Genomic DNA, 121,896 nt, shown 5'->3' on the forward strand with positions numbered 1-121,896 from the left:
CTGTTCCTTGATGGCCATGCAGTCTACTTCTTCTGTCTGAGGAAATGCTATAGCTAGTTTCTTGGTTTGATACCTCTGGCTCCTCTGGTTCTTCTCTACGCATAGTAAGCTTAACTGCCATAAAAAAAATGGCCTGGCACAATCTAAATATATTGTATCAGCTTCTCCTTTCTGCTCTCCCTTGATATTAGAAGCTCGCCTACTCTCTGCCGTGGGAGGCTCTGTGGAGTTATTAGCAACAGTGTTGTAATGCACCTTGAGAGATTTGCAATGACTCTGCTATGTTAAGGTTTAAGAAGTAGAACTGAAAAAACTTATCTTTATTAGGGCTACTGACCTCAGTATGCCCTTGCGAACTGGAGACACTGCTGAGCCAGGAGGTCCCTTTGTGTGAGGGGCCTGCACACAAGTATTATTCTGCCAGAGATTCATCCACTACCTGATGAATAGAAGGCACTTACCGGAAAATGCAAACTGTGCATTTTTTATAGTATATTTTAATATGATTTTTAAAAATGCTGAAAAAAACAGGATGGTGCAGCTTGGTTATATTCATAGGTAGTCGATCACTGTTGGTTATTTTGCTACTTATGATTTTGTCTTCCGGAAAAGTCCTCCCTAAAATGAGGACAGCATGATTGACCCTCATTCCTGTGGTCAGGAACACAGGTAACAGATTTGTATTAAAGTCCACCTACAAAAAAAAAAAAATTGCACACCTAATGATTAATAAAAAATGTGCATTTAATGTGTAAAAAGTTCTGGCTCAGGCAGACTATTCCTCCAGCTGCAGGTCTGTATTCAGTTACAAATCATTAGTTACGAGGCTGAAGGAAGTATAAATGAACAACAAGTGAGGCCTTGTCACCGCACTTGTGTTCAATTGAGGACTATGAGTCACTCTGTGGTGGTGACAGATGGGACTTGTAGTTTTTTTTTTAATTCACAGATCATGGTGAATAAATGACGTGGCTGTGCAGGCATACCCATGTACAACTGGGCCAAAATCACATTTTGACAGGAGCCAGTAGGGATAAGGGGGGTGGGGGGCTGTAGACTATGGCTATGTTGCACCCTAATTATGGGTGTAACATGAAGCATGGTCTAAAAGGTGGAGTTTTTCCTGGATGAACTTTATTTGCACATGGATTATGTTGCACCTGAGCTTGTTTAACTATATTGGACACTTTACACATTCAAATGCACTTAACACTTTATTGAATATATGAATCTGATTGCACAGGACACATTAATACGAGAAATGACAGCACTGGACACATTATAAATTTTTTTCATGCAATGTTTTAATTTTTTGTATGGCATTTGTAATATTTGTACATTGTTTTTCAGTTTTTGGGACACTTTACAATTTTGACTATTTATGTATTTTTGTACAAATTTCACAAAGTTACACTGTGTATTGTATTGTTGGGTATTGCTAAAAGGGGACAACACTGACACCATTTATAGGTTATATTGTTCTGAGTCAGTGACTCAAAAAATAGTTAGGATAGAAGCTGCCAGGAAACTAGCATTTTAATACAAAGGGCAGCAATCGTAATAGCAAATGCAGAAAGACTGCAGATACTACTTAGTGCATAGTATATTTTGACCAGCTACAGAGAATGAGAAATGCTGTTTTTTAAGTGTGTTGCGCCACCTAGTGTATATCATGGAAAAAGCATGCCAACTAGTTGGCAGAATTCATTTTCAATATATTTATTATTATACAGGATTTATATAGCGCCAACAGTTTATGCAGTTTCTTTACAACAATTACAATACAATTTAATACAGTAGGCATCAGAGGGCCCTGGTCGTTAGAGCTTACAATCTGAGAGAACATAAATATTTTAAAAATGATGATGCCTGATAATTTTAACTGTAATTGTAGCTGTAAGATTACATTTTTTTCCCAAAAATATGTGTTTGTTTATTTATGATCATCTATATTATAAGCGTTTGTGTAGATTTAAATGGTTACCAGTAAATTAAAATAACGCAGACATTTGGGATAAATGAGTTGGAGCACTGAACTCCAACATATTCATATAGATGTTGTTTTCAGAGATTCTACATGTCCTAAATTCATGTATAGGGAATATCACCTATCAATCCTTCAAAACCAAAAATTATTGCTTTGTTTTGAATTGAATGTCAGGTTTGGTCACCAGGTATATACTACTGTCCAGAGTATGAGGTGTATTATCAGGTCTTTATGGTTACTAAAATTAAAAATTGATTGGCTAAACTTGATGGAAAAGTATTTACTGGCAATTCTCCAGATGCGTCCAAATGTCAATATTAGTAAATAGCATTATTTTTCTACTGCTATTAACCACCTCCAGTCCAGGCCATTTCTAACATTTCTCTCGTACCTATAAAATCTGCATTTTTTGCTAGAAAATTACTTGGAACCCCAAATATTATATATTATTTTAAGCAGAGGCCCTGGAGAATAAAATGGTTGTTGTTGCAACTTTTTTATGTCACATAATATTTGCGCAGTGGTTTATCAAACACAAATTTTTGTGCAAAAAAAACCCACTTTTAGTGCATACAGACAGAATTTAATACCCACTTTTTTGGTAAACTATAAAAGATGATGTTACGCCAAGTAATTAGATACTCAGCATGCCAAGCTTTAAATTGCAACAAACTGTCATACATTCAATTATCCATAGGCGACCCTTTAAAAGCCTTTACAGGTTACCAGTTTAAAGTTAAAGCGGAGTTCCACCCACTTTTGAGTGGGTGGAGAGGTGGCCTTTCGTTTAAGACCACCTCTCCACCCCTCGTTTTTGGATAGTAAAAAAATATATTTTTTTATTCTAACATACCTTTTTATGAAGTACAGCCTGTACTTCCAATCCATCCGGTCCACGACACAGGACGTCATATCCTCTTCTTCGGCGAGCCCCCCGCCGCTGTCTTCTGGGACCTGTGTGTGTCCCAGAAGACAGCAAGGCCCGCAAGGCTCCACTGCCAGTTTCCCTTAATTAGAATGGCGGCGCCTGCACCCGATCCGATGGACGGGGGCTGACATCGCTGGCTCCTTGGACAGGTAAGTGTCCTTATTAACAGTGTTTGTAGCTGCTGACTTTTAAAAAAAGAAAACATTTGCGAGTGGAACACCGCTTTAAACAGGAGGTCTGGTGCCAGAATTATTGCTCTCCCTCTAATGTTTATGGCAATACCTCACATGTGCGGTGCATTTACTGTTTATATATGCGTGTGGGACCAACGTGCTTGTGAGTATGGATGAATAGGGTTGCTTATTTTTTTTTATCATTTATTTTATTTAATTGCGTTATTATTTCTTTGCTTTCTTTTTTTAGCACTGTTTCTTTATTTATTTTTATTGAACTCTATTGCTATCACATGGGATCAACAACATCTCGTGTGATGGCATGGGCCATGACAGGTCCTTATTATGGAGAGATCTAGGGGTCTATTAGACCCCATATCTCTCATCTGCCCTCCAAAGCAGCCAATCAAACTGAGATTGGTTTGAGAGGCTGCTTTACATGCCTTTGGCTTGTAAAAACAAACCAAACCTGGAATTGACAAAATCCTTGTCCCTTCTAGTTTCTGATGTCACAGAGGGGGCGGAACAATGGAAGCTCCTCTAACGTGTCTCTAAAGCCTTGTACACACAATTGGATTGTTGGCCAACAAAACCGTGGACTTTTGTCCGAAGGGCTTTGGCCCAAACTTGTCTTGCATACAAACGGCAAGGAATTGTCGGCCAACAAATACGAACGTAGTGACCCTTTGGGCTCCTTCTGCTAATTTCATGTTAGTAGAAGTTTGGTGAGTGTTGATTGGCACTTTTCATTTTGCGCTTTCCATTTTGCGCTTTTCAGTTCGTTTCTGAATGGCCGTTCGTCAACCAGCCAAGTTGTGGAATCGGAGGAGATAACGTGTTATTATTGGCCTTGGAGTTATTGCTTTGACATTATTTTTTTGGTTGAATAATGATTTGATTTGGTATATTTTCTATATTTTTGGATGCATAGAATGCACTTTTTGGTTAAGTTCTATTGGCAGATAGCATGTCTAATTTTGTTTGTTTTCTTTTTTTAATGCACAATAAAAAAAATTGTGTAGAATAATACTTGGCTCTGTGTTTTACTTCAAATGACAGTTTGGGAGTAGGCAGTTACATTTAAAAAAATACAATGTAAAATTAACAAGGGACACCAACATAGTTGTATCTTTGATCTTAAAAACTACAGGATAATTGTGTTGTGGTAACTTGCCCAAATAAAAAAATTAAAAGCATAATAATATTATTCTTGATATCACTAGAGAAAAAAAATTTGAAAATTTGTTTGCAATAACTCCATCAGTATCACCAGCAAAGCAGCTTCATTATTATCCCATTAAAGAAGAAGAGAATATGTGCTGCATTTCGAGATTTCATAATTTGCGGCAACACGAATGTTAATCCTCCATTACAAAAGCTAGGTTACAAGACCGACCGTTTCTGGCTCGTCCTTGCTTCCGAGCATGCGTGTTTGTACTTTGGACTTTTGTCCGACGGACTTGTGTATACACGCTCAGAAAATCCAACAACACACATTTGTCCATGGAAAATTTTAAAACCTGCTAGCCAACATTTGTTTGCGGAAAATCCGACAACAATTGTCTGATGGAGCGTACACACGGTCGGATTTACTGCCAACAGCCTGTCATCACATATTTCCCGTCGGAAAATCCCATCGTGTGTATGCGACTTTAGTCTTGTGCATCTGATGTGACAGGACCCATTATAAGCAACCCTGTCAGTATTAAATGGTTAACCTCATCCCTCTAACTTGCACCTTTGATGGACAGCTTGGTCTGTTAAAGAAAATTTAAAAATTAAAGACTTAGGCAGGCCATACATGGTCGAATTCCGAACAAATTTTCTTTCCAAAATGAGAAATTTCTTGCATTTTTTGATCCGATGGTGCCACCATTTATTTTCAAAATTTGACCAACCAATCCTTCAATTTCACCTCATGATGCTACAGAAAATCATTTTCGTGGCCGGGAATCTTCTTTTCTTTCCGGGAATTTTATTTTCTTGCACTCATGTGCATTCCTTTTTCCATTACATTTCTCGCACAATTCTCCCATCATTGATTAGAAAATCGTTTGTTTTTCAAAACATTTTTAACATGCCCGATTACTCAAATTTGATTGTCGCTTGAAAATCGCTGTTGCTGCAGCCCACCATTCTTTTGATATTTGACCCGTGTATGGCCAGCGTTACTGGCAGGATCCCTTTAAGATGCGGCATTGTGGGCGCGCGCACCTGCCGCATGCTCCATGACTGTGGCCGCGGGTCCCGCGGACTCGATGTCCACCAGGTGCCCGCGATCGTGTCACGGAGCGGAAGAACGGGGAGATGCCTTTGTAAACAAGGCTTTTCCCCGTTCTGCCTAGTAATATGACAGAGATCACTGCTCCCTGTCATTGGGAGCAGTGATCGATGTCATGTCACTAGTAGCCCATCCTCCCCACAGTTAGAATCACTCCCTAGGACACACTTAACTCCTCAATCTCCCCCTAGTGTTTAACCCCATTCACTGCCAGTGTCATTTACACAGTAATCAGTGCATTTTTATAGCAATGATTGCTGTATAAATGACAGTGGTCCCAAAATAGTGTCAAAAGTGTCCAATATGTCCGCCATAATGTCGCAGTAATCCATTCCTCCCAACTTTAGAACTTGACGTTAATAGTAAATAAAAGAGAGAAATCTATGATTTGTCATACAGTTGGTTGGATTTAACCCCTTAAAAGCCAGCACATTTTTAAAAGTACTGCAATTCCCAGAGTTTCTCTTTAGGAATACACTATTTAACCGGTTCCCTCCCACCGCATAGTCAAATGACAGCCAGGCAGGACCACTCTAGTTTTGGGAAAACATCATATGATGTCCTCCCACTCTTGTCGCATATGCTTGCCCTCAGGGGTGCGCGACGATCAGTGGTGTGCTGTGTCCCTAGGACACAGCGCATCACTGATTGGGGTAAAGAGCCAACGACAATGGCTCTTTACCACGTGATCAGCTGTATCCAATCGCAGCTGATCACAATGTAAACACATTACTTGGTTATTGGCATTCCTTTCTTCATGCTGTCACAGCATAAGGAGAGGAGAGAGGCGGTAACTGGCTAGTGTGAAAGGGGACATCTACACTAATAATCAGGGCACCTGATTATCAGTGCAGCCGGAACAATGCTCATCAGTGCTGCCAATCTGTGCCAACCAGTGCCATCTGTGCTGTCAATCAGTGCCCAATCAGTGCTGTCAATCCATGCTCATTAGTGCTGTCAATCAGTGCACAATTGGTGCTCTCAATCAGTGCCCATCAGTGCTGCCAATCAGTGTCTCCTTATCAGTGCCTATCAGTGCCCATCAGTGCCACCTATCAGTGTAGCTTATCAGTGCCCATTAGTGGCGTATATCAGTGCAGCCTCGTCAGTGCCCACCAGTGCAAGCCTATCAGTGCTGCCTATTAGTACCCTATCAGTGCAGCATCATCAACGCACATCAATAAAGCAGTAAAATACCTGTTTGCAAATTTTTATAACAGAAACTAAGAAAAACATTTTTTTTTTGTTTTATTTTTTATTTTTAATTTGTTTAGCAAAAAATAAAAGACCCAGTGGTTATTAAATACCACCGATAAAAAGCTCTATTTGTGTGAAAAAAAATGATAATAATTTCATATAGGTACAGTGTTGCATGACCACAACAGCGCTGAAAGCTGAAAATTGGCCTGGGCAGGAAGCAGGTGAAAGTGCAGAGTAGGCAAGTTTAAAGCAGAGGTCCAGCCGTTTTTTGTTTTTTTTTTTAAATCAGCAACTACAAACAGTGTAGCTGCTGACTTTTAATAAGGACACTTACCTGTCCAGCAAGCCCACAATATCGGCCCCCCAAGGCCCATCCGTCCATCGGATCGGGTGCCAGCACCGCCATCCTAACTAAGGGAAACAGGCAGTGGAGCCTTGTGGCTTCACTGCCCGTTTCCAAATGCGCATGCGCGAGTCGTGCGGCGCTTTGTGAATGGCCCTGTGGTTTTCTGGGACACACACATGTGCCAGAAGACAATGGGGCAACTCGCCGAAGAGGAGGAAATGAAGGAACAGCGCTGCAGAATAGGAAGAGGCAGATTAGGAAGACTGCCTAGCAACAGGCATTTCTGGTAAGTAAAAAAAGTTTTTTTTAGATTTTTTTTGTAGAGTGTTAATTAAATTTTTAATTCTAGGGTGGACCTTCGCTTTAAATACTGTATTTTATGTCTATAGCCTGACCACAGTTCTTATTTAAGTCAGCCTAGCTTCTCTCAGGATTTATAAGCCTGCATTGTGTCTAACTTGTGTGCTGAGCCCCAGAAGTTACCTGCTGGGGAATGAAGTAGTTCTCAAACTAGCCTAGTGCTGGGTTTGACCTCAGGAACATGAAATTATCAACTATTTCAAGCCACTGTGATAAACCATGTGCAAACAACTGATGCATTGATACATAGTTGCCAACATTGTAAAAATATTTTTAAGGACACTTTTTTGGCTGTAGGCGGAGTCGCATTATAATTAGGGGGTGGGGGGATGCATTTGTAGGCGTGGCATAGCCGAAATAAAAAACGTGGCGAGCTTTGCTGAAAAGTGGGCGTGGTTTACGTGAAATTGTGGGCGTGGCTTAAATGGGCGTGGGTCTAAGGGGTGTGTGGTTAGAGTCTGAGATGAATGAGGAATGGAGAGGGAAAAGGGGAAAGGGGGATAGAGGGATGAAGGGACAGCAGCCCCAGATCCTACACCACAATAGCAATATGTGTATTCCAGAGTTTAACAATCAGCAGACAAGGATACTCCAAACACCTGGTGTTAGCGCTTCAATCATCCCAGTGCCATGATTGTTATGGTGTCAGGATGATTGAAGCGCATTATTTCTATTATTACATTGTAATATAAAATGAAATCATTCAACTCACCATAATTCAGAATCAGTGGGAGCCCTGAGCGTGTCACCTGACACATTGCTTGCCACCAGATGCCATCAGGTGCCCCCAGCAGAGTCCGTCCTTACATCAGGTGCCCCATCAACGGAGACTTCCTCACATCTGTGTCCCCAGCAGCGGAGCCCCTCCTTACATCTGTGTCTCCATCAGCGGAGCCCCTCCTTACATCTGTGTCTCCATCAGCGGAGCCCCTCCTTACATCTGTGTCCTCAGCAGCTGAGTCCCTCCTTACATCTGGTGACCCCATCAGCGGAGCCCTCCTTACATCTGTGTTCCCATAAGCAGAACCCTCCTTACATCTGTGTCCCCATAAGCAGAGTCCTCCTTACATCTGTGTCCCCATCAGTCCTCCTTACATGTGGTGTCCTCATCAGTCCTCCTTACATGTCGTGGTGTCCCCATCAGTCCTCCTTACGTCTGGTGCCGCCCTGTGACATCCAGACTGGCCGTTCCTGTGGCATCCAGACTGGCTCCCCCCTGTGACATCCAGACTGGCTCCCCCCTGTGACATCCAGACTGGCTCCCCCCTGTGACATCCAGACTGGCTCCCCCCTGTGACATCCAGACTGGCTCCCCTCCGTGACATCTAGACTGGCTCCCCTCCGTGACATCTAGACTGGCTCCCCTCCGTGACATCTAGACTGGCCCCCCAGTGACATCCAGACTGGCCCCCCCTGTGACATCCAGACTGGCTCCCCCTGTGACATCCAGACTGGCTCCCCCTGTGACATCCAGACTGGCCCCCCTGTGACATCCAGGCTGGCCCCCCCGTGACATCCAGGCTGGCCCCCCCGTGACATCCAGGCTGGCCCCCCGTGACATTCAGACTGGCCCCCCCTGTGACATCCAGACTGCCCCCATGACATCCAGACTGCCCCCCTGTGACATCCATGCTGGTCCCCCGGGACATCCAAACTGGGCCCCCCCGTAACATCCAGACTGCCCCCCCGTGACATCCAGACTGCCCCCCCGTGACATACAGACTGCCCCCCCGTGACATACAGACTATACGGCCCCCCTATGACATCCAGACTGCCCCCTGTGACATTCAGACTGGCCCTCCCCTGTGACATCCAGACTGCCCCCTCGTGACATCCAGACTGCCCCCTCGTGACATCCAGACTGCCCCCCGTGACATCTAGACTGGCCCCCCCATGACATCTAGACTGACCCCCCCATGACATCCAGACTGGCCCCCCCGTGACATCCAGACTGGCCCCCCCGTGACATCCAGACTGGCCCCCCCGTGACATCCAGACTGGCCCCCCTGTGACATCCAGACTGGCCCCCCCTGTGACATCCAGACTGGCCCCCCCTGTGACATCCAGACTGGCTCCCCCTGTGACATCCAGACTGGCTCCCCCTGTGACATCCAGACTGGCCCCCCTGTGACATCCAGGCTGGCCCCCCCATGACATCCAGGCTGGCCCCCCCGTGACATCCAGGCTGGCCCCCCGTGACATTCAGACTGGCCCCCCCTGTGACATCCAGACTGCCCCCATGACATCCAGACTGCCCCCCGTGACATCCAGACTGTCCCCCCGTGACATCCAGGCCGGCCCCCCATGACATCCAGACTAGCCCTCCCCTGTGACATCCAAACTGCCCCCGTGACATCTAGACTGGCCCCCCGTGACATCCAGACTGGCCCCCCCTTGACATCCAGACTGGCCCCCCCGAGACATCCAGACTGGCCCCCCCGTGACATCCAGACTGGCCCCCCTGTGACATCCAGACTGGCCCCCCGTGACATCCAGACTGGCCCCCCTGTGACATCCAGACTGGCCCCCGTGGCATCCAGACTGTCCCCCCTGTGACATCCAGACTGTCCCCCCTGTGACATCCAGACTGCCCCCCCGGGACATCCATGCTGGTCCCCCGGGACATCCAAACTGGGCCCCCCCGTGACATCCAGACTGCCCCCCCCGTGACATACAGACTGCCCCCCCGTGACATACAGACTATACGGCCCCCCTGTGACATCCAGACTGCCCCCTGTGACATCCAGACTGGCCCTCCCCTGTGACATCCAGACTGCCCCCTCGTGACATCCAGACTGCCCCCTCGTGACATCCAGACTGCCCCCCGTGACATCTAGACTGGCCCCCCCATGACATCTAGACTGACCCCCCCAGTGACATCCAGACTGGCCCCTCTGTGACATCCAGACTGGCCCCCCCCTGTGACATCCAGACTGACCCCCCCGTGGCATCCAGACTGACCCCCCCGTGGCATCCAGACTGCCCCCCGTGACATCTAGACTGGCCCCCCATGACATCTAGACTGGCCCCCCAGTGACATCCAGACTGGCCCCCCAGTGACATCCAGACTGCCCCCCCATGACATCCAGACTGACCCCCCCTGTGACATCCAGACTGGCCCCCCCGTGGCATCCAGAATGCCTCCCCTGTGACATCCCGACTGCCCCCCTGTGACATCCATGCTGGTCGCCCGTGACATACAGACTGGGCCCCTCCTGTGACATCCAGACTATACGGCCCCCCTGTGACATCCAGACTATACGGCCCCAAAGTTGGTCAACCAGAGCTGTGTGGTTACAATAGAGATTGAGCTGCGGTGCTGCCCATCCCCTGCCCCTTTCCATAACAGGTCACAGAGACTGGCAGCGGGATGGGGCGAGGGTGGGCAGCGCCGCAGCTTAATTTCTATTGTAGCCATCCGGCCAGCCTACTTCTACTACTACGGTCTTCTTGAAAATGGCGGCCGCCGGCCATGGACCTCTAGCGGGAAAATCGGGAAAAAACGAATTTCCCGGGACATTTCCCGGGAAACAATTAAATCGGGATAGGGGTCTAAATCCCGGGAATGTCCTGGGAAATTCGGGACAGTTGGCAAGTATGATTGATATAAAAAGGAAACAAACCGTGCTAATGTGCAATGTTGTTTTTTCATAAAGATATGCTCAAGCAGAAACTCTTCTGTGAAATATACACAGAAATGAAATCTCTTTCTGCAGAACCTTCAAGCTATGAGAATCCATTAAATCCATCTGTAGAGGATCTGCTGCCTTCCACTTTGTAAATAACTGTGCTGCTTAAATATCACAGAATTAATTATGTACATCACTTCCTGTCTTTGGGAGATTGGGTTGGAAACCCCAAAGGGAGGAAGTAGAAAAGGAGTCTAATACAACATGCCCTGCGATGGAAGAGCTGCTGTTGAATCCAGACCAGAGGCAGGGATTATTAGGGGGTTGATTTACTGAGCCCCCCGTTCACACCGGTGTGACTTCAGGTGCGACATGCGATTTACAAATCACACCTGAAGTCGCATCCAACGTCCTTTTATGGCACCGTCTTAATAGGTGCGATTTGGTAGCCCGATTTGAAAAATAGTTCCTGCACTATTTTTGGCGATTTCATGTTGACATCGTATTGACATCTGTGCATGAATTTGCACTGTCCTGCAGCTTTGAAGAAGCGCAATTTCAAAGCCACATTCAGTGTGAACAGGGGCTAAAACTGAACAGTGCAAAATCTGGTGCAGCTGTGCATGGTAGCCAATCAGCTTCTAACTTCAGCTTGTTCAATTAAGCTTTGACAATAAAGCCTTGAAGCTGATTGGTTTCTCTACAGAGCTGCACCAGATTTTGCACTCTCCAGTTTTAGTGAATCAACCTCTTTGACAGATGTCAGATTGTGATCATCCTCAGGGCCCCTGCAATTAAATTCTGTTACAACATTCATCTGGATGTATCTTTAATAATAACTACTGTGTATATATACCCAGGTATGTGTACACATTTCCACCAGCACTCTTGTTGGGCCCGTTGCTGATAATTAGACATGGGCCTAACACCCCTCTGTTTGATTCGCATCAGAACTCCTGAACAGGGGAAATATTCTAACCCGAATGGCGAACCCCATTGAAGTCTATGGGAGACAAACAGGAAAAATCAATAGGCTTATATGCAAGTAATTGGCAATAAAAGGGGTATGAAGGTCTGGGTACTGCCCTGGGGGGATATGTATCAATGCAAAAAATGTTTTGGGGGGGGGGTCCCTGTAAAGTGCCAGGCCAGGTCCCTTAGCCTGCCTGTAAAGTGTCGCATCTGTAGTATATATAACATAATGAAAAAAAAAGGGTCAAATCACATTTAAAATGACTCGTGGCTACAAGTTCCGGCACCCAGCTATTGAAAAAATAAAGAAAAAAATTGTGTGCCAACCCCCCAAAATCCATATCAGACCCTTATCCGGGCATGCAATCTGGCAGGTCAGGAAAGGAAGGGTGAGCGAGCGCCCCGCCCCCTCCTGAACCATACCAGGCTACATACCCTCAACATGGGTGGGTGGGTGCTTTGGAGTGGGGGGGTTGTGGCTCTGCCCTCTCACCCTAAGGCACCTTGTCCCTATGTTGATGGGGACAAGGGCATCATCCCGGTGGTTGTGGGGGTCTGCGGGTGGGGGGCTTATCGGAATCTGGAAGCCCCCTTTAACAAGCGCGCCCCCAGATTCTGGCCCCCCCTATGTGAATGAGTATTGGATACATTGTACCCCTACCCATTCACCAAAAAAAGTGTACAAAAAAATAAAAATAAAATAAATAAAAACAGACAAGTTTTTGACAAATCCTTTAATAAAGGTAAACAAAAATAGTGTCCCTTGATGTAAATCCATCATCAATCACACCGCCGCACTCGAACCCCCCCCCCCAAAAAAAACAACGCTCTGCCTTCTGGGACGACTGGCCACCGAATGCCTCCTCTTTGACAGTTCTTATATAGGTAAGGGCGGGGCTAGCTGGCAACGTCACCTGGTGGCCCCACTCCCTTGTAACGTCAACGGCCCAGCATGCACAAGTCCGTGACCTTTTTTTTAAACTGAACTTTTTTTTTTATTCAGCTGTAAGCTTTTTTGCGCTGTAAACAAAAGAAGAGCGACAATTTTGAAAAAAAACACAATATCTTTTACTTTTTGCTATAATAAATATCCCACATTTAAAAAAAAAACAAAAAGTCCTCAGTTCAGGCCGATATGTATTCTTCTACATATTTTTGGTAAAAAAAAATTGCAATAAGCGTATATTGATTGATTTGGTTTGTACAAAAGTCATAGTGTCTACAAAATAGAGGATAGATTTTTGGCATTTTTTAAAATTTTTTTATTTTTTACTAGTAATGGCAGCGGTCTGCGATTTTTATCAGGACTGCAATATTGCGGCAGACAAATTGGACACTTTTGACACATTTTTGGGACCATTGACATTTATACAGCGATCAGTGCTATAAAAATGCACTGATTACTGTATAAATGTCACTGGCAGGGAAGGGGTTAACACTAGGGGGGGCGATCAAGGGGTTAACTGTATTCCGTAGGTGTGTTCTAACTGTGGGGGGAATGGGACTATCTAGGAGGAGAGAGAGATCGGTGTTCATAATTAGTATGAACACACGATCTGTCTCTACTACCCTGAAAGAAACGGATTTGTGTGTTTACCCACACAGATCCCGGGTTCTCGCTCTGTCATGAGCGATCGTGGGTGCCCAGCGGTCATGGCGCCTGCCAGCCACTCGCATCGGCTCCGGGTACACGCTCCTCCGGCGGCATATGCTCGCCCCTAGTGGCCAAAAGGCGAAGCAACTTAAGTTAACGTCATTTCGCCCAGCCGTGCCATTCTACAGTAAAACTGCTGCGGCTGCTCGGCAAGCAGTTAATAACCAGTTTACACTGCACGCTGATTGGGCAAAGTTTTGCCCAATCAGGGTGCAGAATGCACTGTGTAGCACTCCATGCATTGAAGGGTGTTCTGCAGGGTGAACACCTGGCAAACACCCTGGAAATTTGGGTGTTTGGCGAAAAGGCCGAACAGGCAAATGTTCGGCCCGAACTCACTACTGATAAATCCCGTTTGTACATTAGCTGTACAGTATGTACTATTAAGACTTTTGCTATAAAAAAACTTGTATTGTTTCCATACTATCATGCATCTACAGTATATGCTTATGGTAATGTTATATGCTGGTTGCAGTAGTTCCTCCGCTCCCAATTACTTTGATTAGATTACTGATTATTTTCCCAAGAAGGGAATCCCTCTGTTCACAGAGGCCCTGTCCTGGGTGGAGGCACTGCCAATTTTATTATCAAACCCTCTCTTCCACTTAGTGAATGTTCTGGTTCTCTTATTTACCAACAGGTTGCGCAATATCATACCTCCCAACTTTTAGAGATGGAAATGAGGGACACCTATCAGCAAAAGTATGCAGGCATAGGACACCCCCCTTGCCACACTCCCTTAAAGGAGAATTGTACAAAAAATAAAAGATTGGTTCGACCCAAAAGTGCTTTTTTTTACCACTATTATTCCTTTATATTGGCTTTTAGAATTTACAAATGCAGCAATTTAGAAATCTGATGAAAGGTTTAGAACTGTAAAACACTTTTTCATAGATAAAAAGTGCATTTTTTATACATCTATATAGATCAGACCAAAATGAGGAACAAATGAGGATGAATGAGCGACAGAGGGACATTGCTCCAAATCAGGGACAGTCCCTCAAAATCAGGGACAGTTGGGAGCTATGGAATATCCTGTTTGGGGAATAGCATTTCTCATAACCTCCCCCAAAAGAAGGCTACTCATCCATCATTATCATTCACTGCAACTGCTGTTGCTATGCTTTAAGTGTGAAATAAATCACCAACAGAGTCATTTTTTAAAAATATTTCCTCATCTACTGTATTGTTTACCTCTAACATTCTTCATATGCCTACATTGCACACATAGCTCAAATGGACATGCACTGCCTATTAGGTTCCACAAGATGGAGCCACAGAAGTTAAACTGTGCATCAAGATTTGCTCCAGTTTTACAATGTACTGAATTCTCCATATAAGGCTTCCTTTCAGACAGGTGCTGGCACCCACACTGTATGCAGGCTGCTTTTATTTTGGCATCTGCATCTGCCCCAAGCTGTGTGAATATAGAGGTAGATGCAGACACAGGCTGTATGGACACAGACGCATGTCAAAATTTGACAGCAGTGCAGGAGTGGCTGTGTGACACTAAATGTACACTGTCTGCATGCAGGACGGGTTAAGCCCAAGTTGCATAGGATGAAAATTGAATCCTTAAACTCCCTAGTAGTATGAATGAACAGTATAATGTACAGAGTCTGTCAATCTAGGAAATATATTGGGGTTGATTTAATAAAACTGGAGAGTGCCAAATCTGGTGCAGCTCTACATAGAAACCAGGATCTTCCATTCTATTACTAGAGTAGGACCCACTAATTTGGGGTACTTTGTCGCAGTAAGTGGGCTTAGCACTATATGACCATATAGTATGACCAAACCCTCGTATTGTTTTTTGAATATGTTCAGGTGTTTTTAACTAGCCTTGCAGGAAATGTCATTCTTGAATGTGTGCACTGTAAAATATTTTTTGTTTTGTTTTTTTCTACATAGAAACCAATCAGCTTCCAGTTTTTATTATCAAAGCTTGTTATTAAATCTTATATCTTATAACGCTTATTATCAAAGCAGCCTGAAGGGTGTGGGAGAGGAGGATCGGGTAAGTAAATGTGCTTTTTGTGGCTCCCTAGACCTAAACAAGCATTTAATCCTTGCAGTTTATTTTTGTTTTAATTTCTCTGAAGTTCAGAATTAATGTAAGAACAAGCTGAAGTTAGAAGCTGATTGGCTACCTTGACCACCTAAACCAGATTTTCCATTCTCCAGTTTTAGTAAATCAGCCCCATTGCATTGTATACATAGTAATGTATACATAATGCACAAGAAATGTGTGAGTGCATCAGTGGGTGGTCAGTAGAGAAGCGCACTGGAGTGGGGTTAGCACAGAAGTGTGTGGGTAGAGTGGTAGCCAGGTGCAGTGGCAGTAAGTGGAGAAGTACATGTAGATGCAGTAGTGGTCAGTGGAGAAGTGTGTATGGGTGCAGTCTGCACATGTGCTACTGTGATAGACTGTCCATTCTGCATCCTCACGTCCAATGCAGGGTTATAGACCTGCGACCACCAGAGCATAGAAAAGAAGAGGCTAGGGGGACTGACTATACAGCCTGGAGGGTGTGGGAGAGGAGGATCGGGTAAGTAAATGTGCTTTTTGTGGCTCCCTAGACCTAAACAAGCATTTAATCCTTGCAGTTTATTTTTGTTTTAATTTGTCTGAAGTTCAGAATTAATGTAAGAATTCACATTTGCCTGGGTTTCTCCAAAAAACACATCATAGTTTGATATTATTGTATATGTTGTACATGATACAGGCAATTTGGTGGCATGTCTTCTAAGTTCATATTGGGTCTGTGGGGACAGGAAGTGCGGGGGAAGCTAGTACAACACATAAAACCAGTTTGACAGGGTGTCAAAGAGTTTCCTACTCCAAGACAGAATAAATATGTTTTTGATGTGGTAAAACTTGAAACTTGCAGCTTTAGGTACATGCACTATGGTTTCCTTTTTTTTTTTTTTTTTTTTTTTACAGAAAATATAAATCTCTGTCTTCACACATTTTTTGTGTTGCTCTCTCACTGCTGCAAGGCCATTAGCCTTGAACAACCATGCATAATTTAATAAGCTATAATACCAAGTCTTTGGGTAACCAATTCATATTACTTAAAAACACCAATTGCATTGTGGGGCCAGATAGTAGTATGCAATAGTGCAGATTTACATATGGAGAGGTCACCATTTACTTTATCCAAATATGTAAAAAGCTATTTTTTGCAATGTTAACTGAATACTCAGTCATGTACAGATGATGGTCACAATTGTCTCTTTAAAGCCAGTGGATATTCACATTTCCTCTAATGCCTGTCCTTGAAATGCATAGGTAAGCATAGGCTTCATACATCTGTGGTATGTTGAATATTGTTAGGCCAAACTACTTTAATAACAGACATCTTCTTTAGAAATAGTACTGAAGCCAGCTGGAAGAGCAGCTAAAAACAGGAAGATAACACAGACCACGCAGACAGTTTATTAGATCTTCTGGCTGAAGGGACAGAGCAAGAGGAGTTGCTGGACCAGCTCAGCTAACCCCACAGAGAGTACTAATGCACAAATCACCCCTCTCCTTGACACGCTGGCCCTGGGTTTTCTTCTGCCTCTAAACACCTATGTGTGCATGGACACATAGACTAATTATAGAGTAATTCTGAGACACTGGGATATGCTACTGCCTTCAAGAGATTGGACACTGGAAAACAAAGTTGTAAGATAGCATTGTATATCCCTTCCCACTCCCATCCTCTAGTTTCATGTTGGTGTCCCTGGAGAATGGACCTCTTGTCTCCTCAGAGAGAAACATTTATTTGACTTTCAAATCTTTTGATAAGATCCTTTTTTTTTTGTCTATCAAACTTTTTATAGTTGCTGCAGAGCCAGAAGGGATCCTTGGCTGATTCTTGGCATAGTCACGGAAGCAGTACCTGGACCACACTGTGAGAAAGAAGTGCAGACAGCATGTAATGTGACCTGTTGGCATTGGGCTCTGCTGAGACACTCTCATAGAAACTTTGTGTGATGTTTGAAGTTAACTGCAGAGCGCTTAACCGGTCCAGGGCCATGGTGCATCCCGTCTGGTGAAACCTTGCCCTTGAAGACCCCTTAATGAGTATGCCCACTGGGAGAGTCAAGGCTCTCTGAATGGGGCTTGTTCCCCTGAATCCTACCTGCCACTCTCCAGCTTATCTAACATATTGGGGGGGGCGGACAACATTCAGACCTCTACCACTGTAAATCACGGCTTTACCCTTTTGTTGAGGGGGCCTTGTGTTGTACTTTGTACTACGCTCTTAGTACTACGCCCTGCAGGGGCACTGTGCCATTTTTTAAATTTGGAACTCAGTATAGGCTCTTCTAATTCTATGCAGGTGTCTTGTCACTGAGCATGTATGCACCACTTCTAGGATGCATGTGCACCCACTCAGCCTTTTACCCTCTCCTCAGCTGCACCATTGCCACAATCCTAAAGGACATTCACCCAGGGCTTCCTGCTGTTATACGGTGACAAAGTCACAGGTGACATTTAACCCTTTAAGCTCACTTGCATACTTTAGTATGGTGGGCCATAAGCGCAAAAGGAAATAATTGTGCAGGCCTTGCCAGCCTACCATCCACTAACAGCTCCAGAGTGGTTTGCAATGTACCTTCTAATATTTCAGCCATGGTAGCTGTTTAAGAACGCCAGGACCCCAAGCACCTTACATCTTCACCTTGAGAGTCCATTTCTGATTTCCCTGCAGCTGCTTCTAAACAGTCAGCTGAGTATGATGAAGAATGTGCCATTTTGCTATCAGATGGCTTGGTACATGAGGAAGCTTAGTCTGGTGACATAACTCCTAAATCTAAGTTTAAGAGATATTGCCCAGCAATAGTCTATTGAGGAGGGATTCCTTAAAAAGAGGGCTGTCCCTGTAGTAGATCTGGCCATCTCCTGTCTCAGCAAGACTGACAGTTCCTGTGGAGAGCATCCCGGTGTTTAAAGATCTTGTGGATAAAAGGCTAGAAGGCCTTTCCAATTCCCTATTCCCCATGGTGGGTCCTTCCCTACACCCTGCCATTGGAAAAATGTCCATCTGCCAGACCTAGGGCTGTCTGCTCCAAGGATATGCCAAGGGATCACAGTTCTATCCTTCCAGATCCTTAAGTCATTCAACAACTGGAGCTCATGCTTGTGACCTTACATTAGAGGGTTGACAGGCTGGTGGATATTATCTGCCCAGTTTTCCGAATGAGTCTCTGAGTCTGAAAGAGAATCCTTTTGCCCCAGCAACAGAAGGCTAAACTTCATTAATTCATTGTAATAGCATTTCCCCTCGCAATAAGGGAATGACCCCACTCATCAGAGTGGGGAGGCAGCTGTTGATAATTGCAGCTACCTGGTCCCAGGACATTTTAGACACCTGAGTTCAGAAACTGGTTTCCAGGAACTACAAACTAGAATTTAAACTTAACCTCCACCCTTCTTCATGTTGTTCAATCTACCAAAGACTGCACACCAAAGATCTACCAAAGACTTGAGGACCTCACACTGCTCTGGTGCAGCTCCTCTCTTAAGGGGTCAAAGCCATTGTTCTGTAAAAGGAAAAATTCTAGGGTTATTATGCAAATCTGTTCACTGTTCCCAAAGAGAAAGGAGCCATTCATCCCAACACCTTCCGTCAGGTAGAAAAATTTTGAATGGAATCTAAAATGTCGGTCATCACTTTTCCCCCATCCAGGAGACCTTCTGGTATCTGTGGACATCAGGGTTGCGTACTTGCATGGCCCCCACCTTTTCAGTGCATTAATGCTATCTGCATTGGCAGTAGGCTTACAACATTTCCAGTTCATTGCCCTTCCTTTTGGTCTGTCCACTACACCTTATATTTGCACCGAAGTGCTAGCCCTGTACTTGCCTTTCTGGCTGCATGGACATGAAGGCACATTCTGTGAACTATCACATTCGCCTTAACCCCAAAACCAAGCCATCCCTGGCCTGGTGGATCACAAGTCCAGCCCTGGAATCAGTATAATCCTTCATGGTTCCACCCTCCCCTACCAAAGTGCACTCCACTAGATCAGTTAGTGCTTTATAGGCTTTTGAGCATCAGACACGTATTTTGAAGGGCTACCCTCTGGCCTTCTTTTCTAGGGATGAGCCAAACACCCCCTGGTTTGCAGCAGAACATGCGAACAGGCAAAAAATCTGTTTGAATACGCAAACACTGTTAAAGTCTATGGGACACGAACGTGAAAAATCAAAAGTGCTAATTTTAAAGGCTTATATACAAGTTATTGCCATTAAAAAATGTTTGGGGACACGGGTCCTGCCCCAGGGAACATGTATCAATGCACAAAAAGTTTTAAAAATAGACGTTTCTTCGAGAGCCATGATTTTAATAATGCTTAATTTGAAACAACAAAAATGAAATATTCCTTTTAATATCATGCCTGGGCAGTGACCTTAGTATGCCTGTAAAGTAGCGTAGTTTTACCGTGTTTAGAACAATACCACAGCAAAATGACATTCCTAAAGGAAAAAATGTCATTTAAAACTACTCGCAGCTGTAATGTATTGTCGGGTCCCGGCAATATAGATGAAAATCATTGAAAAAAACATCAGGGTCCTTTGGGTCTGGTATGGATATTGATGGCCCTCTGCTATGTGTGCAGCTGCTGCAGCATTGCCAACGTTGAGTTCCACCTGGTGGGCATGTCACAAATGAGGCGGTTGGTGGGTAGGTTGCATTCCCTTTGAATGTCAGCCAGCCGAGCACTGACATTGTATGACCGGAGGAAATGACCAGACTTTTCTGGCCTGCCTCAGGAGATCCTGTAAGCCTGGGTACCTGCTCAATAACCACTGCACCACCGAATCCAGGACGTGTTCCAAACATGAAACATGGGTCAAGTGTCCCTGTTGGATGGCGGAGAGAAGGTTGGTGCCATTGTCGCATACAACCATTCCTGGCTGAAGCTGGCATGGCGCCAACCACCTCTGAGCCTGCCCCTGCAGAGCTGACAGAATCTCTGCCCCAGTGTGGCTCCTGTCCCCTAAGCAGACCAACTCAAGCAACGCATAGCATCTTTTAGCCTGACTGCTTGCGTAGCCCCTTGAATGCTTACGGAGCACCGCTGGTTCAGAGGACAAATCTGCAGAAGAGGCCATAGAGGAAGAAGAAGAGGAGGGGGGGAGAGAGCTGTGGCAGAATTACCACTAGCATTTTGGAGGCATGGTGGGCGAAACAAGCTCCAACAACACTAAACCCTGTCCTCCAACAGACTACATGGCCGGTCCTCATATGTATGTTCAAGCATGTGGTGCCCAAGAGGCTGCTGTTCTGGCCATGCTTGATCCACATCAGACATAGGTTGCAAACAGCAACAGTGCGATTTGCTGTACACGTGTCAAAAAAGTCCCACACCAAGGAACTTTTAAAAGTTAGCAGGGAGTCAGCAGCACCCTGCACCTGCGGAGCTTTGCGGTGTGATGCAATAGGGTGGCTGCCCTTAAGCTGCCCCCTAGAGGACATCCTGCCTTGTTGGAGTTGTGCCACCTCCTCCTCTTCTTTTCTCTCAGGCACCCAAGTCACCCACGTCACTGGAGCAAACTTGGCAGTATGCTGCAGCTGGGGGAACATGACTGCCAGTTTCTTGTCCTTCTTGGGCACCCCCCCCCCTTACTCCCTTCCTCAACCTGGGAACCAACATTGGAGCCAAATCGATGCGTATCCTCCAGCATGTACCCGACACTGTGGTCGAATAATTCTGGGGACTCCTCCGTGCATGATGGTGGGGCTACGGAAGGAGTGACTGTGGACAAGGAGCCGGTGGAATAAGACGCTTTGGCAGCTGCGTTGGAAGACAAATTACTCTGAGCCTGGGTGACAGAGGATGAGGAAGGCTTTGTTATACACTCCTCCAACTCTTCTGCATGTTGTGGCTCAATAACATGGGCAGCAACAGAAAAAAAGGAAAAGCATGCCCCACAGCCACCTGCAGAGGATGCACCATGTCCACGACCAACACTGTTGACTGTAGACACAGAGGCTGCTTGCCCTCTTTTAGTGGCCTGTGAGCGTCTGCCTCTCATTGGTGGCCTTCTGGACATGACTGTCAGAGAACTCACACAGCAAGCACCCATCTCCGTGCAGCAGCTGCCAACCCTCGTTCCGCTAATGTGCATGCACGGAACAGTAGCCAGAGACAAATAAGATCCAGAGTGGGCATGCACAATGGCACCTCTATGCAAACGTAACACGCGTGCACGCACGACGTACGCTGACGCGAATCCTGGCACACAGCATGCTATATAAACAGAGAGTCTGCCTAGCATCAGTGCTGGATCGTCTTCAGCTTGTGCCTGTGTTCCTGTTGTTACTCTGCCTGATTGACCTTGTTACTGAAAACCCGGCTATCTTCTGACCATTCTCTTGGATCTCCCCTGCCTGCTTAACCTGCCTCTATATGCAATACTGACCTTGGCTTGGACTTATCATTATGGCTCTGCCTTCTGATTCTGTACCCCGCTGCCAGTCTGTTGCCAACCTCTGCCTGTTTCCGACTACGGTTTTGCCTTCTTATTCGGTACCTCGCTGCCAGCCTGTTGCCGACTCCTGCCTGTTCTTGACTCTGCAGTTGATCCTGATCTGGCTCCCGCTGAACAAGTCTGGTGATCAGTTTCCATATTTCCTCAGCAGAGGTTCCTGTATCTCCATGTTCCAGCCTCCTGCCTGCAGGCACCTGCACCCTTTCATTCCCCTTGCACTCCCTGTACCCACAGGGAGTGCTTGGACCGGAACCAGGCAAGAGGCCTGGTTCCGGTCATATATTTTGTTTTGCGACACAACACTACGTGTACACTAAGTGTAGTAGAAACGGTACACACTACGTGAACACTAAGTGTAGTAGAAACTGTACACACTGTATTAGATACTGTGTACGCTGCCTGCATTGTATTAGCAACTGTACTACGCCTGCACTGTATTGTGTACTGTTTACACCACCAGGAGTGTAGTAGAAACTGTACACACTATTAGATACTGTGTACACCACCTGCACTGTATTAGTAACTGTACTACGCCTGCACTGTATTGTGTACACCACCAGAAGTGTAGTAGAAACTGTACACACTGTATTAGATACTGTGTACACCGCCTGCACTGTATTAGCAACTGTACTATGGCTGCACTGTATTGTGTACTGTGTACAACACCAGAAGTGCAGTAGACGCTGTACACACTGTATTAGATACTGTGTACTGCCTGAAGTGTATTAGAAACAGTACACCACGGGGCAAAAAAAGTATTTAGTCAGCCACCAATTGTGCAAGTTCTCCCACTTAAAAAGATGAGAGAGGCCTGTAATTGTCATCATAGGTATACCTCAACTATGAGAGACAAAATGTGAAAACAAATCCAGACAATCACATTGTCTGATTTTTGAAAGAATTTATTTGCAAATTATGGTGGAAAATAAGTATTTGGTCACCTACAAACAAGCAAGATTTCTGGCTCTTACAGACCTGTATCTTCTTCTTTAAGAGGCTCCTCTGTCGTCCACTCATTACCTGTATTAATGGCACCTGTTTGAACTTGTTATCAGTATAAAAGACACCTGTCTACAACCTCAAACAGTCACACTCCAAACTCCACAATGGTGAAGACCAAAGAGCTGTCGAAGAACACCAGAAACAAAATTGTAGGCCTGCACCAGACTGGGAAGACTGAATCTGCAATAGGCAAGCAGCTTGGTATGAAGAAATCAACTGTGGGAGCAATAATTAGAAAATGGAAGACATACAAGACCACTGATAATCTCCCTCAATCTGGGGCTCCACGCAAGATATCATCCCGTGGGGTCAAAATGATCACAAGAACGGTGAGCAAAAATCCCAGAACCACACGGGGGAACCTAGTGAATGACCTGCAGAGAGTTGGGACCAACGTAACAAAGGCTACCATCAGTAACACACTACGCCGCCAGGGACTCAGATCCTGCAGTGCCAGACGTGTTCCCCTGCTTAAGCCAGTACATGTCCGGGCCCATCTGAGGTTTGCTAGAGAGCATTTGGATGATCCAGAAGAGGATTGAGAGAATGTCATATGGTCAGATGAAACCAAAGTAGAACTGTTTGGTAGAAACACAACTCGTCGTGTTTGGAGGAGAGAGAATGCTGAGTTGCAACCAAAGAACACCATACCTACTGTGAAGCATGGGGGTGGCAACATCATGCTTTGGGGCTGTTTCTTTCCACGGGGAACAGGACGACTGATTCGTGTACATGAAAGAATGAATGGGGCCATGTATCGTGAGATTTTGAGTGCAAACCTGCTCCCATCAGCAAGGGCATTGAAGATGAAACGTGGCTGGGTCTTTCAGCATGACAATGATCCTAAACACGCCGCCTGGGCAATGAAGGAGTGGCTTCATAAGAAGCATTTCAAGGTCCAGGAGTGGCATAGCCAGTCTCCAGATCTCATCCCCATAGAAAACCTTTGGAGGGAGTTGAAAGTCCGTGTTGCCCAGCGACAGCCCCAAAACATCACTGCTCTAGAGGAGATCTGCATGGAGGAATGGGCCAACATACCAGCCGCAGTGTGTGACAACCTTGTGAAGACTTACAGAAAACACTTGACCTCTGTTATTGCCAACAAAGGATATATAGTAAAGTATTGAGATGAACTTTTGATATTGACCAAATACTTATTTTCCACCATAATTTGCATATAAATTCTTTCAAAAATCAGACAATGTGATTGTCTGGATTTGTTTCCACATTTTGTCTCTCATAGTTGAGGTATACCTATGATGACAATTACAGGCCTCTCTCATCTTTTTAAGTGGGAGAACTTGCACAATTGGTGGCTGACTAAATACTTTTTTTCCCCACTATATATATATATATATATATATATATATATATATATATATATATATATATATATATATATATATATATATATATATATATATATATAATATATAATATATACATACACAGTATATCAAATACACTGCCGCTAACTGAATAACTTGCCTGCTTAATCTAAATCAAGCTATCTCTCTGTCCAAACCAACAACACTACACAAGGCTGCCGTGTAAGCAGCCTTATATAGTGTGGGGCATGGACTTAGTCCCCCTGAGCCATGATTGGCCAAAGGCACCCTGCTTTCTTAGCAGGGGGCGCTGTGATTGGCCAAAGCATGCAGGTCAGGTGCATGCTTTGGCCAATCATCATACAGCAATGCACTACAATCTCGCAGTGCATTATGGGGCGTTCTGCGGCGCTCGAATTTGCCACAACGCCCCATAGTGTTCGCTCTTCGGCGAGCGGGCGAACACCCGATGTTCAAGTCAAACTTATGTTCGACCCGAACATCAAGCTCATCCCTATTCTGTTCACACATTCATTATGTTTTACCAGGTGGATCTTCAGGCCTTACCTAATGCCAGCTTTGGTCATATGGTTCTTCTTGCAGCTCTGTTGAGCTACATCTATTAAAGAGGACGTAAAGTCTTCCTCTTTAATTGTACCTACAGATAAGCCTATAGTAAGGCTTACCTGTAGGTACTGTAAATATCTCCTGAACGTACATCGTTTAGGAGATGTTTACTATATACGCTGCCACCGACGTCATCAACGCATGCGCAGTGAAGGAATGTCCCTTTTGTGCCGTTTCTTCAGGACCCGTGCTGTGACCGGCATGTGTGGAAGTGATGTCATCGCAGTTCTGGCCAAGCACGGCGCCGGAGCCAGCAAACTCGGAAGTAACTCTGGGAAAGATGTTGGCCGTGAGAGCAGAGTGCGCGCAGCATTGCAGGGCATTGTTCTAAGGTAAGTATTTCATAATGAGCTAGTATGCAATGCAATGCATACTAGCTCATTATGCATTTTTTTTTGGGGGGGGGGGGGGGATTTTTTTTCAGAGGTTTATAACCTGTTGTTACTTGTGGGCCTGGGTTGCTAAGTCTGATTTGGACATCACAGTGTATCAGAACAACTTCACCCTGTAACTCATAATAAACTATGAAGAAAAAAAAATGAGTTTTGACTTACTGTAAAATGATTTTCTTGGAGTTCATTAAGGAACACAGATCCTACTCTCGAAGCATGCTGAGAGTGGGAGGTGTTATACTGGGATGTCTTACAGCTTTGTTTGTCAAAGTCCACAGTGTACAAAGTACATACATTATTGGTCAACAGACATTAAAAAAAAAAGTCAAAAAAGGCAAAAAAAGTTTGTAAGAAAGTCAAACATAATAATTAGGTGAAGAGAAAGAGATAACATTTTGATGTGCAGAATAACTTAATGACATGTTATCGGATGGAAATAACCATAAAACAGGTACATGTGCCTCTGTAGATTACTACAAGAAGCATTGAAGAGTTCATAACACAAAAGTGAGCCTTTGCTTAACTCAAACCTATTTTATATACCTTTATTTGATATTCAGGTATAATTCATTATCATTATGTGGGACCTATAAACAAACTTTATGCTTCTTAGATCAAGTTCCCCTGCGTTTAAATAAACCAAGAATACCCTTTACACTTAATGTGTGGGACATTTTGGGCTACATAACAACAAATAATTTGTATAAAAATATAACATTTTTAAAAAATACAAATATTTAAATCTGAAGGACCCTATAGGTCAAATGTTGCGGCCATACATGAAATTGCGCATATATGGGTTACAACATCATACATATCCAACTGCATAGATAGTGAAAACTACAGCACCCTACACGTTTAAAACATGTCCCAAGTACACGTTTAAAAGTCACCTTCTTCCTCAGGGGTGCTTTCCTATGCATACAAGATGTGCTACAATTCAAAATACATAACATTACTGATAAGCCACATTGCTGTATAGTGCATATACATTGTTTTTACATAAGAATCATTACTGACCTTAATGTACATTACAGAGAATTTATAGCCACTGATAAAAATAACATTAAAAACAGTGTCAGTGTTCACCCATCAATACACAGGGCGGGGGACCTAAGGAACCCCCCAATTCATTCGCCACTGGGGCCTCCGTGAAGTAGCTGACTAACAGGAAAACTAAATTTAGTATCTTGTCTCCAAAAAATATTTTTAATTGCAAAGAAATCATATGAAAAACACTTACAAGCCCTGTTGGTGGTCAAAAGTTACAGTAGTGGCTGCATAAAAGAGAAGCCAAGCAGGTGGAGGGAGAGAGATCTCTAACAAAATATAGATAGATACATGCATAACGTTTAAGAGGTTCAAAAATATATCATCCCAATGGTAAAACTCTCCTCCAATGAAAAACGCAAATTCCTGGTCCTGACAGAAAATAGTGCTCACCTCCAGTTTGGGGGATAGTGCATCAACAAATGCCGCTGACTCCTTATACTGTATATGCTCAAACTGGATTGAATTGCACCAGACCTTGCTGAGAGGCCCCCTGGGCTGGAAGTGACGGCAATCTCTCTCCCTCCCTCCACATCTCTCCACCTGCTTGGCTCCTATTTTACGCACCCACTTCTGTAACTTTTGTCCACCAACAGGCCTTGTAAGTGTTTTTCATATGATTTCTTTGCATTTAAAAATATCTTTTGAGACAAGATACTGAATGTAGTTTTTCTGTTGGTCAGCTATCACACAGAGGCCCCAGTGATGAATGAATTGGGGGGTTCCTCGGCTCCCCTGTTCTGTGGATTGATGGGTAAACACTGACACTGTTGTTAAGGTTCAGTGGCTATATATATATAATATAGTGCATATTAAAGGATAGGTTCATCTTTTTTTTTTTGTCTAAACTCCAGCTCCCCTATATACCTTACCAATATATCATCTGTGTACGTGCAGAAATAAAACATCTTTCCATTTATCTTCACACCCCTTACCTCCATGTCCAGCTGACTCTATGAAAAACTTCTCCATTACTTCCTTGGATGGATCTTAGGACATGACACAGGAAGGAGTTTACCAGCTGACCTCCTTAGCACACACACACACACATACACACATGTGTGTTTGAGCTTTTGGAGTGCAAAATTAATGCAATAGGCTGTACACACCTATGCAAGTGAACAATTTATGGCTGTGTATTTAGTGAGAACGACATTCACTGATTGCATAGAAAAAAACATGCAGCTGATAATGGGTTGGTCATCTGCTCTCCTACTCCAGCACATCATCTCTTATCAGCTGCACATTTTTTTCTATGCAATCAATGAATATCTATCTCATTAAATACACAGAAATAGATTGTTCACTTACATAGGTGTGCACTATTATGCAGAGTATTGAAGCTTCTTGTATACAGCAGAATACCTTTTACTTTCATGGAGAATATCTTTATCATGGGTTAATATCATGTAGACAGAAACAGCAACAAGGAACATACAAGTACATACACTGAACATAGACAAAACATCACATCATCTGTGATCACATTACCATAGAATAACACACTACAACACAACAGTGCCACCTGCTGGATAGATAGGTATAATGCATACAGTATTGTTATTTTCTTAGCAACTATGCTGTTGTACTTCCAACACCCCTTCTCAACAGCATTTGCTTTGTCAAATTATATTCAGCTTCATCTGGATTAAACTATGATGTTCCTTCAACAAAGGCTTGGTGATTGCATCAGCAGTCATCTCCTCTGAGGGGCAGTATTGAATGCCAAGAACACCTTGCTCTGGATTGTCCCTCAGTAGGTGACACTTGACATCAATGTGTTTGTGCACCCCAAAACTCAAACACACGTGTGTGTGTGTGTCTATACAGTATATATGGCCCCGGTACATTGATCCCCCTGCCAGCACTGTGAAAGAAGTGCGTAAGCACTTCTCTTATGGTAGAGACGGTAAGAGGGAGATCTTTCTCATCTCCCCGCTACTACACAGAGTGATATTCCTAATGCGCAATAGGTGATTGAGGTGTGCCTAGGCACATCCTGTGCACATGCCTATGTTCACTTGTCAGAGTGTGTGGAAGCTAGTGATCAGAAAATGTGGATAGAGCTGTAAAATTGGGAACAGGAAAAGTATGTTCTGGGTTCTGTAAAGCTCACCATACACTATACAATCTGATTGGACAATCTCCTTTAGATCTACCATCAACTATGTAGTGCAAGGGCTTGCCTGACTGGATACAGAGTGATTGGATAGATGGTGCCTTCTTCTATCATATATAGGGATGAGCCGAACACCCCCCGGTTCGGTTCGCAGCAGAACATGCGAACAGGCAAAAAATTTGTTCGAACACGCTAACACCGTTAAAGTCTATGGGACTCGAATGCGAAAAATCAAAAGTGCTAATTTTAAGGGTTAATATGCAAGTTATTGTCATAAAAAGTGTTTGGGGACCTGGGTCCTGCCCCAGGGGACATGTATCAATGCAAAAAAAAGTTTTAAAAACGGTCGTTTTTTCGGGAGCAGTGATTTTAATAATGCTTATAGTGAAACAATAAAAGTAAAATATTCCTTTAAATTTCGTACCTGGGGGTGTCTATAGTATGCCTGTAAAGTGACGCACGTTTCCCGTGTTTAGAACATTCCCTGCACAAAATGACATTTCTAAAGGAAAAAAAGTCATTTAAAACTACTCGCGGCTGTAATGAATTGTCGGATCCCGGCAATACAGATTAAAGTCATTGAAAAAAACGGTATGGGATCCCCCGAGTCCATTACCAGGCCCTTTGGGTCTGGTATGAATATTAAGGGGAACCCCGAACCAAAATTAAAAAAAAATTGTGTGGAGGTCACCCCAAATTCCATACCAGGCCCCTCAGGTCTGGTATGGATATTAAGGGGAACCCTGCGCCAATTTAAAAAAAAATGGCGTAGGGGTCCCCCTCAAAATCCATACCAGACCCTTTAGGTCTGGTATGGATTTTAAGGGGACCCCGCGCCAAAATAAAAAAAATGGCGTGGGGTCCCCCCAAAAATCCATACCAGACCCTTATCTGAGCATGCAACCTGGCAGGCCGCAGGAATAGAGGGGGGGTGAGAGAGCCCCCCCTCCTGAACCATACCAGGCCACATGCCCTCAACATGGGAGGGGGGTTTGGGGTAGCCCCCCAAAGCACCTTGTCCCCATGTTGATGGGGACAAGGGCATCATCCCCACAACCCTTGCCCGGTGGTTGTGGGTGTCTGCGTGTGGGGGGCTTATCGGAATCTGGAAGCCCCCTTTAACAAGGGGACCCCCAGTTTCAAGCCCCCCCTGTTTGAAATGGTAGTGGGTACATCACCACGTGGCCCGCCCTCAGATATAAAAGAATTGTCATCGCGCTGAAATGTCATAAGGCAGGTGCCTCTCATGGAGGTGGGTCTTTTTTATTTATTTTTCGGTCCGTCGGCGGAGCCATAGAAGAAGATGAATGGACTTTGTGGGACATTTTTATTTTTTTATTTTTTAATAAAGGACTTGTCCCAAGATGTTTCTTGTGTTTTTTTAACATTTTGCCACTTTGTTTGTGAAATGGTATGGGTACAACGTACCCATTACCATTTTAAACAGGGGGGGCAGGATCTGGGGGTCCCCTTGTTAAAGGGGGCTTCCAGATTTCGATAAGCCCCCAGCCTGTAGACCCCCACAACCACTGGGCAAGGGTTGTGGGAATGAGGCCCTTGTCCCCATCAACATGGGGACACGGTGCTTTGGGGGGCTACCCCAAAGCACCCTCCCCATGTTGAGGGCATGTGGCCTGGTACGGTTCAGGAGGGGGGGGCGCTCTCTCGTGCATGCATGCTCGGATAAGGGTCTGGTATGGATTTTTGGGGGGATACCCACGCCATTTTTTTTTTAATTTTGGCACAGGCCTCCCTTAAAATGGTCTGGTATGGATTTTCAGGGGGACCCCTACGCCATTTTTTTAAATAAAATTGGCGCAGGGTTCCCCTTAATATCCATACCAGACTTGAAGGGCCTGGTATGGAATTTGGGGGGACCCCCACGCAATTTTTTTTTATTTTGGTTCGGGGTTCCCCTTAATATTCATACCAGACCCAAAGGGCCTGGTAATGGACTGGGGGGATCCCATGCCATTTTTTTCAACTTTTATCTGTATTGCTGGGACCCGACAATTCATTATAGCCACGAGTAGTTTTAAATGACTTTTTTTCCTTTAGAAATGTAATTTTGTGCAGGGACTGTTCTAAACACGGGAAAAATGCGCCACTTTACAGGCATACTATAGACACCACCCAGGTACGAAATTTAAAGGAATATTTAACTTTTATTGTTTCACTTTAAGCATTATTAAAATCACTGCTCCCGAAAAAACTGCCGTTTTTAAAACTTTCTTTTGCATTGATACATGCCCCCTGGGGCAGGACCCAGGTCCCCAAACACTTTTTATGACAATACCATGCATATTAAAATTAGCACTTGTGATTTCTCCCATAAACTTTTAAAGGGTGTTCCGTGGCTTTAGAATTTGCAGTGAACACCCCAAATTGTTCGCTATTCAGCGAACAGGCGAACACCCAATGTTCGAGTCGAAATTGCAAATATAGGCGCACGACATACATGACAGGGTGTAAGTAACGTACGGAGAGAAAAGGGTTAAATAAAGGAGGGATGGTTTGAGAAAGTATTAGTCTTATCGGATTGGAGGATAGGACGAGTGGAGGGAGGAGTGTTCAAGTGAAGTCCAGGAGGGGTGAGATCAGAGGTCAGCAGTTGGAGGAAGAAGCAGGTTGGAAAGTTCAGGGCTGAGGAAGAAGACAAAACATGAGTGAGTTAGAGCAGCTTTTAGGACAGCTTAGGGCTTCTCTGCAGAGATTAATGGCACAGAGTCAGATTGCGGCATCTCTGCAGGGGGTGACGCAGGGCCCCCCTACACCGGGGCCTGCTTCCACACGGGCTAGGAGGTCCAGGCCTCCTGAGCGCCTTAGCCCTGACAACACCCCCAGGATTCAACGCCTGGCTTGGGAGTCCCAGTTGGGCCCTTTCAGGCCCCCCTGCTAAGCAGACCCTCTTGTCGGCTGGTAGGGGGCCTGGGAGTAATCCCCATCCACGGCAAAGTCCAAAAAGGGGGGACACTCACCTGGCGCCTATTCCGGTCCCCTCCGTCGTCATCCGGGCTCAGGTTCATGCGGCTGCCGCCTCTGGCGAAGCTTCGGTCATGGTGACAGCTCGGGGTGGGAGAAAAGTACCCTCGGGCGCTGGCCATTCCTCGTTTGCAGCCTGCGGCTCGCCTCGTGGGGGTGCCATCTTGCTTCGTGGTAGAGGCCCTGCAGCATTCAGTAAGCGTCAGTTGGGAGGCCCCGCCTCTAGGCCCAAGTCAGGCCCGCCGCCTCCTGGGGCTCTTCAGTCAGCTCACCCTCTTCACTGCTGCTGTAGGAGGCTGTCACCTGTCCCTGCGACCGACGCTGCTCTTCCTCTGGTCTCTCCCTCCCTTCAGGTGCTGCTTGTGTGACCGATGGTGTGAGGCTAACTTCCCCTTGAGGGCTCCGTCCATCAGTGCTGTGTCCCTCCTCGATGACCTCATCATGCTGCGCCGCTGACACGGCCAGCGCACAGGCATCTTTCTGGCCTGATGAGGTCATCGAGGAGGGACACAGCACTGATGGACGGAGCCCTCAAGGGGAAGTTAGCCTCACAGCACCGGTCACACAAGTAGCACCTGAAGGGAGGGAGAGACCAGAGGAAGAGCGGCGTTGGTCGCAGGGACAGGTGACAGCAGCAGTGAAGAGGGTGAGCTGACTGAAGAGCCCCAGGAGGCGGCGTTGGTGTCAGGACCGACGGCTAGAGGGTCTTCTTGCCCAACGCAGCCTGGTAAGAAATCTGTATGTTTGTCTTCTCCTGTCTTGTCTGTCATGTCTGCTGTTGATAGTGTTGGGGGGGTTAGTAATGTACAGGGTCCCTCAGGGGGAGGCAGGGACGAGGGTCTCTGGGATTCCTTGTGGGAGTTGCTTCGCCGTTTTGATGGTGGTGTGTCGGGGGACTTGGCACCGGTTAGGCCCTGGGTGGCACCCCCCTCAGGGGTTAGTGATTTACAGGTCGCAGTTGCCCCTCCATCGCAGAAGGTAGGGGTGGTGGCCGGGACGCAGACGGAGAAAGAAGTCGTAGGCTCGGCGACGGTAGTGGCACAGAAGGACAAGGACGCAGAAAAGGTGTGATTGGCAGATGCGGTGCGGTGCGATGTATACGTGTGCTTCAACCTTTGGGGGCTCATTTGAAGCAGGAGGTGAGGGAAAAAATTTGGAAAGACGAGTTTGTGGAAATATTTTCCCTGCTCCCATTAGAAAAGTTCTAAATCGGGTAAAGCCGGATGAAAGCAAAAAGGAGGAAGAAGAAAAGAGGAGGTATAGGCTTATTTCGCGGACCTTTGCAAACTGGTTGCAAGCGTTTGCGATATTTGCGAGCGTGATTGGGGAAAAAACCCCTGAGAATTGCTTGGCTTTGCTCTGCTATCTAGAAGCCATTAGTGAGGCGCACAGGGTATACGGAGGTTTAGTGTGGCTTCTGTATGACGAACAATTTCATCAGCGGAAGGCCATTCGTCCCTCTATTAGGTGGGACCATAAAGATATTAGCCTCTGGATGAAGTTGATGACTTCATCCAGGGCTGCGAGTCCGTTTTTTCCAGGAGGGGCCGGCGGAGCTTCCTCCGCAGAATCGCCAGCCCCTAGAAAAAAAGGGGTTTGCTGGCAGTTTAATGAGGGAACGTGCCAGTTGGGCAGCTCGTGTCGCTACAAACACGAATGCTCCGGGTGCAGTGGTACACACCCCCTCATGCGCTGTTTCAAACAAGGAAAAGGTAGGTCTGGGGAAGTCACTGGAAAAAGGGATGACACGGGTGAGACTGGAAAGGATGTTGCCTTTTCTAAGTAGGTATCCCGATAGGGCAGCAGCAAGTTTGTTAGAAGCGGGGTTTAGGTTGCTCTCAGGCCCCAGGCCCGTTAATCCACCCATTCCAGATTTTGTTTTGTGGACCTCGCAGTTCACTCCAAACTGGAGACAGGAAAAGCATGCTATTTCATCACTGTTATGCCCCGTACACACGGTCGGATTTTCCGATGGAAAATGTCCGATCGGAGCGTGTTGTCGGAAATTCCGACCGTGTGTGGGCTCCATCGGACATTTTCCATCGGATTTTCTGACACACAAAGTTGGAGAGCAGGAGATAAAATTTTCCGACAACAAAATCCGTTCTCGGAAATTCCTATCGTGTGTACACAAATCCGACGGACAAAGTGCCACGCATGCTCAGAATAAATAAAGAGATGAAAGCTATTGGCCACTGCCCCGTTTATAGTCCCGACGTACGTGTTTTACGTCACCGCGTATAGAACGATCGGATTTTCCGACAACTTTGTGTGACCGTGTGTGTATGCAAGACAAGTTTGAGCCAACATCCGTCGGAAAAAATCCTAGGATTTTGTTTTCGGAATGTCCGAACAAAGTCCGACCGTGTGTACGGGGCATAAGATCTGGCAGCTGGCCATGCAAATCGGGGAGGAACCATCTTCCCACTCTCACACACCCCTATGGGACAATTCATATATGCCCGAACTCGCCTCAATCCCCGACCATGGAATATGGATAAATAAAGGCGTTATATATCTATCTCAAGTCGTAGCTAACGGAATGGTTCAATCCTTTCAAACCCTCAAGGACAACTTTTCCCTGCCCAACCACATGTTTTTCCGGTACCTCCAGCTCCGACACGCAATCAACACGCAACTCTGGGACTCCATTCCAGTCCTCGAGGTGCCCCTGTTGGTGGACATAGTGCTGGGGGGGGACCCCAAAAAGTTAATCTCCTACATCTATCTGTACCTCATAATACCTTCAGCCACCGCCACCGCCCATCAACTTAAAACTAAATGGGAGACAGACCTGGGTGCGGTGTCGGAGGAGGACTGGGATGAGGCCCTCGCTAACTGCAAATCTGTATCTCCAAAACTCTCCGACTGCCTCACTCATTTATATATTCTCCATAGATCATATGTCACACCACACCGCATATCTAAATACAGACCAGGACAGGACCCCAAATGCCAAAGATGCAGCCACCCTGAGGCCTCCTTTTTCCACCTGTTATGGACTTGCTCCTCCATACAGGGATTCTGGACCCAAGTGGTCCAATTCCTCCACAACCGAATGGGCTCCCCACTTTCCCTATGCCCTCGCCAATGCATGCTGGGACTCTTCTCGCTTCCAGAAGGCGAGAAGTACCTCAACACATTCCTACAAGAGACATTGTTCCTTGCTAGGCTGCAGATAGCCAGAAAATGGACGAGGGAACATCCCCCCACACTACAGCAGTGGATCAGGGAGGTCAACAATACCCTCCCGTACAAAAAATTACTCTACATCCACAGGAACTGTCCTAATAAATATCATAAGGTCTGGGACCGATGGTTGGAGGATTTTACCACATGTACAGCGGAGGATTAGGTGCATATCTCCTTGACAACACCGCTGACCCCACTCAGATCCCCCAGGACCCACCCCCTTAACCCGCATAGTGCACTGCTACCCACTAGAAAATGTTGCAAATGCTCCCCTAATAATGTACAGTATGCTTATATGTATATCAATTGGATTGATTTGTATTTGTAGTGCCTGTTGCACTGTCTACACGTATGTTCAAATAATTTATATACTCAATAAACGTCGTTTTGATTTAAAAAAAAAAAGAAGCAGGGTTTAGAGAGGGCTTTAGAATTCCGAACATAGTGCGGGAAGTTCCTCCTGTATCGGAAAATTTGAGGTCGGCACTTCTCCTCCATCCTGGGGTGGTGTCGGCCAAACTGTGGCGTTAGGTCGGATGTCTGGCCAATTTCCTGCCCCACCGGTGCCGGACTTGATCGTTTCACCATTGAGTGTGGTTCCGAAGAAGGAGCCGGGGCAGTTTCGGATGATTCATCATCTGTCTTATCCCAAAGGAAGTTCGGTGAATGATGGTATTGACCCGCAAGTTTGTGCGGTTACCTATACATCATTCGACGTGGCTATCTCGTGGGTTAGTAAATATGGAAAAGGGGCCCTCATGGCAAAAACCGATGTGGAATCTGCGTTTAGGCTGCTACTGGTACATCCCCAACGTTGTCACTTAGGTTGTTAGGTTAGGTTGTTGTTGGCAAGGGTCTTACTTTATAGATCGTTGCCTTCCAATGGGCTGTTCTATCTCCTGTGCCCTGTTTGAGGCCTTTAGTTTGTTTCTTGAGTGGGCAGTTAGGGAAGTTGCTGGGGTTAACTCGGTCATCCACTATTTGGATGACTTCCTCTGCATCGGCCCTCCAGAGTCCCGCTGTTGTGGGGTGTTGCTAGGGACAGTTCAACACCTGGCTGAATGGTTTGGAATTCCATTGGCGGCCGACAAAACAGAAGGACCAACTTCAGAGTTGGTTTTTCTGGGAATCACAATAGATTCTGTGGCTATGGAATGTAGGTTCCAGAGGACAAATTGGTGGCCCTCCGGCGGGAGGTGAGTATGGCGATTGGCAGGAATAAGATCCGGTTGAAGGAACTGCAATCTTTATTAGGTAAATTGAATTTTGCTTGCAGGATTATTCCTATGGGTCGCATTTTTTGCCGACGGCTGTCGGCGGCAACATCTGGGGTACCCAATCACTTTTGCGCCTAAACAAGGAACTTCGGGATGACTTGAAGATTTGGGATGTATTTCTGGAATCCTTCAATGGTCGTTAAGTGGGGCAAGTGGGGCCGGTCAGCAATGCTGATTTGGTCTTGTTCACGGATGCGGCTGGATCTGTGGGATATGGTGCTTACTGTCAGGGGCGATGGAGCGCGGGACCATGGCCTGAGGTTTGGAGGGAGGCTGGGTTCCTGAAGAATTTAGTTTTGTTGGAACATTTTCCCATTGTCTTGTCAGTGGAAATTTTGGGGGAGGTATTGCGGAACACAAAAGTGTGGTTTAATTGCGACAACATGGGGGTGGTGTCGGCGATTAATAACATTACAGCTTCCTCCCCACCTGTGATAAGGTTGTTGCGCCACCTGGTGCTTTGTTGTTTGAGGCTGAATGTTTTTATATACGCAGTGCACATTCCCGGGGTGGATAACAAGTTATGCTTAATCTCGTTTCCAGTGGGAAGAATTTCGTACGCTGGCACCGGAGGCGGACCTTACAGGGGAACCATGTCCGCAAGGTTTATGGAAAATTGCTCTGGAGTCGCCGCTGGATTGATCAGGCAGTCTCTCAGCGCTGGAACGTGGAAGGTGTATTCTAAAGTATGGCAGGAATGGTTTGCGCTGCTGGAGGAGGTAGGCAGGTCGGAGGACTCCAAAGATATACAGGCTTGGTTGTTGTGGTTTATATGTAGTAACGAAGGGTGTTTTGGGGGGCTGCGATCAGGGAAAAGATGGCGGCCTTGGCCTTTTTGTTTCAGTTAGCAGGTTATAGCGATTTCACAAAATCTTTTGTGGTCAGGAGGGCATTGAGGGGCTACAGGAAGGGCAGTTCCAAACAGGATTCCAGACGCCCAGTGTCCTTTGAAGTGCTGGGAACAATTTTGGAGAATCTAAGGACAGTGTGTTCTTCGGACTACGAGCAGGTCCTTTTTCGGACGGCTTTTGTGCTGGCCATTTTTGGGCATTTAGAATCAGTGAGCTGGTTTCACCCTCCAAGCGGGTAGCAGGGGGTTTACAGCTTGGGGATATACAGTGCTCGGGAGGGTCGGTGCAGATTTGGATAAGGTGGTCAAAAACGGATCAGCTTGGTAAAGGGGTCCGGGTGGAACTATTCAGGGCTATTGCTCAAAATTCTGCCCAGTGGCAGCCTTAGAGCAGTTCATGGTTCTTCGTCCACAGAGGGAAGGGGCGTTGTTAGTGCACCTTGATGGATCGTGTTTGTCCAGGTTTCAATTTATGGCAGTTTTTCGTAAGTGCCTGCAGGCAGGAGGATTTAGCCTGGAGGATTTTGCAGCTCATTCATTTCGGATCAGGGCAGCCTCTGAGGCGTCTCGGTGGGGTCTTCCTTCTGAGGCCATAAAAAAGATTGGTAGGTGGGAATCCACTAGATATCAGTTATATATTCGTCCTCACTTGTTATGATTTGTTTTTGTTTTTCATATTGACTGTACATCATTTCTGTTGTTTGTTGGCCCCTGGTTGGGTAAGTCTTTGTTATGTCTTTTCAGATCCTTCACGATGTCTCATCTGGATAATGGGACTTTCATAGGTTTTTTGGGGGGCAAAAAGGATGGATGTCAGGCCAGAATGTAGACAGTTGAGGCTGGCTAGAGAGGAGGGCAGGATCAGGTGGATTTGGGATGCCAGGTATGATGTGGCATAAGGTGGTACCTGAGGTGCATTGCTTCGCACGGCTGGACCAGCCTCCGGATATTTTGGTCCTTCACGTGGGGGGCAATGATTTATCCATTAGACCCATGAGACAGGTTATAAAAGACATTAAGTGGGACTTTCTTAGTTTGAGGACCTCCTTCCCTGACATGATAGTAGTCTGGTCGGTCATTGTTGCCCGTTGGCTTGGAGGGGGGCAAGGTCCATTGAAAAAATTAATAAGACTCGTATAAAGGTCAACAAGGAGGTGGGTAGGTTTATTGCCCGTAATGGTGGAGTGGTGGTAAGACACGTGGAGTTGGAGGTGGACACCTGGAGGTACTTGAGGGGGGATGGAGGTACATCTCAACGGGATTGACCTCTGGGCGTTGGGTTTGGAAGATGGCATTCGCAGAGCATTGCTAGTGTGGCGGCAGGCACAAGTTTAAGGTGTCACACTGGTGCCGCAGTGGCGGTTGGGTCCTTGGCGATAAGTATAAAATACATGAGGTATTGAGAGAATGGGGACACATTCTCAGGTATGGAGTCTTCCCGGTTAGTCTGGTTTTAAGTTTAGACTACCGGGTAATAAGTTGTTGGGGGTCTGTGGTCAGTTAGTGGTCCTCGAGGCAATTCTGGCGGCTGGGGACAGATGCTAACTAAAAAGTATTACAGACCAAAAAGTTGAAGATGGGGTCGTCAGGGACCTGCAACCAAGGAGTGGGATTAGAGCTTGAATATTTTTGAATAGTTTTTTGAATAAGTTATTTTATTTGGTTTTGTTAATAAAAGGCAGAGCAGGCCATTTACATCCAGCAGGTGTCAGTGTCATCATTTATTAATAATGATAAGTTTGTATACATGTGTGGTTTGGGATAGTGAGTTATCTAACTGCCCTAGGCATGTGCTGGTGGAAGAAAAGGAGCTGTATATTGAGACTGTATAGGAGTATTTGTCCCTGAAGTTTGTTTTGAAGTCAAGTGGGCATCCCATAATCTCCCATCCCGATCCAAGGTATATCCCTCAATAAAACAAAAAAAAACAGACTGTTCTCTTATTTTGAAGTGGCTGTAGAAATTTGGTGTGCCTTGCTGTGCAGGGTGGGGGATCCCAGTTACTTGTCTTTCCTTATGGGGTGTGCTACATATGTCATTGCTAATGTGAATGAGGCCTTCCCAGAGAATTTATCCTACCTTTAATCAAACTAAATGCAGGAGGCTAGTGTGAATCTAACCATATTATGGAATATTATGGAAACTAAATTATGTGCTGTGTCTGTTTTAAAGAATATTACACATTTTTATGTGGATAGATTGTTCAGTTGCTCTTTGTAGTATTTTACTGAATAAACCTTCTTGTTTTTTTTTTTTTTCTTTGCAGCTGCGCTCTGTGAACTTTATGATGACCTTTACTAGACAAAATCAACTTTCATCTGACTCCCATTAGTTGCCAAGCAGCTGCAATGTACTCTGTACAGACTGAGACAGTAATGTGAATAACCACTCCCTGAGCAAGAACTAGGGTTGGAACCTGAGTCAGCTGAGACATTAAACCATTTTGCAGCTCCACCTACACTATTCTCTACATGCTCGGCTCTTTGTGTTTTTTTTTTTTTTTTTAATTTGCACGCTTTATCCATGAGGAAGATTGCTTTAACAATACCATGCTCCAACATCCAGGTACCAGGACCTGTCCGTGAGTCTGCATTTTACCATCTGAACAGTTTATCATAGCTTGAGGCTTTTTTTCTACAGTATGCTGTAAACGACATGCACTTTGAAGTCTATGAGCTAGCCAGTTGTTTTTCTTGTTTATACAGATTTGTCAAGTGCAGTTTACTGACTTTATCTATTGGAAGTCCACACAGCACTGGTATAGATGATGAAATCAACATAACCTTGTCTGTAAAAACTGCTAGGTCTGTATTTGAAAGTGTTTTATGAGTTGGATAAGGTTGGGGTGTTCTAATATTTAGCATTAGTCACACTGTTAGAGAAAGCATGTTGTAAACTGCTTAGAGCAGCTGTTCTCAACCTTTTTACCCTGGAGGAACCCTTGAAATAGTTCAGGTTTCAGAGGACCCCGTGTTAAAATGTATGAAATCTACAGCTTGGGGTTAGTGTGAACAATTATTTTGTAGAAAGTTTTAGCCTAGGTTCACACATATGCGATGCGGGAAACAGTGCGATTACAGCGTCGGTTCCACACAATTATTATTATTTATTATTATTATTCAGCATTTATATAGTGCCAACAGTTTACACAGCTTTTACAATATAAAGGAGACAATAAACTTAAATACAAGAGGATTAAGAGGGCCCTGCTCAGAAGAGCTTCAGACATCCCAAGTCTCCCCCGACGTCCGGGAGCCTCCCGCATTTCGGATGCGGCTCCCGGACACCCACATGCGGCGTGCGATATCCCAGCTGCCTGGCCTAGCAACCAATGATGTCACGCCCGCGTTTAAAGCTCCTCCTCCGTGCCTAGTGCTCTCCACAGGAGCACCGCCTAACAACAGGGGAAGCATGCATTTTTCTGTAAGGAGGTGTGCTGCTGGGCGGGTGCTGTGCCATGCCCACACAAGTCAAGGAACATTGTCGGGACAGATCCCTCCCCCAGCCTCCTCCCCCAGCAGCTGAAGAGGTGCTCTCATTGGAGACTCACTCCGTATTGAACATCCCAGAGGTGGGCCTGCGAGGCTTTGTCGTGCAGTTTGATGGAGTGAGACTGACCATGGAGATGATCACTCCCAGGCCCAGCCCACCTTCTTCTGCTGGTGCATGTGTGAGCTGCAGTGTGAGAGCAACATGGAGGTAAGTTCTGTGGCAGCAGGATGTAAATCATTTTCAGGATGTGACTCACTGCAGATCATTGTCATAACTCACTGCAGATCATTGCCATAACTCACTGCAGATCATTGTCATAACTCACTGCAGATAATTGCCATAACTCACTGCAGATCATTGCCATAACTCACTGCAGATCATTGCCATAACTCACTGTAGATCATTGCCATAACTCACTGCTAGAAGTAAACAAGTCTACAAATGCCAGTATCTCCTTTTTTATGCAGCACAGCAGTGAACTGTGAGAAATTGGGGTTTAAACTGCACTTTGCAATTACTCACAATCAGGACAGTGCTACAAAATCGAAAATCTGTTGTTAGATGAAAAATATGGTATCTCCTTTTTTCATGCAGCAATGTCCTGACTGTGAGAAATTGGGCATATCAAGGATTCACTGTCCCATCTTCCTCCATGTTTGTAAAGAGCAGCAATGTACAACCCATGAAACAGGTCTGCTCTAACATACCGCTCAGTGACACAATGCATTTGGAGGCAGGCAGCGGGTGGAAAGTGTCAGCCCCCCTCCCTCTCTGTCTCAACCATCCTCCCTCTCTGTCCACCACTCTCTCTCTCAGCCTCCCACTCTCTCTCTCAGCCCCCCTTACCTGTTTCAAGCAGAAACACTGCACATACTGACTCCTACCACCATGACCACTTCAAATCACTGAAGTGGTCATGGTGGTTAGAGTTTTCCTTTAATATCTCTCAGAAGTAAACCTCTGTATACTGATTCCATCTCATTTGATCATCCTCTAGTTGTGTTAAATTGGGGGGGGGGGGAGCGCGGGGCGCAGTGTGCCACCTCCCTGAAATTAGTTTGCGCCTTCATGGGCACTGGTAAAGCTGCATTTAATTGCCACTGACCAGGCTGCATTTAATTGGCACTGATAAGGCTGCATTTTATTGGGGGGGTTGGCGCTGGCGCTGGCACAATGCGTCACCTCCCTGAAATGAGTTTGAAACCTCCCTGAAATTCGTTTTTTGCAGGTTGAGATGTCTGGAGCTTACAATTAAGGATGAGCTCCGGTGTGTTTGCACAGCCCACGTGCAGAGCCCGCCAAGAAGTCGGCACTGCGCTGTGCTAATCACAGGCAGTGAGACGATCTCTGCAGCCATGCATCGGGACAATGTCTCACTGCCTGTGATTAGCGCAGCGCCGACTTCCTGGCAGGCTCTGCACGTGGGCTGTGCGAACACGCCGGAGCTCATCCTTACTTACAATCTAATAGGGTGAGGCAGGTGGTACAAAAGGTTGTAACTGTGGGGAATGAGCTGATGCAGTGGTGGGACAAGGCCATTTGGTGCCCAGGGCAAAGATGGCAAACTGCGCCCCCCCCCCACCTCTGTATCTCCCCCTTCCACAGCCACCTCTGTACCCCCCCTTCTATAGCCACCTCTGTATAACCCCCTTCTATAGCCACCTCTGTATACCCCCCTTCTATAGCCAACTCTGTATACCCCCCCTTCTATAGCCAACTCTGTATACCCCCCCTTCTATAGCCAACTCTGTATACCCCCCCTTCTATAGCCACCTCTGTATACCCCCCCTTCTATAGCAACCTCTGTATACCCCCCTTCTATAGCCACCTCTGCATACCCCCCTTCTATAGCCACCTCTGTATACCCCCCTTCTTTAGCCACCAGTACTGGGACAAGGTCATTTGGTGCAATGGCAAACTGCGCCCCCCTCCCCCCATTTTTAGGAAAGAATCAGTGTCATTTCAAAACAAGAATATACTTAAAACAATACAAATTTAATTATCACCCCACACACAGTATTTCGCCCTTTACATGACCCCCCCCCCCCCACACACACACACACACACGCATATACACACACAGTATTGTTACTCTTATGCCTGCTAACAACCCGCCCAGGGCAGTCTTTAACGACTTGCCGACCAGCGCACAACGATATATGTCACAATGGCACAGCTGGGCAGATTTTTAAAAAAAAAGTTTTTATTGAACAATTTACATTTTGAGCATAGTTCTGCAAGTTACAAGGCAATACTGGAGAAATGCATAAAACAAAGAAATGCATAAAACAAAGAAATGTGGCTTATACAAATATAGACACAGCAGATCAAAAACTTATTCAGATAGCCACCTCTGTATCCCTCCCTTCCACAGCCACCTCTGTACCCCCCCTTCTATAGCCACCTCTGTATACCCCCCCTTCTATAGCCACCTCTGTATACCCCCCTTCTATAGCCACCTCTGTATACCCCCCTTCCACAGCCACCTCTGTACCCCCCCTTCTATAGCCACCTCTGTATACCCCCCCTTCTATAGCCACCTCTGTATACCCCCCCTTCTATAGCCACCTCTGTATACCCCCCTTCTATAGCCACCTCTTTATACCCCCCTTCTGTAGCCATCTCTGTATACCCCCCCCCTTATAAAGCCACCTCTGTATACCCCCTTCTAAAGCCACCTCTGTATACCTCCCTTCTATAGTCACCTCTGTATACCCCCCTTCTATAGCCACCTCTGTATACCCCCCTTCTAAAGCCACCTCTGTTTACCCCCCTTCTATAGCCACCTCTGTACCCCCCCTTCTATAGCCACCTCTGTGCCTCCCCTTCTAAAGCCACCTCTGTATACCCCCCTTCTATAGCCACCTCTGTATACCCCCCTTCTATGGCCACCTCTGTACCCCCCCTTCTATAGCCACCTCTGTACACCCCCTTCTTTAGCCACCTCTGTATACCCCCCTTCTATAGCCACCTCTGTATACCCCCCTTCTATAGCCACCTCTGTACCCCCCCTTCTATAGCCACCTCTGTACCCCCCCTTCTATAGCCACCTCTGTACCCCCCCGTCCACAACCCCCTCTGTATCCAACCCCCTCCCCCCCCCACATCCATCCACAGCCACCATTGTAATACTCTCTTTAAAGAGTCCTCACCTCTTTTCACTAATTCCTCCCCTCCTTCTCACAGTTCTCATCCTCATTCCACGACACTGCACCTTTCTGGTATGTGTGTGCGCTCTTTTTCTAACACACAGTCTCAGTGCAGTTTCAGATCTGTAGCATACAGCCAGAACACTTCACTCTGTTCTGTGCTGTGCTATAGAAGTCTCAGGGGGGTTGACGGGACAGGGGAGCATGGGCGACCGCTCTGCCTCACTCCCTGTCACAGGCCAGCCACTCCGATCCTGCAGCTCCTGACAGAGGGAGAAGCAGGATGAGCCGGCACTTACACACACAGCCCGCAGCTGTTCTCCTCCCCTGTCAGTGTGGCCGCCTGTGTTAACCCGGCCAGGAGAGCAAACGGGCGAGGACGGCACAGCTGTGTTCGTGACCGCTACACTGGGAGAACTATTCTAAGGCAGGCCGGGCTTCAGGAGCAGCTGCTTTTGCCCTGCGTTAAAGAGGGCCCTGAACCCGTCCCCTCTCACACTCCGCCCAGGGCACTCGCCCTCTCGCCCACCCCTTGTACCGGCTCTGAGCTGATGGAAGTGGTAGGAGATTAGTTGGAGATGTGATAGGCTTTCCTGAAGAGATGAGTTTTCAGGGATCGCCTGAAGGTAGCAAGAGTAGGGGATAGCCGGACAGGTGGAGGTAGCGAGTTCCAGAGGATGGGAGAGGCTCTGGAGAAATCCTGGAGACGAGCACGAGCATGAGAGGAGGAGATGAGAGGGCTTGAGAGTAGGAGGTCTTGAGAAGAGCGGAGAGGACGATTTGGGTGATATTTGGATCTCTCCCGCAGACGATTCACACTGCCCTCTGCAAGCCGCTGCGGGTGTCAATACATTGTTAATGATACCCACAGATCGGTTCACAGATCACAGTGAGAGTTGTCAACTCGCACAGGAATCGGATTGCATAGGTGAGGACACCCATGCGATCTGATTCCAGTGCGGGGAAAATAAAAGTCCCTGCACCTTTTTTGTGCGAATCCAATGCGAGTACAGTCGTATGGCTGAACTCGCATTGCACAAATATTGCTTGCGATAGGCCCCACAGTGCGGGTGCTAATCACATGCGATGTCTGTGTTCGCACAAATGTGAACCTAGGCTTAAGTGCCGGTTCACACCAGCGCACTCAGCAAGATCGCATGTGATTCGCACCGCACTGCAGTGCACATCACATGCGATATCGGTGCGATGCAATTTCAGTCATACAGATAGTATGGGTAGTATGGCTGATATCGATTCGTGTCCGAACTGTCAGTTCGCATTGCGATATGCAAGCTGAAATGGGAGTGTCATTAATAATATAGTGACGATCTTGGCAATTCGCATATGGCAGTGTGAACTGCTGTGTGAGTCGGGTGCGATGCGACAACCCACAGTGGAGTCGCAGGGTTCCCGCATCGCACAAGTCTGAACCGAGCCTCAAGTTGACGTTTAGTGATTTATTTTTTTTTTAATTAGCACAAGGGACGATACTTAGATGAATGACAAGTGTTCTGTGTGCTGCTGGCTGCTCTGTTCCTTGCAATCTGCATTCCTCTGTCCCCTGCATACCTCTGCAGCTGTGATCTTCCGGTGCTGCAGAGGTTATTACAGGGGGGCTGCACCTATCACAGGCAATTGTCAAAAGTTGCGGACGATGCAGGCCCTTTCTACCCATCTGCTCCTATCATAGAAGCTGTACCATCACTTTCCAAAACGAAAAGCAATCTATGAATGGAGGAGACAGAGTTTTCATTCATTTACTCATCCTCTATTCATATAGCGCTTTTCATTGTGGGAACTGATGGTACAGCTTCTATGAATGGAGCAGGGTCAGCACTTTTAACAAGTGCCCGTCACAGTTGGAGCCAGTCATATTCACCCACTCAGCACAGGAAGATCACAACCCTGGAGGTATTTGGGGGGCAGAGGACTGCAGATTTCAAGGAGCACAGCAGCCACCAGCACATGGGATTCTTATCATTCATGTAACCCCCCTGCCTGTTGATTATAAAAGTAATGAAAAAGTCACTAAACTTCAGATTTAAATAAAAGAATGTGGCATAATTTTTTTTATACCTACCTGCTGTATATGATCAAATTTTTTGCAAGAAATAATCTTGAACTGAATAGTAATAACCACAGAAAAGAAATACACATAGGGGTGTATTTCTGAAAAACAAATTGCATAGCTATTTGTCCTCTGAACCACAAGTGTGCGCAAACTAACCAGCTGTTACGAGCGTCGGCAGGGGGGGAACTGATGGTGGCTGGAGCCCCGAGTGGGTCCCCAAAAAGCCCCTGGTCTCGGGCATGCACAGTTTTGTTATTAGCCCCGAACCCGAGCGCAGCTGCCGAGCGGGGACCGATCTGACCCGAGCACGGCCAAGTGACATAGCAGGTCCCACCTTCTGGAGCCTGCAGCGTCTATGATGGACGTCCCACTCGTCCAATGCAGGGACCGTGGGACGTGTGACGTCCATCATAGGAGCTGCAGGCTCCAGAAGGCGGGAATTACAATGTGGCCGCTGTGCCACTGTGAGAAGATCCCCACTCGGGCGGCTCTCCTCTCCTTTCGTGTCTCATCATGGCTCTGGCTGCCTGGAGTGCCTGCTGTCTACTCTACGGGTGCGCCGCACACTACGGCTGAGCTGCAGGAGGAGGTCACGTCACCTGAAGTCTGGTGGTCAGGTAGGTCAGTCTATCATGTCAGTGTGGGTCAGTGTATGTCAGGTAGGTAAAGTGTGGGTCAGGTAGGTCAGTGTGGGTCGGGTGGGTCAGGTAGGTCAGTGTATGTCAGGTAGGTGAATGTAATGGTAAGTGTATGTCAGGTAGGCAAGTGTATGTCAGGTAGGTGAGTGTAATGGTCAGTGTGGGTCAATGTATGTCAGGTAAGTCAGTGTATGTCAGGTAGGTGAGTGTAATGGTCAGTGTGGGTCAGTGTATGTCAGGTAGGTCAGTGTATGTCAGGTAGGTGAGTGTAATGGTCAGTGCGCGTCAGGTAGGTAACACACACACAACACACACACACACCCCCGGTGCTGCTCTCGGACTTCGGGCTGAGGCAATATTGAATGTTCTTTAAGGTGGGTGAATTCCTAGTTTTTGGGGTTTTTTGCATAGTCCAGCTTAAACCAGTGTAAGTATACATATTCCATGACAAGGAATTGGTCGCACAATGGAACTCCAAATTATCTAATTTGGAGTTCCAGTGTGTGACCATTTCCTTGTCTTGTTCATCTTCCACGGTGGTGAGCCTGTGATCCATCCTGCACCTGATTTTGCCTGGAGCAGTGTGCTTCTCTTTGTTCTTTGCTATACATATTTCATGCCTAGACAATCACTATAGCAGTGGAAGATATCTGTAGCAACCGCTGCTACTACAGTGATCCTCTCTGTCAATGCCAAGCGGCTGCCTTGCTGCATAGTGCACATAGTGGGCCATTCGCTTGGCATAGGCGCTTTCAGAAAACAACTTGTATGTTTCTCAATTAAAGTGATTATAAAGGCTTGTTTTTTTTTTTTTTTTTTTTTAAATAACAAACATGTTATACTTACCTCCTCTGTTCAGTTGGTTTTGCACAGATCAGCCCAGATCCTCCTGTCCTCGGGTCCCTCTTTGCTGCTCCTGCCCCCTCACTCCTATTGAGTGCCCCTATAGCCAGCAGCTTGCTGTGGGGGCACCTGAGCCGAGTCACAGCTCTGTGTGTCCATTCAGACATGGAGCCCCGCCCCCTCTCTCCCCTGATTGGCTGACTGACTTTGATTGACAACCGCGGGAGCTGCTGTGTCTCAGCCAATCAGGAGGAGTGTCCAGGATGGCTTAGACTTTCCAGGACATGGCTGGAGAGAGATGGGGCTCAGGTAAGTAATTAGGGGGTGCTGGGGAGGCTGCTACACACAAAAGGTTTTTTTATCTTAAAGGAGTTGTAAAGGTTTTTTATCTTAAAAGAGTTGTATATGCATTAGAATAAAAAACCTTCTGTGTTTAGCAGCCCCCCAGCACCCCCAGTTACCTACCTGAGCACCTTCTCTCTCCAGCAATGTCCACGATCCCCTCAGCCATCCAATACACTCCTCCCGATTGGCTGTGATAGAGCAGTGGCGCTATTGGCTCCTGCGGCTGTCAATCAAAGTCATTCAGCCAATCAGGGGAAAGAGGAGGCGGGGCCAGGCCGGGGCTTTGTGTCTGAATGTATACACGGAGCTCTGACTCAGCTTGGGTGAGCCCTATAGCAAACTGCTGACTGTGGGGGCACTCATAGGAGGGAGGGACTAGGAGCAGCAAAGAGGGACCTGAGAAGAAGAGGATCTGGGCTGCTCTGTGCAAAACCAACTGCACAGAGGAGGTGTTTTTTTAAACAAGCCTTTACAATCACTTTAATGCATAGAATGCATTAAGATAAAAAAAAACCTTCTGCCTTTACAACTCCTTTAATGCAAATGATTCTCTGACTGGACGAAATGGAGAGATTGGGCAGTGACATCACTATCTCCACCTTTTCCAATCAGAGAACGCGTCCATGGTGAGCGAGTAACCCCTGTGTTTACTATGCAGCATGGTAGCCGCTTGGTACAGTACCCAGAAGACAGAAAGGATCACTGTAGTAACAGCTACTACTACAGTGATTCCCCACTTCCACAAGGATCAGCCAGGTATGGAATGTGCATATATACATGGTTCAAAAACATACATGAAATTCAGCTTTAACCACTTAAAGTGTTAATAAACCCACAACAGTAATATCAGTCTGTATATGCAGTAAAGCATGCTTGTTGTACTTACTGTGGAACCTAAGGGGTTAACCCTCCGCATTGTGTAAAAAAAAAAGCTGTTTGGTCCTGCCTTCTCTGATCTCCCCTTCTTCCACTGTCCCCATTCCATCTCCTGATAAGACAGAGCCTTTAGAGTCACTCTGCACCTTTGGAGTCATTCAACACTGTACCCAAATTAAATTGATATCATTTTTTCCACACAAATAAATCTTTCATTTGTTGGTATTTGATCACCACTGAGTTTATTTTTTATTATATAAATGAAAAAAGACCGACAATTTTGAGATTACTGCACTTGCAAGTAGGTCATAAATAGCTGCAAGAGCTGGCAGCTTCTCATTGCTTTCAATGGGGCTGCCTACTCGCCGCTAAGCATGGGAACCCCACTGGGGTTCTCGCATATAATCGCCAGTAGGGGCTGCCTACTCGCCGCTAAGCATGGGAACCCCACTGGGCTTTTGCAGGTGTGAATGCACCCTAAGGGCTGGTTCACACCTGAATTACACAGAAACGTGGTATGCGTTCCTGTGCAATAAAGGGAGGTGCAATTGCGCTAGCTCGTACAAAAATTAGTGCATGCATTACTTTTCAAAATGTACTTTGTATAATGTGCGTTTAGTGCGTGGTACGGGAAGCGCGCATAGAACGTCCCTTTCCACACTGTGTTCTGGTGTGAATCAGTCCTAAATGCAACCATTGCTACTAGGGGATTCTCATGTATTTGATAACTCCTTCCAGTTTTCTCTGGAATTGTTACATTGTATCTGTTCTTGCTAAGAAATATTTCTTTCCTATGATCCCCAGCTCCATCTAGTGACCATAATGCACTATTTTCATGATGCTGTATGCTCATTGTGAATGGAGCTATCATTACTACTGCTCATAATATTTAAAAAAAACAATCGACTAGAAAAGAAAATAGTTTAAGAACAATCAATTTTCCCTCATTTTCATGATTCCCAGATAGTTTCCACAAAACAAATGTACATGTTGTTTTGCTGGAAGAATAGCTGTGAAAATGTATTAAACATAGACCCTGTAGTGACAATTGTGGTAGCCCTAACATTAGTGATCAATGCAGAAGTGACGCTTTATATTGGTCCTTTGCGTTATGTGTTATTGTAGGTAAGAGATTAGTCAACTACTCCTCAAGGAACCTCTGGCAATCTTAGGAGGAACACTAGGGTTCCACAGAGCTCTGGCTAAGGAAAGCTGGGTTAGAGTCAGGTGTTTGTGAGAGTGTTTATGTGAGACATATAGAAAAGGCCTTATGTTTTATTCACAAAAGTATAGTGACTACATATTTTATAAAGTAGTGATATTTACCAAACATTTCTTTTAAAATTTAAAATACATGAATCAGTAAGATTCACCTGCTCTGAATATTTGGCGACTGTCACATGCTTTAAAAATATACAGTGGTATTTTCCGCACCACGTTTGCTTTTTTTTACTATCAAACAGTGGTGGCCACTCCATTAGGGGCGCCACCCCCCTAATCCATGTGCCCGGCCACTAATCTATCTATCTAGAGCAGGTTCTCTATTTTTCCGTCGGAAAAAAGTTCCTATCGGAAATTCCGTTTGTCTGTATGCAATTCCGACACGCAAAAAAAAAACGCATGCTCAGAATCATCGCTTCGTATGGAACTTCCCTTTTCTAGTGCCGTCATATGTGTTGTACGTCACCGCGTTCTTGACGGTCGAAAGTTCAGAGAACTTTTGTGTGACCGTGTGTATGCAAGCCAAGCTTGAGCGGAATTCTGTATGGTTGGATGGTTTTTCAGACGAAAAGTCCGATCGTGTGTACAGGGCATTAGTGACAGACATCTACACGGTAAAAAGCTCTTAATTAACATATATCTATTTAGCAATGTAAACAAATAAATAATCGGTGACATTGATTGTTTTTGTGTATAAATTATTCAATCTGCTGACATCATTATTTAAAATGTATCCACATCGTGGGGATGGAAATTAGCTACTAATATGACCCACATTCTCACAGATTCCAAAAATGTGAGTAAGACACAGAGAAATATGTTAAATAGAATTAATGCTATAAAGTAAAAATGAAAATAAAATAAAGTTTAAGATATGAATTTTTTTATCCTCAAGAGACTGGGAATTGTACTTATAAAAATGAATAATGCTTTATGATAACCACACTCCAATACAACCTTCAAAAGGTACCCACCATAAGGTAAAACACATAAATGGGGGGAAGGGAAAAGGAGGGAGGCATCATTAATACATTCAAAACGGGACATACAGGGCGAAATTAATTATATTTTGCATATAGCCCTTTACTTATACGAACAAAAACATGTCCGCTAAAAAGGAGTAAACAATGAGGGGTGGGTATGCTAGTAGTTAACCCACTCTCATATGCATATTTGAGGTTAATCATGACAACTGGGGCATAAATGTCCCAGTCATCATGATAAATGAGGTTAATCATGACAACTTGGGCCTATATATCAAAGACAGACCCAGTGATGTATCATATAACGTGAACTCAATCAATAGTCACTAATGAAGCAACGTTCAAACCTGTAGGTTGGAGAGTATTGGTGAGATATATCCATTTTGTCTCACTCTTGAATATCTCTCTTACCATATTTGAACCCCTTAATGTAGGACTCAATTTCTCTATGCCCCAGAACAGCAGACCTGAAGGTTCTCTATTGTGCCTGCGGCTGAAATGAAGTGACACACTATGGTCCTTGAATCCAATCAGGATATTATAGATGTGTTCTGAGACTCATTTGGTCATGGTTCTTTTTGTGCGGCCTATATACCTAAGGCCACATGGGCACTGCAAAGTGTAAACCACATGTGTAGAGTTGCATGACATGAATTTGTTAATATCAAACTCCCTCCCATTCACCGCAGAGGTAAAGGACGATAGTCCTCTAATATGAGTATTGGTCTGTTGACACGCCTTACATCTTCTACAGGCATAGAAGCCCTCCCTGTCCCAAAACATTCTCGGCCTTTGGGGTTGGTCTAACACTTTTTTTAACAACTCTATCCCCAAATGAGGCTGTCTTCCTATAGATGAACATAGGTTCCTTGGGTAATGCTTTGTTAAGGATCTTATCCATACTCAAAATATCCCAGTGTTTTTTGAAAATCTCCTCTAACTCTCTAAATTGAAAGTGGAAGTTACTAATGAATCCCCACTCTTGTCTCTCGTCCTTAACTTTCTCTTTGTCTTCTAAACACCCAGTTTGAGAGTATTGTCCCACTTGTTGGATTGTTGAATCCAAAAGATCTGCTTGATATCCTTTCTCCACAAATCTATTTTTTAAGATTTCTGATTGGGCCTGATAGTCAGAGTCATAGGTACAGTTCCTCCTGACCCGCATGAACTGACCGTTCGGTATATTTCGCAGCCATGTGGGATCGTGGCCGATATGTATCGATAAATAACTATTTTGGTCTGATGATTTGAAATATACCTTAGTGATTAGTTGTTTCGACTGTTTGAAAACAGTAACATCCTGGTACATGATCTCTACTTTAATGATAATCTAATTGTATGTTATTGGAATTGGAATTTAAAAAGCACATACAATCCTTTAATGAATGCTCCGTGCCTGCCCAGACTAGGAACAGGTCATCAATGTACCTTTTAAAAAACAGGAGTTCAGTCCTCCTTTGGGCATAGATACATTTTTCCTCCCACTTACTCATGAAGAGGTTGGCTAGACTGGGTGTAAATTTTGCGCCCATCGTAACCCCCCTCCGCTGAGTGTAGAAATGACCACCATACCAGAAGTAGTTGTGTGTCAAACGGTACTCAAGTACCATCCTTAAGAACTTCTTTTGAATATAAGGAATATCCTCCCTATTGGCTGAACGCCCAATTAAGGGCTAGCAGTGCATCGTTGTGCTATATAATAGTATACAGTGACGATACACTTCAGATTCCTCCGGTAACTTGACTTTACTAAGACACAACAGGAAATCTTTAGTGTCCTTAAGTTATGCTTTAGTGCTAGTCACACTAGGCTGTAAAAATCTAAGTACTGTCCCAATCTAGCCAAGACCGAACCTAAATTGTTCACTATAGGTCGGGCCGGGGGGTTAGACGTGTTTTTATGGACCTTCGGGAGGGTGTATATTGTCGGTATACGACTAAAACTTGTTCCAGGTATGTTTGTTCCTTCTTTGTTAATACCTTATTATCAAATCCATAATCAACAAGGTTCCTTAAATCCTGCCTATACTCTCTGGTGGGATCTCCCTTCAGTCGAGTATATGTATTCTCATCGTTCAACATCTCTGTTAGTCATAAAATTCTTTAGTCATAATGACCACTCCTCCCCCTTTGTCTACAGGGCGGACTTTGATGTCCTTCCATTTTTCCAAAGCACTGATCCCCTCTTGTATATATCTCAGATTCGTGTTCTGTTTGGGAGCAATTTTCTCAAAGTCCTTCAGGACAATATATACCCTCCCAAAGGTCCATAAAAACACGTCAAAACTCTGGCCAAATGAGTCTCAGAACACATCTATAATATCCTGATTGGATTCAAGGACCATAGTGTGTCACTTCATTTTAGACTCAGGCACAATAGAGATCCTTCGGGTCTGCTGTTCTAGGGCATAGAGAAATTGAGTCCTACATGGAGGGGTTCAAATATGCTAAGAGAGTTATCCAAGAGTGAGACAAAATGGATATATCTCACCAATACTCTCCAACCTACAGGTTTGAACATTGAACTCAATCTAAATTGCTTCATTAGTGACTATTGATCGAGTTCACGTTATATCATACATCACTGGGTCTATCTTCGATATATAGGCCCCAGTTGTCATGATTAACCTCATTTATCGTGATGACTGGCACATTTAAGCCCCAGTTATTACGATTAACCTCAATTATGCAGACAAGCAAAGAAAGTGTTTCCACCGCTCAGGCTGACACTGATCCAGGTGTAAGTAGAAGTTTCAAAGCAGAAGAGCTCCAGGTGCTGGCTGAATGCTAGGCAAAGCAGGCTTGAATGGAGGAGAAGATTTGGATGCCGCACACCGGATGTAGTTAAAAAACTTCACTTTATTGAAAAAATGGGATCATCAAAATGACAAGACTGTCATGCAGAAAGTACAGGTAAGCTGACGCGTTTCGCACTCAGGACTGAGTGCTTACTCATAGCTATGAGTAAGCACTCAGTCCTGAGTGCGAAACGCGTCAGCTTACCTGTACTTTCTGCATGACAGTCTTGTCATTTTGATGATCCCATTTTTTCAATAAAGTGAAGTTTTTTAACTACATCCGGTGTGCGGCATCCAAATCTTCTCCTCCATTCAAGCCTAACCTCAATTATGCATATGAGAGTGGGTTAACTACTAGCACACCCACCCCTCATTGTTTACTCCTTTTTAACGGACATGTTTTTGTTTGTATAAGTAAAAAGCTATATGAAAATTAAATAATTTCGCCCTGCATGTCCCGTTTTGAATGTATTAATGATGCCCCATCCTTTTCCCTTCCCTCCATTTGTGTGTTTTACCTTATGGTGGGTACCTTTTGAAGGTTGTATTGGAGTGTGGTTATCATAAAGCATTACTAATTTTTATAAGCACAATGTCCAGTCTCTTGAAGATAATCTTATCTTATTTTATTTTATTATAATTTAGGATATTTTAGTATAAATTCATATCTTTAACTTTATTTTATTTTCATTTTTACTTCATAGCAATAATTCTATTTAACATATTTCTGTGTGTCTTACTCACATTTTTGGAATCTGTGAGAATGTGGGTCATATTAGTAGCTAATTTCCATCCCCGTGATGTGGATACAAATTTAAACAATGATGTCCGCAGATTGAATAATGTTTACACAAAATCAATCGATGTCACCGATTATTTATTTGTTTACATTGCTGAATAGATAATATGTTAATTAAGAGCTTTTTACCGTGTAGATATCTGTCAATACACTAAGTTTCTATTGTGGTATAAAGTTCATGATATATAACACATTAATTAATTATGAATTAATATGTAGAGCTTTGCACATGTATGGGCATTGATCTCCATCTGGTAATTCTATGGATGAGTGGTGGCAATGTTGTTTTTAAACAGGCGGTTGTAGCCACCATCCCTATGGATTACGAGAATGCCTCTTGACCCTAGGTGGAGAGCACTAATAGGGCTGTACAGTGAAGGTCTGATCGTCTGGGGACATGGACAGAAGGGGGAGATAAAGAAAAGCAGGATCAACCAGGTTTTTTGCAAAACACAGAAAATGAATCCTATAGTGAATATGAACAGCATTTATTGATAGTTTTTAATGATGTGGGTTTAGTGAAATTTTAAGCAACATTTGCTTATTGAAAAATGATTGCACATCTATGTAATATTTTGGAATATTAATTGAAGGTTTCTGATGAGAAAATGATCATGTGATAATGAAAATAAGTTACAATACTGTAATCCTAGATGAGGAATGCTATTAGTAGACCTCATTTAAATATGAATTGTTATACACTGACACACAGGCACTAATGAGAATCAACCCTAAACTAGAACAAGACATTAAAGTGACACTAAAGGTAATTTTTTTTTTTCTAAATGACAAACATATCATGCCGTGTACACACGACCGGGCTTATCGTCTGACTCAACCATGAAGGACTTTTCGACGGAGTTCTGACGAAATGGATTTGCCTACGCACGATCACACCAAACTCCGACTGATTCAAACGCGATGACTTATGACCGGACTAGAATAAGGAAGTTCATAGCCAGTAGCCAATAGCTGCCCTTGTGTCGTTTTTGGTCCGTTCGACTAGCATACAGATGAACGGATTTTTCAATAGGATTTGAGTCCATTGGAACGATTTGAAACATGTTCTTTTTCTAAGGTCCGTCAGATTTTTCGACAGAAAAGGTCAGATGAAGCCCACACACGATCGAATTGTCCGACGGATTCGTTCCGTCGGACCTTTGCTGTCGAAAAATCCGGTCGTATGTACACGGCATCATACTTACCTCCACTGTGCAGCTCGTTTTGCACAGTGTGGCCCCCGAACCTGGTCTTCTGGGGTCCCTCGGTGGCTCTCTCAGCTACTCCCCGCATCAGATAACCCCCTGGGAGAAGCGCTCTCCTGGGGGGTTACCATAGACCCCAAACGCAGGACTTGGCCCCGCCCCCGGCGGCTGCGTCATTGGATTTGATTTACAGCAGCGGTGAGCTAATGGCTTTGCTGCTAACAATCTATCCAATCAACAGCTGAGAACCCCCTAGCAGAGAGACGGCGCGTCCCTGTGGGACAAGAACGAGAGTTCAGGTAAGTAAAACAGGGGGGGGGATGGGGGCTGGGGGGCCAGTCACTGACAGGTGTTTTTTCGCCTTAATGCATAGGATGCATTAAGGTGAAAAAAAACGAACCTTTACAACCCCTTTAAGGTCTTATGCAGACAGGTGTGTTAGAGGCCAAATATAATGTAAAATCAACCATATTAGGCGTCAAAAAAAGTGCATTTGATGGCACAGTGCCAGCATTTAATGGCACAGTGACAGCATTTGATGGGGCACAGTGGCAGCATTTGATGGGGCACAGTGGCAGCATTTGATGGGGCACAGTGGCAGCATTCGATGGCACAGTGGCAGCATTTGATGGGCACAGTGGCAGCGTTTGATGGGCACAGTGGCAGTGTTTGATGGGCACAGTGGCAGAGTTTGATGGCACAGTGGCAGCGTTTGATGGGCACAGTGGCTGTGTTTGATGGCACAGTGGCTGCGTTTGATGGGCACAGTGGCTGCGTTTGATGGGCACAGTGGCTGCGTTTGATGGGCACAGTGAGGCTGCAATTGAATAGAATTTTTTTCAGAATTTTTCTGTTTGTTTGCGCCCCCCAAAAAATTTTGAGCACCAGCCACCACTGTACTCAAGTGTATGCGAATACCGGCAGTAGCTGCTTACAGCCATGCAGTGCCATTCATGTCTATAGGTGCCTGTACGCAGCATCTGGGCTTCCCGGGGTGCAGAAATATACCTAATTTTACATTACATGTAGTCTCATACATCCAAGTGCATGAGGCCTTAGAGAACAACATTTCAAAATTATCTAGTGGCTTTGCAGGAATGTGCAGGTCTGTGCAGTATATATTCATGTCACAGCCTTACATACACTCTTATTTAGCATTTATATCCACGATTTTCTCCAACATCAGTCAATAAATACTATATTCTTTACCTTCAACTCTATATATAGTTCCCTCCACCTTCAGTAGACATTTATTTAGTTTACTTCCCCCACAGCATGAATATATACAACAACCCTTCACCCCAGCTCTGTATATAGTTTTCTTTAACAGCCATATATATACAGTATATAATACTCTCTCTCCACCCTTCCTACCATAAATTCAGTTCTATTCTCACAACAGCCATGGTGCTTATATATGTTCTGTACTTCTTTACTAGTCTCAGCATCACAAGACATACTGAATAGGATTTTTTTTTATGCACTTTGGAGGCATATACTGTATGTAAAGTATGTTGGCAACATGGGCGTCCGCAGGTAGGGTTAAGGGGGGGTCAAGTGCCCCCCCCCCCCCCCAGCAGGGATGGAGCTACCTATAGGCAAGTGCGCACAATCAGTTGGGGGCGCTGCGCTGTCCCTGGGCCAGGAGTCACATACAAAACATGGAGTGTCAGGAAGTGATGGTGTTTGCGGCCCTTAAGCTGTGGGGAGCCAGAGCGGCCAGAGGCAGGAAATAAAGAAAGTTGTCCCGCAGCTTGCCTGTTGCCTTTTTTTAACTGCTGCCTGGACAGCGTCTGCTAATGCTCAGCCCGACCAGATCACTGATGATTTCTCTCCCCTCCTCTCCTCCTCCTTGGCTCGAACTGCTGGCTGTGTGCACTCTGCCTGGATATGTGTGAGAGGCCCAGCACTCCCTTCTAGATAGGGGCCCCAAGAACATCCACCGCATGGGACCTCAGCCTCATCTGAGCTACTTGGCATGTGCAGCTGTTGTTGGAGCCTTCGATCTGCCTTTTCTGGGGTTAGTAATCCATGTAATTCTCTCTAATGTCATCTGAAGCTTGCAATATAGAAATTGATTGGAGGAGAGTTCTCCATACTAATGATTGTGTATGTAATGTATAGGGGATGTAATGTATCCGGGTGTAAACTGTGTGTATGGGGGTGTAATGTATCTGTGTGTAATCTGTGTGTATGGGGGTTTAATGTATCTGTGTGTATGGGGGTGTAATGTATCTGGGTGTAATCTGTGTGTATGGGGGTGTAATGTATCTGGGTGTAATCTGTGTGTATGGGGGTGTAATGAAATGAAAAAAGTGGGCATTCTATTAAATGCCCACAGCATGGGATTGTGGCGGTCAAAAAAAAAAAAAAATTTTGTGTCTCTTTAACCACTTGAGCCCCGGACCATTATGCTGCCTAAGGACCAGAGGTCTTTTTCCAATTTGGCACTGCGTCGCTTTAACTGCTAATTGCGCGGTTATGCAATGCTGTACCCAAACGAAATTTGCGTCCTTTTCTTCCCACAAATAGAGCTTTCTTTTGATGGTATTTGATCACTTCTGCAGTTTTTATTTTTTGCGCTATAAACGGAAAAAGACCGAAAATTTTGAAAAAAAATGATATTTTCTACTTTTTGTTATAAAAAAAATCCAATAAACTCAATTTTAGTCATACATTTAGGCCAAAATGTATTCGGCCACATGTCTTTGGTAAAAAAAATGTCAATAAGCGTATATTTATTGGTTTGCGCAAAAGTTATAGCGTCTACAAACTAGGGTACATTTTCTGGAATTTACACAGCTTTTAGTTTATGACTGCCTATGTCATTTCTTGAGGTGCTAAAATGGCAGGGCAGTACAAAACCCCCCCAAATGACCCCATTTTGGAAAGTAGACACCCCAAGGAAATTGCTGATAGGCATGTTGAACCCATTGAATATTTATTTTTTTTGTCCCAAGTGATTGAATAATGACAAAAAAAAAAAAAAAAAAAAATATTTACAAAAAGTTGTCACTAAATGATATATTGCTCACACAGGCCATGGGCCTATGTGGAATTGCACCCCAAAATATATTCAGCTACTTCTCCTGAGTACGGGGATACCACATGTGTGGGACTTTTTGGGAGCCTAGCCGCGTATGGGCCCCCGAAAACCAATCACCGCCTTCAGGATTTCTAAGGGTGTAACTTTTTGATTTCACTCTTCACTGCCTATCACAGTTTCGGAGGCCATGGAATGCCCAGGTGGCACAACCCCCCCCCAAATGACCCCATTTTGGAAAGTAGACACCCCAAGCTATTTGCTGAGAGGCATATTGAGTCCATGGAATATTTTATATTTTGACACAAGTTGCGGGAAAGTGACACTTTTTTTTTTTTTTTTTTTTTTTTTGCACAAAGTTGTCACTAAATGATATATTGCTCACACAGGCCATGGGCCTATGTGGAATTGCACCCCAAAATACATTTAGCTGCTTCTCCTGAGTATGGGGATACCACATGTGTGGGACTTTTTGGGAGCCTAGCCGCGTACGGGGCCCCGAAAACCAATCACCGCCTTCAGCGTTTTTAAGGGCGTGAATTTTTGATTTTACTCTTCACTGCCTAACACCGTTTCGGAGGCCATGGAATGCCCAGGTGGCACAAACCCCCCCCAAATGACCCCATTTTGGAAAGTAGACACCCCAAGCTATTTGCTGAGAGGCATGGTGAGTATTTTGCAGCTCTCATTTGTTTTTGAAAATGAAGAAAGACAAGAAAAAACTTTTTTTTTTTTTCTTTTTTCAAATTTCAAAACTTTGTGACAAAAAGTGAGGTCTGCAAAATACTCACTATACCTCTCAGCAAATAGCTTGGGGTGTCTACTTTCCAAAATGGGGTCATTTGGGGGGGTTTTGTGCCACCTGGGCATTCCATGGCCTCCGAAACTGTGATAGGCAGTGAAGAGTGAAATCAAAAATTCACGCCCCTTAGAAAGCCTGAAGGCGGTGCTTGGTTTTCGGGGTCCCGTACACGGCTAGGCTCCCAAAAAGTCTCACACATGTGGTATCCCCGTACTCAGGAGAAGCAGCAGAATGTATTTTGGGGTGTAATTTCACATATTCCCATGGCATGTTTGAGCAATATATCATTTAGTGACAACTTTGTGCAAAAAAAAAAAAAAAAAAAAAAAAATTTGTCTCTTTCCCGCAACTTGTGTCGCAATATAAAATATTCCATGGACTCGACATGCCTCTCAGCAAATAGCTTGGGGTGTCTACTTTCCAAAATGGGGTCATTTGGGGGGGTTTTGAACTGTCCTGGCATTTTATGCACAACATTTAGAAGCTTATGTCACACATCACCCACTCTTCTAACCACTTGAAGACAAAGCCCTTTCTGACACTTATTTTTTACATGAAAAAGTTTTTTTTTTTTTGCAAGAAAATTACTTTGAACCCCCAAACATTATATATTTTTTTAAAGCAAATGCCCTACAGATTAAAATGGTGGGTGTTTCATTTTTTTTTTTCACACAGTATTTGCGCAGCGATTTTTCAAACGCATTTTTTGGGGAAAAAACACACTTTTTTAAATTTTAATGCACTAAAACACACTATATTGCCCAAATGTTTGATGAAATAAAAAAGATGATCTTAGACCGAGTACATGGATACCAAACATGACATGCTTTACAATTGCGCACAAACGTGCAGTGGCAACAAAATAAATACATTTTTAAAAGCCTTTAAAAGCCTTTACAGGTTACCACTTTAGATCTACAGAGGAGGTCTACTGCAAAAATTACTGCCCTCGATCTGACCTTCGCGGCGATACCTCACATGCATGGTGCAATTGCTGTTTACGTTTGACGACAGACCGCCGCTTGCGTTCGCCTTAGCGCAAGAGCAGGGGGCGACAGGGGTGCTTTTTTTTTTTTTTTTTTTTTTTTTTCTTTATTATTTTTTTGCTTTTTTATCTTATTTTTAAACTGTTCCTTTCATTTTTTTTTTTTTTAAATCATTTTTATTGTTATCTCGGGGAATGTAAATATCCCCTATGATAGCAATAGGTAGTGACAGGTACTCTTTTTTGAAAAAATTGGGGTCTATTAGACCCTAGATCTCTCCTCTGCCCTCAAAGCATCTGACCACACCAAGATCGGTGTGATAAAATGCTTCCCCAATTTCCCAATGGCGCTATTTACATCCGGCGAAATCTAAGTCATAAAATGCTCGTAGCTTCCGGTTTCTTAGGCCATAGAGATGTTTGGAGCCACTCTTGTCTCTGATCAGCTCTATGGTCAGCTGGCTGAATCACCGGCTGCATTCTCAGGTTCCCTGTTGAGACAGGAGAGCCAGAGAAAAACACGGAAGACGGTGGGGGGGGGGGGCATTCCCTCCCACGGCTTGTAAAGGCAGTCTAGAGGCTAATTAGCCGCTAGGATTGCTTTTACATGAAAGCCGACCGCTGGCTGAAAAGAATGATACCAAGATGATACCTAAACCTGCAGGCATCATTCTGGTATAACCACTCAAAGTTGTGAATGGCGTACCTGAAGACAAAAAAATGGTTAACAATAAAGCACAGTAAACAATAAAGTATAAATAATTACATACCTGAAAAACAAACATGATAAAACATAATAACAATAACAATAACAATAACAATAAAACACTGCAGAATAGAATACAGTAAAAAAAGAGCAGAACAATAGAGAGAGAGAATAGAGAGAGAGAACAATAAAACGACAACTATTTTTTTTTATTTTATATATATTTTTTTTTTTTTTACACTTTTTTTGTAACTAACTTTTATAACTGTAACCGGTTCCAGGTTCGGGTCTCTCAAAATGCGATGGCATCTTGGGAGACCCTGTGAAAGTGTGCCTAGTCTGTGCAATGCTGTACCCTACGCTAATACTCAACTAGTGAATGGTAGCGTTCAAAACATTCACCAATGCAAAGACCAGGATTGTCAGGACAGAAGGGACAATAATAGCGGGTGTCACGCCTATATCCGCGTTTGCTGCAGACACAACATCTTTTTGGGGGGGGTTCGTTGGGTAGGGGTACTCGGGAGCACATAAAAATGCCTCTCATGCAGCCGACTGCATTTCGTTGGGGGATGTGAATGGGGGAAGTACGGGCGCTGCAGAAGTGGTGGGTTCCCAATTAGGATTGGCGAATGCAGCAGGAAGGGCACTATGGGCACGACGGGCCTGTGTTTGTCTTTTTGGTGGCAGCGGGACACTACTTGTGCTTGTCACCTCACCAGCTTGAACTGCACTTATGGGACTCGCCACGTCACCAAGTGTTACTGCAGTGCTGGTTTGACTACGACCGGGGTGTACTAGGCCGCTGGTGCTTGCCAGTTCAATAAAAAGCTTCCAAAAAATCTGTTAGCGATCGCAGGGATCAGGCCTGACTCTGCGAACGCTGCAGTTATGCGTTTAGTGTTTTGTAAGTGACAGTGATCGATCGATACTGCACTTGGGTGGGCTGGACTGGGCCGGGCGGAGGGGCAAAACGCAGGTGCTAGCAGGTATCTGGGTTGATCCCGCTAACACTGCGTTTTTGGGAACCCTAAACTGCTGGGGACGCTAGTATAGATCTGATCTGATCGGATCAGATATTGATCCGTTCAGATACTATACCACTAAAGGAGGCGTATGCTGCGTGCGTGGGTGTTAGCGGTACTGGCGCTAACCTGACGCTGCCTGGGGCCGGTGCTTGCTAGTTCACCAAAATGCTACCAAAAAAACTGTTAGCGATCGCAGGGATCAGGCCTGACTCTGCGAACGCTGCAGTTATGCGTTTAGTGCCTTGTAGGTGTCAGTGATCGATCGATACTGCACTTGGGTGGGCTGGGCTGGGCCGGGCGGAGGGGCACAACGCAGGTGCTAGCAGGTATCTGGGCTGATCCCGCTAACACTGCGTTTTTGGGAACCCTAAACTGCTGGGGACGCTAGTATAGATCTGATCGGATCAGATATTGATCCGATCAGATACTATACCACTAAGGGAGGTGTACGGTGCGTGCGTGGGTGTTAGCGGTACTGGCGCTAACCTGACGCTGCCTGGTGCTTGCTTGCCAGTTCACCAAAATGCTACCAAAAAAACTGTTAGCGATCGCAGGGATCAGGCCTGACTCTGCGAACGCTGCAGTTATGCGTTTAGTGTTTTGTAAGTGACAGTGATCGATCGATACTGCACTTGGGTGGGCTGGGCGGAGGGGCAAAACGCAGGTGCTAGCGGGTATCTGGGCTGATCCCGCTAACACTGTGTTTTTGGGAACCCTAAACTGCTGGGGACGCTAGTATAGATCTGATCAGATCAGATATTGATCCGATCAGATACTATACCACTAAGGGAGGCGCATGCTGCGTGCGTGGGTGTTAGCGGTACTGGCGCTAATCTGACGCTGCCTGGGGCGACGCATATCACCGCCGGGCGATCAGGGGGCTAAACCTTTATTAGGTAATAAACGGCGGGTGCCCTGACACTATAAAAAATAAACGAACTAACCTGCGTCACCCGTAACGGTTATACGGTGATCAGTGGTGAAAGGGTTAACTAGGGGGCAATCAAGGGGTTAAAACATTTATTAGGTAGTATATGGGGGTCCCTGTCACTATAAAACGCTGACGGCGAACCTAAATATTTACCTCACTAACTAGCGTCACCAGCGACACTAATACAGCGATCAGAAAAATGATCGCTTAGCAACACTGGTGACAGGGGGTGATCAAGGGGTTAAAACTTTATTAGGGGGGGTTAGGGGGGTACCCTAGACCTAAAGGGGGGTAATACTCACTGTCCCAACACTGTAACTGTCACAAACTGACACTATGCAGTAATCAGAAAAAAAAAAAAAAAAAAAAAAAAAAACCTGCTGGTGTCAGTTTGTGACAGGGGGGGGGGGTGATTGGGGGGGGATCGGGGGGCGATCGGGGGGGGATCGGGGTGTTTTGTGTGCCTGGCATGTTCTACTGTGTGTGTAGTGTGTTGTGCACTCACATTGATGTCTTCTCCCCTCGGCGCTGGAACGGAAAATACCGAGCCGAGGGGAGATGACATCATTTCCTTTGCTGCTGTTTAGCATACAGCAGCAAAGGAGTGTTCCCATTGGCCGGCGGCGATCGCGAGGGGGGGGCCACGAACGGATGGCCTCCCCCTCATCTCGGATCGCCGGGGAACAGAACGGGACCGCTTCGGGCACCGGGGGGGGGTCCGATCGGACCCCCCACCCGCGAGAGGCAAATCACGTACATGTACGTGATTTTGCCTGCCCGTGCCGCCTTGCCGACGTAAATCGGCGTTAGGCGGTCCTTAAGTGGTTAAACGTGGACCTGACAGGTCATGAGGATTTCAGGCGGGAGCAACGTGACTTCGGATGGGAAAAACACGTGTTTTTGAAAGTATTACACGTGAGTGAGGGCTATATAAGACCCCCGCAGTTTGGCTCCTGTCACAGTGTGACCCAGAGTGATTTGGCGAGCTCCACAGGCTATAATACAAGAGCTATAATACGGGAGCTCGCCTATCGTGTGAGATCTTGAAGACTCTCGTAAGAAGGGTCCTGGAGAGAGTGGCGTCAGAAGGAGGGGAGAAGTGGCTGAAGAGATGCCTGTCTGAACTGGAAGCGGAGACGGCGCCGGATGCCGGAACAGAAGATCTGTCGGCACATCCTTCTACTGTCGGGAGGGATAGTGAGCAGGTCTTACCGCTGCCTATTCCACCCGCTTCCAGCCAGAGCTCTGAACCCCGGAAAGATACAGCGCAGCTTACCTCCGGAGCGTCCTAGGTCTTCTATTGCCTCGCGTGAATGAGAAGAGTCCCGCCCACGTGAAGAAGAGGCTGATGTCGTCATGGCACAGCTGTGCAGTGGGCAGCGTGTTCGAAGGAAGAAGAGGGCATTCTCTCCTTCCCCTATTTGCGTCAGAGATGGGCGGGAACGAGCGCGGCAGTCTCCGCCTACAGCTAGCAGTGTTCCTCTTTCTTTACAGGTTAATCAGGGGCCAGTGTCATTGGTTTCCATGCCAACAGCGTTGCAAGTGTCTAGGCTATCATAGCTGGACACTGTGATGGCTCCTCAGATGACAGAATCGCCTGCAGCTGCTTCAGGGGCACAAACACAGAGCAGTTATCGACCTAATGATCAGTCAACTATTGGAACCGTTCCGACTGTTGAGTCAACACAACAGCATTTGTTTACACAACTACTTAATTCCTTTTCTAGATTTACTGATTCTTTAAATAATCCTCAGTTCTCAGTACCTGTTTCTTCTCCGGCTAATGTTTGGTCTACAGCTGCTAACCATACGATGCCTTTAAATCCAATTGCTTCTGTTAATACTGCTAATGTTAATAATATTCAAGAACATATTGGTTTATCGCCTGTTTTATCGCATGTTCCTGAAATTTGTTATAAGGAAGTTTTAACATGTGATATTTCACCTTTGGGTTTTCATTTAGTGTCCAATGTAAAAGACAAAATTTGGAAAGGTGAGTTTGTTGCATTTTTAACATTGCTTCCTAACACAAAAGATTTTTCACTAAAAAATGATAAAAGATCTGAGGATGTATTTGAAGACAGGCGTCGTACAGCACCAAAATCTTTTTACAATTGGTTACAAGCCTTCTGTATTTTTTCAGCTATAATGGGTGAAAAATTCCCTAAAAAATGCAGCGGGTTATTTCAACATCTTGAGCATATTCTTGAGGCTTATAGGAAATTTGGCGGTTTTGGCTGGTATAGTTATGATGAGTCATTCCGTCAAAAAATGGCTATTTATCCTACTCTCAAGTGGGGAATGAAGGATGTTGGGTTATGGTTGAACCTTATCCTTCCCCCAAAAACAGTTTTTACTAAACAACCGACTGTTAATCAAAATATTTCTTCAGTTTATAAGAAGGGTGTGTGTTACGCCTTTAATGAGTCTCAGTGCAAATGGTCCACATCGTGTCATTATAAACATGAGTGTTCTTTTTGTTTTGGGACTCACCCCTTATCTAAATGTTTTAAAAGGACCTATTCCCATACTCAAAGCAGGGACAATTCAAAAAGCGTCCACGCCAGTGAAGTTGGAAAAAATGTACCCTTGGCTTCTTCTATATCCAGACAAGGTGAAAGCGGAAATGTTAATTGAAGGTTTTTCTATAGGTTTTAAGCTTCCTGTTTTTTTCTGGTTCTGGTTGCAATATAGTAAATAATCTTAAATCAGTTCAGATCCATAGTCAGGTGGTTAGAAAAAAGTTGATAAAAGAGATATCAGCTGGTCGAGTGGCTGGTCCTTTCTTATCTCCTCCTTTCGAAAATGTTCGTATATATCTCCTTTAGGTTTGGTTCCAAAGAAAGAACCTAATTCTTATCCCTTAATACATCATCTTTCGTTTCCAAAAGGCAGTTCTCTGAATGATGAAATCGATAATTCATTATCATCTGTAACATATGCTACATTTGATGATGCTATTACAATTATAAGACGGTTTGGAAAAGGCGCTTTATTAGCAAAATCTGACATTCAATCTGCATTCAGGTTATTGCCTATTGCACCGGAATCTTTTAATTCCCTGGGTTTTTGTTTTGAAGGTTCTTTTTTCTATGACACGTGTTTACCTATGGGTTGCTCATTATCATGTAGATATTTTGAGACTTTTGCTACCTTTCTACAGTGGGTAGTTATGCATGAATCCGGTTGTGAGGGAATAATCCATTATTTGGATGATTTCCTTTTTTATAGGTCCTCCGGATTCTCCCATTTGTGCTTTATTGTTACAATAATTTTTAGCTATTGCAAAATTTTTTGGCATTCCTATCGCATTTGAAAAAACTTTTCTTCCTGCTCCGGTTATTGAATTTTTAGGGATCAACATTGATACGAATTTGTTCCAGTATCAACTTCCTTTATTAAAAATTTCTCAGCTTCAGGACTTAATTTGCCGTTTTCTGCTTCGGAAAAAAGTTTTAATAAAAGAACTTCAGTCCTTTTTGGGATTATTAGCCTTTGCGTCTCGCATTATGCCTGTTGGCCGAATCTTTTCTAGGAGACTGTCATTGTCGATGTCCGGTTTCAAATCTCCTTATTCTCATATTCGCCTTACTTCAGATCTCAAAGATGATCTTTCGGTCTGGTCACAATTCTTTATGGATTATAACGGTTGGACCTTTTTTCAGGAAGATTTTGTTTTTTTCTGCAGATATGGATTTGTACACGGATGCTGCAGGATCCCGTGGTTTTGCAGCTATTTGGCGTACTCACTGGTGCTGTGGCTCTTGGTCTCTTTTTTGGGTTTCCAGCAAAGCTACAAAAAATATTGTTTTGTTGGAATTGTTCCCTATAGTAGTAGTCTTTGAGCTGTGGGAAAACAATTTTTGCTAACAAACAGATCTTAGTCCATTCAGACAACAAAGGAGTGCTTTTTGCATTAAATAGTCTTTCTTCCAAAGATTTATGTGTTTATTACACATAGCTTTAGCTTCTGCGCTATTTTGTCTTATTTTGCTTAAAATTCAATATTTGGGTTAAAGCAAAATATGTTCCTGGTAAACATAATGTAGTAGCTGATGCATTATCTCGTTTCCAGATGGCTCGTTTCAGGCAGCTTTTTCCGGAAGCGGATCTAGTCGGTCATTCTTGCCCGAGTCATCTGTGGGATTTGATCTAGCCACGTTTTTTTCAGCTATTCAGTATTCTATTGCTCCTAGAACATGGACCGAGTATACGGTTGCATGGAAAAGGTGGCTCTTATTTAATGAAGAACTGGGTTTCCGTGGTTATGATCCTACAGAACAAACGGTTTTGGCTTTTCTTTGTTCTCTCATGCAAAAAAATCTATCTTTTCACCATATCAATAAGAGTTTGGCAGGAATTTCTTTTTTCTTAAAATTTTATAAAATACCAGTTTGTAATAGTTTTTTCTCAGTCCGTCAAGCGCTAAAAGGATATAGGAAAAAAACTTTTACACCTGATCTGCGTAGGCCAGTTTCTTTGGATCTCTTAAAAAAGCTTTGTTTAGCAACTCCTTTTGTGTGCCGTTCAGAATATGAAGCGTTGTTATTTCATTCAGCTTTCGTTCTGATTTTCTTTGAGGCGCTTCGTATTTCTGAAATGGTTCCAAATAATAAAAGAGGTAATTCAGATTTAAAAATTGAGGAGGTTTCAATTACATCAGGTGATGTGAAGGTTTTTATCAGCAGATCTAAGACGGACATTACTGGTAAAGGGCATTGGCTCACTTTACATGTCTGTGGTGACTCCATTATTTGCCCTCATGGGGTGCTTTCAAAATATCTTTCTTCTAGGCCTTCATGTTCGGGTAATTCTAGACTATTCTCCCCTCACTAAATTTCAATTTTCTGCTTTATTGAAACGACGTTTGTCTCATTTAGGCTTTTCTCACCTAAAATTTTCGACCCATTCCGTATTGGAGCCGCCACAGAAGCAGCTAGATTGGGCCTCAATGATGCAGTTATTATGCGGTTGGGGAGGTGGAAATCCAAACGATTTAATATTTATGTTCGTCTTAATTTATCTCTCTGATCCTTTAAGTTCCAAGTTTTACGTTTGGATAATTGGACACTCGTTTGTTCATTGGGCCCACAAAAGAGCATGTCAACGCTGTTATACATCCAACCTATCTTTATCTCCTGAATCTTTTCAAATTCTTTGGAAAGGCATTCGTGGGCTCCAATGGACTAATCTTAATCTTCACCTTTCTAATTTGGCTCAGCTATATCCTACTCCTGCGGTTTTAATCATTCATTTAGGTGGTAATGATGTAGGAAAAATAAAAACTTTGGATTTAATTTTTATGATCAAAAATGATTTACATTGCATACAACTTTCTTTTCCAGGTACTCGGGTAATTTTTTCAGAAATGGTTCCGCGTCTTGTTTGGTTGTTTTCTTCAGAGAAAAAAACCTTTGGAAATGATAAGGAGATGTGTGAATCATTCTATTGAGAAATTCATGCCTCTTTTGAATGGCTTTTCGTTTCGCCATGTAGATTTAGAAGGTGGTTTTTCTGGCCTTTATAGACAAGATGGAGTTCACTTGTCTGATGTGGGCTTAGATATTTTTAATCTGGGTCTGCAAAATATGATAGAAATGGCCGCAGTTATGGGGTAGGCCGTTTTTGTTTTATTAACAAAACCGGCTGGTGGGGACTTTTGCTGAATGTTTTTATTTATGGTACTTGCTCGAGTTCTATGACTGAACGAGATATTGATTGATATTGTAAAGTTTTGAATTTTGGATTTATTGATGAATTTAATAAAGAAAGATTATTACATTTTATTTATATATACCAATAAAGGTGCAGCGGCCATTTGTATTACAAAATGTATATTTTATATATATATATATATATATATATATATATATATATATATATATATATATATATATATATAATATACATAAATTAATAATTGTTTGTGTCTTTGGATTATTTCTTTATATATTTTAATTTAATAGCTTTTAATTTGTACAGCCTACATTCCCATGAAAAAAGTGGGCATTCTATTAAATGCCCACAGCATGGGATTGTGGAGGTCAAAAAACAAAAAACATTTTTGTGACTGTCTCTTTAAATGTGGACCTGACAGGTCATGAAGATTTCAGGCGGGAGCAACGTGACTTCAGGCAGGAAAAACACGTGTTTTTGAAAGTATTACACGTGAGTGAGGGCTATATAAGACCCCCGCAGTTTGGCTCCTGTCACAGTGTGACCCAGAGTGATTTGGCGAGCTCCCCTTCCCTCCCACCCTGTCGCAGCACTTTTATGTGGTTTGTCACCCTTGGATCAAGGGGGGACTTTTGCTGAATGTTTTTATTTATGGTACTCGCTCGAGTTCTATGACTGAGCGAGATATTGATTGATATTTTAAAGTTTTGAATTTTGGATTTATTGATGAATTTAATAAAGAAAGATTATTAAATGTATTTATAGATAGCAATAAAGGTGCCACGGCCATTTGTATTACCAAAAAAAAAAAATATATATATATATATATATATATATAATAAAATATACATAAATTAATAATTGTTTGTGTCTTTGGATTATTTCTTTATATATTTTATTTTAATAGCTTTTAATTTGTACAGCCTACATTCCCATGTATCTGAGTGTAATCTGTGTGTATGGGGGTGTAATGTATCTGGGTGTAATCTGTGTGTATGAGGGTGTAATGTATCTGGGTGTAATCTGTGTGTATGGGATGTAATGTGTATTGGTGTAATCTGTGTGTATGGGGGTGTAATGTATCTGGGTGTAATCTGTGTGTATGAGGGTGTAATGTATCTGGGTGTAATCTGTGTGTATGGGATGTAATGTGTATTGGTGTAATCTGTGTGTATGGGGGTGTAATGTATCTGGGTGTAATCTGTGTGTATGAGGGTGTAATGTATCTGGGTGTAATCTGTGTGTATGGGATGTAATGTGTATTGGTGTAATCTGTGTGTATGGGGGTGTAATGTATCTGGGTGTAATCTGTGTGTATGGGGTGTAATGTGTAGGGGTGTAATCTGTGTGTATGGGTGTGTAATGTATCTGTGTGTATGGGGTTTTCATTTGCTGCTACACTGGCTTGGGACACAACCTATTCGCTGAGCCATTCCAGTTTTCATTTGGGCATTCATTCTGTGCTTGTACCAGCAGTCTACCCTTGGAGCTGCCATTACATGTCTGTAAGGATGCAAGACAGCATAAGGTTAACCCTACCTTGAAGCCAACAGTGGAGATTTAGTGGAAGATTGCACAGCACAGAACCCTGTAATAAGAGCCAAGAGAGTCGTAACACACAGCATTTTGAGAAATTAGACGAGTCTGTCTTTAAAGCAGTATTAATCCCAAAACCAAAAATGTAATATATTGTAGCTTACAAATCATTAAATGCGGTGGCTGTAATATTTTTGCTTTTTTAAACTTCTTTTCCCTCTGTTTTGACCTGGTGATCTGGCCAGTAACATACCTCCTGTATTAGAGTACCCCACTCTGGATGAAGGAGCACAGGGGCACCTTTGGACAGCAGAATTGTCAGTCTAGGGGGAGGGGAGTGTTAGATGTACTATCAGATTTAAATACACTAACAAATTGAAGTTAAACTCCAGCTAACACTTTAGAAGCAGTTATAACAACAGTTTGTTTTTCTTTTGGGATAAAGATTTTATATAAATTAATAAAACGGACAACTTTAAGCACCCCCTGTCAGAGTTGAATGTTTTGCCACATCCCTGTAACTGATCTATCTCCAAGAGAGCTTGTTCTTTTGAAAAACAACAGACTTACTGGCCAGATCACCGGGTGAATCTAGAAGAAAGAAAGCAAGAAACAAATGCAGCCATCACATCTAAGAATGTTTAAGCTGCAAAATAATAAATGTTTGCTTTTGGATTTAATACTGCTTCAAGGATTTGATGACGGGTAAATTAAGATGTAAGCCCTAACTCTATTGCCGCGTACACACGGTCGGATTTTCTGACAACAAATGTTCGGTGTGAGCTTTTTGTCAGAAATTCTGACCGTGTGTAGGTTCCATCGGACATTTACAGTTGGAATTTCCGACAAACAAAATTTGAGATCTGGATCTCAAATTTTCAGACAACAAAATCCGTTCTCGTAAATTCCGATCGTGCGTACACAATTCCAACGCACAAAATTTCACGCATGCTCTAAATCAATTACGAGACGGAAGCGCTCGGTCTGGTAAAACTAGCGTTTGTAATGGAGATAGCACATTCGTCACGCTGCAAATTTTTATATCTTTTAATGCAGCGCATTCCCTTCTTCTTTATAATGCTAGAATAATGAAGTTGTTTTGCTGCTCAAATTCACATTCTGACAACCTGATTTCTTTATTATTTCTCGTGATCTCATGAATAGTTTTTTTTTTTTCGTCAGATCTCCATAATAATGTTTCGAATTTTTGAATATAGTGGGATTTTTTTTCAGATCTCCAATTTTTTTTTTTTTTTTTTATAGTGATCTCCATCATTTTTTCATTGGTTTTGTGTCAAGTTACCACAACACCATTATTATCTTGTATTTTTTAACCTCAAGGAGGTTGGTGTTGCTGTCCCTTGTTAATTTGACATTGTATTTTTGAAATGTACCTGCCTACTCACAAACAAACTGTCCTTTTTAAAGTTAAACACTTAGGCAAGTATTTGTGAAAAATAAATAGCCATTTATTATGGGTCATAACAAAATAAAGAGGAAGGCAACGCTGGAGAAACTGGTGACATTTGCAAAGCCTTTGTACCCCAGGGCACACATCAATTATTTTACAGTCAAAATTGGTGGCCTGAGGAGTCCTTATAATAGTGAGCACAATCCGGTCCAGGACTACAAGAGATCAGGAACAGCAGCAGATGACATGTATGTCCCCAGGCTGTGGTCTTACAACAGCCTGCATCTTTTGTCAGACCAGACTGAACCCAGGCCATCACTCTCTTGTCTTCCTTCCATGCTTGCTTCCAGGCTGTGGCTCTGGTGTTGTAGTTGTGGCAGGAGGTGGAGGAGGACCATGGTTGAACTCACAAACGTGGCTTTGGCTTCTGAGTTCACCCTCAACCCCTTATTTAGGGCTTGTAACATAACTTCCTCACATAAGAGGCGTTGGCCCTCCTCCATTTCCTGCATTTTGCAGGCTGCCATTGGGGGGGGTTCTGAGGGCCGCAGTAGCCTTCCGAAATAGGCCAAGTGCTGCCTCTTCCAGGTTACTCCTCTTCCTGGGACTTTTTTTTGGAAGGCAGAGGGGAGGGACCTGGGATTCGAACAGGCTACTGGGCCCGGCCACCTCCTGTCTGCCACTTACCCCGCCACCTCCTGGCTGCCACTTTCCGCGGCCTCCTCCTGGCTGAGACTTTCCTGTGTATGAAAAAGGGACATAGTTTTAGTTTTTGGTTCATAAATCACACACAATTTTAAGCTCATAACTGTTGCAAATTGAATGTTAATAAATAGATAATACTATTATTATTATTATTATAATACAGGTTTTATATAGCGCCAACAGTTTGCACAGCGCTTTACACCATGAGGGCAGACATTACAGTTACATTACAATTTGGTACAAGAGGAATCAGAGGCCCTGCTCATTAGAGCTTACAATCTAAAAAGGAGGGGTCAATTGATACAAAAGGTAATAGCTGTGGGGGGGATGAGCTGATGGAGGAAGTAAAACAGTGTTAGTTAGAAGCAGGATAGGCTTCTTTGAAGAGAAGGGTTTTCAGGGATCGCCTAAAGATGGATAGATCAGGGGACAGTCAGACAGATTGGGGTAGGGAGTTCCAAGGGATGGGAGAAACTCTGGAGAAATCCTGGAGGCGAGCATGGGAGGAGGTGACAAGGGAGCTAGAGAGTAGGAGGTCTTGGGATGACCAAAGAGATCGGCTTGGTTGGTATTTTGGGACTAGGTTAGTGATGTAGCTGGGGGCAGAGATATGGATGGCTTTGTAAATTATTGTTAGTACTTTGAATTTTATTCATTGGGTGAGTGGAAGCCAGTGGAGGGATTGGCAGAGAGGGGTGGAGGACACTGAATGGTTGGTAAGGTGGATGAGTCTTGCAGCGGCATTCATTATGGACTGAAGGGGGGATAGTCAATGTAAAGGTAATCCAATGAGGAAGTTGCAGTAATCGAGGAGAGAGATGACCAAGGACTGAATTAGAAGCTTGGCATGCGGGGACGGACTAATAGATGTGCCATTGATCTTGACAGAGAAGTCAGGGGAAGGGGCACATGGGGGAGGAAGTATTAAGAGCTCAGTTTTAGACAGATTCAGTTTGAGGAAGTGGTTTGACATCCAGGCTGATATGTCTGTTATTAGATCAGTGATGCGTGAGGAGATTGATGGAGTGAGCTGAGGGGCAGAGAGATAGATTTGGGTGTCATTAGCATATAAATGGTAGTGAAAGCTATAGGAGGCTATCAGCTGACCCAAGGAGGACGTGTAGATCGAGAATAGTAGAGGTCCAAGGACAGAACCTTGGGGGACCCCAACGGTAAGAGGAGTTGGAGAAGAGGAAGTGGAGTTGTAAGTGACACTGAAGGTGCGATGAGATAGGTAAGATTCGAACCAACGGAGAGTGCAGCCATGAAGACCAAGCAAATTGAGTTTTTTGAGGAGGAGGGGGTGGTCAACTGTATCAAACGTAGCAGAAAGGTCCAAGAGTAAGAGTATGGAATAATGACCGTTGGTTTTGGCTGTTAGTAAGTCGTTTATGAGTTTTAGGAGGGCAGTTTCTGGGGAGTGCTGTGGGTGAAATCCAGACTGAAGGGGATCAAGAAGGTTATTCTCAATGAGGTGCTCGCTCAGTCGATTGTAGACTAAACGTTCAAGGAGTTTGGAGGCAAAAGGGAGTAAAGAGATGGGTCTTAGGTTGTTAAGATTGGTGGTAGTGACTAGCGCATGTTTTAGAGGGTTGGGGAAGATGCCAGTAGAGAGGGAGAGGTTGAAGATATGAGTTAAGGAGTGCAGGATTGAGTCAGATGGTGACCGTAGTATTTGAGAAGGAACAGGGTCCAGGGGCAGGAGGTTAGGTGGGCATTAGAAAAAAGTTTACTGACTTCCTCTATAGTAGCTGGGTTAAAAGAGGGAAGTATTGATTGTGCAGGAGAAAAAGGAGTGTAAAGTGAAGGAGATATCTGTAGAGCGGAGATCTCGAGACGAATTGTCTCAATCTTATTTTTGAAGTGATTAGCAATCTCCTGGGCAGTGAGTAAGTTAGTGGGTGTGGGTAATGGAAGACAAAGTAGATTGGTAAAGGTAGAAAAGAGTTGACGGGGACTGCATGAGAGGGTGTTAATGAGAGTGATAAAGTAGGTCTGTTTGGCAGTGTGGAGGCAGGAATGGTATTTTTGGAGGGCAGATTTATATTGGCTGAAATCTTGCTGTGACTTAGTTTTACGCCACAGACGCTCAAGAGCGCGGCTACGTTTTTTGAGGCTTCTGGTATTGTCTGTCTGCCAGGTTTGTAGCGGTCGGGGCCTGATTCTGTGCGTAGTGAGGGGGGCAGTGAGGGGGGCAAAGGTATCCAGGGTGGAGGACAGTGAACTATTGTAGAAAGAAGTGGCCAAGTTGGGGCAGGACAAGGATGAGATTTTGTCGTAGAGACAGTCTGTAGCAGAAAAAAGAAGAGAAGGGTTAAGATGGCGAAGGTTTCTATGCATAATAGTTTGGTAGTTGGAAGGCAAGGAGGAGGCAGACAAGGAGAGAGTGAAACTAATAAGGTGGTGATCAGAAAGAGGAAAAGGAATATTGGAGAGGTTGTGCGGAGTGCATAGGTAGGAGAATATGAGGTCAAGGCAGTTGCCAACAGAGTGAGTAGAAGCGCTTGTCCATTGTTTTAGGTCAAAAGAGCAGGTTAGGCTCAGCAGCTTAAAAGTAGTGGGTGTGTTAAGATGAACAGGGATGTTGAAGTCACCAAGAATGATTGTTGGAATTTCAGAAGAGAGAAAGTAGTGTAGCCAGGCAGAGAAGTCGTCAAGGAAGTTTGATACCGGTCCAGGGGGCCGATAGATCACAGCAATTCTCAATGAAACTGGAGAAAATAGACGAATACAGTGAGCTTCAAATGAAGAGAGGGACAGAGAGGGGGGTGGATGAAGAACCTGAAAAGTGCTTTGAGGGGATAGGAGGAATCCAACACCACCTCCTTTCCATCCACTAGGCCTGGGAGAGTGAGTCCACAGGAGGCCACCATAGGAGATAGAAGCGGGAGAAGGAAGGTCAGATTCTTGAATCCAAGGGGGTTTGTGATAAATAGGTCATGGACGGTGGTGAGTTTGTTACAAATAGAGCGAGCATTCCAAAGGGCACAGGAGAAGGGGAGGCTGGTTCTAGGCTGAAGAGGAATAGAAATGAGATTGTGTGGATTACGGCTGCTAAAAGAGGATGGGGGGTGCTGGCTATGTTGGCCGAAGGTAAATGATGGCGGTCCAGGATTTGGGAAAATATCTCCAGAAGTTAGGAGAAGCAGAAGGGTGAGAGAGGTGATATGGGAGTGTGACTTATGTGGGGGGACACTCCCAGTGGCCTGCAGGTTTTATTGGTATATGGGTTCAGAATTAGCAGGAGCTGATAAGTGCAGTAATAAGGTGAAGACAGGAGTGAGGGTGATATATATAAGTTGTGGGGTGGAGAAGATAGGTGAAGGAGTAAGAATTTAAGGAGAGAGGATGCAACTGTGAGAAGGAAAAGTAGGGAGTGCATGATACAGAGTGGTGAAATTGAGAGGAAGCCTGAATGAGAAATGAAAAAGTTTGATGGAGAATCAGGTCACCTGTAGTCTGTTTAGTGTTCTGCAGAAGTCTGTTGTATATTTTCGCTTTGTGCATTTGCTGAAGTGCTGAGCGGAAGTGTAATACTTAATTCAATATGAATACTTTATCCAAGATGATAGTTGCCAATGCAATCCCAGCCTGTACAAACCCCTGCCTGTGCATCCCCTAGGGAAGGTCTACTAAATTTATACTGAGTTTGGGTGGGGGTATTGCCAATTAATTAGTCAGGATTGCATAGGAGGGACACATGGCTAACAGAATGAACTTCTCACACCAAGACTCACTACAAGACACAGCAAGAGAGCAGAAAGGTCAGAGCCGTAAAGATAGGAACTGCTCATAATTTAGGTATAGACAATAAGAAAGTAAAATAAACAACACTGTGATGTGGACAGAGGCAAATAATTTGAATGCAGCATAGATCACCAAAAGCACATACACAGAATTTAGCAAGCAGATCCCAGTTTCAATTAAAGGTGGAGGAAGATGTGGATGAGCTGACACATACACAGAATTTAGCAAGCAGATCCCAGTTTCAATTAAAGGTGGAGGAAGATATGGTTGAGCTGACACATACACAGAATTTAGCAAGCAGATCCCAGTTTCAATTAAAGGTGGAGGAAGATGTGGTTGAGCTGACACATACACATAATTTAGCAAGCAGATCCCAGTTTCAATTAAAGGTGGAGGAAGATGTGGTTGAGCTGACACATACCTGTAGGAGGGGTAGAGAAGAGTTGTGTTAGATAGTGCTGAGCGGAAGTGTAATACTTAATCCAATATGAATACTTTATCCAAGATGATAGTTGCCAATGCAATCCCAGCCTGTGCAAACCCCTGCCTGTGCATCCCATAGGGAATGTCTAAATTTATACAGACTATGATTCTGAACCTAGCATTTTTCATTCTAGTCCCAATAATTTGTGGCTACTACTGTCTATTGATATGTAAAACATTTTGTAAAATCAGAAATTACTGATCAATAATAACATCTAGTTAACATCATTAATTATTTGACTAGAAATATGTTGAACAATGCTATACCTGGCTCAAGCTGGGCATTTCCATTTCTTCCTTAGTGGACGGCCCAGGTTGGACATTGGAAGCCTCAGCTGAGGTGGAAGGAAGCCTTGAAGGAAGATTGGAGAGTGCTGGCCTGGGTTCAGTCTGGCCTGCCAGAAAATGCAGTCTGTCATAATACCACAGCCTGGGTACATAAATGTCATCTGCTGCAGCTCCGGATCTCTGGGAATCCTGGATCTTCTTGCGCTTCCTATTATAAGTGCTCCTCATGCCACCAATTAGGGCCTTCAATTAGGGGATGTCTGCCGTGGGGATCACCAGCTTCACAAATTCGAGCAATTGATCCAGCGCTGCCTTCCTCTTTGGTTTATTGTTATAAAAAGGGCGGTTTACCTGCCACAGACAGGGCAGCTCCCTTTACATAGCAAAGAATATGGGGATAAAGTCCTCATCATTGAATAGATCCATTTTATCTGCAAGACACAACACAAGACAAACCCTAATGTCAGGCTAAACTCTCATAATATTGTCCCAATATAGGTCTCAATCTAGAAGCAGTATAGGCCACTGATGCACCAAGTTAAAATTGTACCTTTGTTCTAACGGTCGGCGCTTCCGATACTCCTTCCTCCGCTCACAGATCGTACGTACGACACAGGCGTGTTACGCTTTATATACACTGCGCATGCATGAAACTCCGCCCACACCTGACCTTCTATCTAGTATATTTCCTGCCCCTTGTCTTTCGGTGCAGTGGGAGAGCACATGGCAGAGACAGAGCAGCTACGACGAGGAAAGCCCGGAGCCACAAAGGTCCCAATCCCGGAGGATATTTAAGGCCTCCAATATGGCCTTTATAGAGATAGTGGAGACGGTGGACAGCTTCAAGAGGGCAGACTATGACGGGAAGCATGGACCGTACCCAAACCCAAATGTGAGAAAGGCCAAGATCATGACTAAAGTTGTGAAAAGTCTGCAGAAGAATTTTGGGGTATGGCGATCCAAGGATCAACTGAGGAAACGATGGTCAGACCTCAAATTGAGGGAGCAGGAGCAGTACAGAAGAATCAAGAGAGTGCTGCAAAAAAGTAAGTATTTTGTTGTGTGTTCCTATTCTTCTTATTACGTTCGTGCTGCTCCATGTGCTTTTCTTTACTGTTGTACAGTTTAAAATGGCAAGTTTCAGGTTCGTGGGCACAGCATCGTTCGTAGTAAAGATCGTTCGTTCCCCCACTAATAGGATGTTTTTGGCAGATGCAGGTTAACTACATTTGGTCATGCTTATTTGTCTTAAAATAAGTTTAGTACATTGTTGTCTAGATGGATTTGTAACAAGAATGAAATGAAAACTTGATTCAGCGTAAGGAGAGGACACTCAGCAGCTGTTTACACATCTGGATGCAGGAGCACTAGTGTGGGACACCAGAACAAACTTTTTAGGGTGTCCCACACAGGTGCTCCAGTGGATACTAGGGGTCTCTACATGTGTGATACTTTAACAAAAAAGGTAAGTATTCAAGCTTTGTAAAGGGAAGAAGTCATGTCTTCAGCTTTGAACTCTGCCAAAACAGACAATTGTACGACACTTCCAAGCAATGTTTCATATTCCTATTTCTTGCCTCAAATATCTGTGTGCTAAGTATACCTTTATTTTATTCACATAGGGGGGAAAGACTTGGAACATCTGAGGTCACCAGGGACCCTCAACCTCCTAAAGAAGGGGAAATCCCAAAACCACAACCTGAGGATGTGGAGGAAGGAGAAGTTTATGAAGTGGGCGAAATAGTGACCTAAACAGGTGAGTGTCTGAGACCACAGCTTCAGCTAATAGATGGATGCCTGTATATTTATAATACATGTTTATTTTTAGGTGATGTGGATGTTGTTGAAGAAGAAACACATTTCACAAGTGCAAGTGCACAAGTCCTCATCGGGGAGATCATGGTGTGCAAGCGGGATTTACAGAAGATCAAGGAAGACATCAATGATGTGGAAAAAAGACTCAAAAGCATCATTGATGTTTTAGGCAGACTCGAAAACACACCGACATTTATAAAATTCTTTCTATTTTTCTAACTTTCCTCCAAAATTTTGAAAGCCAAATTTTGAAGATGCACACAGTGTGTCAACATGTGCTGTCTGCTATCACGAGATATCAAGGTACGCGTTTTGGGGGTGCAACCCCTTCCTCGCAACTAAAATAGAAGAGAGGAAGGGGTTGCACCCCCGAAACATGTTCCCCCATGATGGAAGCTAGCACATGTTGACATTAGGCATGGGATCAGGAGGGAAATCCCAATTTTGACTATCAATTTGTGTGCATCTTCAAAATTTGGCTTTCACAGGGGTGGCATCACCCCATCTGAGATGAAGGCAAGATCAACACAGTTTGGATATACTAATGTCTGATATTGCCTTCACTTTGTAAAAGTTGAACTTTGTAAGTTCCTGAGTTGTGTATTGTTTTATGGTTTTAAACATGCCTGTTTTAACACAAAAAAAGGCTATTTGTACTGTCCAAAAAAAAAATGTTATTACTAAAATATGTTGGTTTGTTCAAAAACGCACTTTTCTAACGCACATGTGAATGTGCACAGAGTAAAAAGTTTTCTACTCAATGTGGCTTCTTCTTTCAAGGCTCAATATCATTTTTTGGACTAAGTTGGTGTTTACACTGAAATGTGCAGTTTCAAATGCTGTGTTATGTGCACTTTTGCAGTGCACTTGGAGTGCAAAGTGGATTTTCCTTTAGTAAATAACTCCCACAGTGCTTTATAATTTGCCACAATCATGCCATTTTCCTGACTCACCAAAATGCATTCATGGTGCTGAAAATGATGTATATTTTTATCAGTAATGCATTACATACATTAACAACAAAAACAAGGTGTGTGTGTAGCAGACCCACAACATAATAATATTTCGCTGAAGAAGAGATTGTCACCTCATGTATCAAATAAATTACATTTACACTATTGAAGAAAATGGCCAAAAAGAAAAGCCCATTGGAGAACCTAGGAGACAGCTAAAAGAAACACAAGCAGTAAATCTAAGTAAATCTTATTTCAGTTTAACTAAAAAATTTATTTTGAAAATGTTTCTTAAACATTTTCTGGCATATCAATGGCCCCCCTACCTGCAAAGTACTTGACATACTTCTGTCTTACTTCGTGAGCGCTTTGGGGGGCCAAGCCAGGACGGCCAGCTTCAAGCACCGTCAGGGTTTCTGAGGCAACATAGTTCATTGAATTTCTCCTTAAAGAGTTGTGGAGAATGCAGCATGCAAGGATTATATGGTTAAGTTTATATTGCGCCATGTTGATACCCGTAAGGAATAGGCTGGCCATTATCCCAAAAGCGTTCTCCATCACTCTCCTGGCTCTGACCAGCCAGTAGTTAAAAACCCTCTGGTCTGGGGTGAGGGACCTCATGGCTTCAAAACGGTCGGCTGGTCAGAACGAACTAATAGAAAGCACTGAAAAACAGAAAGGCCTGACAAGAGCGAGCTGAAAATCAGAAAGGAGCCGACAAGGACGCACTGAAAATCAAATACGTACTATAAAATATGCACTGAAAAACAAATGCGAAATGACTACACACACTGAAAACCAGATACAAACCCACAAACACAAACTGAAGAGCAGTAACGATCGGAAAAGCACGAGGCTGAAAAGCGCGAATCGTCTCTCACCAAACTTCTACTAACACGAGATTAGCAGAAGGAGCCCAAAGGGTGGCGCACTTGGTATTGAACTTCCCTTTTCTAGTGCTGTCATTCATGTTGTACGTCACCGCATTCTTGACGTTCGGAATTTCCGACAAGATTTGTGTGACCGTGTGTATGCAAGACAAGTTTTAGCCAACAACTGTTGGAAAAAAAACATGGATTTTGTTGTCAGAATGTGCAATCGTGTGTATGCGGCATAAGACATTTTGTTTTTTAAAGCACTTTGTATCATGAACAATTTCCGTGTTTTTTTATTTTAGAAAACAGTTTTTGCATCTCAGTGCTGTTGCTCTCCCGGACTCGTTTTGCAGCCACTTTATGTCTACATGCTTCCATTATAAGCTGCATGTAATGGCTCAGGAAGGGCTTCCCGATGGTGACAACAGTAGAGCATGCTTGCTTAAGACATCGGAACGCACATCAGTATGTATGTGACAGGTTGGCAATGCAGGAGAACAGTTAGGAGACTGGGACAGAGCGTTGTCACCTTAAAACAAGTAGGGTTACCAGGTATTATTTAAAAGCTGCAGTTGTAAAATCTTGAAAATTACATTTGAAATTACATTAAAAAATTGTTTAATATTATATGAGATTTTAATAACTGGGTTTAAATAGACCTAAACTAAAAAAGATGATCTAGATAATACGTAGATGTATTCTACTGATATCAACAAATTTAAAAAACAGAAAGAATTAAAGACAGAAAACCAGGGCTCCCTCAAACAGCTGGCCAATGATCTTGGACAACTACGCAAGTCTTTAGATTAGTTTTCTCTAAACTGCAGCCCTGGAGCCGAATATGGGCCTTTGCTTGCTTTTATCCAGCCCTTGAGGCATTATTCCCCCACTATAAGCAGCAGTGGTGCATAGTTCCTGCCATTGACACCGATAATGGGGCACTGTTCCTCCCACTGACATCAACAATGGGGCACTATTCCTCCCACTGACATCAACAATGGGGCACTATTCCTCCCACTGACATCAACAATGGGGCACTATTCCTCCCACTGACACCAGCGATGGGGCACTATTCCTCCCACTGACACCAGCGATGGGGCACTATTCCTCCCACTGACACCAGCGATGCGGCACTATTCCTCCCACTGACACCAACAATGGGCCACTATTCTTCCCACAGACACTGTAAGCAAATATTTGGTCTTTGAAACATTCCTGTTTGTTAAATTATAACAATTAACTTAAATTATTTATTTTACAGAAATAAAATGAAAATGCCTTATTTCGCCTGGGTATTTATATTATGGACATTGAACACAATAAGTCTTTCCCCTGTGTGTGCTGCAAATCGCTGCAGAGTCTTTCAAGACAAAGCTGACTGCAGCCATCTGGAACTGTTCACCATACCTTCTGACCTTCCTGTTAACATCAAAGTTCTAGATTTGTCCCACAATCGCCTAAAGCAATTACTTGCAGCCAATCTCTCCAGATATGACCAGCTTGAACATCTAAATGTTGGCTATAACACTCTCCATATTCTTGAGCCAGAATTATGTGAACGGCTGCCTTTATTGAAGATACTGAATCTAGAGCATAACGAGTTCACCAAGATTTTAGAAAAGGCCTTCTTGTCCTGCACAAACCTTACTGAACTACACCTGAGTTCTAATGGAGTGAAAGAAATAACCGGAAACCCTTTTAAAAGCCTGCAGGTATATTCTGTTATGATGTATGTACCGTATATCTAAAACCAACACTTTTTTACTTTAATAAGCCTAGAACTCCATCAGCTGTTTATTGCTCTCTCTTTGCTATTGAGAGTTGTGTCTAGAGATGGGAAATCCAAAGCTTTACATTTGTCTTCCATGAGAACACTTATACCAGTGACAATTGTCAAAAAAGGGCTTTCCCCCTCACTTTGGAGAGAGCTCCTCTTACATTCAGTACAGGAAGTGCTTAAAGTGAAGTTCCAGTCATTTTTGTGGTTATTAAAACTCAGTAGCTACAAAAACTGTAGCTGCTGACTTTTAATAAACACACACTCACCTGTCCTACGATCCAGCAGTGCACTCACCCCTGCTGTTTTCACCCTGTGTCCTCCCTTGGCGGTGCTGGCATCTTTACTATGGGCACCCGGCTGTGACAGCTCGGTGCCCACTGCGCATGCTCGAGCCACAATATTGCAACTCTTCTATAAGTCGCTGATCACCACCATTACTAGTATAAAATAAATAAATAAAAATTCCATAAACATATCCCATAGTTTATAGACGCTATAACGTTTGCGTAAACTAATCAATATACACTTATTAGGATTTTTTTACCAAAAACATGTAGCAAAATAAATATTGGCCTAAATTTATGAAGAAATTCGATTTTTATACATTTTTTTACTGGATATGTGTTATAAAAAATAAAAAAATATGTTTTTTTTCGAAAATTGTCAGGGTTTTTTTTTTTGTTTATCGCACAAAAATTTAAAAAAATGCAGTGAGAATCAAATACTACCAAAAGAAAGCTCTATTTGTAGGGAAAAATTACAAATATTATTTGGGTACAGCATTGCATGACTGCGCAATTGTTAGTTAAATTAATGCAGCGCCGTATCGCACAAAGTGGCCTGGTCATGAAGGGGGTAAATCTTCCAGAGTTCAAGTAGTTAAGAGACAGGAAGCGAAAGGAAATGAACCAATGGGGCATAAATACAAAAAATGTTCTACTTTAAGTACATATTCACATTGCTAAGTTGCTGTAAATGCACACTTTGTCACGTCAACACACAGCAATTAGAATAGCACCCTAATGCTTTAACCAAACACGCTTACACTGCACCATACAATAACGCACAGTCATGTTGGGAAAAATGGTGGATGTTTGTTTTTCCATGTGTTGTGTTGTGTTGGCAGTCCATTGAAAATTTAAGTTTGTTAATGCACCACAACACAGCGCAGAATGGGCCCAAAAAATAGCTTCAGACATATTTTGGTTACAAGCGAACTTAAAAGCTGAAACACTAATTTATGTTTTTCATTTTGTATGCAGAGTTTGAAAATTCTTGATATGTCTCACAACAAGATGACGTCTATGGCCTTGGGAGATACAGAACAGTTATCAAATCTTGAAGAACTTTCCTTTTCTCATAACCTGATCAATGAACTAAAAAGAGAAGCTTTGGCATTTCTTGGAAACAACTCCGTACAGAAGCTGGATCTATCATCCAATCCTGTCCACAATGTGAGACATTATTTGTTTATAATATGGGGGTAACCATCAGTCCTACATCATTGATATATATATATAATTTTATATGTCTATGCCATACTAAGGTATTTTTAATTAGCATTAAAGGGGATCTGTCACAAAGATGAATACAACTGTCTGAAATGAGGCTGTGACTGAATGTTAAATCTGTGAAGGAGGTGACTGAAATGAAAGTGTTACTAAACCTAGGACCCTGCATTCACTAGATCTGTTCTCCCACAGTACACAGAAAAGCAATTATTTTAGTAAATATAAACAGCTAAACAGCTAAATACTTTTTCTCATCAGCAGTATATAGCAGTCTTGTGACTTCTATCAATGTCTGGTTAAAGCTTGTAGGAGGAATTTTCATTTTCCCCTGATTGTCCTATGAGGCTGCAGGACTCCTGACCCTCTGTCTGGACAGTGCTGATTGGCCCTGTGCTGATCACATGCACCTTCCCAAGAAAAAAAAAGCTGTCTAGCAATACACACCAAAACTAAACATGTGCAGAGTTCCCCCGAGGCTCTGATCTTTCAGCAGATAGATTGGGGACTGTGGAAGAAGGGGAGGATCAGAGAAGACAGGATCAAACAGCCTTTTTACACAATGCAGAGGATTAGCCCCTTAGGTTCCACAGTGAGTATAACAAGCATGCCTTACTGCAAACAGTTTGCTTTATTCATGAAGTCAGTTAAAAGGCAGTAACATAAAACATTAGGATTGATTATGCAAAAGGGTATGTCTAGGATAGTAAATATAATATAAATAAATCATTGTAAGTTCCCCAGCACATAGCTGACATTTCCGTAGAAAAGCCCTTGGAAGCTGATTTCCTCTTACAGTTTCAAGACCTTATTTTGTTTAAAAGCAGAAATATAGGTATTTTCAGGGAGCACAGTTGAGGTGTTTTTGCAATGGTTCCGTTAAAATATTTGACTTGACTTTCATATTAGTACAAGCTTCCTCTTCTATAGTTTTGTTATCATATTAAAACAGAACTAAAGCAAAATAGAATAAAATAAAGATAAACAGCCCATTAAAATTTAAACATTGCAGTTGCTGCAATATTCAGCTTGAATCTAGAGATTTCCCCTGCAGTACTTCTTTTGCACCACAAAATGTCCTCAGTGTAATGTTCAGCATCCTTCAACCTACTTCCTTTGAGCCTTAAATTTTCTATCCATGCGTGGCCACTGTGGTTGAACAGAAGTTTACCAATCAAAGTTGATCTGTTCAACTACCCTATTGTTTTTTTTGTTTTGCTTGATCTGGGCTGCAGACAATAGACTGCAGCATTAATCTGTGTATTCTGACGATGGGGAAGTCTCCCCACTGTCAGAATACAAAGACACAGCGGAAAGCATTCCCCACATACATCATGAATCAGGTCAGTTTTTTTTTTCATTCAACCCACTAGTCTCATGTATGGCCAGCCTTAATCAGATGCAGCCACTGTTATGCCCCGTACACACGGTCGGATATTGATCGGACATTCCGACAACAAAATCCTAGGATTTTTTCCGACGGATGTTGGCTCAAACTTGTCTTGCATACACATGGTCACACAAAGTTGTCGGAAAATCTGATCGTTTTAAACGCGGTGACGTAAAACATGTACGTCGGGACTATAAACGGGGCAGTGGCCAATAGCTTTCATCTCTTTATTTATTCTGAGCATGCCTGGCACTTTGTCCGTCGGATTTGTGTACACACGATCGGAATTTCCGACAACGGATTTTGTTGTCTGAAAATTTTATCTCCTGCTCTCCAACTTTGTGTGTCGGAAGATCCGATGGAAAATGTCCGATGGAGCCCACACACGGTCGGAATTTCCGACAACACGCTCCGATCGGACATTTTCCATCGGAAAATCCGACCGTGTGTACGGGGCATTAGGGTATTTTAACAATGGATCTAAAAAACCAATAGGCATGATGGGAGCCATCTGAGCTGTATAAAAAAAAACTATCACTGTATGGCCGGCTTAAAGCTTTATTAAACCTAAAATCAAAAATGTATTATAATACAGCTTAGGAATCTTTAGATGTGGTGGCTGCGTTCGTTTTATTTTTTAAACTTTTTCCTTCTTTATTCACCTTGTGATATGGCCAGTAACCCAATAACTGTATTAAAGTGGCTACTCTCTGGATGTAGGAGCAGCAGAGACACCCTTCAGCTTTGTCAGTCTGGGGGAAGCAGTGCCGGGACAAGGTCATCCAGTGCCCAGGGCAAAGATGGAAAACTGCCCCTGCCCCCCCCCCCCCCCCCCCCGCTGTGAAAGCTACAACGCAAACAGACGATGGGATCTATACTGGGAATTTGTTATATACTAGTATTGGCGGCGATCAGTGACTTAGGCGCGGTTCACACTGGGGAAACTTGTCACGCCCCATTCAGTGCAATGAAACCGTTCTAATCGGAGCAATAGGGCACAGCACATCAGGGCACAGGGAGCAGCACATCAGGGTACAGAGCCGAGCACATCAGGGCACAAGGCACTTCTGGGTACAGAGCCCAGCACATCAGGGCATAAGGCACATCAGGGTACAGAGCCCAGCACACCAGGCCACATCAGGGTAAAGCACATCAGGGTACAGAGTCCAGCACATCAGGGCACAGCACATCAGGGTACAGCACATCAGGGTACAGAGTCCAGCACATCAGGGCACAGCACATCAGGGTACAGCACATCAGGGTACAGAGTCCAGCACATCAGGGCACAGCACATCAGGGCACAGCACATCAGGGTACAGCACATCAGGGTACAGAGCCCAGCACATCAGGGTACAGCACATCAGGGCACAGCACATCAGGGCACAGAGCCCAGCACATCAGGGTACAGGGCACATCAGGGCACAACACATCAGGGTACAGGGCACAGCACATCAGGACACAGGTCACAGTACATTGGGGCACATCAGGTCACACGACATTAAGGCACAGCACACTGGGGCACAGCACATCAGGGGACAAGGCACATCAGGGCACGGGGCACATCAGGGCACAGCACATCGGGGCACAAGGCACATCAGGGCGCGGGGCACATAGGACATCAGGGCACATAGCACATTAGGGCATGGGGCACATCAGGGCACATAGCACATCAGGGCATGGGGCACATCAGGGCACAGGGTACATCAGGGCACATAGCACATCAGGGCATGGGCCACATCAGGGCACATAGCACATCAGGGCACATCAAGGCACATAGCACATCAGGGCACATAGCACATCAGGGCACGGGGCACATAGCACATCAGGGCACATAGCACATCAGGGCACATAGCACATCAGGGCACGGAGCACATCAGGGCACATAGCACATCAGGGCATGGGGCACATCAGGGCACGGGGCACATCAGGGCACATAGCACATCAGGGCACATCAGGGCACGGGGGGCACATGGCACATTAGGGCACATCAGGGCACATAGCACATTATGGGGCACATCGGGGCACATCAGGACACATTATGGGGCACATTATGGGGCACATCAGGGCACATTATGGGGCACATTATGGGGCACATCAGGGCACATCAGGGCACATAGCACATTATGGGGCACATCGGGGCACATCAGGACACATTATGGGGCACATTATGGGGCACATCAGGGCACATCATGGGGCACATCAGGGCACATAGCACATTATGGGGCACATTGTTTACTAGCCAGCATGCAGAGTAGCACAGGAAGCCTCTGTAGTAAGTTCTCTCTCATGTCACGCTGCTCCCCGGCAGCCCCTCCTCTCTTCTCGTTCATCCCAGATGATGTCACAAGCAAATGGGGATGGACGAGAAGAGAGGAGGGGCCGTCAGGGAGCAGTGTGACATGAGAGAGAACTTACTACAGAGGCTTCCTGCGCTACTCTGTATGCATCTCAATCTACCCGTCAGGCGTCAGCTCTCAGCGATTGATGGGTAGATCGCGGGGACCTCCAATGCAGGACAGAAACTCTGCCTGATAGGGAAGTGAGAGGCGGGGCGGGGCTGGTCTCAGGCTTGTGCCGGGTGCAGGAGCGCACTCTGTACATGTTGTCAATTATCTATTTAGCACGGCCGGTTCACTGGCGCTTCTATTGTGCCCCTCTTCCTCCGCCCAGGGCATCTGCCCCTTCCGCCCCCCCCTTGTACCGGCCCTGGGGGGGAGGTAGCGTTAGACCAACCAGCAGACAGTGATGCCAACCATCAGTATTTTTACAGGCAGCCAGTAAAAACCGGGCACGCTTGGTTCGAGACCATATGAGTGCCTGCTACAGCGTTTTTGAGCGGTGCTGGAGGAAGTCTGGTCTGGTCGGAGGTGGTGCCTGAGCAAGTGTCATGTGATGTCATGGAGCACTTCCTGCCTCCACCGCCAGCCACTACAAAAACGCAAGGGAGCCAAGCAGAGCTGCCGGAGGCGAAGCTTCGTGTGAGGGGGAGAGCAGGGCAAGATGGGAGATAGGGCTGTCAGTTCTGTTTGGACTGGAGTGGACTGAAGGGACCACCTGCTGTGGAGAGAGGAGAGACTGCCACTGTGACTCAGGAGGGGATGTGTCATGTCGGTGAGGTGTCATCATCATCTGTGCTGCTGCACACTGCTGTCCGTGTCACTGTGAGGGTCAATTTCATGTGTGTGTTCCTGCCCAAGTCACACACACATGAAGTCCAATCCCTAAAGGGGGGGTTGCCTGCCTGGAGTGGAGACTGTCACTGACACTCAGGCATCAACTTCATATGTGCTCAGGCGGGCCCCAGGCCCCATATCTTGCCCTCCCTGAGCCAAGAAAACGGGAAGGGGCAGTCTGATCAAACATAAAATAAGAAATATGTTTCTTGCCTTAATATCTACCTGTACTTTAAAGTGATTGTAACGTCTTGTTTTTTTTTTTCAATAATAATAACAAACATATTATACTTGCCTGCACTGTGTAGTGGATTGGCACAGAGCAGCCCGGATTCTCCTCTTCTCGGGTCCCTCTTCTGCTCTCCTGGCCCCTCCCTCCTGTTGAGTGCCCCCACAGCAAGCAGCTTGCTATGGGGGCTCCCGAGCCGAGTCAGAGCTCCCTGTGCCCATTCAGACACAGAGCTGCATCCGGCCCCGCCCCCTCTCTCTCCTGATTGGCTGTCTGAATTTGATTAACAGCGGCGGGAGCCAATGGTGCTGCTGCTGTGTCTCAGCCATTCAGGAGGGAAAGATGGCTGAGACACTCATGGACATTGCTGGACAGAGATGGGGCTCAGGTAAGTATTAGGGGATGTCGGGGCGGCTGCTGCACACAGAAGGCTTTTTATCGTAATGCATAGAATGCATTAAGATAAAAAAACCTTCTGACTTTACAATCACTTTAATTCAAATTGCTAATTGCATATTGAACTTGTTTGTAGGTTAAATACTGAAATTTGAACTTAAAACTGTAAAACTTCTAAACTTTTGGGAAATGTGAGTAAAAACTTGGCGGTGCCAGTAAATTTGGGGAATTTTGCCAGTAAATTTCAATCTGGTGGGTGGCAACACTGCTGGCAGGTTTAGATGCATTAACCAAACTCCATTTAAAACGTTTTAAGCAGTTACAGCAAGTTATTTTTTTATTTTGGGAGAAAGGTTTTACATAAATAAACGCTGTTGATTGTAAGCACCCCTGTCAATGGTGAATGGTTTGTCTCAACCCTCTAACTGCTACATCTATAGGACAGCTTGTTCTTTTGAAAAACAACAAACTTACTGGCCAAATCACTAGGTGAAAAAAAAAGAAAGAAAGCCTAAAAAAAAACAAAAGCTGCTATCAGATCTAAGAATTGGTGAGCTGCAGTATGACAATTTTTTGGTTTTAAGTTTAAAGCGGTTGTATTGTCCACTTCGTCATTTATACCTACAGGTAAGCCTATAATAAGGCTTACCTGTTGGTAAAATGAATATCTCCTAAACCTGTACGGTTTAGGAGATATTCATCTTGCATGCAGCCGCTGATGTCAGCGGCGCATGCGCAGTGAAGGTCCGGCGAAGGTCTGACGTATTGTGCCGGAACTTGCTGGACCTCTGCGCGGGAGTGACGTCATCGCTGCTCTGGCCACCCACAGCGTCAGAGCCGCGAACCCGGAGGGAACATGTCGGCTCCCTCAGCGGTGACCTAGCGGCCCTGTGGGAGCTTCTAAGGTTCTAAGGTAAGTTTTAAGTTCTAAGGTGAGTATTTCATAATGAGCTAGTATGCGGTGCATACTAACTCATTATGTCTTTGTCTTACAGGTTTTTGTTTTGTTTTTTGGGCATACAATACATACAATAGCTCTTTGATCCTGCATTCTTGGGAAGAAAAAAAAAAACAGCACTTTCCTTTCCATGTGATCTGGGATCAGGAAGGATTTTTTTACCCTGCTGTAGCAAATTGGATCATGCTTTTCTGGGGGGGTTTTCGCCTTCCTCTGGATCAACTGTGGGTATAGGATTGAGTATATGGGATTGTATGACATTTTTTATTTTATTTATTTATTTGTTTGTTTATTTATTTTTATGGTTGAACTAGATGGACTTTTTTCAACCTGACTAACTATGTAACTATGTGATGATGGTGATTTTAATCATTTTCTTTTTGTGAACATGTGAGATGTTTCCTACTGAGAAGAAATAATAGCCAACTGTTTTTAGCAATATTTAAAATACATCTTCAACTAGTACATCTTTTATATTCGTTTTTGATAGATGCTGCAGAATTCAATCACCCAAGTAGAATGTATTTTCATATACAGTACGTCCCATTATGCTACTTGTTGATATAGGATGCTCACTTAGCGGAAGCAGATGTTACATTACTTCTTCATTTACTTGAAAATGTATGCAACTGAAACCTCTGCTCTTGATTCCGTAGTATTTTTAGGAGACTTGAAATCTGCTTTCTTTTGTCAACTGGCAAAATTAAGCGCTGGAGAACATCACAATGTCTGTATGTAAGATTTACTTCCACTTTTTATGTCATGATTACTTCCTGCCATGGATACAAAATGCAAATATATTATTTGGTATTTACATCATACTTCATCTTACCCACATATTAGGTTTTCTGAAGGAAGCAAAGCCTAAAATTGAGAAGTTAAAACTGACCAGATAAAAATGATATATTAGCAGACATATAAGCACATTCTGACATTGTTCAATTGCTGTTCTTTAAGGCCTCGTTCACATCATGCGTGCAGTAAAACTGATGGAAAAAACAATTTGACTTACACTATTATTGTCAAACGTATTGGGATGTCTGCCTTTGCACGCACATGAACTTTAATGGCATCCCAGTCTTAACCTCCCTTGCGGTATGATTATTTTGGATTTTAGTTGCTGAAAGCGGTACAATTATTTTGCATGGAAATTTGGCGTTTTATATTGTAGGCCTGTAATTCTTAACAATAACAAACTTATATCTGTCCACCAAGCGTCTAGTAGATATCCCGGGTATGATGAAGTTTGAAACACAAAATCATAAATTATAATATAATAAATAAATATAAATAATTAAAAAAAAATATATAATAATAATAATAATAATAATAATAAAATAAATTTCCCCACGATTAACTATCGCTAAATTCTGCAAGTGTTCTAAATTACTATCGCTGTTTTCTAGCTGGTCTAAAACCACTTTTGATGTAAAAGGACACTTTTTGGTTGCTATGGACAATCTCAAGTTTCCAGGCAGAAAGAACAGTATATATAATATAAAACTGCATGCAGGGCATTGGACAAAGCACTGGGGACAAAAGGGATGTGAAATAATTTCATACAGTACTGTAATCTGTAAGATTACAGTACTGTATGTGTTATGATTTTTACATTTTTTTAAATTTGCCGCCAGGCTACGCCCCTGTGCGCTGTGACGCTCGCAGGGAACGGAGCCTGGCACAGAGAGGCTTCGGAGGAGGACACAGCCCGCAGACAGCGCAGGGGGAACATCGCAGGATCCTGGGGACAAGGTAAGTATACTGCTCCAGGATCCTGCAATGCAATCCCAAGTGTGGCTCGAGGTTACCGCTAATGGTGCTGAAATTTAACCCCGAGCCACACTCGGGAATACCGTCAAGGAGGCTACGCCTTGTACACACGGTTCAATTGTTGGAAGGGGATTGTCTGTTGACAGACTGTTGTCCTAAATTCTTACCATTAGTACACTCCTTTAGACAATTGTTTTTCAATTTTCAGCCAATAAATGTTGGATGGCAGGCTAGTAAATTTTTGGCGGACAACGTCTCCACATCTGATTTTCGGATGGTCAGTACACAAATCCGTCACACAAAAGTTGAAAGTACAAACATGCATGCTCAGAATCAATGCTCACCAAACACGAAATTAGCAGAAGGGGCCCAAAGGGTGGTGCTCAAGAGCTGAAATTTCTCGTAATGCGTCACTACGTTCATGTTTGTGGCACGACAATTGTGTAACGTTAGTATGCAAGACAAGAGCCTGGCACACGCCCTTTTGACAAAAATCAGATGCTTGGTTGGCCAACAATCGTACCGTGTGTACGAGGCTTTAGTCCGTAGGGTTCAATATTGAGTTGGCCCACCCTTTGCAGCTATAACAGCTTCAACTCTTCTAGGAAGGCTGTTCACAAGGTTTAGGAGTGTGTCTATGGGGATGTTTGACCACTCTTCAAAAAGCGCATTTATGATGTCAGGCATTGATGTTGGTCGAGAAGGCCTGGCTTGCAGTCTCTGCTCTAATTCATCCCAAAGGTAATCTGTCAGGTTGAGGTCAGGACTTTGTGCAGGCCAGTCAAGTTCCTCCACCCCAAACTTGCTCATCCATGTCCTTTTGGACCTGGCTTTGGTTCAAATCATTTGGTGGCTGGGGGATTATGATGCGAGGTTGTTTTTCAGGGGTTGGGCTTGACCCCTTAGTTCCAGTGAAGGGAACTCTTAAGGCGTCAGCATACCAAGACATTTTGGACAATTTATTCTCCCAACTTTGTGGAAACAGTTTGGGGATGGCCCCTTCCTGTTCCAACATGACTGCGCACCAGTGCACAAAGCAAGGTCCATAAAGACATGGATGAGCGAGTGGGAGATGGGCTGCCTGGGAGAGAGAGACTGCTGTTCCTAATCACTAGGAACAGCAAATCACTCCCTACTCCCCTGACAGAATGGAGATCTGTCTGTTTACATTGACAGATCCCTGTTCTGACTCTCTGTGGAGCGATCGCAGGTGGCTATGCGCATTGGCTCCGGCGTCGAGCCACGGGCATCTCCTAATCCATTTAAAGTGGCCGACATACAATGACGGTGATTTGCGCAGGGGAGTCAACCCCTCCGCAGTACAACTGCGGCGGCTGGTCCTTACATACTTACCTGAGTCCAATCTCTATTCAACTTCAACGCTGCTCTCTCTCTTTCCTCACAGGACTCAGAGACAGCAACGGGAGTCATTGGCTCCTGCTGCTGTCAATCAAATTCTGTGAGGAGGGAACGGGAACAGGATCGAGCCACACTGTGTGTGTCAAGAGACGTACGCAGCCTGCCTCAGGATCAAGCCCACACGCGTGCTCCCATAGAAAGCCCTTGCTGTGGGTGCGCACAAAGGAGAGGAGGAGCCTCGAGCGCCAGTGGGGGACTTCAAAAGAGGAGGTTCAGGGTTATTCTGTGAAAAACCATTGCACAGAGCAGGTAAATATGACATGTTTGTTATTTTAAAAAAACAGAACCTTTACAATAATTTTAAGTATACCATTGAAGGTGTTTTGCCATATCTGTTTAATGCATGCAAAAATATTTTTTCTGTTTTAATATTTTTATTGAAGTTTTAAGACAAGCTATATTACTCTGTTCCCTGGAGAACAGCAGTCTACATTGATAGCCTCCATATCAGAAATGAAGAGAAGAGGGAGGAGACATAGAAATACAAGAAGAGAGAGGGGCCCCAAGAGGGGGCGAATACCACGGACGTGGGACCTGTACAAACAAGGTTTAAAGTCGACCATAGCTAGTTGGGGGCAGGGATGGGAATGAGTAACTTAGCCCCGGTTCCCAGATTTTTAAAAGTTTTACATGCGAATCCCTCAATATACTGGAGCGAAAATATTTTTTAACCTGCCTGTGCATTCTGCTACACTGTTATCAGTTACAGTTTTTCCCAGTTCCCTTTGTGTGAACTACAGGACACCTTCACCATGTTGAGGAGTGGAGAATGTTCTGTAGTCCTAACACACTTCTTGTTCTCAGGTGACAATGCTGCTTACTTCCCCATAGATACAGTACAGTGAATGGGCATTGTCACTCTAGGACAGGAAGTGTGTTACTGGCAGGATTACCAGATGAAAATAAAGAAAAGTAATACAACCACCATTAAAGTATGGTATTCTGCAATATACTACACTTCATTTTATAGGAATAAATGAACTTTACATATTTTCTTTTCAGGTTGGGCTTGTTTATTATATTTTAGTGAGAAATTGTTCTAAAATTTTGGGGGAGGTATATGAGCAATGATAAAGTTCGGTTTTTCAGTCGTCTTTCACTAAAATTTTAGATGTATGTCAGCTTCACATCTAAGTGGCTGTACATGTTTAATATTTTCTTATTATTGAATGTTCCCAGTGGTTGGATTTTCACGAACATTCTTCTCTATATGGCACTATCTGCATGGAGTTTGCATGTTCTCTGTGTGCTTGTGTGGGTTCTCTCTGCGTACTCCAGTTTCCTCCCACACGCCAAAGACATGTTGGTAGAATAATTGGCCCCTTTCCATATTGGCCCTATTATGTACAGTATGTATATATGCGAGATTGTAAGCTCCTTGAGGACAATTGTTGTAAATTGTTGGAGCTATACAAAAACCTGAAATAGATATTAAATAAAATAAAATAAGCTCACTTTATTTTTAACATCAGATTATTAGCTCCCTACCAAAGTAGGCTTGCATTTTATCATTATTTTGAATTTCAAAGTATATAGAAAACATAAATCACTTTACAAGCTCCTTTACTTTAGGAGAAAATGAACAAGTTAATATATGCTTGTTTTTATTTTGCAGATAAATCCAGGGTGTTTTCAACCATTTAAATACCTCAATACACTTATAATGGCTAACCTGACGCTTGGACCTAATTTGATAGAACAGCTTTGCACAGAACTGGCCGTTACTCAGATTAAAGTTCTCATTCTACTCAATTCTCAACTCTCAAGGATACACAATAAAACTTTTAAAGGCCTTCAAAATACAACCCTTGCAGTTCTGGATATATCAAAAAACAGCTTGACCCAAATTGATAATGACTCATTTATTTATCTTGAGTCTTTAACCGTTCTCAACCTGGAGGAAAATCAAGTCAGTCATTTAAACGCAGGAGCATTTAAAGGCTTATCAAATGTTAAATCCTTGAATTTACAAAAGTTTTTTAATGGTGCTAAAGACCCTAAAATTGATGACATGCCATTCCAGTGGCTCAAAAAACTTGAGAACCTGAATATGGAAAGAAATAAAAATCTTTACTTTACACAGTTCACTTTTACAGGTTTGACAAGTTTGAAGAATTTAAGCTTGACTGAATGCTCATTTCAGTCATTTACTAACAGGACATTTTTATCACTCTTAAAATCTCCATTAATGTTTCTGAATCTCACAAAAACTAACATAGCCAAGCTGGAATATGGGATGTTTTCTTCTATGGAATATCTTCAAATACTTGATTTAGGCCTAAACAAGATTGATCAAACCTTAAGTGGATATGAGTTTAAAGGTCTTCTCAGCATTAAATTGATTTATCTTTCTTACAATAAACATTTGGCCTTAACGAGCACTTCATTTAGTTTTGTTCCAACCCTTGAAAAGCTGAACCTGAGAAAAACAGCATTAACATTTAACACTGAGAGCACATCTCCCTTCACTTGTCTGAAGAACCTCACCGTTTTGGACCTTGGGAACAATAATATTGCTAACATGGTGGAGGATGTCTTTTCTGGTCTTCATAGCCTTAGAATACTCAATCTACAGCATAACAACCTTGCTCGACTGTGGAAAAAAGCTAATCCTGGAGGACCCGTTTTGTTTCTGAAAGGTCTTCAGAATTTGGAAATACTTGACTTACTGTCCAATGGGTTAGATGAGATTCCCACCAATGCTTTCAAAGGACTTTTAAATTTAAACATACTGAATTTAGGAGAAAATAATGTGTATTTACTGCCACCATCCCTATTTGAAGATCAAAGCTCACTTGATATACTAGATCTTCATAAAAATCTGATAACATCAGTTGAGTCAAATACATTAAAAAATGTTTTTAACGGCCTTAAAGTGTTAAATATGGCTCAAAACCCCTTTGACTGTACCTGTGAAAGCATAGCATGGTTTTCTAACTGGCTTAATACAACAAATACAACTGTCATAGGACGGGACAAACAGTATGTTTGCAATACACCTAATAAATACCATGGCATTTATGTGGAAAATTTTGATAGCTCTCCCTGTAAGGACACTGCTCCTTTCAAAGCAATTTTTATACTCACCTTCACTATTACATGCTGCTTTCTATTTCTGGTGTTGTTCTTACATTTCCAAGGCTGGAGAATACAGTTTTACTGGAGTGTTGTGGTTAACAAGATTCTTGGTTTTAGAGTAATTGATCCAGGCAACCTAAACTTTGAATATGATGCTTACATCATTCATGCTAAAAAAGACACAAAGTGGGTTCTCAAATATCTTCTTCCACTTGATAGAGCAGAAGATGAAACTTCTCAGCTTAACTTCTGCTTTGAGGAAAGAGACTTTGTGGGCGGATTACCGATTCCAACTTTAACAGTCAACAGCATTAGAAACAGCAGGAAAATTATTTTTGTGATATCCCACTATTTTTTGAAAGACAAATGGTGTAACAGGTAAGTTTAGCAACCTGTAAAATAATACAATTGGCACCTAATTATTTAAAGTGGCATATAAAATAGAATGTGCCAGTGTTTCTGTTCACTTTATATTTTAGATCAAGTTTGCAAAATGTTTTCCACCAAATTTAAAAAAAAAATCCTGAGCTATGTTCTTCTCTGATTATCTTCTAAATTCTATCTTCTAACCAAATTGTGCTTCACATAAACAAAATCAATAAATAGATAGGTGCAGTGCTCCCTCAACCTAAATTAAAACCTTTAATCAATAATCACATATCAAGAAGAAATAAATGAATATATATTCTGTATACAGCAAAAAATAAAATTAAAAAAAAACAATATATTTTACTTTCTGCTATAAAACATATCCAATCATTTAAAAAAAATCAAATTTCTTCATAAATGTATTCTGCTACATGTTTTTGATTAAAAAAATCCCAATAAGTGTATATTGATTGATTTGCGTGAAAGTTACAGTATCTAAATCTATGGCAAAAATATGCAATTAGCGGACCTCCAGCTGTTGCAAAACTACAAGTCCCACCATGCCTCTGCCTCTGGGTGTCATGCTTGTGGCTGTGAGAGTCTTGCTATGCCTCATGGGTAGGGATGAGCCGAACACCCCCCGGTTCGGTTCGCACCAGAACCTGCGAACGGACCGAAAATTCGCACGAGCGTTAGAACCCTATTGACGTCTATGGGACTCGAACGATCGAAATCAAAAGTGCTCATTTTAAAGGCTAATTTGCATGGTATTGTCCTAAAAAGGATTTGGGGACCCGGGTCCTACCCCAGGGGACATGTATCAATGCAAAAAAAACTTTTAAAAACGGCCGTTTTTTCGGGAGCAGTGATTTTAATGATGGTTAAAGTAAAAAAAAAAAAAGTGAAATATTCCTTTAAATATCGTACCTGGGGGGTGTCTATAGTATGCCTGTAAAGTGGCGCGTGTTTCCCGTGTTTAGAACAGTCCCTGCACCAAATGTCATTTTTAAAGGAAAAAATCTCATTTAAAACTGCTTGCGGGTTTAATGTAATGTCGGGTCCTGGCAATATGGATGAAAATCAGTGAGACAAACGGCATGGGTACCCCCCAGTCCATTACCAGGCCCTTTGGGTCTTGTATGGATATTAAGGGGAACCCCGCACCCAAATTAAAATAAGGAAAGGTGTGGGGCCACAAGGCTCTATATACTCTGAACAGCAGTATACAGGCGGTGCAAACAAGACAGGGAATGTAGGTTTGTTGTTAAGTAGAATCTGTTTGTCATTTTGAACGGGTACATTTTTAACGTGTTTAGCTCCAGCCAAAAAATCTTTTTTAAGCTTTTTGGAAAACATAGGGAAGGGTTATCACCCCTGTGACATTTGTTTTGCTGTCTTTCCTCCTCTTTAGAAGATTTCACCTCACTTTTTGTCCCAATGACAAATGTTTTTTGAAAATTTGGGTTTTTTTGTGGAGCAAGGATTGGAAAGCATCAGTGGAAAGGAGAAATGTTTTTCCCATATTAACACTTACAGGAGAGAATTTCCCTTCCTAGGGGTAGATTTCATCTCACTTCCTGTTGTCTCCTTCCGTTTGCAAGTAGGAGTCGTTTGTAAGTTAGATGTTTGAAAGTAGGGGCCTGCCCTATATACTCAGCATAAATTTGGGCCTTAGGTGTTGTTGTGGCCACAACAACGTAAGCCCTCACAGGGCCCTGCTGTGAAATATTAGATCAAGAATTGTAATTACATGCCCCTGTTGAACAGGGGCAGAAAAACTGGGCCTTTGGTGGTGGTGGTGGTGGTGCTGGTGCCACAACACTGTAAGTCCTCACTCGCTCTTGGTGGGTGCAGAAATGGGCCCTGCTGTGAAATATTAGATCAAGAATTGTAATTACATTCCCCTGTTGAACAGGGGCAGAAAAATTGGGCCTTTGGTGGTGGTGGTGGTGGTGGTGCTGGTGCCACAACACTGCAACCCCTCACAGACACTCTAGTTGGAACGCAGGGACGAGCCCTGCTCTAAAGTATTGCACCAAAAATTGTAATTACACGCCCCTGTTAAACAGGGGCAGAAAAATTGGGCCTTAGGCACTGGTGCTACAACACTGCAACCCCTCACAGACACTCTAGTTGGAACGCAGGAACGAGCCCTGCTGCAAAGTATTGCATCAAAAATTGTAATTACACGCCCCTGTTAAACAGGGGCAGAAAAATTGGGCCTTAGGCACAGGTGCTGGTGCTACAACACTGCAACCCCTCACAGACACTCTAGTTGGAACGCAGGAACGAGCCCTGCTGCAAAGTATTGCATCAAAAATTGTAATTACACGCCCCTGTTAAACAGGGGCAGAAAAATTGGGCCTTAGGCACTGGTGCCACAACACTGCAACCCCTCACAGACACTCTAGTTGGAACGCAGGAACGAGCCCTGCTGCAAAGTATTGCATCAAAAATTGTAATCACACGCCCCTGTTAAACAGGGGCTGAAAAATTGTGCCTTAGGCATTGGTGGTGGCGCCCAGAACCAAAAATGTTCTTTCAAGCTATCAGCGTGATGATTGAGGAGGAAGAGGATAATTACTCAGGGATAGTCACTCAGCATCAGCATAGGCAGTCTTTGAAGGGATCTGAGATTTTAAAAAAAATTATTCGGTTACATCAGCATCAGGTGCTTGGTAGCTGGTGGTGATCCAAGACTGATTCATTTTTATGAAGGTCAGTCGATCGACCGAGTCGGTGGACAGACGCACCCTGTGATCGGTTACAAAGCCTCCAGCAGCACTGAATGTGCGTTCCGAAAGAACGCTGGATACAGGACAGGCCAGTAGCTCAATTGCATACTGTGCAAGCTCTGGCCAGTGATCCATCCTCAAGACCCAGTAACCCAGAGGATTTTCGGTGGGAAAGGTGTCCAAGTCTGATCTTGCCCCTAGGTATTCCTGCACCATGTAAAACAGACGCTGGCGATGGTTGCTGGAACCGATCATACCTTGGGGCTGCGGACCAAAAAATTGTCTGAACACATCGGTCAGACGGCCACCTTCTCCACCGCTCCTTCTTTGACTGACCGAAGCCTCAGCAACACGTTGTCCAGAAACAGGAGTTTGTAACCTCCCAGTCTCTGGGAACGCGTTGCACAGACCTTTCTGCAAGGCCTCCCAAAGATGTTTCATTCTCTGCTCCCTCTGCGATGGCAAGATAAGGTCCGCAACCTTACCCTTGTAACGTGGATCAAGGAGGGTTGCCAGCCAGTATTGGTCTTTCTCCTTGATACCACGAATATGAGGATCCTTACGCAGGCTTTGCAGGATCAGGGAGGCCATGCAGCGTAGGTTTGCTGAGGCATTTGGTCCGGAGTCCTCTGGGTCACTAAGGACGACATGGTCCGCAGCCACCTCCTCCTAGCCACGTACAAGTCCATGTGTTTCTTGGGACTGATCCCTTAAAGACTGCTGCTGATGCTGAGTGCCAGGCTCCACCTCCATACTGACACAATCTTCCTCCTCCTCCTCCTCCTCCTCCTCCTCGTCCTCTTCCTGTGTGATCGGTGGGCATGCAGAAACACTGTCTGGATAAAGGGGGCCTTGAGAGCTAAGGAAGTCCTCCTCTTCCTGCCTCTGTTCTGCCTCAAGTGCCCTGTCCATTATTCCACGCAGCGTGTGCTCCAACAGGTGGACAAGGGGGACAGTGTCACTGATGCATGCACTGTCACTGCTCACCATCCTCATGGCCTCCTCAAATGGTGACAGGACAGTGCATGCATCCCTGATCATGGCCCACTGGCGTGGGGAAAAAAAACCAAGCTCCCCTGACCCTGTCCTGGTGCCATAGTCGCACAGGTACTCATTGATGGCCCTCTGCTGCGTGTGCAGCCGTTGCAGCATGGCCAACGTTGAGTTCCACCTGGTGGGCATGTCACAGATTAGGCGGTTCTTGGGCAGGTTAAACTCCTTTTGGAGGTCCGTCAGCCGAGCACTGGCATTATATGACTGGCGGAAATGCACACAGACTTTCCTGGCCTGCCTCAGGACATCCTGTAAGCCCGGGTACCTGCCCAAGAACCGCTGCACCACCAAGTTAAGGACGTGAGCCAAACAGGGCACATGGGTCATTTGTTCCTGTCGGAGGGCAGAGAGGAGGTTGGTGCCATTGTCGCAAACCACCATTCCTGCCTTAAGTTGGCGTGGCGTCAACCACCTCTGAACCTGCCCCTGCAGAGCTGACAGAACCTCTGCCCCAGTGTGGCTCCTGTCCCCCAAGCACACCAGCTCAAGCACCGCATGGCATCTTTTGGCCTGCGTACTTGCGTAGCCCCTTGAATGGCTACAGAGCACCGCTGGTTCAGAGGACAAAGCACAGGAAGAGGCCATGGAGGAAGAAGAAGAGGAGGGGGTGGAGGAGAGAGGTGTGTCACAATCATTAGCATTTTGGAGGCGTGGTGGCGGAACAACCTCCAACACTACTGCACCTTGTCCTGCATCCTTCCCAGCTGCCAGCAGAGTCACCCAATGCGCCGTGAAACTTAAGTAACGTCCCTGTCCATGCCTGCTGGACCATGAGTCAGCGGTAATATGCACCTTACCACTGACCGCCCTGTCCAGCGAGGCATGGACATTGCCATCCACATGCCGGTAGAGAGCCGGAATCGCCTTCCGTGAGAAAAAATGGCGTTTAGGTACCTGCCACTGAGGAACCGCACATTCCACAAAATCACGGAAGGGGGCAGAGTCTACCAACTGAAAAGGCAGCAGTTGAAGTGCTAGCAATTTTGCCAAGCTAACATTCAACCGCTGCGCATGTGGATGGCTGGGAGCAAACTTCTTTCGGCGGTGCAGCAGCTGGGGCAGGGAAATTTGCCTGGTACAATCTGACGTCGGTGTACCAAAAGCAGATTGCCCACAAGTACTTGGCTGTGACACACCTAATTCTACACCTTCATTCCTCTCAGTGCAGGTCTCAGAGAGGACTGAAGGTATAGTGGGGTTGGAGATCTCAGCTGATGAGGAGCAAGGAGAGGTCCTCTTTGTTCTTTGGTGTGGGTCTTTTAGATACGCTTGCCAACGAACTGCATGGCAGGTCAACATATGTCTGGTCAAGCATGTGGTACCCAAGCGGGAGATGTTTTGGCCACGCGAGATACGCTTGAGATATATGTTGCAAATAGCAGCGGTGCGATCTGATGCACTCATCTCAAAAAAGGCCCACACCAAAGAACTTTTTGAATAACGCGCAGAGACTGCAGCGCCCTGCACATGTGGAGCTTTGGGGTGTGATGCAGTCAATGTGCTGCCCTTAGGCTGGCCCCTGGAGGGCATCCTGCCTCGTTGGTGATGTGCTGCCTCCTCCTCCTCCTCCTCTCTCCTATCAGGCACCCACGTTGAGTCAGTGACCTCATCATCCCCTCCCTCCTCATCACTGGAGCAAACCTGGCAGTATGCTGCAGCAGGGGGAGCATGACTGCCAGATTGCTGTCCTTCTTTGGCACCCCCTCTGTCTGCACTCATGTTACTGCCTTCATCGAGCTCAGTATCATCATCAGAGCCTTCCAAACGCTGGGCATCCTCCTGGAGCATGTGCCCAACACTGTGGTCAAACAGTTCGAGGGACTCCTCAGGAGGACATGGTGGGGCTAGGGAAGGAGTCACTGATGACATTGAGCCGAGGGAAGAGGCCGCTGCTTTGCCAGACAAAGTACCCTGGGCATGGGTGAGAGAGGATGAGGAGGATGAGGACAGCTTGGTCATCCACTCGACCAAGTCTTCTGCATGTTGTGGCTCAACACGGCCAGCTGCCGAAAAAAAGCCCAAGCGTGTCCCACGGCCACATGCTGATGAGGATGCACCGTCTCCATGACCAGCACTAGACACAGAGCCTGCTTGCCCTCTCTTATTGGCTTGTGACTGTCTGCCTCTCCTTCTTGGCCTTCCAGACATACTAATGACCTGTAGCTGCACTAAGCTGGGATATGTATATATATATATATATATATATATATATATATATATATATATGTACTGATACTGCAGCTAGCAAAATCAACTGCCTGCCTGTAGTATGAGAACACCACCAACCTTCTACAGGTAGCTTTAGCTGAACACTGTGAGGTGGACGCACCCCACTAACTTGTAGGTTTAGCTGAACACTGAGCAGGACGCACCCCACTAACTTGTAGGTTTAGCTGAACACTGTGAGGTGGACGCACCACACTAACTTGTAGGTTTAGCTGAACACTGTGAGCAGGACGCACCCCAATAACTTGTAGGTTTAGCTGAACACTGTGAGCAGGACGCACTGTACTAACTGTAAATAGTCTAGCTGCCTGACTGTGGTACTAATAGGATCAAAAGAACACCAGTAATTTTCTTCAGGTAGCTGTATATACTGTAACAAGACAAGCCTGCCTGTCAGTAAGAAGATAACAGGAACGGATCTAGCTGAACACTGTGAGGTGGATGCACCACACTAACTTGTAGGTTTAGCTGAACACTGTGAGCAGGACGCACCCCACTAACTTGGAGGTTCAGCTGAACACTGTGAGCAGGATGCACTGCACTAACTGTAAATAGTCTAGCTGCCTGACTGTGGTACTAATAGGATCAAAAGAACACCAGTAATTTTCTTCAGGTAGCTGTATATACTGTAACAAGACAAGCCTGCCTGTCAGTAAGAAGATAACAGGAACGGATCTAGCTGAACACTGTGAGCAGGACGCACTGCACTAACTTGTAGGTTTAGCTGAACACTGTGAGGTGGAGGCACCACACTAACTTGTAGGTTTAGCTGAACACTGTGAGCAGGACGCACCCCACTAACTTGTAGGTTTAGCTGAACACTGTGAGCAGGACGCACCGCACTAACTTGAAGGTTTAGCTGAACACTGAGCAGGATGCACCCCACTAACTTTTGTAGGTTTAGCTGAACACTGTGAGCAGGATGCACTGCACTAACTGTAAATAGTCTAGCTGCCTGACTGTGGTACTAATAGGATCAAAAGAACACCAGTAATTTTCTTCAGGTAGCTGTATATACTGTAACAAGACAAGCCTGCCTGTCAGTAAGAAGATAACAGGAACGGATCTAGCTGAACACTGTGAGGTGGACGCACCACACTAACTTGTAGGTTTAGCTGAACACTGTGAGCAGGACGCACTGCACTAACTGTAAATAGTCTAGCTGCCTGACTGTGGTACTAATAGGATCAAAGGAACACCAGTAATTTTCTTCAGGTAGCTGTAAATACTGTAACAAGACAAGCCTGCCTGTCAGTAGGAAGATAACAAGAACGGATCTAGCTAAACTGAATACAGTGTATATATATATATATATATATATATATGCAACACCTGGGATGCATATATATACACAATACACTGTAAGTGCAGCTAACTGACTGACTGTTCTGCCTAATCTATCTAACTCAAATCAAATGTCACTGTCTGTCTCTCTCTCTCTCTCAATGAACGCCGGAACACACACTACACAGGGCCGCCGTGCAGGCGGCCTTATATAGTGTGGGGCGTGTACTAAATCCCCTGAGCCATAATTGGCCAAAGCCTCCTTGGCTTTGGCCAATTATGGCTCTCTGTTCAGGCGGCGCTGTGATTGGCCAAGCATGCGGGTCATAGTGCATGCTTGGCCAATCATCAGCCAGCAATGCACTGCGATGCCGCAGTGAATTATGGGCCGTGACGCGCCATACGAATTTGGCGCGAACGGCCCATATCGTTCGCAATTCGACGAACGATCGAACAGCCGATGTTCGAGTCGAACATGGGTTCGACTCGAACACGAAGCTCATCCCTACTCATGGGACATGTAGTTCTGCAACAGCTGGAGGTCCGCTAATTGCATATCTCTGATCTATGGTATATACAGTATACTGGAGTTTTTCATTTTTTTATACTACTAATGGCGGTTATCAGTGACTTATAATGGGAGTGCGGTGGACAATCTGACACTAACTGATACTGGGGGGGAACTGACTAACTGCCACGTGACATTAATACAGTGATCACTGTTAATATTATACACTATTCCTGTACTAATGACACTGGCTGGGAAGGGGTTAACATCTAGGGGCAATCAAGTGGTTAAATAAATGCCTAACTATGTGTAATGTGTGTAAAGTGTGCTGCTTTTACTAACATATCTCTCAGTTTCTCATCCTTGCTTGCAGGGATGAGAAACTTGCAGATCGCTCCCTCTGTACAGAGCTCTGTGTTGGTTACCAAGACAGAACTCTGGGCTGTGATTGCATACGGCTGATTGGCAGGTCCATGAATCATTGGCCAAGACTTGCTGACAGGCTTCTGCTGTGTACATGCACACCCCCTAAACCGGGAGGTAGGCAGCAAAAAAACAGTACGCTGCGACAAACCAGTACTCTGCTTTGCCTACAGCGACCGCTCGCCTGCAGTACATTGTGAGTGGGTGGTTGCCCAAGTGGATAAAATTTCAGACCATGTGCTCTTGGTTCTGACCTGGTAAGATGGACCTCTACATCACAGGAGGTCAACCAAGCATACACCGCCTTTGACAGGCATTTTACTCCTCTCTTTCCTGAGCAGCTTTATGGCAAGTAATGCCACAGCACCACAGGACCTCTCATGCAAAGTAGACCATAGTTCTCTCTATATATATGCATTTATTGACACCTAATATAGATTAAAAATACTCACATACTGTATATGCAAAAAAAAAAAAGCAATGCCACCTCCTCTACTGCTTCGGCTCCCTGCCCAACTCTGCCTAGCGTGATGAGTTCATGGACAATCCCTACTGACGCGATCCGTCCTGATTGGACTTCCTCAGAGATAGGAAAGGAAGTAAAATCAATTGAAGTCTTCCAGGAATGCCGATCTCTTTGGTTCAACGTAGTAAATCACTACACAAGACCCTGGTTCTGCCTAATCACCAAGGGAGAGATATGAATTCACTCATGTGACCACCTGCAAACTAGGCAAAATAGGATATTTCAAAGCCACTTTCAAACACATTCATTACACATCTACAAATTGCTGCTGCTACTCTGCATTTACATATTTACGTGTATTCTCGTTATATTATGCCCTCAGTTTTTAAGCACTTTCAGCACCTGATTTACTCACTTAGGGCCAGGTGCAACCAAGTGCATTTTTTTTCTGCATTAAAAATACATGTACTTACTGTATCTACGGTATATTCCAAACCCGGGCAAGTGAGCAAGTTCTCACCTGTCGCCGGATCCCCCCTTCTGATATACCCCTTCTACAATTAGTTCCTCTATTTCTCCTTCCCATCCTCAAACTAGCTCCCTCTATACCCCCCACCCCCCTCCCCTATTCCAGCAACTTCCCAGGCCCAACCCCTAACTCGGACTTCACCGCCTTCCCTGCCGCAACTCTCCCTAAACATGGCTTTTACCCCCCCACTGGTGACAGACTTCTTGTTAAGATCATCCCGCTTAATGCAAGAGGACTCAATATACAAGAGAAGCGCTCCCAGCTCCTTCTTACAATACAACAGAATAAAGCTGACATAATATTTTTGCAGGAAATGCATTTTAGCACTGACGCTATACCAAGACTAACGAATCGATACTATCCTACTGTATACTACGCAACCAACCGAATGTCCAAAACAAAAGGTGTTTCAATACTCCTGGCGAAACACTGCCCTTTCCAACTCACTGACACGCTCCGAACAGCCACCAGGTTACCTTCTTTCGCGATATAACCAAAGCACTTACCCCATTCCAAGAAGGCACCCTGATTTTAGGGGGCTACTTTAATGTCTCTCTGAACCCTCTCCAAGACACCTCTAACGGCGCATCCTCTCTCCCCTATAATGCTCTACAATCCATTAAGTCACAACTACGGGATCTATTACTTCACGACTCCTGGTGTACATTAAACCCAAACGGTACAGACTTCACCTTTTTTTCAATCCCACATAAAAGATACTCAAGAATTTACAATCTATTTATCTGTCAGAAAGACTTGCCCTTCCTCCATCGCACATCCATCAACCCCATGTTCCTATCGGACCACCACCCCATCCCCATGTCTATGTCGTTCCCAAAGGTACACAATTACCCCCCGTCATGGAGGTTAGATCCCTCTCTACTCACAGATTTATCTGTCGCAAATGAGGTTAAGCTCCGCATTAAACAATAATTCACAGGAAACAAACTCACAGATACCTCCCCAGTCATTACATGGGAAGCCCACAAATGTGTCATAAGGGGCATTCTAATTACAGCCGCTGCCAAAAGGAAGCGGGAAAGACAGAGACATCTCATAGAACTTACCACCCAAATTCAGAGGCTGGAGTGTGCACTTAAATGAACGCAAAGCTTTAGACACTCTCCAAACCCTTGTACAGACCAGAACCAAACTTTTAGACGTTCTAGACAAAAAAATAAGATGTAAATATATTCTATCTGAGAAAGTGTTCTACGAATATAGCAACAAAGCTGGGAAACTGCTAGCAATGCCCTACAAGCTAAGAGAGCTGCCTCGACAATACACTCCCTGAAAGACTCATCAGGCCACAAACCAAATTCAACCCCCGACATAGCTAAGCAATTTGTCGATCATTACTCACAACTATACAACCTATCCCCAACAATTTGGATGGCCCATTAACAAAAAAAGAAGCCAAACTAGCACTTAAACAGATGAAACCAGGCAAGAGTCCGTGACTTGATGGACTAACAGTGGGATATTACAAAAACTACTCAGAGCTCCTCATCCCCTTCTTTCTCTCAGCTTTTAACCCTTTTGCATCGCAGTCTGAGCCCCCTTGTGACTTACTGATGGCTCACATTACGGTAATCCCAAAACCAGCGAAGGATTCCTCCCTGGTCACCAACTATAGACGGATCTCGTTATTAAACGTGGACCTAAAATGGTTAGCCAATCGGCTTCTTCCCTTGCTTCCCCAGCTTATCTCTCTTGACCAAGTGGGTTTCATACCAGGCAGAGAAGCAAGGGATAACACACTCAAGGCAATCAATATTCATCATTGGCTTACATCCAACCACCAGGGATTTCTTCTCTCACTCGACACAGAGAAGGCATTCAATAGAGTGGCCTGGGACTATAAGACAGAAGCCTTAAAGACCATTGGTCTTCCCCACCGAATGCTGAACCTTATACTAAGGCTCTAATCCCACAGCGAGAGTCCGCGTAAACGCCCACCTATCGGATCCCTTCTCAATATCGAATGGAACGCGCCAGGGATACCCCCTATCTCCCCTGATCTTTGTCCTTACCCTTGAACCACTACTCCGATGCCTCAGAGCAAACCCCGATATCAAGGGAATTGAAATAGCTCACCACAAACTAGCCACATTTGCGTACGATATCCTTCTTTTTCTCACTGAACCGATTACAACAAACCCGAACCTACTCAAAGACTTCAATACCTTCAAGTCTTTAACCACTTCAGCCCCAGAAAAATATACACCCTTCCTGACTAGGCCATTTTTTGCGATACGGCACTGCCTCGCTTTAACTGACAATTGCGTGGCCGGACTGCCTGTCCGTTTCCATCCAATCCGATCCACCAGACGGATGGGGAATAGGACCACCATCTGTCTGTTTTTGGGGGACAGGATCAGATCGGATGGCTTCCGCTCCATAGAGGAGAGCGGAGGGTCTGATCAGATCCGTCTGAAAAACTGACAGGTGGACCTGATCGGACAGCCCATATGAAAGGGACCTCAGAGTTTTAACAATTAGTTTGCTGGAGAATGTTTGTATTATTGTACTCAATGTGTTAAGATAAAGACGGTGAATGTTTAATACTACCTTAAAGCGGAGTTCCATCTGTTTTTTAGTTTATTAAAATTCAGCAGCTACATTAAGCATAGCTGCTGACTTATAATAACACTTACCTATCCCACGGTCCAGCGATGCGGCCATCCAGAGCCTCGCTCCTCTCCCTCTCCTCTCCTCAGCGCCGTCATAGCAACTGTGGGCACCCGGCCTTGACAGATTATGGCTTCACGGTTGGGTGTGCACTACGCATGCGTGAGTCGTGCTGTGCTCTGCTATTGGCCAGCCAATCTTCTGGGACCTGTGTTGTGGAGGAGTCGCCTAGGCGGCCGAGAACAGGAAGGAGGAAGCGGGACAGGAAGTCCCACTAAAAAAAGGGTACACCCCCCCCAAAAAAAATGACATGCCAAATGTGGCATGTCAGGGGGCAAGGAGTGCTTGCCCCCTGAGTGCTTCCACTTTTGGGTGGAACTCCGCTTTAACATATACTTCAACATTACTTTTTTTTACACCCTATATGTTTGTTTTTAACTTTTTGTTGTGTTTATATTAAAATATATTGTTTTCTTTCTACAAGGTTCAAGATATATCAGGCTGTCCAGCAAGCCATTGAGCAAAGTCGTGATTCTATCATTCTCTTGTTTATTGAAGATATTCCAGATTACAAATTAAATCATAGCATACACCTGAGAAGAGGGATGTTCAAGTCCCGCTGTATTCTAGAATGGCCTGCTGAGAAGGAAAGACGGAATGCTTTCAAACAGAAACTTAAGATTGCTTTAGGATCAACTAACGTGGTAAATTGAAGATCAACATAAATTGTCTACAATATGGAGGACAACCCTGTAGATTTCCAGGACTTTTTTTCTGAGTGACAAGAACTCTTTTACTTTAAGTGCAAATCAGTGAAAAAAAAATCAGTAGATTCAGAATAGTATAGACTGCTTTAGTTATATGCATATCTAAACTTTAGCTATATTCTTAAAGTGGTAGTAAACTCTGTTACACCACTTGTACCTACAGGTAAGTCTATAAAAAGGTTTACCTGTAGGTACAGGCGGTCCCCGGATTACAAATTTCCGACTTACAAACGACTCCTACTTACAAACGGAGGGAGACAACAGGAAGCTAGAGGTAATCTCCCCCTAGGAAGGGAAATTCACTCCTGTAAGAGTTATCATGGGAAAAAAGTGTCTCCACTGAAGCTTTATCACCAATCCTTGTTTCAGCACCAACCCAAAATTTTCAAAATCCAATGGTTATAGGAACAGAAAGTTAGATGAAATCTTCTGAACAGGGGCACAAACAGCAAAACAAATGTTACAGGGGTGTTAACCCTCCCCTATGCTTCCCAAAAAAAGTATACATTTTTTTTTGGCTGGAGCTACACTTAAAAAATTTACCTGTTCTGACATACAAAGAAATTCAACTTAAGAACAAACCTACAGACCCGATCTGGTTTGTAACCCGGGCACTGCCTGTATTGTGAATATCTCCTAAAGACAGTTTAGGAGATATTCAGAGTGCATTCAGCCGATTACATCACTGGCACATGCGCTCTGAAGGTCCGGCTTACAGAGCCAGACCTTTAGAGCCTGCGCTGTAAACGGCGGCTCCAGTGCGCATGCGAAGGAGTGACGTCATCATGCCCCCAGTCACTCATGTAGCCAGAGGCCACAAACCCGGAAGGAAGACGGGGGAGGATGTCAGCCCTCTCAGCGATGACATTGTGGCGCTGGAAAGCTTAATTATAAGCTAAGTCCCTCATAATGTGCTGGTATGCGATGCATATGAACACATTATGACATTGCTTTGCAGGGATTTTTTTTAACCACATGCAGTTTACTACCACTTTAACCATTCTATTGACAATTGAAGCTGCCTATCGTATTAAAGAACCAATAAGCAGCCTTGGGAGGTGGCAAAGGGTAGACCAAGCTTGACATTGAGACTTTTAAGCAGAACTCCAAGAATTGCAGCCCAAAATCTGCTAGCTTAGAAGGGGTTAAGTCCAACAAGGTGTATGCCACTTCATAGACTTATCTCTTTTAGAGCCTGGAGTACAGCTTTTACTATGCTTATGGCGTGCTGACACTGGACTCAAATATAGCCACTCTGTCCAACCCTCTCTTCTTGCCCAGTCATGGAAGACTTTTTATTATGTGAACCCATTTGTAAAGTATTTTGTGAGTGGACAGCGGACAGAAGGGGTGGGCAGTGTGGCCGTTGTGTAGCAGAAAGCATATTTCCTGTCAGAGTGTCGGGAACTTAGTGATAGCTGTACTCCTGGCCATTAGTAAAAGCATAAATAGTAAATGAAAGAGATAAGTCCATGAGGTGGCATACACCTGGCTGGCTTTAACCCCTTATAAACCAGCATATTTTTTAAAAGTGCTGCAATTCCTGGATTCCACTCTACACAGATTAGCTTAAGGGTATAACTGATGTACTTGTTATGTAATTTACATGTACATAGACCAGTCTTTTTCAACCAGGGTGCCGTCGGGTTTCATCAGGGGTGCCTTAACAAAATGCCTAAAAATGTATACAAGGCAGTGGGTGGATCAAGCCTGCCTTTTGCTTACACAAAGCCACAGGTTTTCATTTTGCACCATAATAACCTTCCAGCCACCCGCACCTTAAGAACCAGTGACATTATCAGCTGATAGGGAGGGCGTTGAATGCCGGCACATCAGCACTGGGGTCACATTCGCTAAGCGAGAAAGAGAAACATTGCAATACTAGTCTGCAGATGTCATGCAATAAGTCCGGAGTGCATGCCTGGACATGCATGAGCTACACAAAGCATCTTATAATGCAAGCAAAAAGTAAACTTAAAGTGGAAGGTTAGGTAAAAACTAAGTAACTCTATGCCACATTCTAAGACTAATCTATCTAGCCCTGTAAAGAAAAAATTGCAATACTTATCTGCTCTGCAGCCACTCTGGTTCAGTCCCACACTGAGCTATCAGTGGTGTCTTCAGTGTACAGGCAAGTGCAGGTTAGGCAGCCGACAACAAAAGCCCCTTAGTAAGTCTATGGGTGACTTCACTTCCCAGGCATTTCAGAGTCGTTGTCAGTTCTCTCCTGCTCACAGCATCCGCTGCTGGAGACCGGACCAGATTGGTTGCAAAAAAGGTAAGTACGGCGATTTTTGCTTTACAGGGCTAGATAGATTAATCCTAGAAAGGGGCATAGAGTAGGATTAGAGTTAGTTTTTTACTAAACTTTAAATACACAAGAAAAAAATTGCAAAAATAGAAGATTTCTATAAAACAGCACAATAAGTTATATTACAGGTTACTTTTATATATAACAGTTAAAAATCTGTAAGATTCACTCAAAAATGTTCAGGAAGCAAGGTCTTTGTTGTATAGTGTTATGTTTCTGGTATAAAGTGTGTTAAACTTGAAAATAAGAATATTTTAGTTTTTTAAATATTGATTTTTTTAATTGTTACAAAAACATTTTTGTATGCATGATTTAAAGAACTGACCTTTTAAAAACAATGCTTTTTACATACAGTGGGGACCTAAAGTATTCAGACCCTCTTAAATTTTTCACTCTTTGTTATAATGTACACACAGCACCTCATATTGACAGAAAAACACAGAATTGTTGACATTTTTGTAGATTTATTAAAAAAGAAAAACTGAAATATCACATGGTCCTAAGTATTCAGACCCTTTGCTGTGACACTCATATATTTAACTCAAGTGCTGTCCATTTCTTGTAATCATCCTTGAGATGGTTCTACACCTTCATTTGAGTCCAGCTGTGTTTGATTATACTGATTGGACTTGCTTAGGAAAACCACACACCTGTCTATATAAGACCGCATGGAGTTTGCTAAAAAAACACCTGAAGGACTCCAAGATGGTGAGAAATAATATTCTCTGGTCTGATGAGACCAAGATAGAACCTTTTGGCCTTAATTCTAAGCGGTATATGTGGAGAAAACCAGGCACTGCTCATCACCTGTCCAAAACAGTCCCAACAGTGAAGCATGGTGGTGGCAGCATCATGCTGTGGGGGTGTTTTTCAGCTGCAAGGGACAGGATGACTGGTTGCAATCGAGGGAAAGATTAATTCGGCAAAGTACAGGGATATCCTGGACGAAAACCTTCTCCAGAGTACTCAGGACCTCAGACTTGGCCGAAGGTTTACCTTCCAACAAGACAATGACCCTAAGCACACAGCTAAAATAACGAAGGAGTGGCTTCACAACAACTCCGTGACTGTTCTTGAATGGCCCAGCCAGAGCCCTGACTTAAACCCAATTGAGCATCTCTGGGGAGACCTAAAAAATGGCTGTCCACCAACGTTTACCATCCAACCTGACAGAACTGGGGAGGATCTGCAAGGAGGAATGGCAGAGGATCCCCAAATCCAGGTGTGAAAAACTTTTTGCATCTTTCCCAAAAAGACTCATGGCTGTATTAGATCAAAAGGGTGCTTCTACTAAATACTGAGCAAAGGGTCAGAATACTTAGGACCATGTGATATTTCAGTTTTTTTTTTTTTTAATAAATCTGCAAAAATGTCAAAAATTTTGTGTTTTTCTATCAATATGGGGTGCTGTGTGTACATTCATGAGGAAAAAAAATGAACTTAAATGATTTTAGCAAATGGCTGCAATATAACAAAGAGTGAAAAATTTAAGGGGGTCTGAATACTTTCCGCCCCCACTGTACTTTTAGATTTGTTTTAATCACTGTGTAAAAAATTGTTCAATTGATATTGTAAAATGTGTACAAGCTTACTGCATCTTACAAAAGGAGGCAAAGTGAAAGCATGATATCAGCCAGACAGCAGTTCCCTAAATAGCAAGCATATGGCAAATGTCATGTGCTTAGCGCATGACTCTTGTGTCTTTTTAAGGGACTTAAATTAGAAAGTTTAAGATTAAAGCATAAGAACCAAGGAATCGAAACATTGTGCTGCAGATATAGTAGTAGTAGTAGTAATAATAAGTAAATACGTTCAACAAAAAGTATTAACTTTCCTATGACTTTATCTCAATTCGCATCTGATTCATGCCTTCCCATTTTTTTAGAAGGCACCACAGAAGGAATACTGGTCACCCTGGTAATGGCAGACATAAGTTATACAGGCTATAGAACTGATTAAATCCTTATAGGACACCCACTGATTTTATGGGTTTTAAGGGCCATCGCTGGCCAAGTGTGGAACTAGCGATGTCCTACTGAATTCTTTTTAATGCTGCAGAGAGAACTCTATGATTGCCGGGGCAGGCTCACCACATTTTGATTTAGATTTTTGTTGGGTCAAATGCCCCATTAAGTTATCAGAATGGCAGTGCGCTTGCTTCCTGAAGTCCTGAAGCAAGCTTAGTGTAATGCTTATTTAAATAAATGTGCTTGTTCAGGAAATTCTGTTCATAAATGTGCATGTGTAAACACAGGTACTGATGTTTACAGATATATACCCATGTACAGCGTATTCTGTTAATACAGGCCTATGGGCAGAATTACGCATCAGTTGGGGCTCCTGGGCATCGCAAATACAGCCGTATTTAATGCTATACACCTGTCTGCCTGTATTTATGTCTGTATGCATGAGCTGTTTAAAGTATCATGAAGATCTTTTGAAATTACATCAACATGTTAAAGTGAAAATTGGATACTTTAGTAATTGTGTGTACATACCTTAACTAAACTGTCTGGACAGATTTATAAAGGACAAGTGAACTTTGGTGCTAGAAAGTATGTGCACAGATAGGGGTAAAAAAAAACTCAATAATGATCATCTTTGGGGGGGCAAATACCATTGATGAAGGTGTGGGCATCTACTTCCTGGTTTCTCATCTAGGTGAGGCATATGTTGGGTTGGTATCTGCTGCTTCCTGGGATGTTTGACCCTGCTCTCACATGCACAGATCCAATGCAGATTTCTGCCTTGTAATTGGGCTCTGGAAGACCGAATGTCCCTGCCAGGTTGCAGATATCTGGTAAAGACCAGCCGTGTGTGTGTGTGTGTGTGTGTGTGTGTATATGTCTGAAAAGGAGTTTCAAGATGGTGGCACAAAAGGAGAGTGCTGCAAGGGCAACTTCAGCAGTAAGACAATGCTGGACTTCATGGGCTATATAAAATGAAGGTCCTCTTTAATGTTAAGCTATACTTTGAATATTAAAACTGAACTCCAGGAAGATAGAAGATACAACAATGAACTCTCTGTAATCATTAATGCATCATTAAATGTATTTTTTTGTAAATGGAAGCTCTGTAAAACCTTATTTGACTTGGTATCAGCCTCTTGCAGTCTACTGCACAACAAAGCTCAGAGAGGGGGAGAAAAGCAGAACAAGGATCAAATCAGGTGCGTTGCAGTGTAATGAGCATTCAAATAGCAGGAGTGAGTGACAAAGATGAGCTTATCAGTGTGCTGCTTCTCATTTCACTCCCTAGGCACAGGGTGGGGGTTGGGGATGGGACCTGTAATGCCGTGTACACACGAGCGGAATTTTCGTCAGACAAAGTCAAATGGGAGATTTTCGTTGTATATTCTGACCGTGTGTATGCCCCATCACACTTTTCCCGTTGAAAATTCAGACGTACTTAGATAGAGAACATGTTCTATATTTTTCAGATGGAATTACTATCTGAAAAACTGCTCGTCTGTATGCTGTTCCAACGAGATTAGCAGAAGGAGCCCAAACGGTGGCGCACTGGTTATTGCACTTCCTTTTTCTAGTCCCGTCGTACGTGCTGTACGTCACCGCGTTCTTGACGGTCGGACTTTGGTGTGACAGTGTGTATGCAAGACAGCTTCAGAGGAATGCCGTTGGAATTCCGTCGGAGGAACCTTCAGAGTTTATTCCGACGGCAAAACCGCTCGTGTGTACACGGCATAAGTGTAACTGTAGCAGAGAAAGATCAGATGACCTCCAAGTCAGGGTGGAAGGGTGGCAGAGCTGTGTAAATCTCAGATATGGATGGAAAGAAATACAAATCTTTTGGCAGGTGTAAACAAAACCCATATATGCATTTACAGGTGATAATCGAAAAATTAGAATATCGTGCAAAAGTTCATTTATTTCACTAATGCAACTTAAAAGGTGAAACTGATATATGAGATAGACTCATTACTTGCAAAGCAAGATAGTTCATGCCGTGATTTGTCATAATTGTGATGATTATGGTTTACAGCTCATGAAACCCCAAATCCACAATCTCAGAAAATTAGAATATTACATGCAATCAATAAAACAAGGAGTGTACATATATATCAGACCTCTGAAAAGTATAAGCATGCATATGTACTCAGTACTTGGTTTGGGCCCCTTTTGCAGCAATTACTGCCTCAATGCGGCGTGGCATGGAAGCTATCAGCCTGTGGCACTGCTGAGGTGTTATGGAAGACCAGAATGATTCAATAGCGGCCTTCAGCTCTTCTGCATTGTTCGGTCTCATGTCTCTCATCTTTCTATTGACAATGCCCCATAGATTCTCTAAGGGGTTCAAGTCAGGCGAGTTTGCTGGCCAGTCAAGCACAGTAATCCCACGGTCATTGAACCAGGTTTTGGTGCTTTTGGCAGTGTGGGCAGGTGCCAAGTCCTGCTGGAAAATTAAGTCAGCATCCCCATAGAGCTCGTCTGCAGAAGGAAGCATGAAGTGCTCCAAAATCTCCTGGTAGATGGCTGCGTTGACCCTGGACTTAATCAAGCACAGTGGACCAACACCAGCAGATGACATGGCTCCCCAAATCAACACAGACTGTGGAAACTTTACACTGGACTTCAAGCATCTTGCAGTGAGTGCCTCTCCATTCTTCCTCCATACTCTGGGTCCTTGGTTTCCAAACGAGCAGGGCCGGATTAACATAGGGGCTGATGGAGCTGCAGCTCCAGGCCCCTGCCTTAAAATCGGCCCTCACAGATAGCAATATAAGCCCGACTTTCTCCTGCCCATAAACGTCTATGGGACAGGAGAAGCTGTGTGTAAATGTAGGGGTGTCTGGCTGCATCTGAGTTGGCTCACTGTGTTTAGTACAGCGTCACAGTGCACAGTTCCCCCCCTACACAAATGGCTCTGCCTTCCCCCTCCCCTCTCTCCTCTCTCTCTGTGTGCAGTGAAGGAGCCGTGTGGGCTGGGAAATTGTGAACAGAGCAGCCGGCAGATAGAAGGTGAACAGATATGTGAGTGATAAGCTTCCCATCCAAGTGTGAGCTCAGTGACTGGACTCTTATCTCCCTTCTCTCCCCCTCTTTTACCTTTATCTTCAGCAATGGCTCTTATAACTGCAGTCAATATGTAAATTTAGCTCTTTGTGCTTTTAGGTGGGTTCACACTCATTTGCTGTGTTTTGGCCCATTGCTGGTGTATCCGCAGTTTTCCTGCGTTTTACCCACAGTCCTATTGATTTCTATTAGGTTGCATGTTTTTTCTGAAAGCGCACCAAAATCAATAGGACTGCAAGCTAAAACTGCAGATACACAAGCAGTGCGCCCAAACTGCAGCACACCAGTGTGAGCCCAAAGGCTGTACACACCCCCCTCTATAGAACTTGGTCTGATCAATACTCCTGGCATTCATTTTACACACAGCCATACCATCCCAGATCAGGAGGGGTGGGGGCTCCAGGGATTTGTTTGACTATGCTGGCCCTGTCCCTTCTACCCATCCTGGAAGAGTCCTGGAGGAAGTGGCAGGCTGCTGGTGGCAAGTGGCACACTGTATCTGGTGGCAGGCTGCTAGTGGCAAGTGGCACACTGTATCTGGTGACAGGCTGTCAGTGACAAGTGGCACACTGTATCTGGTGGCAGGCTGCTAGTGGCAAGTGGCACACTGTATCTGGTGGCAGGCTGCTGGTGGCAAGTGGCACACTGTATCTGGTGGCAGGCTGCTAGTGGCAAGTGGCACAATGTATCTGGTGGCAGGCTGCTGGTGGCAAGTGGCACACTGTATCTGGTGGCAGGCTGCTGGTGGCAAGTGGCACACTGTATCTGGTGGCAGGCTGCTGGTGGCAAGTGACACGCTGTATCTGGTGACAGGCTGTCAGTGGCAAGTGGCACACTGTATCTGGTGGCAGGCTGCTAGTGGCAAGTGGCCCACTGTATCTGGTGATAGGCTGCAGGTGACAAGTGGCACACTGTATCTGGTGGCAGGCTGCTAGTGGCAAGTGGCACACTGTATCTGGTGGCAGGCTGCTAGTGGCAAGTGGCACACTGTATCTGGTGACAGGCTGCTAGTGGCAAGTGGCACGCTGTATCTGGTGGCAGGCTGCTAGTGGCAAGTGGCACGCTGTATCTGGTGACAGGCTGCTAGTGGCAAGTGGCACACTGTATCTGGTGACAGGCTGCTAGTGGCAAGTGGCACGCTGTATCTGGTGGCAGGCTGCTGGTGGCAAGTGACACACTGTATCTGGTGGCAGGCTGCTAGTGGCAAGTGGCACACTGTATCTGGTGATAGGCTGCAGGTGACAAGTGGCACACTGTATCTGGTGGCAGGCTGCTAGTGGCAAGTGGCACACTGTATCTGGTGGCAGGCTGCTGGTGGCAAGTAGCACACTGTATCTGGTGGCAGGCTGCTGGTGGCAAGTGGCACACTGTATCTGGTGACAGGCTGTCAGTGGCAAGTGGCACACTGTATCTGGTGGCAGGCTGCTAGTGGCAAGTGGCCCACTGTATCTGGTGATAGGCTGCAGGTGACAAGTGGCACACTGTATCTGGTGATAGGCTGCAGGTGACAAGTGGCACACTGTATCTGGTGGCAGGCTGCTGGTGGCAAGTAGCACACTGTATCTGGTGGCAGGCTGCTGGTGGCAAGTGGCACACTGTATCTGGTGGCAGGCTGCTGGTGGCAAGTGACACGCTGTATCTGGTGACAGTCTGTCAGTGGCAAGTGGCACACTGTATCTGGTGGCAGGCTGCTAGTGGCAAGTGGCACAATGTATCTGGTGGCAGGCTGCTAGTGGCAAGTGGCACACTGTATCTGGTGGCAGGCTGCTGGTGGCAAGTGGCACACTGTATCTGGTGGCAGGCTGCTGGTGGCAAGTGACACGCTGTATCTGGTGACAGGCTGTCAGTGGCAAGTGGCACACTGTATCTGGTGGCAGGCTGCTAGTGGCAAGTGGCACACTGTATCTGGTGACAGGCTGCTAGTGGCAAGTGGCACACTGTATCTGGTGACAGGCTGCCGGTGACATGTGGCACACTGTATCTGGTGGCAGGCTGCTAGTGGCAAGTGGCACACTGTATCTGGTGGCAAGTGACACACTGTATCTGGTGGCAGGCTGCTAGTGGCAAGTGGCACACTGTATCTGGTGATAGGCTGCAGGTGACAAGTGGCACACTGTATCTGGTGGCAGGCTGCTAGTGGCAAGTGGCACACTGTATCTGGTGGCAGGCTGCTGGTGGTAAGTAGCACACTGTATCTGGTGGCAGGCTGCTGGTGGCAAGTGGCACACTGTACCTGGTGGCAGGCTGCTGGTGGCAAGTGACACGCTGTATCTGGTGACAGGCTGTCAGTGGCAAGTGGCACACTGTATCTGGTGGCAGGCTGCTAGTGGCAAGTGGCCCACTGTATCTGGTGATAGGCTGCAGGTGACAAGTGGCACACTGTATCTGGTGGCAGGCTGCTAGTGGCAAGTGGCACACTGTATCTGGTGGCAGGCTGCTAGTGGCAAGTTGCACACTGTATCTGGTGGCAGGCTGCTGGTGGCAAGTAGCACACTGTATCTGGTGGCAGGCTGCTGGTGGCAAGTGGCACACTGTATCTGGTGGCAGGCTGCTGGTGGCAAGTGACACGCTGTATATGGTGGCAGGCTGTCAGTGGCAAGTGGCACACTGTATCTGGTGGCAGGCTGCTAGTGGCAAGTGGCACACTGTATCTGGTGACAGGCTGCCGGTGACATGTGGCACACTGTATCTGGTGGCAGGCTGCTAGTGGCAAGTGGCACACTGTATCTGGTGGCAAGTGACACACTGTATCTGGTGGCAGGCTGCTAGTGGCAAGTGGCACACTGTATCTGGTGATAGGCTGCAGGTGACAAGTGGCACACTGTATCTGGTGGCAGGCTGCTAGTGGCAAGTGGCACACTGTATCTGGTGGCAGGCTGCTGGTGGTAAGTAGCACACTGTATCTGGTGGCAGGCTGCTGGTGGCAAGTGGCACACTGTACCTGGTGGCAGGCTGCTGGTGGCAAGTGACACGCTGTATCTGGTGACAGGCTGTCAGTGGCAAGTGGCACACTGTATCTGGTGGCAGGCTGCTAGTGGCAAGTGGCCCACTGTATCTGGTGATAGGCTGCAGGTGACAAGTGGCACACTGTATCTGGTGGCAGGCTGCTAGTGGCAAGTGGCACACTGTATCTGGTGGCAGGCTGCTGGTGGCAAGTAGCACACTGTATCTGGTGGCAGGCTGCTGGTGGCAAGTGGCACACTGTATCTGGTGGCAGGCTGCTGGTGGCAAGTGACACGCTGTATCTGGTGACAGGCTGTCAGTGGCAAGTGGCACACTGTATCTGGTGGCAGGCTGCTAGTGGCAAGTGGCACACTGTATCTGGTGACAGGCTGCTAGTGGCAAGTGGCACACTGTATCTGGTGACAGGCTGCAGGTGACATGTGGCACACTGTATCTGGTGGCAGGCTGCTAGTGGCAAGTGGCACACTGTATCTGGTGGCAAGTGACACACTGTATCTGGTGGCAGGCTGCTAGTGGCAAGTGGCACACTGTATCTGGTGATAGGCTGCAGGTGACAAGTGGCACACTGTATCTGGTGGCAGGCTGCTAGTGGCAAGTGGCACACTGTATCTGGTGGCAGGCTGCTGGTGGCAAGTAGCACACTGTATCTGGTGGCAGGCTGCTGGTGGCAAGTGGCACACTGTATCTGGTGGCAGGCTGCTGGTGGCAAGTGACACGCTGTATCTGGTGACAGGCTGTCAGTGGCAAGTGACACGCTGTATCTGGTGACAGGCTGTCAGTGGCAAGTGGCACACTGTATCTGGTGGCAGGCTGCTAGTGGCAAGTTGCACACTGTATCTGGTGACAGGCTGCTAGTGGCAAGTGGCACACTGTATCTGGTGGCAGGCTGTTAGTGGCAAGTGGCACACTGTATCTGGTGGCAGGCTGTGGTTGGCAAGTGGCACACTGTATCTGGTGGTAGGCTGTGGTTGGCAAGTGGCACACTGTATCTGGTGGCAGGCTGCTGGTGGCAAGTGGCACACTGTATCTGGTGGCAGGCTGCCAGTGGCAAGTGGCACACTGTATCTGGTGGTAGGCTGTGGTTGGCAAGTGGCACACTGTATCTGGTGGCAGGCTGCTGGTGACAAGTGGCACACTGTATCTGGCGGCTAGCTGCTGGTGGCAAGTGGCACACTATCTGGTGGAAGGCTGCTGGTGGTAAGTGACACACTGTATCTGGTGGTAGGCTGTGGTTGGCAAGTGGCACACTGTATCTGGTGGCAGGCTGCTGGTGGCAAGTGGCACACTGTATCTGGTGGCAGGCTGCCGGTGGCAAGTGGCACACTGTATCTGGTGGCAGGCTGCCGGTGGCAAGTTGCACACTGTATCTGGTGGTAGGCTGTGGTTGGCAAGTGGCACAATGTATCTGGTGGTAGGCTGCTGGTGGCAAGTGGCACACTGTATCTGATGGCAGGCTGCTGGTGGCAAGTGGCACACTATCTGGTGGAAGGCTGCTGGTGGTAAGTGACACACTGTATCTGGTGGTAGGCTGTGGTTGGCAAGTGGCACACTGTATCTGATGGAAGGCTGCTGGTGGCAAGTGGCACACTGTATCTGGTGGCAGGGAGCTGGTGGCAAGTGGCACACTGTATCTGGTGGCAAGTGGCACAATGTATCTGGTGGCAGGCTGCTGGTGGCAAGTGACACACTGTATCTGGTGGCAGGCTGCTGGTGGCAAGTGGCACACTGTATCTGGTGGCAAGTGGCACAATGTATCTGGTGGCAAGTGGCACACTGTATCTAGTGGCAGGCTGCTGGTGGCAAGTGGCACACTGTATCTGGTGACAGGCTGTCGGTAGCAAGTGGCACACTGTATCTGGTGAAAGGCTACTGTTGGCAAGTGGCACACTGTATCTGGTGGCAGGCTGCTGGTGGCAATTGGCACATTGTACCTTTTGGCAGGCTGTGGGTAGCAAGTGGCACACTGTATCTGGTTGCAAGTGGCACACTGTATCTGGTGGCAGGCTGCTGGTGGCAAGTGACATGCTGCATCTAGCGGCAGGCAACTGTGGAAAGTGATACTCTACATCTGGTGGCAGGCTATGGGTGGCAAGTGACAAGCTGCATCTGGTGGCAAGTGACAAGCTCAGGTCCCACTGATTCTGCATGATGGTGAGTTGAACTATTTCACTATATATTACAATGTGGTAACTGAAATAATGGAATTTGATCATCCTGACACCATATCAAGCATGGTGTCAGGATGATTGATTTTAAGTACTAACACCAGCCATTTGCCTGACAAATCACCTCCACCACCGATTTCCCTGCCAACCCCGAGACTACATCCCCCACCCTCATCTTTTTTTGGGAAGAGGGGGTTGTCTCTGAATGACAGTTTGGAAATGTGGTCTCCCTATGTTGCTGCTGGTGAGAGATCGCATAGCAGGTGGTATTGGTGGTGTTGCTGCTGCTCAGAGGCTGCACAGCTGGTATTACTGGTGAGAGTTTATTTAATTCGTTTTAGCGAAAAATTGTTTGCATTTTCATTTTGTTTCCATAAAAAGGCCCACCGAAATCCTCAGCACCAGGCCCATGATGCTCTTAATCTGGCCCTGCAAACGAGATGCAAAATTTGCTCTCACCAGAAAAGAGGACTTTGGACCACTGAGC

General features: G+C 44.7%; 1 protein-coding gene across 4 annotated transcripts; it reads left to right on the top strand.

Annotated features, from left to right (window-relative positions):
- The first annotated feature begins 39,231 nt into the window (after positions 1–39,231).
- TLR3 (toll like receptor 3) lies at positions 39,232–114,320 on the top strand. Of its 4 annotated transcripts, none has more exons than XM_073607652.1 (5): positions 39,232–39,424; positions 81,509–81,959; positions 83,290–83,481; positions 94,486–96,326; positions 108,657–114,320. In XM_073607652.1, exons 1-5 carry the CDS (start codon positions 39,393–39,395, stop codon positions 108,883–108,885), a joined length of 2,745 nt encoding a protein of 914 aa, XP_073463753.1. In that variant the 5' UTR covers positions 39,232–39,392; the 3' UTR covers positions 108,886–114,320. The 4 variants fall into 4 exon arrangements, with proteins under 4 accessions (XP_073463753.1, XP_073463761.1, XP_073463737.1 ...); XM_073607660.1 differs by having other exon boundaries at positions 39,238–39,408; XM_073607636.1 differs by lacking the exon at positions 39,232–39,424 and adding an exon at positions 40,173–40,542.
- The last annotated feature ends 7,576 nt before the right edge of the window (positions 114,321–121,896 follow it).

The sequence above is a fragment of the Aquarana catesbeiana genome, linkage group LG01 (genome assembly GCF_042186555.1).
Source record: "Aquarana catesbeiana isolate 2022-GZ linkage group LG01, ASM4218655v1, whole genome shotgun sequence".
Taxonomy (NCBI): domain Eukaryota; kingdom Metazoa; phylum Chordata; class Amphibia; order Anura; family Ranidae; genus Aquarana; species Aquarana catesbeiana.

What these genes read in the sequence shown, in the direction of transcription:
- TLR3 (XM_073607636.1), top strand. Translation starts at nt 40,301, where the DNA reads ATGCCCACACAAGTCAAGGAACATTGTCGGGACAGATCCCTCCCCCAG. An exon ending in CATCCAATCCTGTCCACAAT is followed by an intron (nt 83,482 to 94,485) that starts GTGAGACATTAT and finishes TTTATTTTGCAG; the next exon opens with ATAAATCCAGGGTGTTTTCA. An exon ending in AAAGACAAATGGTGTAACAG is followed by an intron (nt 96,327 to 108,656) that starts GTAAGTTTAGCA and finishes TCTTTCTACAAG; the next exon opens with GTTCAAGATATATCAGGCTG.